This window comes from Pleurodeles waltl, chromosome 8 (genome assembly GCF_031143425.1).
Source record: "Pleurodeles waltl isolate 20211129_DDA chromosome 8, aPleWal1.hap1.20221129, whole genome shotgun sequence".
Taxonomy (NCBI): domain Eukaryota; kingdom Metazoa; phylum Chordata; class Amphibia; order Caudata; family Salamandridae; genus Pleurodeles; species Pleurodeles waltl.
In genome coordinates, this window is record NC_090447.1 from 1,394,888,523 (window position 1) to 1,395,032,701 (window position 144,179).

Here is a 144,179-nt window from a genome sequence, read left to right on the forward strand (position 1 = left end):
GATGCCCACTTGGGTGGGACTAATGCATAAGCACATAATCAGCTTACCGATCCACGCTGGTAAATATTATTTTAATATTAAATGACTGTAGATAATGGATTATACCTCTTTATGTGCACAATTAGTATATTTTCTGTTTATGAAGGAATAATATCTGTAGAACTGCAGTAAACAGAAGAACAAGAAAGAGTAAATATTGTGAACGAGGAGTTCTTATTACATTTTTAATACTAAAATATTTTCAAGACATGTCGTATGTGATAGATTTAAGAGAGTATGATTATAATACTAATAAGCCTGCTCCAAAATGGTGGGCCAATTGAATAGAGAAACATATCCGATAGTCCTTTTTTGGTGTTGTGTATCTTGCTTGTATATGTTGGCTGCTATGCACCGCCACCCCAAGCGTGATCATGCCTGTTTAGCCGAATCGTGTTGCTGGGGCTGGATTATCACTCAATAAAAAACGTTTTTGGACAAATTTTCCCCATGCCGTGCCTTCTCGGTGGAGGAAATTTGGGAAAAATGTCATTGCCGGGAGCAGCGCTGATCCTATACGCACCACACCTGTGTTGGTAACTCGCAAAAAAGCGTCAAGGAACGAAGTGATATAGATATTTTTATATAGATATATTTATTTTTATGTACACAAAAAATGCAACAAATAAACTACAAAAATTCTCTAAATATTTCAATTTACATAAACAGTTAGGAAGGAGTAAAATTTACTATTCCCACTTCAATCAGAGCAAAAGTAAGGAAAGCGTTGGACTTAGGAGGGCAACATTTACTATTCCCATTCCACTCTGTGCAACAGTTAGGAAAGTAGATGGGTAAAATTTACTATTTTCACTACAGTGTATGCAACAGTAGGGAATGCCCAGGGCACTGGACACAAAAGGAGTAACATTTACTATTCCAACTCCAGTGTGTGCAACAGTAGGAAAAGCGTTGGACTCAGGAAAGGTGAAATCTACTACTCCCAATCCAGTCTGTGCAACAGTAGGGAAAGCTCTGGACACCGGAAGGGTACAATGTACTATTCCCACTCCTGTGGGTGCAACAGTAGTGACAGTGTTAGACTCAGGATGGATAGAATTTACTTTTTCCAACTCCAGTTGGTGCAACAGTAGGGAAAGCGATCAACACTGGATGGGTAAAATGTACTATTCCCACACCAGTCTGTGCAACAGTAGGGAAAGTGTTAGACACAGAAGGGGTGACGTTTACAATTTCCACTACAATCAGTGCAACAGTATTGAAAGCATTGGACTGAGGAGGGGTAAAATTTACTATTCCCACTCTCGTCTGTGCAACAGCAGGGAAAGCATTGGACACCGGAGGGATACAATTTACTATTTCCACTCCAGTCAGTGCAACAGTAGGGAAGGTGTTGGACTAAAGAGAGGTAAAATTTGCTATTCGCATTCCAGTCAGTGAAACAGTAGGAAAAAGCGTTGGACTCAGGGGGGTTAAAATGTACTATTCCCACTCCACTGTGAGCAACAGTAGAAAAAGGGTTGGACTCTGGAGGGCTAAAAATTACTATTCCCACTCCAGTGTGTGCAACAGTAGGGAAAGCGTTGGACTCAAAAGTGGTGACATTTACTATTCCCACTCCAGTCTGTGCAACAGTAGGGAAAGTGTTGGACACTGGAGGGGCAAAATGTAACATTACATTATTAACAGTGTTAGACTCAGGATGGGTAAAATGTACTATTCCCGCTCTATTTAGTGCAACAGTAGAAATAGAGTAATTAACTTCAAACAAAAAAACATATTTTAAAAACTCTCCTAAATACCCCAAAATCAAAAATTCTAAATATAAAAATGATTGAGCTAAATTAAAAAAAAAAATATATATATATATAATTATTACAATTTAAAATAATTATTAGGAATTGAAACAAATACTATTAATATAATACAAATGAAAAAAAGTGCAACACAACTAACATATTAAGGAGGTCAGGTTGAGTTTGGTGGTCAGATACATCCGACCACCAAACTCCCAACGTGAAGTCCTCTACAGTGCTGGCGGGCTCCCTACCTGCCCCTGCCCATTACAACTTTCCCACTGGGTTGACGGATGGGAATCAAGGTTCCCACCCATCAGCCCAGTGGGAAGGGTGTGGCAGCACTGTTCCCGGCTCATAACTGAGCCAGCGACAATGCTGCCACATGCAGGGTGCACCGGCATCCTTGAAATGCACAGTCTGGAGAATTTCAATGGTCCTGGGCAGAGGGACCCCTGTGGCCCCCTGCACATGTTCTCTGCCAGTCAGACCGCCATGAAAAGGCTGGCAGAGAACAAGGTTGTAATCAGCAGGCTTCAGCGCCACCCCAGCTGATTGCAACCAAGACCGGCATCATCCTGTCTGGATCAGAGATCCTGGCGGAGATGGCAGTCTCCTGGCAGTCGGACCGCCAGGGCCGTAATGGGGTGGTTGCACCATGACAGTCACGGCAGTCTGACCGCCACCGAGAGTCTGGCGGTCTGAAGACCGCAAGACTCGTAATCAGGTCTGAGGTAATAAAAAAACAATTTTTAATAAATGAATAACTTTTAATTTATGATTACTTAAATAACTTCCCACCCTATTCCCACCCTATTCCTCTACAACCTAAACAGCACACACCTAAAATATAACTTGAAAAATATGATAATTTCACAATTAACAAAATTATAAATTGAATAAGTAATAGTAAATTAATAATTATCAATACGTTATTTCTTAACTTCCCACCCTTTACCCCTACAAACCCAGTACCTAAAATATAACTTAAAAAATATCTTAATTACAAAATTTACAGAATTAAATGTCAATTAACTAATTAATATTAATTCCAAATTAATGATTCATTAATTTTAATTAATTAATCATCCTTTACCCCTAGAAACCCCACAACCTAAACCTAAGATACAACTAAAGGATAAATTAATTCCACAATTTACATAATTAATTATCAATTGTTTAATTAATATTAATTAAGAAATAATTATTAATTGATTATACTTAATTCACTTTTCAACCTGCACCCAACGCATAACTTAAAAAATAAATGAATTACATTTCACATAATTAATCATCAATTGAATATTTAATAATAAATAAAATTAATTATTAAATAAGTATGATTAATTTACTACCCACCCTGTGCCCCTATAAGCCCCACAAGCTGCTACAAAACTAAAAATCACAATTAATAATTAAATTAAATTTTGAAAGCAACTAAAAAATTGTAAACTATATTAAAAACATTAACAATAATTATACAAACAATTTATAACATATAAAATTACAATATATACTGAAATACATAAAGATAATTATAAAAAAAAAATTCTTTACAATTATATGTTTGTGAACGACATACATTTTTTTTACATAAATAGTACTTACCTTAGAAAATCAATATTTTTGTCAAAGATAATTCTGCGTCACAATATTTAGTATCACAATATAAAAATACTTGACATTTCTGTGCCTCGATAGTTTGCCTAAATACCAAAAATCCCTGCTACTTGATAGGAAGGCCAAGATCCACCCGGAAACTTGTGAAAAGTATTTTTCCTTTACAACTCTATGTAGACCACACAGTGTTCGCGTACCTAGAAGTAAAAAGATTACAGCATTACACAGAGGTGCCAAATGAAACTTCCAAAAATATGGTAAAGCACTTAAAATTTCAAAGGAATTAACCAAGTCTAGGTGCATCTTTATGGGTACACAACCCAGTTTGGAAGGTGACCAAAGCCCCATATCACTCACAATCTCTCTTGTTCTTGTTCTGATACAATGACAGACATTACACAATACTTTAGGGCAGGTACATGTTTTCCGGACATTTTCATGATCTATCTATCTATCTATCTATCTATCTATCTATCTATCTATCTATCTATCTATCTATCTATCTATCTATCTATATCTTTGGCACTATTTGGCAATTCTATGTACACACACCAAACAGTTCCACAATTATCTCAACAAGATAAACATTATTTTACATAGAGAGATCTCTCTGGGAAAAGCAGGGCCCTCACCCACATCGAGATGCGGCATGCTTCAATATCCGGCTTTCCACACCCTGGACCCAAGTCAGTCCAAGGTGGGCTTCTACCACTCAAAGAGTGAGAGTGAGGGTTTTGTTTTAAGGTTGAGTATATAATCCACCTGAGATATAGAGAAAGATATTAAAAACTGCCTACAGCTATCCTAACATATTTACTTTATTCTTGGATGCCCTGACAGATTTAAAATAGCAAAAGATGGGGATGAAGTTGGGGAATTTAGTATCCCTATCAGCCCCTATATGGTCAACATGTTTAGGTCATTCTAACAATGCCTGGTAAGGTCAGCAACCTTTGTTGGGACCTACAGTCTCTGGTTAGTCAATGCCACCAGCCCCACTACTAGAAGGTAAGTAGCCATACACTTTCTGACCTCTGTAATCCTAACTAATTTATATAAGGATAGCTCTAGGCTGTTTTAATGTCTTTCTTTATATCTCTGGTTTACGCAGGCTATACACTTCACATTAAAAAAAAATCTCTCTCCCACATAAAGGGCCCAATTATGAGGCCTGTCCTAGGACCACCAGCCTCGTGGTGGCAGTCAGACTGCTGTGGCTGCCGTGGTCTGACTGCAACATTACAAGGTTGGTAAGTGGACCCGCCAACCAACTGCAGTCCCCTCCAGGATCCAAGATACCGACAGAGTGATGGCGGTTTTGGTTGTGATCAGCCAGGGCCATGCCAAACTCAGTTCAGCCCTGCTGATTGCAACCTTGTTCTCCACCAGCATTTTAATGGCGGTCTGCCTGCCATGTCACTTCCTAAAAATCCACATTTTTCTGAGTATGAGTTGAGAGTCATGCTGGATGAAATCATAAGAATAGAATAAGAATAGAGCCACATTTGTTTGGAGCGCAAGTCCAGAACACTCCTCTCAATAGGAAAATGGAAAGGTGGGACATGGTAGTCAATGGAGTGTATGCTATAGGCACCACCATGTGCGCAAAGGAGGACATCAGGAAGAGTTGGAACGACCTCAAGAGTAAGGTCCGTTCCCTGGCCTCCATGCACCAGGTGCAGGTCAAGTAGACTGGCGGTGGCCCTCCCAGTGGTCCATTAATACTCTTTCCCTGGTAGGAGAAGGTCTTGGCCATCCTGCCTCCTAAAGGATTGACAGGAATACCTTGGGGAGTGGAGACTGGTAAGTCACAACAATAAAAATGTCACAAAAATGCAGACATGCATGCTGACTTCTCACCTTTTGCCACCTTCACTGTCACTCCACCACCAGTCCAGTGTTCACCTGTCAACAGACCCTGTTTGGCACCTCACAATTGAGGTGTACTCACCTGGGGGCGAGGCAACATTTGTATAGTGTGTGTAGTACAGGGACTGACATAAATCCAACTCCCAGGAGGCACTGTTACTGTTACTCAAACCACCAGCCCAGTGTTTTTTCTTACCCCTGTTTGATAACTCCCAAGTGAAGTGTACTCCCTGGGAGGATAATATTTGGCAAGTGTGCAGTACAGGGACTGACATGACTATAAGTCCCAGGAGGCACTGATATAATGATTCCAACCACCAGCACAGTGTCCTGTTCCCCAAATACTCCTGTTTGTGAACTTACAATTGAAATTTACTCACCTGTGAGGATACCATGAGCGAATTGTGGGGGGAGTAACGGGAGTGACATGACTGTAAAGTCCAATAGCCCCTGTTTCTCCAAAACACCAGCCCAGTGTTCACTTGTTCAAATACAACTGTTAGTGAACTCTCAAATTAGGTTTACTCACCTGGAAGTATTCAATTTGTCAAGTTTGTGTAGTAGAGAGAGTGACATGACTGCAAAGCCCAATAGCACTGTTTCTGTAACTCCAAACACCAGCACAGTGTTAATTTTCCCATATACCTGTATGTGTAAACTCACAAAGGAAGCTTACTCTCCTGGGAGGATACTATGGGCCTGATTCAGACCCTGGCGGCCGGTGACCGCCAGGGTCACCGGCCACGGGAGCACCGCCGACAGACCGGCGGTGCTCCAAAGGGCATTCTGACCGCGGCGTTTCTGCCGCGGCCAGAAAGGGTAAACCGGCGGTCTCCCGCCGGTTTACCGCTGCCCTTGGAATCCCCCATGGCGGCGCAGCTTGCTGCGCCGCCATGGGGGATTCTGACACCCCCTACCGCCATCCTGTTCCTGGCGGTTCGCCCGCCAGGAACAGGATGGCGGTAGGGGGTGCCGCGGGGCCCCTGGGGGCCCCTGCCGTGCCCATGCCAATGGCATGGGCACGGCAGGGGCCCCCGTAAGAGGGCCCCACTGTGTATTTCAGTGTCTGCCTAGCAGACACTGAAATACGCGACGGGTGCAAACTGCACCCGTCGCACATGCCCACTCCGCCGGCTCCATTCGGAGCCGGCTTCCTCGTGGGGAGGGGTTTCCCGCTGGGCTGGCGGGCGGCCTTCTGGCGGTCGCCCGCCAGCCCAGCGGGAAAGCCAGAATGGCCTCCGCGGTCTCTCGACCGCGGAGCGGCCATATGGCGGTTCCCTCCAGGCGGGCGGCGACCGCCGCCCGCCGGGGTCAAAATGACCCCCTATATGTTATGTGTTTGCAGCAAAGTGACTAGCACTGTTTCTCTGACTCCAAACACCAGAACACTGTACATTTGGTCAAAGAGCCCAGTATAGCAAATCACAATGTATGTTTACTCAGATGTGAGGATACCATTTGTAAAGTGTGTGTAGTAGAGGGACTGATATGTTCCTGAGGCCAGGAGACTCTATATCTCTCATTCCAGACACAAGCATAGGGTCCATATGCCCAAATAGCCATGTCTTTGAAATCCCAATTGAAGTACGCTCACCTGGGAGGATACTATATAAAAATGGTGGGAAGTAGAGGGAGTGACCAGAATGCATATCCCAATCGACCCTGTTTCCCTAACTCCAACAACAAAACCAGTTTACTTGCCCTAATCCATCTAATAGAGAACTCCCAAATGAACTCTACACACCTGGGAGGGTGGAAATTGTCAGGTGTGTCCAGTAGAGACAGTGACATGACTGTAACTCCCAGGAGGCACTGTTTCCCCAACTCAATACACCACACCAGTGGTCACTTGTTTAAATACCCGTGCCTGCTAAGTCACATGTGAGGTTTGCTCATCAGGGAGTGATGGGGATACAGAGCAAGCCCAACTCTGAGATGTGACTGGCTACCTAGCTCCATCTTGATCTGCTAGCCCAAAGAGAAAATATCGAAGACAAAAAGGACAGCTTACCCAATGTGTACAACAAGTATTCCTAAGGCCTCAAGCTGCATCACCAGATTGGTATTGGCAGCAGACACATTAGCACTGCAGTAACCACATGATGACTCATGTCACATTGTGACAAGATAACATTCTCAGGCCATCCCCCCCAAGGGACAATGTCTTGCACATCTCAGCAGCTGTTTCAGGCAAGGAGATCTGTCATGTCAATACAACTAATACCATGTGCACCTGTCACAGTAGATTACCTGCAAATCAACTATGTACAAGGTCTTTGCGAAATGTCACTGTAAACTTTTGAAAGTAGATGTCATAATACAACCAGTAACAGTGTACGTTTCACATCAATAGGTCGAGCTCCCACTGGCCAAACAGAGCCCACAGAAGAGACTGCCACTACCCCAATCGATGAAGCCCTCAGTGATGAAGATACTCCTGGACATCTGGATGTGAAAGATGGTTCTGGCCCATCTGGACAGCCTGGTCAGACACCAACAGTGAGTCTCAATGTGCCCACTACATCATCTCCCAGCCTGGGTGCCTCCACATCACAGGCAACCATGCACCCCCCAACCTAGGACAGTGACAACAATCTTGTGCCCCCCCAGTCCAGGATCCTGAGTCGCAGCACAACACCTCTGACAATGATGGACAAGGAAACAGTTGCAGGGGGCACCCTGTTGCAGGGCACAGGGCTGTGGGGGTAGAGTGCATGGGAGGGATGCTGTGGGCCAGCGGAGTGAGGCCACTGGGGCTGCTCCTGGCCAGAACACCATCAAACACATCTTGGGGGTCTATCAGGAATCCCAAGGTGTCATTGGGAAGGTACTTACCGAAGTCTGGGAAATGAAGCAGCTGCAGAGGGACTTCCATTGAGAAATGTGTGAACAGTGGGAGGCTCAGAATATAAACATGGCCTCCGTAACAGGGGTGCTGAGGGACATTAACACCACCCTGATCAGGGATTGACAAAAACACTCTACCCCTTCCTTTGGTACATCTACACGAGGCCCTTTATTGGTGTCAGCCACTTGAAGGGAGGCCCTGTTAGGGAAAGAACCCAGCCCAGATGCCCCTGCCTCTCCAGCAGCAGATCCTTCCCCCACCACACAAGTGGGGACATCGAGCAAGGAATCCAGGAGGTGCAGATAGGAAGACACCCACCACTTGCAACAAGTTATCTCTCACAAAAGTACCTCCTTTGTGTGCCACATATTCACCCTTTTGACTGTTCTTCAACCACCTTCCATTTCCAATGGGAGGAATCCACTGGACTTTGGACTTCTAGTGGTATGGCATCTACTCCAAGTATTTCACCCACCATGACTGCACCCTTCACTTTTCTGTTTCATCATGCCCCAATTTTATTTTCTGCACAGATTTTCAATAACTCCACCAATCACGAAGGCATTGCCTGCTTGCTTCTGTTCCACATTTTGCTATGTAGAGACGTAAGACCATGTGAAGCAAATGAGGAAGACACAAGATACTAATGCATGGAGGGATATGTTACAGGTCCAGTGTCCTGCTAAGGATTACTACCAAGACACACTAACACATTGCTACAAGTGTCTGGTCATACAAAACATTTTATTGTGCTGTACAGCACATAGGCTGGTAAAATGTCTGGAGAATATGACACTAAACCACTATTACCTAAACAACTACTACTTAAACAACGACTTCCCAACACCGAAAAAACCTATAAAACGAATTATTTTACAACGAAGTCTAAACAACTAAAAAAAACATTAACTAAATTATTCCTGAACAACGAACACCTATTTAACGACTACGAAAACCACTAAATCACGAATATTCCACTAAGCCACTACTAGGTAAACCACGACTACGTAAACAACGACTCCCCCCAAAAAAATTACCTAAATAATGACTCCCCAACAAACTACTACCCAAACAATGAATACTTAAACAGCGAATCCTAAAATAACTACTACCCAAACAAACGCCTAGCGAAACAACAAATACCCAAACAAATACTACCCAACACCGAAAACGCCTAAACACCTGATATATTTAAAACGAACTCCAAACAACGAAAAATATTAATAATTATTATCACAACTAAACAATAACAATTAATAAATAAAATATTAAAACCACTACAATACTACGTAAAAAAATAAACAAAATCGAAAATAACAATATATTTCCTACATACAAAAAACAAAACATCACAAAAATCCAAAACATATAAACACTGTTTTAAATCAAAATAAATAATACTTAAATAATTATAAAACAAACACAACACTAAAAAAAAACCTACATAAAACGATAGTCCTACAACACTTCCTACATGACCCGTAAAGTACTTCCTCTACTAAACAAACGAGAACGAACATAAACAAAATACAAACTACAAAACAAATACACTCCACAATTATATATATCTAACATCACAAACGAGTTCACAATAAAAAAACACATCCAAAACACATTCAATTTACAAATAAAACAATACTTACAAAAACACATATAAATACCAACGACCTCCATTTTCTACTCATTACTACACCGAACAACTTACAAAGAAGACGAGCATATCACTACGGAAAATAATTAAAATAGAATGTATCCAACACCGCCATCTACTGAGATAACAGGTAAAATATCCATAAATAAATATAAAGAAATTTACTAACCTATACCACAGCTAAAATAATATATAATTAATGTACCTTTCATACTATTTTGTTACAGGCATAAATATCAAGAATCTAACCAAAAATATAAACACCACACCTTCACCATCAAAGGTAAACCATTACCATTATTCAAAAACAATTTCACTAAACCATAAACAATTGCTTTAAAAAAAATTGTTAAATAATATAATTAAAATATATATATATAAAATATTAAAACTACAAATTAGTTAAACAAAAAAATTAATTCACCTAATAAATTTAACCAAAAACCTAATATTATTCACCAAATTTCAAACCTACTAAAAAAATTACTTCTAAATAAAAAAAACTAAATAATTAATAAAACAAAAGAAAAAACTAAATGATACACTCTTTCTTATTTCTTACAGACTCCAAGAACCCAAAAAAACACCAGAAGACATAAAAAAGTTAAATAAATCAATTTAAAAAAAAATAACATCTGAAATAAGAAAAAAAACTCAAAGTAAGTATAATATTTTCATTATAACATACAACCAGATTTTCTAGTTAAATAAAACTAAACAAACATTCTTATTCAAATATCCCTTAACTTAACACCAAACACACATAAATTCAATAAAATTAAAAACACTTCGCAAACACAGTACATATATTATATAAAAAAATAACTATTACAACTCCACCAAACACTTACCTCTAAACAGCTGCTGGACAATAAACATAAATACATTTTACAACAAAACATCAACTTCCAAAACAACTAGTACCTTAACAACAAGGACAGAACACCAACCTTGTTCTTACTACTAATAATTTTACCACAAATGCCTTAACAACAATATTTCATTGTAAAAGCATTCTTAATAAAAGCATTACTAAAAGTCACCATTCACCCTACATCCCTCAAAATCACCCCAAAACCTAAAACCCCCTGACCCCTCACCCCCTCCCCAAAACCAAAAACGCCCCACCCCCCCAACCCCACTTCAAAACCTAAAACCCCCTAGCCCCCCACCTCCTCCACAAAACCAAAAACGCCCCACCCCCTCAAACCCACCCAAAACCTAAAACCCCCTGACCCCCACCCCCTCCCCAAAACCAAAAACAACCAACCCCCCAACCCCACCCCAAAACCTGAAACCCCCTGACCCCTCCACCCCCTCCCCAAAACCAAAACACCCCACCCCCAACCGCACCCCCAAACCGAAAACCCCCTACCCCCAACCCCTCCCCAAAACCAAAAACGCCCCACCCCTCAACCCCACCCCAAAACCTAAAACCCCCTAACCCCACACCAACTCCCCAAAACCAAAAACTGCCCACCCCACCAACCCCACCCCAAAACCTAAAACCCCCTCACCCTCCACCACTTCCCCAAAACCAAAAACGCCCCACCCCCCCAACTCCACCCCAAAACCTAAAACCCCCTCACCCTCCACCACTTCCCCAAAACCAAAAACACCTCACCCCCCAACCCCACCCCAAAACCTAAAACCCCCTGACCCTCCACCCCTCCCCAAAACCAAAAACACCCCACCCCCCCAAACCCACCCCAAAACCTAAAACCCCCTCACCCCAACCCACTCCCCAAAACCAAAAACACCCCACCCCTCCAACCCCACCCCAAAACCTAAAACCCCGTAACCCCCACCCCCCCCAAAATCTAAAACCCCCCACTAACCTAATTACCTCAATAAATAACACACAATCACCAAATATAAAAGATAACAAACCACCTACACCAAACACTTACAAATAGGACACATTATATATTAATTAACTTACTAAGTGGTAAACTAAATCCACCACAAATTTAATAATAAAAACTGCAAACTTCTTTTAACCTATTTCTTTTATATTATTTACAGATATTTCACAAATGGCATCGCAAGGAGAAGCAAGTTACATAACCTCAAGAACTGGAAACCAGCTACTAAAGTATGAAGGTTATCTTTATTGCAGAGACAAGGTTGTCAACCTCAGGAGCCATTGGAGGTGTGTACAATTCTACTCTTCACATTGTAGAGGCAGAGCTGTAACTCTAGAAAACACCGTTGTTAAGACAACAGATCACAACAACTCTGCCTCTGCAAGAGAAATTGAGATAAGAGAACACATACAAAAAATAAAAAACATTGCACACACCTCCAATGACTCCTGCGGACAGGTTATAAGGGAGGTAGTACAAAATCGTCCAATACAGATTTCCGGTAGCATGCCTTCTGTACCAAACCTTAGGAGAATATTTCAACGAGAAAGACTGGCAAGTAATCCCCAACATATAACACCACAAACCTATGAAGACATTAACATCCCCCCAGAACTAACAATTACCTTCTCTAAAGAAACTTTCCTCATTCACGACAACGAAAACCCTCAAAAAAGAATTTTAATATTCAGCACAACATCCAACTTACTAATCCTACAAAATAGTGAAATTTGGATGATGGATGGAACCTTTAAATCTACACCCCATCCATTCACTCAAATTTACACCATACATGCCACAAAAAATAACACTACAATCCCCCTAGTGCATGCATTACTGCCTGATAAAAATTCCTCTACATACAGTGAATTTCTATCAACAATCAAAAACAAAACATTAAATAAAATACCTAGAAAAGTAATACTAGATTTCAAATTATCAATGATAAATACAATACTAAAAATATATCCACAAACCCAAATTCAAGGATGCTTTTTCCACTTTTCACAAGCATATTGGCGTAGAATACAAAAATCATCCCTAAGTAGAGAATATTTCTCAGATTGCATACTACAATTTGAATTAAAAAAACTCACAGCATTATGCTTTGTACCACCTACAAAAGTAGATGACTGTTACACTGCAATAACAGAGTCTAACTATTGTACACAAAATGAAGACAAATTAGAACCCTTATTACTTACTTCGAAGAAACCTGGATTGGACACCTAAACAGATCTGGTCGCTGACGAAAGCCAAGATTTCCAATAGAATGGTGGAACTGCTACCAAACCTGTTTAGAAGGTGCTGCAAAGACAAATAATGCAATTGAAGGATGGCACAACACCTTCAATAAAGTAATAGGTAAACCCCACCCAAACCTGTATCATTTCATGGAAATTTTGAAAAAGGAACAAAGTTTCCAAGAAATGAGACTTGCTCAATCACTGTCAGGTAGCCTGAACCCACGCTCAAGTAAAAAAAGCAAAGAAATGACCGAAAGAATTTTGGCAAAAATACAACAATTTGATACAATAACACCATCAGACTACCTCAACAGTCTAGCATATATTCTACATTACTAACAACCACTAACCTACTGAAAAACCTTACCTTTCAAGTTTTCATGTCTTTATCCAAACATGTGATGCTGAATAAATCTTCTTCATTAATATAGAAAGAAGCATCTCATACTTAGAAAAGAAAAAAAAAAACATTAATCATCCAAAAACAAATAAAAAATATTCATATTACATGGATGATAAAAAAACAACTCTATATACTATAAAAACAATGAAAGAAATAAAATATAATACTTTACCAAACCAGAAATTTGAAAAATATCTAAAAAATGTAAAATATCAAATATACTTTTTTTTACCAAAAAAAGGAAAAAAAATAATCACATACTAACCAAAGCCACATCATTAATTAAAACATTAACTATCAACAAAAAGACATGAAAACGATATAAAGGATACTACTAACTCAAAAGAAAAAATTTATCACAAAACCTATTACAATGAACTAAATTTTTTTTTCATAAACCGAACAACTGACTCCCTCAAAAATCCCAAAACTAAATTGATCAAAAAAATATACAATTCTTTACAACTACTACAAAAGCAGTATAATCATTTATAAGATAAAACACTGCTAAACAAATTTGTTTACTTTTACGAAACCACTATCGCATACAAAAATATACGAAAACAAATAATTAAACATAAGAAACATAACAAACACCAAAAATCTACTACCTACCTTATAACTACCTCCGACAACTATTTCTGTAATAAAAATACCCTACTACATACTGTAAAAAAAATTATAATCCCACTTACCTGAACGAGGTCTCCGCTTCCGTCCTATCTTGACCGCGACACTTCTCCGACTGAATACAGAAGACGTCAAACAACGTAAACATGGAAGAGCACTAAAAATAGAAAACGGGCTATTTCACTCATAGACTATATTAGGGAAAATAACAAAATACCACAGAAAATAGATAAAGAAATATAAAAAATAAATAAAAAATTCTATAAATCTGTAAATATCAAATAATAAGTCAAAACATTTTTTGCATTTTTTAAACTTGATTATGTTCAAAATAAAAAATATAAAAAAAAAATGAATGGTATTTTTATTTAAAAAAAATTAAATGTACATGAAAAAAAACATTATTGCAAATGCAAAAAGTTCTAACACCAAAAAAAATAAAAAAATCTAGATATAATCTACAAATAATTATTTAATTAATTAATTTTTACAAATAATATTAAGACAAATTAATATATATTTAAAATTATACATCCAAAAAAATAATTAAAAAATATGAATAATATTATTTACATCAGATCAAAAAAAAAAATCAAAAAAAAAAAAAACATTTTGACACATTTTAAAAATCACAAAAAAAAATTAAAATCTAATACATTTTTTTTACATTTTTTTTTACATTATTATATTCCAAAATCTACTATACCAACTACTATATTATTAAAAAATCAACTATAAATTTTTAAACATAACTATTTTTAAACAAAATTATTTTTACACCTTCAATAACAACAACCAAAAAATACAAAACCTAAAAATGTAACACAAAAAAATTATTCACCCATAGTTAAAAAATTATAAACTATCAATACATGTCCAAATCATGATCCACCAATAAACCAAATTGCATCCCAAAAAAAAAATACAGAACATAAAAAAAAAAACTCAAACATAGAAAAACAAATCTAATCATAAAAACAATACCCCAACCATAAACCCTACATCCCCTATATCCCACCCCTAATTCTAAATATACTTTCAATAAAAAAAAAAAAAAACAATTAACCAAATACAATAAATAATACCAGACTACTAATATACTTCCCACCCATAACTCCTAGATCCCATATATCCCACCATTAAACCCACAACATAAATGCCAAATTTTAATAAAATACAATAACTTAAATTAATACCCAAGTATTAATACACTTCCCCACCCATAACCCCTACATCCCATATATCCCACACCAAAACCCACAACAGAAATTGCAAAATTTAATAAAATACAATTACTTAAATTAATACCCAAGTATTAACACACTTCCCCACCCATAACAACCACAACCCATACATTCCAAAAATTTATCCACAATATATCCTTAATAAAAAATAAAAAAATACTCAAAGTCCTAATAAAATACTCAAATATGAATATACTACCCCACACCAATTTCACAAAACAAAATAAAAATACCCAACTATGCAAATTAACACCCAATTACTAATACACTTCACCACCCATAAGCCCTACATCCCATATGTCCCGCACCTAAAACCACAACATAAACTACAATATTAAAAAAATACAAGTACTTAAATTAATACCTGAGTATTAATACACTTCCCCACCCATAACCCCTACATCCCATATATCCCGCCCCTAAATCCACAACATAAATTACAACATATAAAAAAACACAAGTACTTAAATTAATACCTGAGTATTAATACACTTCCCCACCCATAACCCCGACATCCCATATATGCCGCCCCTAAACCCACAACATAAATTACAACATATAAAAAAACACAAGTACTTAAATTAATACCTGAGTATTAATACACTTGCCCACCCATAACCCCTACATCCCATATAACCCGCCCCTAAACCCACAACATAAATTACAGCATATAAAAAAACACAAGTACTTAAATTAATACCTGAGTATTAATACACTTCCCCACCCATAACCCCTACATCCCACATATCCCGCCCCTAAACCCACAACATAAATTACAGCATATAAAAAAACACAAGTACATAAATTAATACCTGAGTATTAATACACTTCCCCACCCATAACCCCAACATCCCACATATCCCGCCCCTAAACCCACAACATAAATTACAACATATAAAAAAACACAAGTACTTAAATTAATACCTGAGTATTAATACACTTCCCCACCTATAACCCCTACATCCCATATATCCCACCCCTACACCAACAACATAAATAACAACATATAAAAAAACACAAGTACTTAAATTAATACCTGAGTATTAATACATTTCCCCACCCATAACCCCTACATCCCATATATCCCGCCCCTAAACCCACAACATAAATTACAACATATAAAAAAACAAAAGTACTTAAAATAATACCTGAGTATTAATACAATACCCCACCCATAACACCCACAACCCATAGAATCCATTACTTAATCCACACAATATACTTTAAAAAACTAAACATATAATAATTAAACCCTAAACAAATAAAAAACAAAACACAAAACTCACCTTAAAATTCATCAAAAAATAATTCACTTACCTTAAAATTCGTTGTTCTGGCATTAGTTGTTAAGGTAAAATCGTTGTTAAACCAGTAGTTGTTCAAAACTTCGTTGTTAAGACCCAGTAGTTCTTCAAGATTCGTTGTTAAAGCAAGTAGTAATTCAAACGTAGTTGTTAAGGTTGTTTCCCATGTCTGGACAGTCCTAGCCAAGAATGGCTGACTCTTATTGTGTCAAGGTACACATACCAAGGTACAGCCCCCCAGATCATGGAAGAAAGGGCCTTGTCAGACATTGTCCTGTAGAATAGGCAAACAGAAAAGTGGATGGTGTCAGCAGCTTGAGCCTTATCACATGCCACACCAGAGTAATCCACCATCACATAAACCAAGGTACAGAGGGCAGTACAATAGTCCCTTTTCACAGGCCCATCATAAAATCCAATGACCAAGAATCTAGCAGTATGAAACAAACATATGTCAATGTTGTGCACTGCACACTAAAGAAGTCCAATGTGCACTTTTGATCTTCCACCCAAACACTGTTCAAGCTACTGTGACACAGCTCTCATTCACCCCAAATCTGTTACCTACATTGCCTGGAACAATCCATGTCCGACAGACTTTGTGTTTCAGAATAGCATCAGATAACTGCCAATGTCACAACTCTGAAATGCCCACATGAGGATGCCATGGTGAAGGTACCTGTACAAAGACAAAACAAGCAAAATAGGCTTGAAAACATACCTATTACACAAATCACATAGCAAGCATCTGGAAAGGAAATTATATTGCAACAAGACTGACACAAATAAAGCAGCTTCATCAAGGTGGGGATCTGTCAAAGAGTAACACCTCAAGCACCCTTCGGCTGAATATTGCATAGTATCAGCTCCTTAGTTGTTGCCAAAACACAACTCCACACATTCTCAAAACTACAATTCTTTGCATAGTCACAGTCATTACATCACATGACATACTTACACTCATGAAAAGTAGCTGTTGATGAGATCTTCACACAAGTCAGCTCCTTCCTCTACACCACTATCATCCTCACTTGGCATTTCAGGAATCTCACCTGGTAGCACTGCAGGCTACCGCTTCTCTGGGATGTACGGGATAGTCCTCCGCAGGGCGATGTTGTGAAGCATGCAGCATGCCACAGTGATCTGACACACTTTTCCGGGTGAGTAGAGGAGGGCTCCACCAGCCCAGTCCAGACACCTAAATCTGGCCTTCAGGAGCCCAAAATCCCACTCCACTACATGCCTTGTTCTTCCATTGGTCTCATTGAAGCAGACTTCCCATGGTGAAGTTGGATTCCTTATTGGCGTCAACAACCAAGGTCAGTTTGGATATGTGGAATTTCCTGTTAAGTAATGGGACATATGTGCATCAATGAGTCACTCTGTTCATGATTGTAGCACCAGAAATTGCACACACAGAAACAGGACAGATGTGACTTACCAATCAGCTAGGCCCTCTCTGGGTACAGTTGTGACTTTAGCTGGGGTATGGTGCTGAACCCAGATAACAGGCACAGACCTGTGAAATGTAGAGATCTACCACACAGACAACTTGCACATTGAAAGAATGGAAGTTCTTTATGTTGTGGTATACTTGGCCTGCCCTAGGATCATGTGTGCTATCAATGGCCCCCACCACATGTGAGATTCATGCAAAATCATACAAGTCAGCCTTCACATGAGTAAAATCCTGATGTCGGGGAAACTGGATGTAGCTGTCCAGGGGTTTCAACATTGCTGAGAGGACATTCTTAAACACCAGTCTGAACATATGTTTGGACATGCCAGCTAATAGGGCTATTGTATGTTGGAAGGACACTGTGGCTAGGAAGTGCAATACTGACATGACTTGCACAAGTGGTGGTATGCTGGTTGGATAACTAATAGCTGGCATCAGATCTTGGTCCAACTGATGACATAAGTCCACTTTTGTTTGCCTATTAAGATGGTACAGAAGGATAATAAGGCATTCTTCCATGGCCTTATGGTCTGGCAGTAGACGTTAGAGAGGAAGTTGTTGCATCCTTCCTCTCCCTGGATACTTATGTATGACAACACATGGTTTATAACATTATTCATTGTATCCAGAGCAACATACATGATGCATGTCAATGATAACAGGTGACCAGGCATTTCTGTATGGATAGACATGGCATCAGTACACATCACAGTTGCAAATAACACAAGGTCCCATGTGACCCCCATGGTTTTCCACACGTGTCCACAACCTGTATATGGACCAAAATAAAAGATGTGCAACACAATTGCCCCCTTAAAATATGACTGGCTATCCCTACCCCCAAAATGACCATCTGTGGGAGTGGACTGTGCCCCACTTTTAAACACCATCTATGCCCTGCAGCATAATACAATGGTGTTTGAGTAGTGGGACCTACATCACAAGACAGAATAAGCGTGTGTGTGAGGTCACAAATACATTTTTAGTGGTGTGACACAGTTTATAAAGCCCAATACAGCATTTCAGGCCTCCAAAATGGCGGCTGCCTGACCAACTTCACTGGACATTAGGAGCTGTCCGTAACTATCAGTGGAAGTTGTCATGGCGGTAGGCGGTTGCAACCGCGGTGGACACAGCCACAGGCTAACATTGTTGCCAGTGGTGGTTGTGGGCAAATGGCTGTGTCCACCGGCGGTGATGGCCGCATACATGGCAGACGTGACCGTGTTGTTCTGCAGATTCATTCACTTGACTCCTGACACTGCTGCCAGCAAGACCTCCATGACCTGAGTTGATGTGTATTGTCTCTGGAAGTAACTATGCCACGTCCAGCAGGTGATAGGGCCCCTGCGTTCTCTCCAGAGGAGCTGAACAAGCTAGTTGATGAGGTCCTACCCCTGTATGAACAGCTCTATGGTTCACGAAAGGAGCAGATAAGTACCTCATGTGCACAATTTTCTCTGTACTTCACCATCCTTTCCCTCCTCACAAGCTAGAATATGCCCATATGTGCCACTTTGACTACTCATGTGCCAGTTGTTGCGGTCTGTGTGGCATCACTGGGAGGGACAATGTGCAAGTATTGTTGTCTGGTGCCATATGTAAGTACGTCACATTGTGTTGTGGGAGGTTTTTGGGGTCCTAGATCCTCCTTGTGCAAGATGCACATAACTCAGTGAGGAGACATTATTGCCATCCACCGACACCTCTTTCCTCATGATTGTTGTAATTGTCAGCCAACATGTATGTGCATGACAACATGAACTGAGTATGCATGTTGTATGAGTCAGCTGGGAGTAATGTGAGCAATGTATATGGTACCACAGGAATTTCTAAACACACCTGTCCTTGCTAAACTGTTGTTTGGAAGGCATAACATGACTCACTGTGCCCTTCAGGAGCCACACACACCACATGCCAAATTGCTGTTGGCTGTGTGATGTACTGTCATGCATGGAAGTGATGGGAATGGAGTGTCTTATAGGTTCTGTCAGCTCAGCCTGCAGAGACCAGGACCTGTCACATGTATCTCCCAGTACAGCTCCTAGTCTAGGCTGTGATAGAGTCACTGTGGCTATGCAACTGTGGCACTTTGCCCACTCCCTACACCCCAGCAGATCCTGTCATGTGCAAATGTGAGGCTCTGGTAGCAAATCTTGCCCAGAATATCTCATTCTTTTTTAATAGATTAGGAATGGGTACAGAGGTAAGTCATTAATCTACACCATATGTGCACTTAGTATCATTGTCAATGTGTGTGTTAGACTCATGGCAGGTCCCTTAATCCCGCAGTTCTGTGGTCACCTTCCAACAGGTCGTACTTGTCCTGTACAGGCTTATTGCACAAATGACAGTCCCACAGTGCAGACAGTGTGTTGATTCCTGGTAGGCCATGATATGTGACTCAGTAGCTTGGTCACATAGCAGAAACAGTACAACGCATGCCTATGTTTGTTGGATGCCATCTCTGTAGGATAGTAGTATAGACATGTATGTCCAAAGGAGGGTTGTGTAGTACAGGTACATAGCACAGAGCCCCACCCCTTGAAATGGCATAATTCTGCATTCATGTTACACATGTCCACACATGGACAGGGAAGACACTTTTTGTACCCAAAATGCCACTCCTCTCATTGTTACTTATGTGTAGTGTTTGAGTTGGCACTCTGGCAGTTGCCTTTAAGGACTGTATGCAGTGAGCCATTCTCACAGAGTGTGGATATGTTGGTCCATTCATGCCTAAGGAGTTTACCCTTCACATATGTGTGTAGTGTGTTGCTAAAGCATTGGTTACATGATGTCAATGAGCTTGCTTAGTCATGGTAGGGCCTGAGCAGGGTAGTGGGTTAGTCTGCAGATGGAAAAATATATGTATGTAGTCAAGTCCCTGTACTCATTGGTTGTATGTGTCACACTTGGGGAGTATTGACAAATAAAAAAAACCCAGCCTAATGTTACTGACATGTAAGTGACTCAACCATTTGTGATGAAACTTGTGATCATAATCCCTTTGATTTGTCTTTTACATCCATGCAGGTCAACGCCCATCAAAAGAAGGGATTATGGAGAACCATCACCTGGAAGGTGCGGACCCTGGGGGTCCGCAGCCGGTGGAGCACCCACTGCAGGAAAAGATGGGAGGACCTGAGACGCTGGGCCCGGAAGATTGCAGAGGTCCAGCGGAGGATGTCCTCCCATCGTAGGCGGGGTGCCAGTCAGACCATGTCCCCCTCTAATGGCCCACATTCTAGCAGTGGCCTATCCAGAGCTTGATGGGCGTTTGAGGGCAACTTAGCAACTTGCAGGGGGTTTGAGTACAGGGCAGAGTCCTGCCTGTAACATTGCCACATGTATGAGTTAGGTTCTGACAGCTCTCCATGACAATTGGGGATGAGCCATGTGTCACACAGTAGATGAGTGATTGTTTATCTAGACATGTCATGTTGTGCATACTGATTGCCTTGCCTATGGGCCCAGGGACCTGGGATACGACTGGGTAGAATTCACAAATCACTTGCTCTCCAGGGACGACACATGGCTGGGTACATTTATCAATCAATTACTGCTTGCTGTTGTAGTGTGTGTAATTTCTATGCAACTGGCCACCACTCCTCAATGTTACAGGCCAAAGGGGTATAAGTGATGGACCACTGTCCTCAGCCATGTGTCTGGGTAAATTAGTATATAGGCATCTGCCACACAGAGGCAACTTCTCTTCAATGTATGACAGGTGCTGGTTCCTCTCCGCAGTCTGTAATGTGAAGATGACCAGCATACATGTGACAGAGCAAACATTGTTCTTCGGGTCAGCTATAGATCATTACTTTTCCTTGGTAAGTGGGGAATGCCCATTGACATGATTTATGTGCCGTCACTGCTGCCAACATTCCTTGTTCCTACATGTCAGCAAGTGTTCCTTTCTCATCAGCAAAACATTTGTAAGCTACTGTTTCTTGCGTGGTCTACCTTTGCTGATGGGGTGATGTCTGTATTCCCTTGCATATATATGCATGGCAACCTGAGTGTGGGATAAGCCATTTACAATGGAGGTACATTTCATGTTGTGCCACATACAGGAGTGTGTCGCCATTATTTATTGGCAGACACATACCCTCATGCATCATAGCATGTTATTTGGCATGTAAAACTGCAGTAACAATGAGGGACATGACAGTTAGGCCTAGAGATTTGAGCCACAATGTGCATTTATATGCCCTTGATGTGGCAGCATGTAGAAAGGTGCACTAGACATGTGTAATAGGTAAGATTTGTGACCTGACTGTTGACATGCATCATGTTGCGACTTGCAGTTATGTTGAAACCACATGTGTTTGGGTAGAGGCATTCATCCAGAGACAGACATTTGGGTTTGCATGACCACAATGGAGACAATGATATAGCTTCCAATTGGGCAACATGCTGAGGGCTTTCAACAAGTCCTTGCAAATCTTAGGGCCTCTCCAACATCCAAGAGACTAATGGAGTCTATAGATGCGCTAAGAGTAAAGGGTGCCAGACAATAGTGGTAATTACCCTGGGGCTTGCTGATTTATTGTGTTGTGGATTTTGGGGACTTCTCTCCCTGACATATTGCACATGATGTTTACAGTGTCCTTTTCTATGTCACATGTGTGGCCTATCTGAACAACATTAGTACTACCTCCATCATAACTCTATTGGGACAAATTTCACTTGGTGAAGTGTGCATTGTATCTCTATGTCACCTTCTCCAGGCTATTGTACTTTTGTCATCAACATGGCCAAATTTGGGAGCATCATTTTTTATTGTTCGGTCATTTTGTATGTGACAAACAGATGTGTGCATGATCTTGTGTGAGATCTGTGGGAATGCATTTGCACTGGCCTATTATTGTATGAAAACAGATAACTGAGGTCTTCTCCATGGGCAAAGCTTTGAGGGTGATGAGGTTTCCTACTTGTTGAATGGTTACACTAATTTCACAACTTCAGCCATGCAATTGTAGTTGTGTAAGATATTCATTTTCCTGTGGGCAACTGTTGAGAGGTCAGATGGCATGCTTGCATATGGTATGGTGCATGTATAGGCCACTTAGATGGAGTTTGTTGCTGGAGCCTACTTGATATCATGGTAATGTTTGCTAATCATAGCTGTTGTTCAAGTGTGATCATGGACATGTGATTATCCTATTTTTCTTTGTATTTGCAGCATCAGTACCGGCAAGCAAAGGAGACGAGGCATGGCCAAGTGGAGAAGTATCTGGCCATGGGCCCTCACGTCAAGTCACCACAGCCACAGAGGAACCCAGTGGACTGGAGGGCAAGAGGAGTGCCACTGGGAGACCTGAACATCCTATTCATCATCAGATGCTTCCTCCAGTTGACACTCCTTAGTGGTGAAGGACCCATCCGGGAATCCACATGTACTATCCTTGTCCACCACCCGCCTTTCTGTCACTGCCCTCTCTGTTGCTCCCCACCCAGTAGGCTGTGCCCACTCACCCAAAAGGGTGGGCATTTCCTTTGCCGCAGGCACCACTGCCCCAGCCCCTGTTACCTCTGCTGTCTTCAGTGAGGAGGCTACTAATCTCTTGAGTAGTTTCTCTGTGGGTCAGTCAGCCATTGTGAATGCCATCCAATGACTGGCAACCCAGCTCCATCAAACTAATGCATTCCTAGCAAGCATTCATGGTGCAATGGCTGGCCTACAGAGATCTTTTGAGGCTCTGGCCTCCACACTGATGGCAGCCAGTCACCCCCCACCTTCCGCCCCCCCCTCCGCCTCCCTATTTCCAATCCAAATCCCCCCTGTTACAAATGGGGTCTTTGGTTGGCAGTCAAGTTAGCCCTTGTCCAAGCAAGGACCCTCACTCTAGTCAGGGTAAGTCACACACAATCCAAATTATCCTGTGCCCACCCTCTGGTATCTTGGCACTGAGCAGTCAGGCTTAACGTAGAAGGCAATGTGCAAAGTATTTGTGCAATAAATCATACAATAACATAATATAGCGCAACAAAAATACACCACAGTGTTTAGAAACATATATAATATGTATCTGGATCTTTGCAGGACAAAACGATCAAAGATGCAATAAGTAAATGTAGAGATATCACTGAAAAGTGATATAAAGGCCCTCATTACAACCCTGGCGGTCGGTGGTAAAGCGGCGGTAAGACCGCAAACAGGCCGGCGGAAAAAAAAATTGAATTATGACTGCCGCGGTCATCCGCCACTTCACCATTCCGACCGCCACTAGACCAACGACGGTATTAGGACCCTGCATACTGCCATGGATCTCGGATGGTTGGGAACCTCCATGAGATCCATGGCGGTAGGCACTATCAGTGCCATGGAATTCCTTCCCTGGCACTGATAGGGGTCTCCCCCACCCCCTGCTACCCTCCCACGAATCCTCCACCCACACCCCACACCCCCCTGCTACCTCCAAAGGTGGCACAACCCCCCTCCCCACCCCGACCCTGAACATGCACATGTACACACCCCTACACGCACACACCCCAAACATGCACATATACACACCCCTACACGCACACACCCAGAACATGCACATATACACACCCCTACATGCACACACCCTGAACATGCACATATACACCCCGACAACACATATCCGCACACATAAACACAGACATGCACACCGTCCGACCCGCACACATTTCCCATACACACAACACCCCCCTGCACGCATACACTCACTCACCAACCCCCTCTACACTCCCACACTCACACCCCCATGCACGCACACAACACACAACACCCACCCACCCCCTTCCCTAACAGACGATCAACTTACCTTGTCCGTTGATCCTCCGGGAGGGGATAGGATTCATGAGGGCAGCGAAGCTCCGCCACCAGAACACCGTCACCAGATCACTGCCACACCGAATCATGGGACGTGATTCAGTGGGCGGTGTTCTGTTGACGTGGAGGTTGAGCAACTTCCACTTTCCTGCCATCTGCCAGTATGGCTGCTGGCGGCTTTCTGTCTGAAAAAGGACGGCGGGCTGCCAGCGGTCATAATACGTGGCGCGGAAGACCGCCACCACTGGCGGTCTTCAGCATGGCGGTACCTCGGCGGTCTTGCAAAAAGACCGCTGAGGTCGTAATGACCCCCAAAGTGTCTTAAGTCTTTTTAAAGCAAACAAAGTCTCTTTTTAGCACAAACTACCTAGTACGCGTGAAAAATCTCCGCAATGGGCCACAGAGGAGTAGAAGCGTTGAAACAAAAGGAGTGTGCGTCGATTTCTGGGGCGTACGCGGTTATGCGTTGTTTAGTTTCCACGCAGGGACCGCTGTGTGTCGATTTCCGGTGCTCAGTCGTGGATCCTTCTTGTGTTGCAGGGTTTTCAGACGCCCCGGGGTCTGTGCGTAGAATCCTGGGCTTGTGGAGCGAAGTCACAAGAGCTGTGTCGTTCCGGTGGGAGTTGCGGGGAAGTTTCTCCTGCACGGCAGGCACTTCGTCAATTTCCCCTCTGGAAGTCGGGCGTCGTCGTCCCAGGTCGGCTGTGGTTCGATCCGGTGGTCCGTCTGTCGAAGTTCCGGTCGCAACGCAGGCGCTGCGTTGATCTTCTCCTTGCAAAGTCACGTTGCGTCGTTCCGGTTCGGCGTGCAGTGAACTTTTCACTGTGGGGCAGGCTGTGTGTCGGGTTTAGCAAGCTGCATGTCGAATGTTTCGCCGCACAAGGAGTCTAGTTGCAAGAGGGAAGTCTTTTTGGTCCTGAGACTTCAGGGAACAGGAGGCAAGCTCTATCCAAGCCCATGGAGAGCACTTCTTCACCACAGCCAGGGAGCGGCAAGACAGCAGGGCAACAGCAAGGCAGCAGTCCTTCATAGAAAGCAGTCAGGTGAGTCCTTTGGGCAGCCAGGCAGTTCTTCTTGGCAGGATGCAGGCTCTGGTTACAAGTTTCTTCTCCAGGAAGTGTCTGAGTTGGAAGGGGCAGAGGCCCTGTTTATATAACCAAATGTGCCTTTGAAGTGGGGGAACTTCAAAGAGTGGCTTAGAAGTGCACAAGGTCCCTTTCAGTTCAATCATGTCTGCCAGGGTCCCAGTAGGGGGTGTGTCAGTCCCTAGTGTGAGAGCAGACCCTCCACCCTCCCGGCCCAGGAAGACCCATTGAAAATGCAGATGTATGCAAGTGAAGCTGAGTATCCTGTGTTTGGGGTGTGTCCGAGTGAATGCACAAGGAGCTGTCAACTAAACCCAGCCAGACGTGGATTGTAAGGCACAGAAAGATTTAAGTGCAGAGAAATGCTCACTTTCTAAAAGTGGCATTTCTAAAAAAAGTAATATTAAATCCAACTTCACCAGTCAGCAGGATTTTATATCACCATTCTGGCCATACTAAATATGACCTTCCTACTCCTTTCAGATCAGCAGCTACCACTCAAACAATGTATGAGGGCAGCACCAATGTGAGCCTATGAAGGGAGCAGGCCTCACAGCAGTGTAAAAGTGAATTTGGGAGTTTTACACTACCAGAACATGTAAACTACATAGGTACATGTCCTGCCTTTTGCTTACACAGCACCCTGCCCTAGGTGTTACCTAGGGCATACCTTAGGGGAGTCTTATATGTAGAAAAGGGGGAGTTTTAGGCTTGGCAAGTACTTTTAAATGCCAAGTCGAATTGGCAGTAAAACTGCACACACAGGCTTTGCAATGGCAGGCCTGAGACAAGGTTAAGGGGCTACTTAAGTGGGTGGCACAACCAGTGCTGCAGGCCCACTAGTAGCATTTAATCTAAAGGCCCTGGGCACATAAAGTGCACACTACTAGGGACTTATAAGTAAATTACATAGTCCAATTGGGTATGATCCAATGTTACCATGTTTAATGGGAGAGAGCATATGCACTTTAGCACTGGTTAGCAGTGGTAAAGTGTGCAGTGTCTAAAAACCAGCAAAAACAGTGTCCAAAAAGTGGAGGGAGGCAGTCAAAACGTTAGGGGTGACCACCTCCCTTCCCCTACCTACCTAACGCACACAGGACAATCTGCACTCATCAACCTCAATACACAAGAACAGCACATACAGACACAAACACCACAAAACACACCAACACTCAAGCAAATAACAGACACTCACACACACAACATCAGTCAGCACTTCCCCAACATCAAGCATACCCACTGGCACCACACCAACAGTCAGCGACACACCCATCACACCCAACATACCAGCAGGCACCACACCAACAGACACCCAGACATCCACCACAAACACCATACCCACAGACACCACCCCAAAAGCCTGCTTGCTGATCCATTTGCTGTTGTTTGCAGTATCTGACTTTGTGGGCAGTGCTGGTGTCCCCAGGACAAGGGTATACTTTAACTGTATGGATATGTGGGTGTAAATGAAATGGTGGTGTCATGGCACTGTATACAGTTTGTTATGTTAAGTATTTTATCTTGTGTTTTCCATTGTGAGCATGTATGGTGTTAGGCTTGTCCCCCTGATATGGATTATCTCTTCATCTGATGTGTGTTGGCTTGAGTTTTGTTTGTGCAGACACGGAGTGTGTTCAATTGTGCTTCCTTTGTTTGCATTTGACTGTGCATTTGTCCATTTAGCAGATGTGTACCTTGCAGCTAGTTCCTGTAGAGGTATGTCCCCCCATTTGGAGTTGTATGTGCTTTGTTGACTTGCACTTCCACATTGTGCAGATAGGCAAGTCATTTGGGTGTCGTATTGTTTGTCCCAGAGATACCTAAAGGGCCAGTTCCTATGCAAATGTTGTTTTAAGGGCAATTTCAAGGTGATATGTGTCCTAGTGCAGCCTCCTTCCCTGGGTGCTCCTGCTGGCCCCATCCCAATTATGCAGGTATTGTTTCCTTTGTGAGGTTCATATATTTGTCCCTCTGTCTAATGTGCATCCCATTGTCCTTCCATTGTGTTGCAATGTGCATGATGTGTAGGTCCATTGCCGGGCTGTTTACTGGGAGTGTTGTGTGTGTTCCATGCCACATCCATACATATGTGTGTTGAATGTGAAAACAGGCCATGGCATGTGTGGAATGTGAGTGTGTGAGTTGTATTTGTATAGGTGTGATGTTGTTGTTGTTATGTGAGACAATGTTGTGTACACTTCATTGTCCCTGTACCTAAAATGTCCTGATGTGTGTTTTTGTGTAGTTTTGCGGTACAGTGTGAGAAACCCAAAAGGGGACGTATTGTGACTGTGCATGTGTTCTTCTTTGTCTATCATAACGACTATGTACACAATGAGAAGTGTATTTGGTGTCCGTAGCATGACCCCCATATCGTGTGGACGATGGCGAAACAATCTGCTGTTATTGGTAATAACACAGGTGTGGGTACTTATGGTCCGTTGCGATGAGGGCGGTGTGGATTTTGTGCACCTTCGATGATCATCAGCAGCGGCAAGACCTGTATGATGGGCAACATGGCGGCACCGGACATGTAAAGCTGCCTGCAGGTGAGTGTCTCCCTTTATAGCCCCCGTTTCCTACTGTTGAGACGTGGTGGTTGGACCGCCATGGTCACATTAGTGATGTGCAACCTCATAATCTGCCTGGCTGAAACAGTGTCTCTGCCAGACTGTTTGTGCAGCCCGTGACCTTAGCAGTCTGTGCTGCCTGGCGGTGCAGGCAGGACCGGGGCGACCTTTGCTACATAGGCCAACATAGGTAATGTGGCTGTCCAACCACCAACCCAAAGGCAGTCGGAATTTATTCATCATATACATCCAATAAATACAGTGTGTGCTGTTATCCACAATTTAAGGGGTCTAAATACAGTCAGCGCAATTATTCCATATTTCAAGGAGTCTAATGTAGTAGCAGGAATTCTGTGCAGAGCTTTCAGCTGGTAACGTACATTTTGGACACCCGAAAATCTCTGCACAGATTTCCTCATTATTAGTAAGTGTGTAGAACTAGTTCTAATGAGACACTTGTAGGCTGGCTGAAATTTGTTGTTAATACATATTTTCTGCATTTTGATTTAAGGCAAAATCAAAACTGGGATTGTGGTTCATATTGTGCGTGTGAACATGCCTGGGGGTTTCAGCTCTCGAACAGAGACAGTTGTTGTGACTAAAAGTATTTTTTTATTAACGGTGTTTGCTTACTCAATAGACAATATCGATACCAAACATGAAAAGTTGGCCATCTTTCAATATAGATAACCAATACAAAGAATACCCCATCGGTGTATCACTACTTGTGATGCACTGTTCATCTAATCCTGCGCCCCGCCCCCATTGCCAGCCTTCAGGTTTCTTATTGTAATGTATTATGATGTTATTTCATTTGATTGTGCAATAGTGGATAGTAGATGGTGAAAGGTTGTGCAACACTTTTAGGCTGAATGGAGATAAATATAACTTAGAAGGGAATTTGATGTTATCTTCGTCCCGTGGTGCTGCAAACCAGTTTAAACACACGGAAAATGTTTTGTCACAAAAGTACAATATTAGTCCTGGCAGAGTGCATAGAGGGGCCAGCAAATCCCTTGGTGGTTCTATTGTTCAATTCCTCCTTTTCTGCAAAGCAGATAAGATGTTTATGAGTCACCCATGACTTTCAATGTTTTGAATCACAGGAGTGCTGTATATCCATTCCATGCTGTTCATTTAATCTCCTTCGGTGGCTCACTAAATCAGTTTCAAACTGTCCGTTTTAAAGATGCCCCATTCCGGAAGAGCATTTTTCTTCAAGACTCCTTAACTAAAATTGATTTTAGGAGCAAAAGCTCCTGGCATGGTATTCCTTCAAAATGTCACAAACATGTTGCAGAAAATAACATCTTGGTTGTGCCAACAAATATTCCTGTCAATACAGGCTCGCGCTATTATGGTGAATTTATTTTCGACATTTTTGCTATTTTGAGAAACTGCTGGACCTAGAGTCCATGAAAGCCAAGCATCGGGAGCTAGTTTAAGTGGTGAACACGCTTTCCAAACCATATTGCAGATATGTTGAGTACGTTTAAAATATTAGTGTTGTATTCTGCCTTATAGCTGGTTGTTCTTTGTAAGGAAGTGTTACCTCCATGTGATCTACGTACTAGATAAGTACTAGTAATGGAATGTTAATATTTTAAGTAAGTACATCCTGTAGTGTCCTGGTGGACACATTCCAGTGCTTCCACCAGCCACTCTCTTGAGGGCTGGCTTCCACACTCACCTCACACCCATCCACCACAGGCGTCACCAGTCAGGTGACCCTGCTCATAAAAGGGGCAGGAGCATGTGCCCTGGGCCAGTTGTACCAACAACAACCATGTGTTCATGTCATTCCTTTAGTAGCATGAGGGGCTAGTGACCCCAACACTACAATGGCAATGAGTGGGTCTGCCCCGTGAGTGAGACGACAGCAGCTCCATCGTGCTTCGAGGAGGAAATGCACAAGGTGTTCCCGCAGATGCCATCCATAAGACTTGCTCCCGGAGCCCCCCTGCCTGCCAGGAACCAGTACACTGCCGGGTCTTGGAGAACACAGAGGTAGAAGCGTGTCACGGCACCAAGAGTGACCACCCCCCTGCACCAATACCCGTGTACTGGCCGGACGTGAGGTGAGTCGACGAGTCTAGGGCTGTGCGGGAATGGGTAGCAACGTGCTCCGTAAAAGGGAGTGAAGAGCTCCCGTGCGCACAGGGTGCATTCAACGTCTGAGGAACGCCACGTAGGAACAGAGTCAGTGACTCCCGCCACATGAGATGCGGCCCCTACCTGCTGTAGTGCTCACCCGCTGCTCTGCCTCCTGCCAGGGGCGTAGGAGACAATAAATTTCTGGGGGGGACAGGGACAGCCTTGGGGACTTTCGATCAACCCTATACAAATCACTCGTTGTTTACGAACTGCAGGCTCCGATAAATATACACAATCATATATATTGGAAGTGAAATAGGGAGAAAGGAAGGCATGTTTTCACAGTCTGAAAGTATCTTTAATTGTTATTTACATTCACAAAGTAATTAGCTCAAATGTGAAAATAACATGTTGATTAACCTTGCATCTTTATGCACCAAGCAAATAAAGGCAGGAGGGTAAAAAGGAAGAACATGCCCTTTGCGCCCCACACCCACCATGCCCTTCGCCTCATGCCAATTGGAACTGCACTGGAGATATCAAAAGCGATTATGTACAAGAGTTGTAAACTGTGCTCGGAAACCATAGTTCTAATAACACTTCTACTCCTGTGTGTGATCTTGGGCAGCTCAGCTCCACATCGGTCATAACTAGAAGCATTTCAACTGAAGAAGCTCTTGCAGTTACAGGCTATATAAACATGGATTCTCTAATCTCTGTATAAACTGCAGTCACTAATTTCTTTAGAAACAGCTGTTTGGGATGCACCAAGGCACCGAAGAAAAGACATCGGAAAATGACTATGATAGGGTTATTACAGTCGAGTTCTGACATTACAGTGCCTTCTGCCAGAGCTAGCAGCCAAGGTAAAAGGCAGATCAGGTCACAGAGCATAATTAATGCAGCTGTTTAAAGCAAAAAATTGAATGTTGCTTTTCTTTCTTCTGCTCTACTTTAATAGCTTGGAATGACAGAAGCTATGCACTAAGGTTTTAAGTGGTTTGTGGGAAAGTTGGTAGTGTACCATGTATTATATGGGGTAAAATACCCTTGGCATACATAAGGATATTGCAAGTCACCTTGAAGATCATACATTATAAACAAGCATTGGCAAAGCCAATAGGTCTCGCCTATGCAAGTTCTATTGCCTTTGCCAATGTGTTTTAGCCATGCTGTACACTAGTGAGAATGCTATTCAGCATGGCTCAAAGTTAATGGCATAAAGGAGAATGATGTGTCATCGACTGGTGTGGCGTAGTGTCATGGAGTAAGTAGGGTGTCCTAAAATGGAGCAGTAAACTAACTTTAAAGGAACAGGGGTCCCTTGAATGAAATGCAACACCACTCCCATAAACAATGATATTAAAGTAGTATGCGAATGGAATGTTTCATACATTTATTCAATCAAAATATAAAAGATCAAATGTACTGGGAAACCATCAACAGGGGAAATCGAGAAAGACTGGTATTCGGGCATTACACAAGTTATCTGGATGACCCAATGTCACCAATTACAAGAAAAATGTAAAAAGTAACTTATATAGTACAGTGGTTTAGAGGAGGCTGGCCTGGTTTGTATTGGGTACCTATGGTACTTACACCTTATACCAGGCCCAGTTATCCCTTATTAGTGAAATGTAGGCAGTGTCTAGAAGCCAGGCTCTCTAGGGGTAGCTGTAGCCAAGGCTTATCTAGCAGACATGCAAAGCTAATGCAATACCGCTGTAGTCACACAGCACTCACACACATGAAAGAAAATACTCAGTGTTACAAAAATAAAGGTACTGTATTTTAGTGACACAAATGCCAAAAATACCATATAGACTATACTCCCTTAGGAGGTAAGTAATACACCAATTATATACACAAGTATGCAGCAATAGCAATAAAACCAGTTAGAAAAGTGCAATTAGTGAAAATCACAATGGTTAGAAATGGGCATAGGGGAAACACAAACTATATACTAAGAAAGTAGAATGCGAATGTCGGTTTTCCACCTAGGCAAGTGTGGTGTGTAGAGGGGCGCTGGGAGTATTCGAAAACACCAAAGGTAAATAATAGAACCCACCTCAGAGCCAAGGCAAGCAGGAGTAAATCACAGTAACTTTCCTAGAACACACAAGAACACGAGAAAGAAGATAATGCAAGAACCAGAAGATACTTCAAGACACAAAGGGTGGATTCCTGGACCTAAAGACCTGTGGAAGAATGGGATTAGGTCCAAGAAGCACAGAAGAGTACAGGGAGGACAGGAGCCCCTGCTAACCCGAATCAAGGTGCAAAAGAAGAACCACTGGTGAAGAACAACAGTCAGTACTGCACCCAAGAAGATGGATGCGGGTTCCTGGTTGGTGCAGATGATATCCCACACTGGATGGATGATTGCAGTCTGGTTTGCGTCGCTGGATTCCACCAACAAACCTTGGCACACGCAAAGCTCACGATTAGAAAAATGGCACTGCCTGGGACCAGGAGGGACCTGGTTGACTCTACCTAGGAGGAGGAGTCAGAGGGGGCTCTCAGCAACTCATAGAGCCCAGAGAAGACCAGCCAATGCACACAGGAGTCCTCCAGCCCAGGGACAAAGGAGTTGCAAAAGGAGGCCCATGCAGCACAAAAACAAAGGATCCCACACCGCCAGAGAACCACTCAGGAAGCTGTGCATTGCAGGAAGGAGTGCTGGGGGCCAGAGTTACATTGTGCACAAAGAATTTCATAGAAGGATGCCAACAAGCCTTGGCAACTGAAAAACACGTGGTGAACAGGGTTACTGTCTTGCGTGGGACGGCAAGCTCTTACCTCCACCAAAGTTGGACAGTAGGACGGCCAGACCATCGGGACCACTTCAGCCCACCACCCGTGATGTAGGATCCATGCAACTCAACAGGAGAGGGGACCCAAGCAGATGGTCGTCATTGCAGAGAGGTGCCTGCTGAAGCAGGGGAGTGACTCCTTCACTCCAAGGGAGATTTGTTCATTCTTCTGGTGCAGGCTGAAGACCGGCTGTCCTGTGAGGATGCACGACCGGGAAACAGTTGCATTTCCTGGTAAGAGCTGAAGATACAATGTTGCAGAAGTTGTCTTTGCTTCGTTGTTGCAGTTTGTGGAGTTCCTGGAGGGTCCAGATGCAGTTTCTTCAGTGAGAAGGTGAAGTAAAGGATGCAGAGGATTTCTGCTGGAGTCTTGCAATCCGAATCTGAAGAACCTCCCAAAGAAGACACCCTAAATAGCCATGAAAGGGGGATTGGTCAGCTAAACAGGTAAGCACCTATCAGGGGACAGCTCTGACACCACCTGCTGGCACTGGCCACTCAGATGCTCTCAGAGTTCGCTGCCAACTTGGAATCCAAGATGGCAAAACACAGGGACCCTCTGGAGGAGCTCTGAGCACCACACCTGGGGTGGTGATGGACAGGGGAGTGGTCACTCCCCTTTCCTTTGTCCAGTTTCGTGCCAGAGCAGGGACCTGAACCGGTGTAGACTGGATTATGCAAGGAGGGCACCAAATGTGCCCTTCAAAGCATTTCCAGTGGCCTGGGGAAGGAAGCTACGCCTCCCAAGCCTGTAACTCCTATTTCCAAAGGGAGAGGGTGTAACACCCCTCTCCCAAAGGAAATCCTTTGTTCTGCCTTCCTGGGCTTGAGCTTCTCAAGCAACAGGAGGGCAGAAACCTGTCTGAGAGGTGGCAGCAGCTGGGCCTGCCTGGAAAACCTCAGAAGGCTGGAATGGCAATACTGGGGGTCCTCTAAGGAGCCCCCAGAGTGCATGAAATCATACAATAAGTGCTTGCAAAAGCCTTGGGTTATGATTCCATGTTTGATGCCAAACATACCTATGTTTGGAGTTACCATTATGTAGCTGGGAATAGATAGTGACCTATTTCAAGTACACGTGTAAAATGGCATCCCCACACTCAGGAAGTCTGGGAAAATGGTCCTGGAGGTCGTGGGGGCACCTCTGCTAGTGCAGGGGTGCCCTCACACACAGTTACTCTGCACCCCGCCCTCAGGGCTGGATGGCCTGCTATAGGGGTGACTTATAAGTGACCTGGTGCAGTGTAACTGGCAGTGAAAGGGTGCATACACCTTTTCACGCAGGCTGCAATGGCAGTCCTGCAGAAGCCTTTGCATGGGCTCCCTATGGGTGGCAAAAGAAATGCTGCAGCCCATAGGGAGCTCCTGGAACCCCAATGCCCTGGGTACCTAAGTACCATATACTAGGGACTTATAAGGGGGCACCAGTATGCCAATTGTGGGTGAAATACTGGGTTACCAGTATGCAACAACCATAATTTAAAGGAGAGAGCATAACTACTGGGGTCCTGATTAGCAGGATCCCAATAGACACACTCAAACAAACTGGCAAACAGGCCAAATGTGGGGGTAACCAAGCTAGAAAGAGGCTACTTTCCTACAAGAATAGCATCCACAATAATGATTTACAAGCTTTTATACACCGACTTTTACATGAATGACTCAAATAGTGAATCAAGAAGTCATTAGCTCATAGTACCTATGCTTATGCCAACTTATGTACAATATCACAAATTCAAGTCAAGATACTTTGGCCGAAGATATTTCGATCCCCTAGACAAGTATTAGGATCATCCTAAGCCTTCATTAAGCTTGAGTTAAAAGGGTTACAGAGTGCTTGTAACCAAAACGGCGAAGATAAATCGGACTCACTTCTCATATGAGTGAGAAGGCAATCAATGGAGATCTGAATCTCTAATCAAGCGCCAATGCCATAAAGTAGTAGTAGAGTGGATTAGTGTCACAGTGTAATAGACTGTCATAGAGTGGAAAGGCATAAGGAAGAGTGAACTGGAGTAGAGTGAAGGTAAGTAATGTGAAGTGGCTTAGTGAAAGTTGGGTAGAGTGTTACAGTGAACATAGTACATTGTTGTATAGTGGAGTGGCATAGAGGGTTGTGCAGTGGTGTTGAGTAGAGTATCGTAGATTGAAGTGGCATAGAGTGGTGTGGAGTGGCACACAGTGGAGTAAAGTGGAATGGAGTGGCGTAGAGGGAGTTGTGTAGGGAGTTACAGAGTGGAGAAAGTGTTAGTTTAATGGAATAGAGTGTCAGAGTCTAGTATCATGGAGTGTAATGTCATAGTGAAGTGTCATAGAGTGGAGTTGGGTGGTCTAGAGTGAAGTGGCATAGAGTACAGTGGTGCAAAGTAGATTGGTGTAGAGTGTAGTGGTATAGAGTGCATTGGTTTTGAGTAAAGTGGTGTAGAGTGCATTGGCGAGTACTGCACTGGTTAAGCGCACAGTGCAATAGCGTAGAGTGGTGAAGAGTAGAGGGGAGCAGAGTGGAGTGGCACAGCATAGATTGCAGTGGTTCAGAGTGCTGTGTCATAGAGTGATGTGTTGCATGGTAGAGTGGAGTGGTGCAAGGTAGAGTAGACTGGTGTAGAGTGCCGTGGTGGAGTGCAGTGATGCAGAGTAGAGTGGCATAGAGTGTAGTGGCATATAGTACACTGGTGTAGAGTGCAGTAGAGTGGCATATAGTTGAGCGTTGCAGAGTAGAGAGGAGTATAGTTCAGTGGCAGAGTGCATTGTTGCAGAGTAGAGTGTCATAAAGGGCAGTGCTGTTGAGTGCAGTGTTGCAGAGTAGAGTGGCATAAAGGGCAGTGCTGTTGAGTAGAGTGGCATAGAGTGTAGTGGCATATAGTACATTGGTGTAGAGTGCAGTAGAGTGGCATATAGTTGAGCGGTGCCGAGTAGAGAGGAGTATAGTTCAGAGGCAGAGTGCATTGTTGCAGAGTAGAGTGTCATAAAGGGCAGTGCTGTTGAGTAGAGTGGCATAGAAAGCATTGGTGTAGAGGGCAGTGATGTAGAGTGATGCAGAGTAGAGAATAGTGGCATAGAGTACAGTGGTGCAGAGTAGAATAGAGTGGCATAGAGTGCAGTGGCATTGAGTGGATTGCTGCAGAGTACAGTATAGTGGTGAAGGGTAGATTGTTGCAGAGTGGGGCATAGTGATGTAGAGTGCAGTAGCATAGAGCGGTGCAGAGCAGATTGGAGTGGCGCAGGGTACATTGGAGTGGTGCAGGGTATATTAGACTGGCATAGCGTAGAGTTGCGTAGATTGCAGTGGCATAGAGGAGCTCATTTCAAAGAAGAGTGAAGTGTCCTACAGTGGAGTGGTGTAGAGTAGATTAGAGTGCAGTGGTGCAGAAAAGAGTTCAGTGGGACAGAGCACAGTGGCACTGAGTGCAGTGGTGCAGAGTAGAGTGGCCTGGAGTTCAGTGGCATAAATGTTGCGGATTAGAGGGTCGCAGAATACAGTGGTGTATTGTAGAGTGACATAGAGTGCAGTGGCATAGAGTGCTGTGGCGCAGAGTACAGTGGCATTGAAAGCAGTGGAATAGAGTGCTGTGGTGCAGAGTAGATTGGCATAGAGTGCAGTGGGATGGAGTGCATTGGTTTTGAGTAAAGTGGTGAACAGTGCACTGGCAGAGTGCAGGGGCGTAGTGTACAATGGTTAGAGTAGAATACCATAGATTGCAGTGGCGTGGTGTAGAGTGGAGTGGTACAGCATAGATTGCAGTGGTGTAGAGTTGCACAGAGTGGAGAAAAGTGGTGTAGGGTGCAGTGGCATAGGGTAGATTGTTTCAGAGTAGAGTGAAGAAAAGATAGAGAAAAGATAATATACTTCAATATGTTGAAGTATGTAACGATAACAACAACATGAATAATAACGCTAGGCATAACAGCCCAAAATGAAATATGGCTTCTCCCTGTTAGCCATGCTTTAATCAAGCGCTTCATTACCTAGAAAACAAAACATTAAATATAAATGTTAGAAATATATACCCTTCTAATAGCTAAATTGTTGTGTGAAAAGGTAAAATCTGGGCTCAATCTCGACTTCACTGTTTCACCAACTGGTGTGATCTTGGGCAAATACAAAAATTGTGTTTCACAGAGTCTCCTTTCTAGCCTGCAGGTGTCAGGCTGAGTGGGACTCTGTTCTCTCTTTAGATCTTCCTCATTGTCTTGCAGCTCCTCTTGAAGGCCTCCTGCAGTGCTCCTCTTCAAGGCGGCAGGTGATGCAGACAGTAATCATCCAAAACTCTTTTCTCCTCCTCGTGCCCTTTGTTCTTATGAGCACCCTTAACCCCTTCGCTGCCAGGCCTTTTCCCCCTCCTGTGCCAGGCCTTTTTTTGCCTATTCGGGGCAGTTCGCGCTTAGGCCCTCATAACTTTTTGTCCACATAAGCTAACCAAGCCAAATTTGCGTCCTTTTTTTCCAACATCCTAGGGATTCTAAAGGTACCCAGACTTTGTGGGTTCCCCTGAAGGAGGCCAAGAAATTGGCCAAAATACAGTGAAATTTTCGTTTTTTTCAAAAAAATTGGAAAAAGTGGCTGCAGAAGGAGGCTTGTGGTTTTTCCCCTGAAAATGGCATCAACAAAGGGTTTGTGGTGCTAAACTCAGCAGCTTCCCAGCTTTCAGGAACAGGCAGACTTGAATCAGAAAACCCAATTTTTCAACACAATTGTGGCATTTTACTGGGGCATACCCCATTTGTGCAATTTTTTGTGCTTTCAGCCTCCTTCCAGTCAGTGACAGGAATGGTCATGAAACCAATGCTGGATCCCAGAAACCTAAACATTTCTGAAAAGTAGACAAAATTCTGAATTCAGCAAGGGGTCATTTGTGTAGATCCTACAAGGGTTTCCTACAGAAAATAACAGCTGAAAAAGAAAAATATTGAAATTGAGGTGAAAAAAACATAAATTTTTCTCTACGTTTTACTCTGTAACTTTTCCCTGCAATGTCAGATTATCGAAAGCAATATACCGTTACGTCTGCTGGACTCCTCTGGTTGCGGGGATATATAGGGTTTGTAGGTTCATCAAGAACCCGAGGAACCCAGAGCCAATAAATGAGCTGCACCCTGCAGTGCGTTTTCATTCTATACCGGGTATACAGCAATTCATTTGCTGAAATATAAGGAGTAAAAAATTGCTATCAAGAAAACCTTTGCATTTCCAAAAAGGGCACAAGATAAGGTGTTGAGGAGCAGTGGTTATTTGCACATCTCTGAATTCCGGGGTGACCATAGTAGCACGTGAATTACAGGGAATTTCTCAAATAGATGTCTTTTTTACACACACTCCTATATTTGGAAGGAAAAAATGTAGAGAAAGACAAGGGGCAATAGTACTTGTTTTGCTAATCTATGTTCCCCCAAGTCTCCCGATAAAAATGGTACCTCACTTGTGTGGGTAGGCCTAGCGCCCGCGACAGGATATGCCCCAAAACACAACGTGGACACATCACAGAAAACAGAGCTGTTTTTAGCAAAGTGACTACCTGTAGATTTTGGCCTCTAGCTCAGCCGCCACCTAGGGAAACCTACCAAACCTGTGCATTTCTGAAAACTAGAGACCTAGGGGAATCCAAGGAGGGGTGACTTGTGTAGCTCGGACCAGGTTCTGTTACCCAGAATCCTTTGCAAACCTCAAAATTTAGCTAAAAAAACACATGTTCCACACATTTCTGTGGCAGAAAGTTCTGGAATCTGAGAGGAGCCACAAATTTCCTTCCACCCAGCGTTCCCCCACGTCTCCCGATAAAAACGATACCTCACTTGTGTGGGTAGGCCTAGCGCCCGCGACAGGATATGCCCCAAAACACAACGTGGACATATCACAGAAAACAGAGCTGTTTTTAGCAAAGTGACTACCTGTAGATTTTGGCCTCTAGCTCAGCCGCCACCTAGGGAAACCTACCAAACCTGTACATTTCTGAAAACTAGAGACCTAGGGGAATCCAAGGTGGGGTGACTGGCGGGGCTCGGACCTGGTTCTGTTACCCAGAATCCTTTGCAAACCTAAAAAATTGGCTAAAAAAACACATGTTCCTCACATTTCTGTTGCAGAAAGTTCTGGAATCTGAGAGGAGCCACAAATTTCCTTCCACCCAGCTTTCCCCCACGTCTCCCGATAAAAATGATACCTCACTTGCGTGGGTAGGCCTAGCGCCCGCGACAAGATATGCCCCAAAACACAACGTGGACATATCACAGAAAACAGAGCTGTTTTTAGCAAAGTGACTACCTGTAGATTTTGGCCTCTAGCTCAGCCGCCACCTAGGGAAACCTACCAAACCTGTACATTTCTGAAAACTAGAGACCTAGGGGAATCCAAGGTGGGGTGACTGGCGGGGCTCGGACCTGGTTCTGTTACCCAGAATCCTTTGCAAACCTAAAAAATTGGCTAAAAAAACACATGTTCCTCACATTTCTGTTGCAGAAAGTTCTGGAATCTGAGAGGAGCCACAAATTTCCTTCCACCCAGCGTTCCCCCACGTCTCCCGATAAAAATGATACCTCACTTGCGTGGGTAGGCCTAGCGCCCGCGACAAGATATGCCCCAAAACACAACGTGGACATATCACAGAAAACAGAGCTGTTTTTAGCAAAGTGACTACCTGTAGATTTTGGCCTCTAGCTCAGCCGCCACCTAGGGAAACCTACCAAACCTGTACATTTCTGAAAACTAGAGACCTAGGGGAATCCAAGGAGGGGTGACTGGCGGGGCTCGGACCTGGTTCTGTTACCCAGAATCCTTTGCAAACCTAAAAAATTGGCTAAAAAAACACATGTTCCTCACATTTCTGTGGCAGAAAGTTCTGGAATCTGAGAGGAGCCACAAATTTCCTTCCACCCAGCGTTCCCCCACGTCTCCCGATAAAAATGATACCTCACTTGCGTGGGTAGGCCTAGCGCCCGCGACAGGATATGCCCCAAAACACAACGTGGACATATCACAGAAAACAGAGCTGTTTTTAGCAAAGTGACTACCTGTAGATTTTGGCCTCTAGCTCAGCCGCCACCTAGGGAAACCTACCAAACCTGTACATTTCTGAAAACTAGAGACCTAGGGGAATCCAAGGAGGGGTGACTGGCGGGGCTCGGACCTGGTTCTGTTACCCAGAATCCTTTGCAAACCTCAAAAATTGGCTAAAAAAACACATGTTCCTCACATTTCTGTGGCAGAAAGTTCTGGAATCTGAGAGGAGCCACAAATTTCCTTCCACCCAGCGTTCCCCCACGTCTCCCGATAAAAATGATACCTCACTTGCGTGGGTAGGCCTAGCGCCCGCGACAGGATATGCCCCAAAACACAACGTGGACATATCACAGAAAACAGAGCTGTTTTTAGCAAAGTGACTACCTGTAGATTTTGGCCTCTAGCTCAGCCGCCACCTAGGGAAACCTACCAAACCTGTACATTTCTGAAAACTAGAGACCTAGGGGAATCCAAGGAGGGGTGACTGGCGGGGCTCGGACCTGGTTCTGTTACCCAGAATCCTTTGCAAACCTCAAAAATTGGCTAAAAAAACACATGTTCCTCACATTTCTGTGGCAGAAAGTTCTGGAATCTGAGAGGAGCCACAAATTTCCTTCCACCCAGCGTTCCCCCACGTCTCCCGATAAAAATGATACCTCACTTGCGTGGGTAGGCCTAGCGCCCGCGACAGGATATGCCCCAAAACACAACGTGGACATATCACAGAAAACAGAGCTGTTTTTAGCAAAGTGACTACCTGTAGATTTTGGCCTCTAGCTCAGCCGCCACCTAGGGAAACCTACCAAACCTGTACATTTCTGAAAACTAGAGACCTAGGGGAATCCAAGGTGGGGTGACTGGCGGGGCTCGGACCTGGTTCTGTTACCCAGAATCCTTTGCAAACCTAAAAAATTGGCTAAAAAAACACATGTTCCTCACATTTCTGTTGCAGAAAGTTCTGGAATCTGAGAGGAGCCACAAATTTCCTTCCACCCAGCGTTCCCCCACGTCTCCCGATAAAAATGATACCTCACTTGCGTGGGTAGGCCTAGCGCCCGCGACAGGATATGCCCCAAAACACAACGTGGACATATCACAGAAAACAGAGCTGTTTTTAGCAAAGTGACTACCTGTAGATTTTGGCCTCTAGCTCAGCCGCCACCTAGGGAAACCTACCAAACCTGTACATTTCTGAAAACTAGAGACCTAGGGGAATCCAAGGAGGGGTGACTGGCGGGGCTCGGACCTGGTTCTGTTACCCAGAATCCTTTGCAAACCTAAAAAATTGGCTAAAAAAACACATGTTCCTCACATTTCTGTTGCAGAAAGTTCTGGAATCTGAGAGGAGCCACAAATTTCCTTCCACCCAGCGTTCCCCCACGTCTCCCGATAAAAATGATACCTCACTTGCGTGGGTAGGCCTAGCGCCCGCGACAAGATATGCCCCAAAACACAACGTGGACATATCACAGAAAACAGAGCTGTTTTTAGCAAAGTGACTACCTGTAGATTTTGGCCTCTAGCTCAGCCGCCACCTAGGGAAACCTACCAAACCTGTACATTTCTGAAAACTAGAGACCTAGGGGAATCCAAGGAGGGGTGACTGGCGGGGCTCGGACCTGGTTCTGTTACCCAGAATCCTTTGCAAACCTAAAAAATTGGCTAAAAAAACACATGTTCCTCACATTTCTGTGGCAGAAAGTTCTGGAATCTGAGAGGAGCCACAAATTTCCTTCCACCCAGCGTTCCCCCACGTCTCCCGATAAAAATGATACCTCACTTGCGTGGGTAGGCCTAGCGCCCGCGACAGGATATGCCCCAAAACACAACGTGGACATATCACAGAAAACAGAGCTGTTTTTAGCAAAGTGACTACCTGTAGATTTTGGCCTCTAGCTCAGCCGCCACCTAGGGAAACCTACCAAACCTGTACATTTCTGAAAACTAGAGACCTAGGGGAATCCATGGAGGGGTGACTGGCGGGGCTCGGACCTGGTTCTGTTACCCAGAATCCTTTGCAAACCTCAAAAATTGGCTAAAAAAACACATGTTCCTCACATTTCTGTGGCAGAAAGTTCTGGAATCTGAGAGGAGCCACAAATTTCCTTCCACCCAGCGTTCCCCCACGTCTCCCGATAAAAATGATACCTCACTTGCGTGGGTAGGCCTAGCGCCCGCGACAGGAAACGCCCCAAAGCGCAACGTGGACACAACCAAAATTTTTGAAGAAAACAGTGCCTACCTGTGGATTTTGGCCTGTAGCTCAGCCGGCACCTAGGGAAACCTACCAAACCTGTGCATTTCTGAAAACTAGAGACCTAGGGGAATCCAAGGAGGGGTGACTTGCGGGGCTCGGACCAGGTTTTGTTACCCAGAATCCTTTGCAAACCTCAAAATTTGGCCAAAAAAACACTTTTTCCTCTCATTTCTGTGGCAGAAAGTTCTGGAATCTGAGAGGAGCCACAAATTTCCTTCCACCCACCATTCCCCCAAGTCTCCCGATAAAAATGATACCTCACTTGTGTGGGTGGGCCAGGTGCCTGCAACAGAATAAGGCCCAAAACCTGAAGAGATAGAAGGGAGAGGTATTTTTGCAATATATCATTTTGATGTGTGCACATACGTCCGTGATGTGCCAAACACTAAAATAGTGAAAAGAAACACACTTAGGTTATGTGAAGAAGACCCCTCACCCACCAACCAAGTTGGTGGCATGCTTCATCATCGGGGTCCCACCCGAGGCACCTAGCGTGTCACAGGTGTGCTGCGACGCCTGATTACAGCGGAGCAGGTTTTGTCATTTTTTACAACACATACTGGTTGGATTTGGCACGAGGGTGAGTGATGGTTCAGTGGATCAAATTTTATTAACAAGAGATTTCACAAAAATGAAATGCACTGCTAATAACTGAAAGGCAAAAAAGTGAACCAATGACTCACAGCTCGTGAGCTGTAAAGCCGCGACAAGGCACCAACCGCTTTACAGTCCATTCACACACCTTTCATACATGACACGCACAAGACCATTCACACCGCCAGCCACGGGCCCAGCACATTACAACACTCACATCGACAGACCGCGCCACTCAAGGGCCCATCACTTACATACGCCCACATGCCTGATACAAGAATCACACCAGCTGATGGGAGAGTGGACTGCCGTTTGGCTGGCACCGCCAGCCAAGCGCCACCCCACGCACACCGCCAGCCAAGCGCCACCCCACGCACACCGCCAGCCAAGCGCCACCCCACGCACACCGCAATCACTTTTTTTAATTTATAAACAACAAATAAACTACTAATTATAAAATAGGCACTAAACTACAAACACAAAACCTCAAACTAAATACACGACAGATGCCAACCGTGAAACATATGAAAATATAAAACAGACAGCTTACGCTCACGGTATTTCCCAAAAGTTTTTCCTTGTGTGGTAACTTCTAAAACAGCTGGGCACACACAGCCCAGGCTTTGAAGGGCATTCGGGGCAGTACATCCGGCTCTCCCTCCGGATTGATCTCCGGGCACATACTCTACATTTCTTTGTGGGCATGTCTTTTTTGGGAGTGGGAGGAATGTGATCTGGAAAGTGCCGATCTTTCAATCTAGCCACATCCTCCACCACTTCTACTCTAGGAACTCTTGCCGGTTCCACCACAATAAGGCTTTCTATCACCGACTCCTGAAATTTAACAAAAGTCATCCTTGACTCAGGTGAACAATCCTTGTATACAATAAAGGCATTAAAAGTTGCCAAATGAAATAAATGTAGGGCCAACTTTTTATACCACACATACGACTTACGAAGAGCAGTGTAAGGTTCCAACCTCTGATCTACTCTATCAACACCACCCATGTGCCTATTGTAGTCCAAAATGCACGCAGGTTTGCGCACTTCCGCAACCTGACCCCAAACAGCCACAGGGGAAGTACTCTCATCGTGGATGGTCGATAGCATGTACACATCCCTCCTGTCTGAAAATTTCATAGCTAACAGCTCATTATTCCGCAAGGCACTGCACTGTCCCCTCTCAAGTTTTTTACAGACAAGCTCCCTTGGATAGCCTTTGCGGTTAGAACGGATTGTGCCACAAGCAACAGTGTCCACCCTAAACAACTCCTTGAACAACTGCACTCCAGTGTAGAAATTATCTACGTACAAATGGTGACCTTTGTTAAACAGCCATCTAGCAAGTTCCCACACAATTTTTCCGCTAACTCCAAAAGTGGCCGGACAACCAGGAGGGTCAATACTGGAATCCCTACCAGTGTAGACCCGGAAATTATAAACATATCCTGTACTGCTTTCTGACAGCAGATACAATTTAATCCCATACCGTGCCCTCTTACTAGGGATGTACTGCTTAAAAACTAAACGCCCCTTGAAAAGGACCAAAGACTCGTCCACACTTATCTCTTTGCCTGGAACATAGACCTCTGAAAACCGATCCACAAAATGATCAAGGACAGGCCTAATCTTAAAAAGGCGGTCACAATCAGGGTGATCTCGTGGCAAGGCTAAAGCATTGTCTACAAAATGCAGCATACGAAGAAGAAGCAAATACCGATTACGTGTCATAGTTGCAGGAAATATAGCAGTTGCCATCAAGGGACTAGTAGACCAATAAGAAGCCAGTGACGGCTTCCTGATCAACCCCATCAAAAAAGTCAAACCTAAAAACCTTTTCATCTCTTCCAGATATGTGGGAACCCAATGAGTAGCTCTAGACTGAGGCTTAAGTCTGGCAGCGTTGTCCCGCAAATATTGCTCTGCATACACATTTGTCTGCTCCACAATCTCTTCCAAAAATACATCGTCCATAAACAAGTGAAAGAATTGGACAGGCAGAAAGTTTTCCGTATTAACTCTACACCCTGGGAGACCAGTAAATGCAGGTAACTGTGGCTGCTCCATGTTTGGGGCAATCCAGGTGTCAGGTCTTCCAATGGGAAACCCTGCAGCCCCAGGCTGCTGCACTCTTGGCACATCAATGTCCTCCTCTAACACAGGCCCTTCATCTGCACTGAGAGTAGCTTCCTCATCAGAAGAATGCTCTTGGACAGAAAACTCACTTCCAGAATCTCCTGCTTCCTCCTCTGCCTCAGATGCAGAGTCAGTGTCGTAATCATGGTCTGAAGACGACTCAAAGAGCATGCGACCAACCTGCTGAGCGGTCACTTTGCGGCTAGCCATGATCCTAACAACAAATGGATTGCCAACAACAACTAGCACTAAAATAAGTAATGAACAAAGTGTAGCTTTATCACAAAGAGTTATGTACTACAAAAAACTATACCACACAGTTGCCTGAAATAGCTACTCACCAAGCAACTACTCTGCAATCACCAATGATATCCCACTAAAAAGAAAAAAGAAAAAAGCAATTTAGACATATGACAACACAAACACCACTGTGCTCAAATCTAAGGACAATGTCAAACACACAATACTGCATTTAGTACACCACCTACAAACATGTCAACAATACTCCTTTGGAGTAAATTGCGTTCACTTACCTAAAACATGCAACTATGCAAACCACTGGACAACTACTGCCAAAACCTCAAAGATCCACAGCAAAGGAAGCAAAAGCGTTGAACTAGAAGAAAAAGAAGAAATAAATTGTTATAATCACAAATACAAATACTTTGCCAGTTGACAAACACCCCACCACCAAGAACTTAGAAGTTGTCCCTGGTACCTAAGTGGATCCTGCCCCCCTCGGGGTAGATGGGCGTAAAAGAATTGGCCAATCGGACCCCAAGGGGGGCAGAAATGGGCAACACCTCTGTGCCCCCTTTCAGGGGGCGACCCTTCCCCAAGGGGTCGCCCCCAAAAACACACACAAAAAACGATATCCCTGGTGTCTAGTGGTTTTCGCCCCCCCCTGGGGGCAGATCCGCCGAAAAAACGGCCGATCTGCCCCCAGGGGGGGGCGAAATACAAATAAAAATTGCCCCGGGGGGGGGGGCGACCCTTGCCCAAGGGGTCGCCCCCAAAAACAAACATAAAAAAATATATCCCTGGTGTCTAGTGGTTTTCGCCCCCCCCCCTGGGGGCAGATCCGCCGAAAAATCGGCGAATCTGCCCCCAGGGGGGGGCGAAATACAAATAAAAATTGCCCCCGGGGGGGGGGCGACCCTTGCCCAAGGGGTCGCCCCCAAAAACACACACAAAAAACGATATCCCTGGTGTCTAGTGGTTTTCGCCCCCCCCTGGGGGCAGATCCGCCGAAAAAACGGCCGATCTGCCCCCAGGGGGGGGCGAAATACAAATAAAAATTGCCCCCGGGGGGGGCGACCCTTGCCCAAGGGGTCGCCCCCAAAAACAAACATAAAACAATACATCCCTGGTGTCTAGTGGTTTTCGCCCCCCCCCTGGGAGCAGATCCGCCGAAAAAACGGCCGATCTGCCCCCAGGGGGGGGGCAAAATCCAAATAAAAATTGCCCCCGGGGGGGGCGACCCTTGCCCAAGGGGTCGCCCCCAAATTTAGTAAAACAGAAAATCCCTGGTGGCTAGTGGAGATTCCTGCTCCACGATCGCGGGCCCTGCCCGCGATCGTGGAGCAGGAATCTTGAGAAAACAGACACAGGGGGAAAGGAAAAACCCTTTCCTTTCCCCCCATGTCTGTTTTCTCAAACCCCCCGCCCCCCAAAAACGGAGAGGACTCACCTTAGAGCTCCTGCTCCGAAGACGCGCTGGAAGCAAATGGCTTCCAGCGCGCCGGCAACACTCGATGACGTCAGCGCGCTGAGCGCGCGCTGACGTCATCGGATTGCCGTGGGGGGGGGCGGGGGTGGAAGGGGAAGGTCTTCCCCTTCCATCCCCGCCTGGGGGGGGAAGGGGGGTGCACGGGGGGCGCGCTAGCGCGCCCCCAAGTTCCCCTGTGCCATGGACGAGATGATCTCGTCCAAGGCACAGGGGAACTGTAGCCTTGGACGAGATCATCTCGTCCAAGGCACAGAACAGGTTAATGCCCACAGCTGTGAACAGGACAAATAAAAGGGCAGAGGACGCAGGGGGCCTCCTGACTCACCTTCATTCTGTTACCATCAGATTGGAGGATGGTCGGTACAGGGCGATTATAAGTAGCGCTTTTGTGCGCTAATGGCCCTCTGAATAATAGATGTGAGGGGAAATTATTGTGTCCCCTTGTCCCCCCCACCTTTGTCCCCCGTATCCCCCACCCTCCAAAATCTGGGGGGGGGGATACATCCCCCGCGTCCCCCACACTTCCTACACCCATGCCTCCTGCTGTGGGAGTGAGAGACCTGTGAGGGGGCCATGTGTTGTGGCCTGCGCAGGGCACCCTCAACAGCTCGAGGTGTGTCGCTCCGATACTGGACCGGCAGGGACTGTTTATCTCCCAGTCCCGCCTGCTGCCATCCATGTCCCAGCAAGAGGGAGAAGAGAAGAGAAGAGGTGTTCAGCGGCCACGTCTGGAGGGACACCCCTTCCCCAGGCTGACAGGGACAGCTCTAAGGCCTGGAGATGCCCGCTGCACATACACTGAAGTGGCCCCGCCTTCCTCACCATCACAGGGTGCAGGGCCGTCACTGCAGGGGATGAAAGCGACTGGTTGCCCCGCATGGCAATATTAGCGCCTGCATACCATCCAGAAACAGGCTCTAGCCTGCAGAATAGCATGCCGCTGAGGCTGGTCGAAGCCCCCCCCACCTCTAATGCCTAGAGAGGCCTGCAGCAGACAGATAACGGCCATGGCCTGAAGAGAGAGTGCCGAGCTACCAAGTGTAAAAACCTGCCGCCCTAGGAGGCTGCCATGCATACCTGAGGAAATTGTGTGCAGACGGCCCGTCCAGGACTGTCTCCATAGAGAGGTGAGCTGCTCCAGTGTAGCGTGGCTCCCCACCAGCATTTTCATCCTGAGCGACCAGCAGCCATAGAGAAGATGACATGGCCAGTAAGAAGTGCCATCTAGTGGCCATTAGTGGTTACTGCACCAACTTCAAAAATAAACTGAGCATCAGCCAAAGAGAAGGCCTGCAGTGCCAAGAAGACTGCCGTCCCCACCATTGAAGTGGCAACCGCACCAATGGGCATCGACTGCCAAGGAGAGAGACTGTGCACCATGCAGGAGCCCCACAAGAAGCCCAAAGCAGCCCCAATGCAAGCTGCCAAGTCTCTAGCGAATGTGAACACCAATGTGCCAAGGACAGCAGTAGCAAGCAAATAGGACCATTGAGCGCTGCACGTGCACCCCCTAGTGTCTGCCCACTGCAACCACAGCCAAGGAAATGGCACCTCAAGGCCTACGAGGGGAACATGCACTGCACACATGGACCCTACGGGTGAAGGACACCACTGCAGGCTCAGAGAAAGGGCATGACCAGCGCCAGAAAAAAGGGTGCCCATGGAGGAAAAGACATAGGCTCTCATTACAACCCTGGCGGTCGGTGATAAAGTGGCAGTAATACCACCAACAGGCCCGTGGTAATTACCACCAAATTATGACCATGGCGGTGAGATCTCAGATAGACAGCCACCTTACCACACCAACCGCCAGGGCGGATACAACAGCCACCACGGCGGTAGCCACCTACAGCCAGGCGGAAGTCAATATTCTGCCCACCATATTAAGACACATCAATCTGCCACCTTTTCCGGGGCGGTACCAATGACATCAAAAGCCTGGTGGAAACAGACCTCAGAAGGGAAAGGACTCACCTTTGGAGACACAGGAACAACCACGGTGCAATTGAGCCTGAACTTTAAATATTCCAGATGATATTCTATGTCCTGCTCCACCACGAACACCAACGATGGCGAAGACGACCACGGTGAGTACAGCCACCTAGCACACAGGGGAGGGAGGGAGGGAGGAAAAAGAGAGTGACACACACATGCACAACACATACCCCCATCCCAACACCATACACACATACATCTACAGTCATAAAACATAGTTACCACGTATCCCTGAGGAATAATGCAAGGACAACAGGATTGTGCAAAAGTGGGTGTAATATTAACAACACAGTAGAAATACGAAATGCAATGTAATGGTATAAACATATATACAGTTCAAGGGACACTGCCCAGTCCATATTGTGCGTGGGCCACAGGGCCACAGGCCAAAGTCCAAGGCCCCACTTGTCACCTGCACCAACATGGAGAGAACACTGCAGGGGCATCAGTTGTAAAATAGGCTGGCACCTCATTAGGACGGGGAACAGGGGCACCTCAGCTGGCAGATGGAACAACACCACTGATTCTGGAGGGGGCAACATGCCCTGTGCTCCGTTCTGGGAGGGCAAGGCCACATTCTCTCAGGTGGGTGGTTTACCCACTGGTTCTGGAGGGGGCATTGTGCCCTGTGCTCTTGATCCTGGGGAGGCTGGGGTTGGTGGGTGTCTTACCCAGTGGTTCTGAAGGGGGCATCGTGCCCTGTGCTCTTGATCCTGGGGAGGGTGGGGTTGGTGGGTGGCTTACCCACTGGTTCTGGATGGGGCATCGAGCCCTGTGTTCTTGATCCTGGGGAGGCTGGGGTTGGTGGGTGTCTTACCCACTGGATCTGGAGGGGGCATCATGCCCTGTGCTCTTGATCCTGGGGAGGCTGGGGTTGGTGGGTGACTTACCCACTGGTTCTGGAGGGTGCATTGTGCCCTGTGCTTCTGATCCTGGGGAGTGCAAGGTCATAGTCTCTCAGCTAAATGCCATACCCACAGGATTTGCAGGGGGCAGGCCGCACAGCAGTCCATGGAGGCAGGACTGCATACTGTCTGCTGGTAGTGATGGCTGTTCAGTGGTGGTTCTGCTGCTGCTGCCCCTGGTGTGGGGAGGCCCCAGCCCATCCCCTGCAGCCTCGGATGGCTGCCCACTGCTGGTGGTGGTGGTGGGGGTGCTTCTGCTGGTGGGGGGGAGCTCCAGCCCATCCCCTGCAGCCTCGGAAGGCTTCACAACCATGGTTGGTGGTGGAGGCTCCGCCTTAGTCCCTGCACCAGCCCCCATGTCCTTCCTGCCTGCTGGTGCAGGCCCCTTGCCCTTCCTGGCATCACTTGGGAAAGTCTCCTTGCACTTCTGGGCAGCAGCTGGGGCAGCCTCCTTGCTCTTCCTTGCAGCACTTGGGGCAGGCTCCTTCCCCTTCCGGGCAGAAGCTGGGGCAGGCTTCCTTTCCTTGAGGCTGCCTGGTGCCCTGGATCCTTTCCCACCATGAGTGGGTGTGGAGACTACTGGGTCCGTGGACTGGGTGGCTGAGGTGCTTGCCTGGGTTTTTGCCACCCTGGCAAGATGTGAAGGACGGGGAGGGGTAGGGAAGAGGTCAATGGTAGAGAGGAAAAGCTTCTTAGGGACATTGGGGCAGGAAGAGGGAGAAGGTTTGGGAGTGGATGAAGAGGGAGTGGTTGTGGGAGGTGTCTGTCTGCTGTGTTTGGGTGCAGTTGCATGGGTTGGATGCTGTTGTGAGGTGGATGGCTGTTGGGTGTCTGAGTGCTTGCGTTTGTGTACCTTGGGAGGGGGGGTGACAGACAGAGTGGGAGAGGACACAGGGGACGTGTGCATGGCTGTTTTGGAGGTGTCTGCCAGTGAGGTGTGTGTTCTGCTTGGTGTGGTGGTGGTGCTGGCAGTGGATGAGGAATTAGTGCATGCAGGTGTGAGTGTAGATGCAACTGGGAGGGAGGTTGAGAATGAGGAGGAGGAGGGGGACACAGTGGAGGCAGTGGATGTTGGTATGTCTGCATCTGGATGATGTTTGTGTGAGTGCTTGTGGGATGATGTGTGGTGCTTGTGTGTGCCTGTGCCACTCTTGTGTGTTGTCTTGTGTGCATACTCATCTGCCTGTGTGCTTGGGGAAAATTGGGGTTGAGGAGGAAGTTGGAAGGGGAAGGGTGGAAACAGTGACAATGGCTGCCATCAGAGAGGAAGCCAGAGCCTGTATCGATCTCTGTTGGGCCACCAAGCCAGTGTGAATGCCCTCCAGGAATGCATTAGATTGTTGCATTTTGGCTGCCAGCCTCTGGATGGCATTCACAATGGTTGACTGCTCTACAGAGATGGATCTCAGGAGGTCAATAGCCTCCTCACTCAGGGCAGCAGGGCTAACTGGGGCAGGGCCTGAGGTGCCTGGGGCGATGGAGATGACCACCCTCCTGGGTGAGCGGGCACGGGCAACTCACTGAGGGGTTGCTGGGAGGGCTGTTCTGGTACGGGGGTAGCCGCTGTACCTGTAGCTGGGGAGGTCACAGAGGTGTCCGCCACCACCAGGGAGCTTTCATAAGAGGAGCTATCTGTGTCTGAACTGTTCCCTCCAGTCTCCGCTGTGGTGCTCCCCTTACCCTCCGTCCCATTGGTGACCTCACCTTCGGTGGAGTCTGCCTCCTGGGTCCTGTGGGGTGCAGCTCCATCCGTCGCCAGTGCCTCTGCTCCTCCACCAGATGATGCCAATGCACATAAGGACAGGGTGACAAAACAAAAATGGGGAGGAAAGAGACAAAGGATACACATGGTCAATGGCTGCACCAACAACACCGTTGGCGTACACACCACCGTCACACACAGGGAACAGCCCTACGCTCTATGCAATGCACTACCAGTTATAATGCTAGCCACCAAGGCATGGGGAGGGGCACAAACCTCCAAATGCAGCACACCTGGGACCCACCAGTTGTCGATGCCTACATGCTAGGTAGCAGGATTATCACTTCAGAACCCTGCCCAACATGGGACCTACTCTGGAATGTCAGGCCTGGCCTAGGGGCACCACTGACACACATCCCCCAGCCGGTTACCCCCCAACCATGCATAAGTTGTTATGATGGGCACTGTTCTCACCCCCTTGTGGCCGCTGTGATGCCCTCAAATGCCCATCCAGCTTTGGATAGGCCACACCAGTATGCAGGCCCTAGGGAGTTCAGGGTTAGATGGGCACCCCTTCCTCATTGGGAGGCCATTCCCAGCTGGGCCTCCGCCATCTTCCGTGCCCAGCGTCTCAGGTCCTCCCTCCGTTTCCGACAATGGGTGCTCCGCCTGCCGTAGACCCCCAGGGTCTGCACATCCTTGGTGATGGCACGCCATAATCCCTTCCTTTGATGGGCACTGACCTGCAGAGGTAATACATACAGGATGTGGTATCAGTCAGACAGTCCTGCCTGTTACACTTATGGCCCACCATACCCCTTAACATCGTCATTTGCACACACAGGGCCCAGTACACAAGCTGCCGAGGGCCCTTCCACCCACCCCCCACACAAGGCCTTCATACACACCACTCGATGCATTCATGCCACATGCACTGTTTTCACAGTGTACTCACCTGTTGGTCTGGAGGCCCATACAGCAGTCTGTACTGGGTTAGGACCCCTTCCACCAGTCACTCCAACTCCTCCGAAATGAAGGCAGGGACCCTTTCCCCAGTCACACGAGCCATGGTAGGTTCCAGACACAGGTCACAGCAGCACATACAATGTAGGTCCTCTCCTATGGAAGGTCAGGTAGTAAGTGAGGAATAAGATAGAAAATGGCGGTCACGTCTGCGGAGGTGCATACCATCACCGCCGGCGTCCCTCACCATTGTCCAATGTACCCCATAGGGCCCAATGTTAACCAATGAGAAGTTGCACAGCGGTTCCTGACCGCCTCCTGCAACTGCGCACAACGTCAGCGGAATGACCTCACTTCCACCTGTCCTTCCACACAGGACAGGCGGATGCCATTTCAAGGGGGGGGGGCACGCCCTGGACAATAACTGTGTCACAGTTCAAAATGGGACATACAGTACAAATACCACTCATACATTACAAATTAACATCATGCATTGTACTGTTGTGGCTCCAATGTTCGGTTTGTGACCAGCTCCTCACTCTTTTGTCCCTTAGACTGCAACCGCTGCGGATGCATAGGAGATGGAGACATACCCCCGTGTACAGACCCCTGGTGGACTTGGCAACAATGGAGGACAGGAACGTTATCCTCACCTATGGACTTCACAGGGCCACAATCACGGAGCTGTGTTCCCAACTGAAGCCTAACCTGATATCGACTATCCGTCACCCCTCTGGGATTCCCCCTCTTGAGCAAGTCCTATCAGTGCTCCATTTCTTGGCAACTGGATCTTTCCAAGTGACAGTGGGCTTTGCAGCAGGAATGTCACAGCCATTGTTCTCAATAGTTCTGACAAGAGTGTTGTCTGCCTTGATTAAACACATATGCAGCTACATAGTTTCCCCCCAGGTGGAGGATTTAGCCACAGTGAAGGCTGACTTCTATGCAATGGGATATATCCCCAACATTGGGACAATTGATGGAACACATATTACATTTGTTCCCCCATCAAAATGAACAGGTGTTCAGAAATCGTAAGAGTTTTCACTCCAGATGGTGTGCTTGGCGGACCAGTATATCTCCCATGTCAATGCTAAGTGTCCTGGGTCAGTGCATGATGCCTTTATCCTGAGGAATAGCAGCATCCCAAATGTGATGGCCCAACTACAGAGGCACTGGGTGTGGCTAATGGGTGAGCCCTGGTTCCCACTATGTTCCAGTCTATGTTGGTGTATGGGTACGGGGTGGGCCATATAGGATAGTGTGTGCCTAAATGTTGTACCTCGATATTTGCAGGTGACTCTGGTTACCCAAACCTATCATGGTTACTGACCCCTGTGAGGAATCCCAGGACAAGGGCAGAAGAACGTTACAATGAGGCACATGGGCGAACAAGAAGATTATCGAATGTACCTTTGGCCTTCTGAAGGCCAGGTTCAGGTGCCTCTGTCTATCTGGGGGATCCCTGTGCTACTCACCCAAGAAGATCTGCCAGATAATCGTGACATGCTGCATGTTGCACAACCTTGCCTTGAGATGCCATGTGCCTTTTCTGCAGGAGGAGGAGGCTGGAGATCGCTGTGTGGCAGTAGTGGACCCTGTGGACAGTGAGTATGAGGAGGCAGAGGATGAGGATGAGGACAACAGAACTGCTGTGATTCGACAATACTTCCAATGAAACGCAGGTAAGACAGTGGAACTTCACATTTAATTGTCATTTTTTTATTATCTTTGGCACTGGCATGCTGTTATTTCCCACTTGTATGCCCACTCACTGTACCCTTTGGCAACTAATTTTGCAGATGTTGGTGCCCCAGTATCACTGCTGGTGTGATCACTGCAGCCAACTACAGGTCTTTCCTATGTGAACATTACTGTACAGTTGAGTTGCAATGTTTGAACCTGGTTAAACGAATACATACTTAAAAAGTTTGACAAACTCCATAATTGTGTTTTTCAAAGGGTGTTTATTGAAGTGCTAAGAAGAAGAGGGGCAAGTGCATTGGTATGGGGTGATGATGGAGGAAAATCCAGGGTATTGTTGCAGTCTATTTGGTGCACAGGTGCATTTTCCATGGGGACATTGGAAGGGGAGCAATGGCAGTTCAAGGTGGACAGGGTGACAGAGTGGGACACAAGGGTGACAATCAGGAGAGTTTCATTTCCTGGCGGGAGTCTTGGCAATAGTCTCTGGCTTCTGCCTGGATCGCAGGGAACATTTGCGGGGTGGGTCACCTTCTGCAGGGGGAGGGGTGCTGGTGGCCTGTTGGTCCTGTGGCAGGGCCTCCTGTCCACTAGCGGCAGAGGAGGTGGAAGGCAGTTTAGATGTCTGGCTAGTAGCAGGGGCCTGCTGTTGTGAGGCTGGCTCCCTCATAATGTTGGCCATGTCTGCCAGCACCCCTGCTATGGAGACCAGGGTGGTGTTGATGGCCTGCAAGTCCTCCCTGATCCCCTGGTACTGTCCCTCCTGCAGCTGCCTGTTCCCCTTCATTTTGTCCAGGATCTGGCCCAGCGTATCCTGGGAATGTTGGTAGGCTCCCAGGATCTCGGTGAGTGCCTCCTGGAGAGTCGCTTTGCTGGGCCTGTCCTCCCCCTGGCACACAGCACTCCTCCCAGTTTCCCTGTTGTCCTGTGCCTCTGTCCCCTGAACCGTGTACCCATTGCCACTGACCCCGGGGCCTTGATTGTCCTGGGTATGAGGTGTGAACTGGGGTCCCTGTAGTGGTGGACACACTGCTGATTGACGTGTCCTGGGGACAGAGGTATGGGTGCGCTGGGTGGGTGCTGTGATGGTGTTTCCAGATGGGGAGGCTCTGTGGTGGTGTGTGACTGGCCCTGGGTAACCCCTGATGGGCCAGGTTCATCATCCATATCCAGGCGACCAAATTTGCTGTCATCACTGTGGGCCTCTTCAGCTGGGGAACTGGATAGTGCTGGCACCTCTTTGCCACTGACATTGGCTGGGGTACCTGTGGGTATGTAGATGCAGTGTTATTGTTTCTGTGTGTGACATATTGTGCATCAGTGGGTTGCCTTCTTTGGTTGTATTTGCCCTGGCATCTTTATGTACGTTGGTGTTTGGTGGGATGCATAGTTCTCTCTAATGTGCATGCTTTAGTGATAGGTGTCCATGCAGGTCTGTGAGTGGTGCCCATGCATTGGTATGGCATGCAGGGCTTGGCATTGGGATGAGTGAGATGTGATGGTGGGGTGAGTGTGAAGTGGCGGAGTGATGGGAGTGAAGGTGAGGGTGGGGGTATGTGTTGGCATGGAGGTAGGAGGGTAGTAGTAGTATAGAGTTGACTTACCAGAGTCCAGTCCTCCTTCTACTCCGGCCAGGCCCTAAGGGTGCATGATTGCCAAGACTTGCTCCTCCTATGTTGTTAGTTGTGGGGGAGGAGGTGGAGGTCCACCTTTAGTCCTCTGGACAGTGAGCGGATGCCTTGCTGCAATGGAACACACCTTCCCCCGTAGGTCATTCCACCTCTTCCTGATGTCATCCCTTGTTCTGGGGTGCTGTCCCACAGTGTTGACCCTGTCCACGATCCACCGCCATAGCTCCATCTTCCTAGCAATGGATATCTGCTGCACCTGTGCTCCAAGTAGCTGTGGCTCTACCCTGATGATTTCTTCCACCATGACCCTCTGAGAATCTGGGGTGTCTTTGTGGTGCCATGGGTGTTGTGTGAGTTGTGTAGGTGAGGGTGTGTAGGGTGATGTGTGGGGGTGTGTGATGTCAGGTGCTTGGGTGGTGTTGAGATGTAGGTGGTGTGTGGCTCTGGTTGTGTGTGTGCTCTTGCTGTCTCTCTCTGTTGGCAATTATTTGTAGTCACAAAGGGATGTGGGTAATGTGGGTGTGTGTTTTATAGTGGTGTGGGTGTGTGGGTGTGGTGTGTGTATGGGTGTCAGGTGTGTGTTATTTAAATTGCCCAATGTAGTGTTGTTTTGGATGTGTGTGTATATTTTGAGCGCAGCGGTATGTACCGCCAATGGTTTACCGCTGTTAAATGTCCGCCGTGGTGATTCGTGGATCATAATGTGATGGGCATAGTTCTGGTGGCGTAACGGTGTGGGTTTTGATACCGCCAGTTTATCACTGACCTTTGGTGTGGCGAAGTTGTGTCTGTGGCTGAATAGTGACGGATTGGTGTGTGTGTGTCATAATATGGTGAACGGATATCTGTCGCGGTGGCAGTATGTTGGCGGGAGTCAGCACGGCGGTAAGTGGGATTTATCGCCAATGTCATATTGAGGGACATAATGTCGGAGGTGCACAGAGGGCCACACCAGCAAACTTGTGAAGACAGGCAGGAGCCAGAGAGACAGAGAGAGCCCCACAAGATAAGATGCAATGTCAAAAGGAAGAAGCAGCGCCAACCGTCCACATCCCAGCACCGGATAGCCAATATTGGCCCATCGTTGAGTAGGTCACGAGGATTGACCGACCCTGCCAAGCAAACCAGACTGAGGAAGAAGTAAGTGCTGCAACTGAGCAGTCTCAAGGCGCAAGCTCTGCGCCCTCGAGTGAAGACAGGAAGGAAATGTGACCTTCCAGATTGGGAGTGGACCACGCACAAGATCCCAGAAGGGACCGGACCTGTGAGAGGTCCACGAGGAGAAGGAAACAAGTCCTATTGACAAGACTGTGCCTATGAGAGGCTGCACAGAAGATCTGGAAAACCACAGGGGTGCAAGAGAAAGGGAGAAGAGCAATAGGATTGAGGATTCGTACCATAGAGGGCATCCATGACCACAAGCAAGTCACCAGAGTGAACAGACATCACTGGAGAGGCCTCACCCTTCTCAGGGCGACCATCAGACCACCTGTCGCAGGCTGCTTGACACAGATGGCATTCCTGCTGGTAAGTGCACAGGCTGAACGAGAAGCACCAGTGGCTACGAAGACCCCTGAGTCATCCCTTCTCAAGAAAGACCCCGCTACCCGTTGATCTGAAAATAGATGGTAAGATTGTCAACATTACCAGGTGCATCACCTGAACCACCTTAGGAGCACTGCACCACCAAAGTGGAGCCAATGTCAGCGGAAAGACCATAGGTTGACAAGGCATCCCTGGCACCGTGGGAGGCTGACCACCCAGAAACTTGCAGTGAGCCCCCGTGCACCTGAGACCTGATGAAGAGAGCATACTCAACTACTGGACCATCCACCCTTGGGGTTGCATGAGGCTTGGATGTGGCCCTGTTGGGAGTTCTGCTGCAACCCCCTTGGTGCGGCATACAAATGGCCCACATAGCCCAAGCAGTCCTGTGGCAATCCAGGGGCAAGGGCCTCAAGGGAATTCCGACGAGAGGGGAATCCTGCCAAGAGAGATGTGTCTGAGGCAGCTCCATGACAGGCAAAAGGAAGCACTTAGATCACGGATGGAGACTGGTCATCCAAAGACCATCAGACAGAGGCCAGTGCACCTGATTCCTGATGCACAGAGCACACAAACCCTGTGACAATCATCCTTGTGGCTCCAAGCTCGACCTTCGTGTGGTCCTGTTGGCTGTTCCTCAGCGGTGCCTTCACTTGGCCTGCGATAGGCCCGGCACAGTCCACCCGGTCCTGTGGCAGACTGGAAAAAGGGCATCGAGGAGACTCCTGTGCAATGGAGTTCTGGCACAAGAGGGAAGTCTCAAACTGGTGTAACAGCGGACGTTAAGATGCACCAAGGCCTTCAAGGACGACCCCTGTCCATTTAGATCATCCTCAGCCTTTGGAGGTTTGCTATCCCCGGAGCCTGAATGCCTTCCAAGAGATCCTTGAAGTGGACTCCCCACTGCTCCTGATGCTCCCTCATTGAACTTTGTAAATAGACTCCAACACCGTGAGCCCAGGTGGGACAGGATCAACAGTGCCTGAGTGCATTACAACCTCATGAGCAGGTGATTGAGGTATCTGGGCTTCATCAACACTGCCATGATGTCCAGAGCAGTCTAATTAAACTACAGAGGCATGCTGTGATGCCAAGTGCTCCAGCTGTACCTGCCCATGCAGCATGTTTGGCGGATCGTCTCAAGAGACTCAGTGGTGTTTATTCTAGTGCTTAGGCTTCTCTCCCGCACTCCTTTTTCCATGTTAAATAAAGTTTGGGAGGGAAGTATTGTCCTGCTAGACACATTCTAGTGTTTCCACCAGCCACTCTGCTGAGGGCTGGGTTCCACACTCACCTCACAGCCATCCATCACAGATGTCACCAGTCAGGTGACCCTTCTAAAAAAAGGGGTGGGGTGCACATGCCCTGGGCCAGTTGTACCAACAACAACCATGTGTCCGTGTCATTTCTTTAGTAGCATGAGGTCCCAGGGCCTCTAACACTACACATCCCAACTGCTACATACGTGGGTTCATTAAAGTGATAACGTCACTGGAGTCTGGGTTGTGCTGAATATGGTGACAACTGACCTACGCACAAAAAGTGCAGGTCGGCACTGCTGCCTTATTCCCCAATGCCTGCTTGTCTTTCCCTCGCTCTAATGGGCTACATGAGATGTTCCTGGAATTATCAGTCATATGGACTTGCAATGCCTGTCCTCCGGTGAGCAGACTGCACATGTGGGTGGAACTACTAGACTAGATTCAGCCTGAGAAGACCTGTAACATTTTGTGCCATGTGTCTGTGTCACATTCCTATGTTGTCCCGTAAAGATGGTACATTCCCCAACAGACCTGGCAAAATGGTATATTCCTCCGCAAGCCTTACATATGTGGTACTGTGACTTTCTCAAGTCCTGGCACTTCTTGACAATTGTGCCACATTGTGGGACTTATCTGGCCTTGTCAAACATAGAAGGATGGATATGTTTCCTTACCTACTGTGTGCATTATAAAGGTCAGCAAAGGTCAGCAGGTCAGGCAGAGTAAAACACAAAAGATTGACTGCTCGACCTTCCACGTGGGTCACATATGTTTACAGGTCAGGCTGACACACAATACAGGAGCTTCATCTGGTCAGCCCCCAAAGCGGTGTGTATCACAAAGTTGTGTGTGCATAGTCGTCCTGTGGCTTCCATCAGGTACTTTAGTGTACTTGTGTTTGAAAATTGGCCCGGTGGTTGCCGTGTGAAAAAAAACAATTCAGGGTGCAGGACTAGAACAGTTCTGCAACAGGAGTGCAAGCATACTCATCCAGACTTTGATCAGCTGGTGTTACACTGCCAGCTCTGGGAGTCAGTTTGCAGTTATTGCTGAGTAGTACATTTTGCTTTTTCCAGCGTACAATATACATTTTAAATGTAATCCATAATGGAAAAGATCTTCGTTGGAGCACAATCTGAGGAACTGAAATGCAAAACATTTTTGAACACCTGGCCGTATGTAACTACTCGACAGATGCAGAATCTGACAAATATCTGAAGGCGGCAGCTAAACTGGAATAATGTTTTACTGTACAGTCTAGCTCTGTAAAAAGAAGACATATGTTTTTCCACGTGAACAGCCTGTGCCAGAATGTTCATGTTTGTGAATACTACCAAGAAAAAGTGAATGAGCCATTAACTGAGAAATTAATCAGGACCAATTAGAGGTGAGATGTATCAAGGAACGACTACAAGCAAAAAATAATCTTGTAAAAAAGCAGCATTATGCGAGGCTCTTTATTTAGCAAGTAGCATGAAAAGTTTAGAGGAATCAAAGAAGGTGTTTAGTAAACAAGTGGCTGAGGCTGTATATGTGGCCGAGACTACCACAGCGGCTGCAAAGAGGGCATCAAAAAGAAATGCGCAAATATACCCTGATACTAGTGAGAGATGTGATATTGGCTGCAGATTTCATGTTACCACACACAAGCTCTGCCCTGCTTTAAAAACAGTAGTGCATTAAGTGGGTGGTTTTGCTATATTGCACGAGTATTTAAATCATGACCAATAACTGAACCCTGTCACGAGAGACGAGATTTAGAGGTTCTCACTGTTAAGAATGAAGATGAGTTTGGATTTGGAGATTCCATTGCTAACTTTGTCCATTCATGTTATAATGAAATCCACTATTAGTTTGGAGATTGACTGGATGAAGATAACTGACTCCACTGGGTACACGCACGAGGTTCAAAATGGGACAACAAACACACAGAATATATTTTGAACCCCAAATAAATTGCAGAGGAGTGTTCGGGGAAGTATATGCGATAGAATCAGACCCCAACCTTTTAGTATTGTGGCATCAACGGGCATATTTATACTTTGTTTGCACCGAATTAGTGTCATCTGTTTTTAGTCTAATTTGGTGCAAAACTAACTCCATATTTATGCTTTGGTGCTAGACCCCTCTAGCACCAACTTTATGGAGTTAAAGTCATTTTTTGAAAGTGGAGACCTACCTTGCCTTAATGAGATGCAAGGTAGGCGTTCCCGTGCCAAAAAATACTCTATGGCCTTAACGCCATATTTAGGGGCATATTTATACTCTGCAGCATATTTATACTCTGTTTGCACCGAATTAGCGTCATTTTTTTTACTCTAATTCGGTGCACATCTAACTCCATATTTATACTTTGGTGCTAGACCCATCTAGCACCAAGGCCCTGATTTATACTTTTTTTGCACCGCATTAACGTCATTTTTTGACGCAAAAGTGGCGCAAACTTACAAAATATTGGCCCTTATTTATACTTTTTCCTGCAAAACTGCACTAACTCAGTTTTGCACCGGCTTGCACCATTTCTGTGCACCATCCGGGCACCATATTTATGGAATGGTGCAAGCCGGTGCAAAGGGTAGGCTAGAGTTTAAAAAATGACTTTAGTCGGTTGGGGCTGGCAGTATAGAAGAAGAGGGTTTAGCACCAAAAAATGGCTTTAGGCAGGTTAGAGTAAAAAAAAAATGACTCAAACCAGATTAGCGCCATTTTATGGTGCTAAACCTACCATGCCACATGACTCCTGCCTTAGAAAAGGCAGGAGTCATGCCCACCACCCCAATGGCCAGCACAGAGGACAGGGGTCCCCTGGGCATGGCCATTGCACCCTGTGCCATGTATGGGGGCCCATTTCAGGGCCCCCCATGGCACTTTCAAAAATAAAATGCACTTACCTGTACTTACCTCGGATGGGGTCCCCCATCCTCGCAGTCCCTCTAGTGTGGATGGGGGTGCCCCTGAGGCCTAGGGAGGGCACCACTGGGCTTATTCCATGGTGTTCCACCATGGAAATAGGCCCACAGGTCCCCTAACGCCTGCCCTGACCCAGGTCTTAAAAATAGGGCAAAGCAAGCTTTGCCCCATTTTTTGACCCCTCCTCCCTCCCTTGCACCATTTATGCATGGGAGTATAAATATGGTGTTAAGGCCATAGAGTAAATTTTTGCACAGGAACGCCTACCTTGCATCTCATTAAGGCAAGGTAGGTTTCCACTTCCAAAAAATGACTTTAACTCCATAAATTTGGCGCTAGATGGGTCTAGCACCAAAGTATAAATATGGAGTTAGTTTTGCACTGAATTAGAGTAAAAAAAAAATGACGCTAATTCAGTGCAAACAGAGTATAACTATGCCCCTTAGCGTCAAAAAATGATGCTGATCTGGTCAGAATCATTTATTTTGACTCAAAACTGCCTAACGTCATTTTTTTTAAGCTAGCCTACCCTTTGCACCGGCTTGCACCATTCCATAAATATGGTGCCCAGCTGGTGCTAAAAAATGGTGCAAGCCGGTGCAAAACGTTTTGGTGCAAAACTGCGTTAGTGCAGTTTTGCACCAAAAAGTATACACAAGGCCCCAAGAGTGTCTGGAAATACTCTTAAGGCCTGTAATAAGAAAGGTAGTGATTGTGATTGATCAGGGTAATGTGAGAATGGCGGAACCGACACATTTTAGACATCATGCCAAAAGTGTAGGGTGCAGGGTTTCAGCATGAAAGATGGAGTGGTGCAAGGAAAACACAATACCACTGAGCGTCAGAAAGGAACCAAGGTAGGTACAAGCAAGATGTTGTTTTTAAAAATATATATTTGTATTGCCATTTTAAAGTTTTCAAACATAACAACAAGCCTGAATGGACCCAATAAACTCAAAAACAACGGAATGGGTTTCTGTTGTCCCTGTGGATCATGGCAGTACAGCAATTTTGGTTGAGATGTGGATGTGGACCATCGCCTCTTATGGGGCTCTTTCCTCAGGCCACTGCCATGGTGGTCTTTCATATCAGTGGATGCACTTCGCCAAGATGTTAGAATGCTCTCTCCATGGCCCATAAACCTTTAGGAACTTCCTCAGGCACCCTCTAGCTTTGTACGTCATCTTTTCCACCATCATACACATGTCCATCCCCAATCTCCATTCCCTCTGCATGGGTGGTGCTGGAGCTCCTCAGTGTCTTGGCACGTCTTGCTTGGCCACCACCAGTCGCAAGTTGCTAAAGAGGAGCTTGGGCCTTGAGAGATCCACCTCTGTAGGAATTCCAAGGAGAACATATTTGAGATCCGCTAGAATTTCCACCCCCAATATTTACCCCAGTTCTCTCAGGACCTTGGACCAAAAAGGTCTGGACAGAGGGTCAATCCCAGAGCATGTGGAAATATGTCCGTCTATATGTCCGGCTTCTCAGACAGTCAGGTGACTCTGCTGTCCCATTGCTGTGCAGCCGTGCCCTATGATAGTACATCCTATGTAGGATCTTAAATTGTATTAGTCGTATGCATATTCTAATTGCCACTTCCTTCGGGTACATCAGGGCTGCCTCCCAGTGTATGTCATCCATGGTCCCCAACTACCACTCCCATTTCTCTCGTAGGCCTCACAGAATGTCTGGCATACTATTGCTAAGTGTTCTTTATGTTCCTGAAATCGCTTTCTGGTCCAATTGTCCCAGTAGCCTCCCCTCTAATGGGACGTAGTCGGGGAGCTCCGTCAGGTCTACATTTTCTGTGTGCCATGCATGTACAAGTTGCAAATAATTGTAGTTTTGAGTCATGGGCATTTGGTTTTCTGTTTGTAGGCTGTCAAATGACTTAAGGCACCAATCTTCAACCAAATCTTCCAGCCGAGAAATCCCAATCATGTCCCAGGCTCCAAAGCCCTGCAGCTTCCCCATCTCCCTCAGGCGAGTACCCTCCCACAAGGGGGTTTCACTTGTGAGTTTTGTGTGCCAGCTCATTTTATGTCCACCCTAGTCCATGCCACTATAACCAATTGTGTGGGCCCCAGGACACCCTTAGTCCCCTTCCCCCCATAGAAGTAGTGAATGTGGGTTTGTTTCTCAAACTGTCTTCTTTCCAGCAAGTAAGTGGGGTGGTCCCCTGGCCCACATATCCAGTCATTAATTACTATAAGGTGTGCCGCCCAGTAGTAGGCTCTTATGTCTGCATTGTTGAATTCGTGTATTCATCCACATAGTTGTTCCAAATGGTTGCCACCTCGAAATGGAATAAAACACCTGCACATATGCATAGACTTACTGGAGGATGGGCATACCTTTCCTAGAACAGAGGAGATGATTTCCACACTAAGCAGTGTGTGCTGCTTATGAAAACTGGAGAGACCAGTGTACCACCAAGTGATCTCGGTAGAAAGCACCTCACAGCATTCATTATACCTAAGAGTGTTTTCTAGTTTTTTCGGGATGTCTTTTCTGTTTAGTGTCAACAACAGCAGCCTTCGGATGCATTATGCATGAAATGTACAAAAGGTATATGGGGTCCTGCCATTTCAGGACAATATCTTGGGTGTATGAGATACATCAGATGGAGCATGACAGGAGGTTTGATGTGGTTTTGATTCAAGAGTGTTAAAATTATGAAGGGCACATAAACATTTTTGCCAAGCTTATTAAAGGTTTTCCTTCAATCACAGAGCCACTAAACTGATTCATTAGAAAGGGTGCAACATTTAAATGGAGAATCAAACAGAACTCTGCTTTCTATAGAGTTAAGCATGTGCTGCTATGTTATTTCTGTGTTCCTGGCCATAAAATCTATTTTACTGATGATGCCAATGATCTTTGTATGAAACGTGAATTGGTGAACAAAATGGTACTTTTGCAGGTAAGTAGTGTCAATGGCATTGGTTGATCTATAGTGAGCCTTCAACTCTGTACAAAGTTTGAGGGATATTGGGCATTGATTGTCATGGCCCATCCCAGGTACTGGCAGTGCCTAATTTAATAAATAGTAAATGCCAGGGCCCAAGTTATTTCATGGACGCCCACTGCAACTTGTACACTCTGCCAGTGCTGCCAGATGCAGTGCCACTGTTACCTACTAAAGATCACACTCCAATAAATATGACATTTTAAATATTTACTTTAATTAAGGCTGCGTAAATGGCCTGGACGGGTTACTGTTATTTTAATGTAAGTTGAATTTTTAAACAATCTGCTAATGTGCTGTTCTGAAAAATAGAAAGACAGCACCACCATGTGGTGGTTTGTGCGAAATAAATGCTGCATTGACAAATAAGTGCCAGCACTGAGCACTGGCAAACACTGGCACAAATTAGGTACAACTGTGTGACTGCTGATTTGAAATAGTATTAGTTGACTATTACTTCAAACGGATCAATGTGCATTTTGTGAGAAATCGAGATTCTGGAGGTGTCCTGAGTTTTGGATTAGGCATATTTTACAATACATTTTCCCTTAAGCAGTTAATAAGAGTCAATCAATGGTGTTCTCTTTGTATTGAAGGACACAAATCATTTTCTAGGGACTCAAACACATGAAAAATACTCCATATTACTTAAACTCTGACTCTGTGTCAGGTTGTGGCTTATGAGGGTCACAGAGTAATGGTAGTAAAGGGATATACTGAACAGTTTCACATATTAAACACCTTTCATGTTTTGAGTGGGGGAGTGGCAAATCCTCCTCTATGCCAAGATGTTGAGTAGATGGGAAAATGTTAAAGGGAATGAGCCACGAATTCTGATAATAGATTTCAAGAGATGTGAAAGAGTACTCCATTTCTTCTATTTTTACACACACATTTTAATCAATAATCATTAGAAATTCCATATTGTTTAAATTACACTTGAGACCACTTTAGTCCTTTTTACATTTAATTTAATTCATGTACCATGTAAGTCTAACTCTCCATAGTAATGGAAAGCACATTCATATGAATGTCAATGCAATTTTCTACATTTCAAACTGTTAGAAACTGTTAGATACATCATAAGGCATAATAACTGTCACATTCTGATGTCTTTGTGACATGAGGGACACCACTACATTTCAGGCTCTACCAGTTGCTTTTCGAAAAAGGTCATTTGTATAAGTTTGTAATCAAAGTTTAATAGTATCATTGCTTTTGTGGAGTTTTAAGGTGAAGAAAAAGGAAATTTAACCTCACGGGAAACTCAGGACATATTATAGAGTCTCAAAGTAATAAGAACGTTCTGCAAATTGAGCTAAATCTGTAGAACTCTTGAGCTGAATTTTCTTTACCAACTACCACTAAAGTGAAATAAGTTACTTCTTGGATTCCCTTTGTAATTAGCATTTCCTCCAAAGTTTGTGGGAATTTTCCATTCCCACTCAGCTCTAAATTAGGGTGTGGGCTCTTTGCTATTAGTCAAATACTGTTCTTTAAATCAATTAAAAAACTGTTATGCCTTCATACCACACAATACAAACCGTTAGTAATCATTCTGGTCTGATGAAACAAAAAAGAATCAAGCAGTGTTTTGATGTGAATGCCTTCTCGTCCACAACAGATGACATACACTCATGTGCTGCAGATGCTTTGGTGATCACAGGGCCTTCTAATAGCCAGCTAGCCCTGGTGATGTCAGTCAGCTGGTCGACCGGCCTCTTCTCCAACAGTGATAGGTATGTTTTGTTAATTTCTGCCCCTCAGGCCCGACATTTTCAACGTTGTGTTCTTTTTTTAGATGTTACTCGTAGGAGCTCTCAGGAAGCCCTCTTGATCCAATGGCCTGCTGTAGTGTCTGTCACATTTTGCTTTCCCCACCATAGTGTGCAGCATGGGGCTCTGGGTCTGCCTACTCAGCCACTGGTTCCCTTCTGTGGGTGACAGCATTTAGCCCAAGCACAATGTCTTTTTGGTAAATAGTTGACCCTCTTTTTAACTTTTTATTTTTATTTTGCAAGGACCCGGTAGCTTCCCAGACACTATGGCCTTTGCAGCTGCTTGCAGTGCGCTTCATGTTGCGAGGCCCCTACAGGCAAAGGCATGGTTTGAAATGAGTTTAAAATCATGATGTATTATCTTTGCTGTCTTTTGGAGTTGTATACGTATTCTTTACTCATCGTGTGTCCCTTAGCAGCATGGCTTTTAGGTGTAGAAGGATTGGAAGTATCGTATCAAAGTCCATATCAGTGCTTAAATAAAAGTCTCCACATAAAGAAAGGTTCCTAACAGTCTTGTCCTATTTCCATGTCCGCGGTTTCTGTTTCAGCTCATGCTTGTGTTTTCAGTGCGACCCTCCTATGAGTTGTGAGCATAACTTGACAGCAAACCTCTGCAGACTTGGATGATGAAGTGCATAAGTGCGTTTAAAAAGTATTTCATTATGTGTACGGGGAAAAGAACTGACAGGAACCATTAGGAGAACAAGTGAAGCAGCACTTGCCATTTTCATGCTGCAGCATTATGTCCGAGGCACTATATTTTATGTAAAGGTGTCTTTGGGTGAGTTACTAGCTGTAAATCAGGACTTTCATGGTGTTTCATTGCATTCAGCTGTTTGTGTAATTGAACACCGTGCTAGATGCCAGCAGCTTCTTTTACTCTTTGTCGTTTTAGCCGGCACACTGGGTGTGTGCCTACTGGAGCGTGCGAACGTAAGAGGCAATTTACCAATTCACACCAGAAATCACTTGTGTAACACACAGTCTAGAGAACACTACACCTTTCCGGAGCATGGCAGTCCTACCTGTGCATTCTCTCTATTGAGACTTTGCAAATATTGTAAACCGTATCTTAATTCATGTCACAAATATTCTGAACTATGCTACCTTGTCACCTTACATGTGCAAGGTGCATTTTTGTTTTTAATGTGTTAAAATATCCATATAGAAGGCATGAGCATATACAAACTTGTGCATATCTATCATTAAGACTAATAACTTTGCTAGTGCATGTATTTAATTGCCTATATGCTGATCAAAAGCAACCCCTAACATGTGCTTTATGCGTGCAGGGAAATAGATGAAAACATTGCTCCTTCAAGCACGGAGCGGCTATTTAAAGCAGCAATGCTGGCTCCCGGAGGAGTCGGAAGCTGTTTGCGACCACGGGGGCCTTAAGGCTCCCCCCGCAGTCCTGTCACTTTTCTCTCTCTTCGTCTTCCATCCCATAATGGGATGGAAGCAAGAGAGAAAGAGATTGTTATTGTAATGGTCTCTCCATACAATAACTTCAAAGTGTCACACTAGCAAGATGTTTGGTTTGAATGTTTTAGTTATGTTTTGCTGCACAACAGAACAGAGGCTCTTCTGGCCTAATGGAAAAGCTTTTGCACTGTCTCTGAGTAGGTTTTGTGCATGTAAAATATAAACCTTTCTATAATGTCCTTGTAAACTTAGTTTTTTTAGTGAATTTTTAATTAGGGTCGAGCCTGCGTTGCATGCGCTCGCGCATGCGTATCGCAGTGAGACTCTTTTGTATTTAGAAAAGGGCTCGGAGCTCTGTCAACTTCAGGTTAGTGTTTTTTATTGGTTCGTGGGCTTCCCTAATAAAATCTGCTTGCTTTCATTAGTCGAAGGCACGCATACGTCATGCCTTTTCCGGTGGCTAGCCCTCCTCGAGCACAGCGACCAAGTACAGAAAACATGCGAGGCTCGCTGTTTTCCATCGGGCTCGTGGACTTCTTTTTCTCTAATTTACGAGCGCGATCTCGCTTGGCAGAAGTCGAGCGCTTTACATAGTTGATTTCATTTTTTCGGGTTATGTACATGAATGCACTTTTGCCCGATAGGTGAAAAGTCAGGTTAGGAGTTTACAATACGATCAGCTCTAACATGAGCAAACGCAAGAGCCGTTGCATTGTAAATGCTTGTTTTTTTATTGCATTTTCTAACTATAACGTTCCTGTAACCTTTGGCTTTTTCAGTGAAGATATATATATATCGAATTAAAAATACGTTCTGAGTCAGATTTCAGTGGCACATTCAACTGCTGGTGCTGGTGATGGAGGAGACCTCCCTCAAAATAGTATTTGTATCCAAAAAGATTCATCACACTCCTGAAAGCTCCCAAGACTTATAGGCCCTCATTATGACCTTATGCAGTAAACACCGAATACCGCTGCGCTGACTGCCGCCAGCATACCGCCACGGAGTTGAACATCCGTCTGCCAGATTATGACACATACATACAAAACCAACAGAAACAGCCACAACCAAAAATCCACCAGAGCCACTGAACGTGATAAACTGTTGGTACTACCACCTATACCATTACACCACCAATACTACGCCCTCCAAATAATGACCCACCAATCACCACAGCGGACATTAAGTGGCGGTAAACCATTGGCGGTATACACCGCCAAGGAGAATATGGCCACCCAAATACAAAACATGACAATAGTGGCCAGAACAAAAAAAAACACACCTGACACAAATATACCCATCCCACACACCCACCAACAGCACTATAAAACACAACCCACATCACCCATAATCCTTTGCAAACACAAGAAGACTGTTATACTTTTATAAACCCAAAGAGAACTGCACACACACATATCACAACTACCTATTCATCTGTCATGCCCCACACACCACACACCCCACCACTTCACACATAACACCCTGCACAACATACACACACCACACAACAGCCATGTCCCCACAAAGGCACCCCCCGTTCACTGATGAGGAGTTGCGGATCATAGTTGAGTAAATAGTCAGGGTACAGCCACAGCTGTTTGGAGCATAGGTCCAGCAGATATCCATTGCCAGGAAGATGAAGCTATGACGGAGGATCAGTAGCAGGGTGAACGTCGTGGGACTACATCCACGCAGAAGTGACGACATAAGGAAGTGGTGGAACGACCTACGGGGGAAGGTGTGTTCCATTGCAGCAAGGCACCAGCTCACCATCCAGAGGACTGGCGGTAGATCCTCACCTCCTCCCCCACAGCTGACAGCATGGAAGGACAAAGTCTTGGCAATCCTGCATCCTGAGTAGCCTGGAGTAGCCTGAGGACTGGACACTGGTGAGTCAACATTTACTACCTATCACTCCCATGCCTGCATGACATCGCGACCCTTCACCCTGACACCCATTACCCCACTCCATCCCACACAGTGCACTACCCCAATTAACAAACCTAAATGCAAAGCCCTGCATGCCATACCCACTGCATGCCCATCCTTCCCAGCACAGCAAGTACACCCACCACCAATGCATAAACAGCATGGAGAACTAACAATCCCACAATCCATCACCGTACACAACCAAAGTTGGGAGAACAACAGCAATCACATTGGGAAATCTAGTAATGCTAAATATGTCACTGAAATGTACCATAACACATCACTTCCATCCCCACAGTTGCCCCAACCAATGTCAGAGGTGAGGAGGTGCCATGGCTACCCAGCCCCCCACCAGAAGATGCCCCCAGTGATGACAGCAACTCAGGAGCTCTGGATCTGGATGAACTCCCTGGCCCATCTGGTACCACTGGTCGGTTGACTACCCCATCCCACATCCAGTCCACCACAGGGCCCCCCTCAGAATCTAACACCACTGCAGCCAGCCAATGCCCCCACACCTCTGTCCCAGGACACATCAATCAGTAGTGTGCCCGAGTCCATACCACACAGGAAAGACAATGAGGGTCCTGGTGTCAGTGGTAGTGGGCACACCGTTCATGGGACACAGGCACAGGGAGCCAGGAGCACTCGGAGGACAGCTGTGCACCAGGGCGAGACAGGCAGCGGAAACTGACTGCCCAGGAGGCACTTACAAATGTCTTGGGGGCATATCAACAATCCCAGGATAGCATGGGTCAGGTAATCACTATCATGTAGGAGAGCCAGTGGCTGCAGAGGGTACACCACCAGGAAGTCATGCAGCAGTTGCAGGGCATAAATGCCCAATATGGCCGCCATTGTAGGGGTGCTGGGTGACATGGCCAAAACCATGTGGGAGGACAGAGCACACCAGCGGGCCACTTCCACTAGCCACTCCACCCAGCAGCCCTCCACATCTGCTGCAGCTAGTGGACAGGAGGCCATGCCACAGGACCCACAGGCAACCAGCACCCACCCTGCAGAAGGTGAACCATCCCACAAACGCTCCCTGTCACCCAGACAGACACCAGAGACAGTTGCAAGACCACTGCCAGGAAATAAGCCCGTCCTGAATGTCCACCTTGTGTTCCACTGTGTCACCTTGTCCACTTTGAACTGCCATTGCTCCCCTTCCTATGGCCCCTTGGACACTGGACTTGCGCTACAAACAGACTAGCCCACTACACTGGACTATTTCCAACCATCACCCCAATCCTTTGAACTTTGCTTAATTTACCAATTTTTCTGAGATAAACACCCATGGATACAACTTGAGTAATAGTGCTTTATCTGAAGGAAATGTACAATGTATTTACTGTATTAAACTGCATGATCCTGAGCAAATGTCCAGTGATATGTTTATCCATACTATATATGTGTCTCAGCGGCCTGTACATATCACAGCATTACACTGTAGAAACAACACCAACATCTGCAATAATAGAAGGCATAGGTTATAGTCAGCTGGGGTGCAAAGTTAGTGACTGGCATTATGCTACAGTCACAAAGCACTAAACTTAAAGGTGTAATAATATATAGTTCAACAGTCTTACCTGAGTGTCAGTGGAAGTATTGCAGTATCATTTGGGTCCTGTTGTTTACATCCTCCTCCTCTTCCTCCGCCTCACTGTCCTGTGTCCACTACTGCCACAGCATTGTCAACCCCTTCTTCCTGCAGATAGGGCACATGGCATCTGAGGGTCAAATTGTGCAACATGCAGCACACAACAACAATCTTGCAGACCTTCTCAGAAGAGTAGCATAGGGATCCACCGGTCAGATGGAGGCATTTGAACCTGACCTTCAGGAGACCGAAGGTCTTTTCAACAATCCTCCTGGTATGCCCATGAGCATCATTGTACCTATTCTCAGCCCCTGTTCTAGGATTCCTTACAGGGATCAAGAACCAGGACAGGTTTGGGTAGTCGGAGTCACCTGGAAGAAGTGAGGGACACACACTAGCCTTTCACAATGGCCTGGGGTATGACTCCTATAGGCATACACTTACAGACATTGGGTGGGGACTCAGGCTCACCTATAAGCCACACTCTGTGCCTCTGTAGTTGTGCCATCAGCTGTGGGACACTGCTATTCTTCAGGACAAAGGCATCATGACCAACCCAGAATATTTGGCAGTGACATGGGAGATGTACTGGTCAGCAAGGAACACCATCTGGACATCGAGTGAGTGGAAACTCTTCCTATTCCTGTATACCTGTTCATTGGCCCAGGGGAATGGAGCACTGATATTACCTGCACAAGAGGGGGTATTTCTGTGGTGCAACGAATAGCAGGTAGCAGATCAGGCTCCAATTGTGCACACAGCTCTGTGATTGTGGCCCTGTCCAGACGATAGGTGAGTATGATGTGCCTGTCCTCCAGTGTAGCCAAGTCCACAAGGGGTCTGTACACAGGTGCTTGCCTCCTCCTCCTATTCTTCTGTAGTGGTTGCTACCTAAAGGACCCAAAAGTAAGAAGGGAGTGACAACAGGAACTATGGACATACTACATCAGTACACAAAGCATGTTTGCATGTTGGACACTGGAATTGTCTAGGTGTGTACAGTCGACAACAATGACGTACTTTTGAATAAGTACATGTGTACTAGCAGTAGAAAACGGCAACCGCATGTCCTGTATGCCGGGACAGGTGGAAGTGACCTCACTCCGCTGGCGTTAGGCGTCATGCAATTCCTCATTGGCTAACATGGGCCTCTTTGGAGTATAGGAACCAATGATGATCAACGCCGGAGGTGACGGTGTTCACCACCACAGCCGTGACCGCCATTTTCTTTCTAACACTTCGTTTGCTTCCCGATTTTCCACAGGACAAAATCTCCACTGCGTGTGCTGCCATGACCTGTGTCTGGAACCTGCCATGGCTCATGCAACATGGGAAAGGCCCCAGCCTTCACGTCGGATGAGTTTGAGAGGCTCATGGATGGGGCCCTCCCCTCTATGGGCAGTTGTATGGATCTCCAGACCAACAAGTGAATACACCATAGGCACATTGCATGCAACATGGCTGCATGGAGATGTGTGTGCACTGGCAGTGTGTCATTTGGGGGGGTATGGCTGGTGGCAGTGTCTGTGCAGTGGTACAGGTCATGTGTGTGCATGATGAGGGGCAAATGCAGTATGTGAGCCATTAGTTTGACAGGCTGGATTGTCTGGTTAATGGTGTCCTTTTGTCTGTCTTTCCTCTGCAGGTCAGCGCCAATCAGAAGAAGGGGTTGTGGCGTGCCATCACCAAGGTCGTGTGGACCCTGGAGGTCCATAACGGGTGGAGCACCACTGCAGGAAACGGTGGGAGGACCTGAGACACTGGGCCCGGAAGACTGCGGAGGCCCAGCTGGGGATGGCCTCCCAACGAGGGAGTGGTGCCCGTTGGAACCTGACCATCCTGATGGCCCGCTTACTGGTGGTGGCCTACCCAGAGCAGGATGGGCGCTTGAGGGCAGCACAGCAGCCACAAGGGGATGAGTACAGTGTGTGTGACAACCATCTATGTTGCCTGGCATGGGATTTTGTGCTGGGTTCTAGTCAGTGGATGCCGCAATATGCCAGCTGAGACATTGCTGTGTGGTCCAGCTTAGGCTTATTTGGTGAAATGCATGTTTTTGATCGCTAGGAGGCTGGCTTTCCATGTCAGACAGGGCTAAGATGGTCCCAGTTGGTGTGCAGATGGCAGTGTTTGGTTCCTACCTGCTGTGGTCATTAGCTAATGGTATGCCAGTGTGTCCATACTGCCCATTCTTAGTTTCTGTGTGACAGTGATATGTATGCTATTGGTGCTGTGATTGACCCTATGCTCCCTTTCCTTCTCCCCGCTCTCTCCTTTTGTCATCCTGTCCATGTGTGCATTGGCATCATCTGGCGAAGGAGCAGGGGCACAGATGAGTGAGGGAACTACAACCCACAGGACCCAGGAGGCAGAGTCCACTGATGACTGGAGGACCAGTGGGACGGAAGACGAGGGGAGCATCACAGGGGTGACAGAAGCTGATACAACTGACTCTGATTCCTCCTCCGATGGGAGCTCCCTGGTGGTGGTCGACCCCTCTGGGACCACCCCAGCTACAAGTTCTACCGCCACCCCCGTACCAGCACCACTCTCCCAATAGCCCCCCACTGAGTTGCCCATGCCCGCTCACCCAGGAGGGTGGGCATTTCCTTCGCCCCAGGCACCTCAGGCCCTGCCCCAGTCAGCCCTGCTGCCCTCAGTGAGTAGGCTATTGACCTCCTGAGATCTATCTCTGTAGGACAGTCACCAATAGCGAATGCCATCCAGGGGCTGACATCCCAGATGCAGCAATGCAATATCTTCCTGGAGGACATTCACAGTGGCTTGGCGGCCCTACAGAGACCGTTTCAGGCTCTGGCCTCTTCACTGATGGCAGCCAGTGTCTCTGTTTCTTCCTTCTGCCCTCCAACTACCACTTCCCATTCCCAGTCTCCTCACCCCAAACCCATCCCACGCACACATTCTGACAGGCATGCACATACAACAACAGACAAGGCTCGCACAGACAAACACAGGCAGCACACTTCACTCCACAAGCACTCACACAGCCAACACACAGATGCACAGTCAACATCATCCACTGCCTCCACTGTCTCCCCTCCTTCTCCTCCCTCACAGTCACATCTGCACTCACACCTGCATGCACTGCATCAACAGTCCCTGAAACTGCCACCTGCACAGCCTTGTGCACAGTCATCACAATAGCAGACCCACAGACATGCACCCCACACACCACATTCGCAGTCACCACCATCACCATCACCACCTCATGCAGCATACCCAACTCACTTGCATACACCACCACAACACCCATCCACACATCCTGTTTGACCTCCACCACCCTGTCTGCCCTCCTCTAAAGACACACAAATGCTCACACTCAGACCCCCAACAGCCATCCACCTCACACACGCACACTGTCCGTGCACCTGCACCCAAGTCCAGCACACCTCCTCCTTCTACCACCACTCCCTCTACCTTCACTCCCATCTCTCCCCTACATCCGGCTCCATTGTCCCTAAGAACCTTTTCCTTTCCTGTCTTGACCTCTTCCCTCCTCCTCCCCCCGTCCTGCCTATAAGAGCAAGGTCCTACCCCGAGGCTATTATCTCCAGCACCCAGTCTGACCCTGTTCCACCCCCAAAGTCTTTAGCTGCCAGTAAGGGGCACATAAGTGTGATGCCGGTCCCCCACCCCAAGGCCACTCCTCTGCTCCCAAAACGGTATAAGTATTGGACTCAAAACTCCAGACTTTAGATCACTTCTCGAACCAAGGGGAACCTCTACCAAGGAGAAGAGCTGAAGAGGAGGTCTGCCCGTGCCTGTGACTATGCTTTGTTGGGCAATCCTGCAGTTGCTCTGCCTGTGAAAGGGTACAAAGTCTGGACTTTTTTGTACATCCCTGCTTGTGAAGTATCTCAAAGGGCTTGAATTGAGCTTGCCTCCTGTTTTGAAGTCTCAGGGCCATCCAAGACTTCCTCTGCCAGCACCTAGACTCTCTGCTGAGACTGCTGCCATGTCAAGTGGTGCCCTATCCAGTCCCTGAGCCCTTGAAAGGTAAAGTTGGCAGAACAAGAGCTGAAAATCCACACACAGAATGCTATGCAGGGAAATTTTTGATGCACCATCTGCAACACGGCTGATAAACAATGCACCGCCAGCTTTGTGGCTGAAATTGATGCTCCACCTGCATCACAGCTGGGAGATCGATGCATCGCAAGTGAAGAAACACAACACTTGCATGCGGCTACTGATAATGACGCAAACCCCACGCAATGCAATTTTCTAATACTGTGTGACAGTATTTTTCATGCATTGTCCCTGGGTGTCAAAATCAACCCAACTCTGCGCAGATCTCAGGTGCCCCATCCGGAAATCGACACATCGCTCTCTTGCGAGGGAGAAAACCGATGCATCGCCTACCCGACTGGAGCAGAAACAACACACAGCCTCACTTACAAGTAAAGAATCAACGCACCGCTGACTTTTCTGATGCATACACACCCGTGCAGCTTTATTTTTGACGCAAATCAGGTACTTTGTGTAAAAGCTGCATTTACATTGTTTCCTATGGATTAAGATTCATTCCTTTGAAAATTCGTATCTTGACTTGTGTATGTTGAATTTTTGTTGTTTTGGTCTTGTTTGATTTAGATAACTATTGGCTATATTCTAAACTGGTGTGGTGTCCATTTTGAAGTGTTTTCACTCTATTTGTGTGTGTGTTGGTACAAATACATTACACATTGCTTCTGAAGGTAAGCCTGCCTGCTCGTGCCAAGCTACCAAGGGGGGGAAGCAGGGGTTAACTGAGTGTGATTCTCCTTTACCCTGACTAGAGTGAGGTTCCTTGCTTGGACAGGGGGTACCTGACTGCCAACCAAAGACCCCATTTCTAATCATATATACATATATATATATTTATGCAAAAAAGAAAGGAGAACTCTGGGAAGTTCCCAAATTTAGGTGGAGAGCAGCTCTAGTAAGGAGCACCCTGCAACACCAGCGACACTCTAGATTTGCTCCCCTCAAATGTCTGCCTATCTAGCAAAGTTTTTAAGCATAGGATCAGCACAGTACTATCCACACCGAGCTAGATAGTGACAAAGTCTTATGCCATTTGTACAGCAAAATCTTTAAGCATACGATTGACACAGTGTCATCCTCGCCGAGCTGTAAAATGACAAAAGCCATTTACCACTCCAGACACAGTATTACAGCTTTGGACTGGTCAAATACCATCCAAGCCAACCTGGAATGAGTAAAGCAACCCCTGACATGTGTTTCGCTCTCTTTAGAGCTCTTCAGAGGGGTTTAGCTTTGTCCAGACACCAGGGAGCACCCAGTATAAGTCAAAACAAGGCCCCTTCAGGGTTAGAGTGATGCATAAATTATGCAAAAAATAAAGGAGAACTCTGGGAAGTTCCCAAATTTAGGTGGAGAACAGCTCTAGTAAGGAGCACCCTGCAACATCAGCGACACTCTAGATTTGCTCGCCTCAAATGTCTGCTTAACTAGCAAAGTTTTTAAGCATAGGATCAGCACAGTGCAATCCATGCCGAGCTAGATAGTTACAAAGTCTTTTGCCATTTGTACAGCAAAATCTTTAAGCATAGGGTTGATACAGTGTCATCCTCGCCGAGCTGTAAAAATGACAAAAGCCATTTACCACTCCAGGCACAGTATTACAGCTTTAGACAGGCCAAATACTGTCCAAGCCAACCTGGAATGAGTAAAGCAACCCCTGACACTTGTTTTGCTCTCATTAGAGCTCTTCAGAGGGGGTTAGCTTTGTCCAGGCACATGGGAGCACCCAGTATAAGTCAAAACAAGGCCCTTTCAGGGTTAGAGTGATGCATAAATTATGCAAAAAACAAAGGAGAACTCTGGGAAGTTCCCAAACTTAGGTGGAGAGCAGCTATGGTAAGGAGCACCCTGCAACACCAGCAACACTCTAGATTTGCTCACCTCAAATGTCTGCTTATCTAGCAAAGTTTTTAAGCATAGGATCAGCACAGTGCTATCCACGGCGAGCTAGATAGTGACAAAGTCTTTTGCCATTTCTACAGCGAAATCTTTAAGCATAGGATTGACACAGTGTCATCCTTGGCTAGCTGTAAAATGACAAAAGCCATTTACCACTCCAGGTACAGTATTACAGCTTTGGACTGGTCAAATAGCATCCAAGCCAACCTGGAATGAGTAAAGCAAACCCTGACACATGTTTCAATGTCATTACATCTCTTCAGCAAGGTTTAGTTTTGCCCAAACACAAGGACGCACCCAGTATAAGTCAAAACAACACCCTTTCAGGGTTAGAGTAACGCATAAATTATGCAAAACAGAAGAGAGAACTCTGGGTAGTTCCCACGTTTAGGTGGAAAGCAGCTCCAGTAAACAGCACCCTGCAACACCAGTGAGACTCTAGATTTGCTCACCTCAAATGTCTGTTTTTCTAGCAAAGTTTTTAAACATAGGATTGGCACAGTGCCACCTACGCAGAGCTAGAAAGCAACAAGGGCCGTATTTATACTTTTTGGCGCACAACTGCGCCAACACAGTTGTGCGTCAAAAAATGTAACGCCGGCTAACGCCATTCCAAAGCGCCATGCGGGCACCTTATTTATGGAATGACGTTAGCCAGCGGAGCTGCCTGGTGTGCGTCAAAAAAAATGACTTACACCAGGCAGTGCCGGCGTAGGGAAAAATGGAGCTTGGGTGCCAAAAAATGGGGCAAGTCAGGCTGAGGCAAAATTTTCGCCTCAACCCGATTAGCGCCATTTGTTTTGACTCCCAACCCCCATTGAAATGACTCCTGTCTTAGCAAAGACAGGAGTCATGCCCCCTTGCCCAATGGCCATGTCCAGGGGACTTATGTCCCCTGGGCATGGCCATTGGGCATAGTGGCATGTAGGGGGGCACAAATCAGGCCCCCCTATGCCACAATTTTTTTTAAAAAAAAATACTTACCTGAACTTACCTTAAGTTCCCTGGGATGGGTCCCTCCATCCTTGGGCGTCCTCCTGGGGTGGGCAAGGGTGGCAGGGGGTGTCCCTGGGGGCATGGGAGGGCACCTCTGGGCTCCTTCCGAGCCCACAGGTCCCTTAACGCCTGCCCTGACCAGGCATTAAAAAATGACGCTAAAACGGCTGGACGTCATTTATTTTGACCCGCCCACTCCCGGGCATCATTTTTGCCCGGGAGTATAAGGGGCATATTTATACTCTGTTTGCGCCGGAATTGCGTTGTTTTTTTTAACGCAAATTACGCAAATCCGCCGCAAAACTAACTCCATATTTATACTTTGGCGTTAGACCCGTCTAGTGCCAAAGATCTTGGAGTTTGCATCATTTTGCATCATTTTGCATCATTTTTTAGCAGCGTTAATGATATGCAAGGTAGGCGTTCCCGTCTAAAAAATGACTCCGAGGCATGTGCGCTGTATTTACACTCCCGGGCAAAAATTACGCCCTAAATACGGCGCACATGCCTCGGAGTCATTGTTTAGACGGGAACGCCTACCTTGCATATCATTAACGCAAGGTAGGTGTCCACGCTAAAAAATGACTCAAACTCCAAGATCTTTGGCGCTAGACGGGTCTAACGCCAAAGTATAAATATGGAGTCAGTTTTGCGTCGGATTTGCGTAAAAAAAAACGACGCAATTCCGGCGCAAACAGAGTATAAATATGCCCCCAAGTCTTTTGCCATTTGTGCAGCAAAATCTTTCAGCATAGGATTGGCCCAGTGCCATCTCTGCCGAACCATAAAATGGCAAAAGCCTTTCACCACTCCAGGCACAGTATTACAGGTTTGGACTGGTAAAATACCATCCAAGCCAAACTGGAATGAACAAATCAATTCTTGGTATTAAAGATAACCCCCAACCATGGTGTTATGCTTTAAATTCTGAGTTTGTGCTTCTCCAGACCAAGCAATCTTAAACTATTCTGCCTACTAGAATGGATGACATGTGATTCCTACATCCTACACTTTGTAGGACTCTGGTGTATGCAACATTTCCTATGCACTGATTTGCACATGTATGATTAATTGTCTCTGTATAATGTGTGTGTGATGCAAAGTGCTCTGAAACCCTACACTGGTATGAGTGGTGCTATGAAACTAATCAAATGCATCTGAGAGAGAGTGGTTATGGAGACTTGAGGGGCACTGTTGAAGTATGGCAGTGAGGGAATCCATTGTGGAGGTGGTCACTGGGAGTTGCCAATGGACATTGTCGCACTGGGCGTCACCAGCGCTAAAGCTGGCCCTCCCTTCTGTACACCTTTTAAACCCAAATTACTGCTTTTGTGACTCTGTAATTTGTGACTTTTGTATAATTGCTGCAGTTACAAAGCTATGAGTACATAATTTTGGAATATTTTTGATAAAATACACCAAAACAGATAGTCGTTTAGGTCTGTACCTACTCTTCAAGTGTGGAATGCCTGTTTATGATTAGCCACTGAGCAGGGCAAAACACAGGTTTTATCTGTTTCTTATACTATTTTTCAAGTTCTATTTTTATTCAAATTTGCAGGATTCATGTGATGATTCTTTGAGAAGCTGCATTTCCAAATGTATGTTTTTGCCTTTGTAACCCTTAAATATATTACTGATTCTTCTGTTTGTTTCCCTGATTGTCACATTTTGTAGATCACTATGTTATCTCTAAAATGCTCTTTGTTTAGTATTTCTCTGTCACAAATCCTATGGTTTGTATAGTGCCCCCTGCTTGAACCAACAAGTCTTGCCAACCACAACAGTTCCACCATTCCTTTCACTGTTTTGGATGAGGTATCCTTTACCGCCAGCCAATCCATTCGACACAAGAAGCTCACAGTTTCATGGTAGAAGCTGTGGTGCCCACCACTCATGCGGTCGAAGTGTCACTCTACTACCCAGCTCACAGCCCCCCTCCCCTGCAGCCCTACCTGTCAAACCTATTTAGGGTGCCCTCTCATGATCACAACCTCTTGGTGAGAGCCAGAATCCACCAATTCTTAGCGGGCTAGCAGGCAAGCACATTGAACAGGTGGATCATGCCGATTATTTGTAAGGTGTAGGAAAATGCCACTGTTGGCATGGTTACCCCTAACTTTTTGCCTTTTTTTTATACCAGCTTTGATTGAAAGTGTGCTGGGACCCTGCTAACCAGGCCCCAGCACCAGTGTTCTTTCCCTAAAACTGTACCTTTCTCTCCACAATTGGCTCAGCCCTGGCACACAGTTAAGCCCCTTGTGAAAGGTACCCCAGGTACCAAGGGCCCTGTGGCCAGGGAAGGTCTCTAAGGGCTGCAGCATGTATTATGCCACCCTGGGGACCCCTCACTCAGCAAATGCACACTGCCTCCTGGCTTGTGTGGGCTGGTGGGGAGAAAAAGACCAAGTCAACATGGCACGCCCCTCAGAGTGCCATGCCCACAACCCACTGCCTGTGGCATAGGTAAGTCACCCCTCTAGCAGGCCTTACAGCCCTAAGGCAGGGTGCACTATACCACAGGTGAGCGCATATCTGCATGAGCACTATGCCCCTACAGTGTCTAAGTCAATTCTTAGACATTGTAAGTGCAGGGTAGCCATATTGAGTTTATGGCCTGGGGTATGTCAAAAACAAACTCCACAGTGCCATAATGGCTACACTGAATACTGAGAAGTTCGGTATCAACCTTCTTAGCACAATAAAACCACACTGATGCCAGTGTGGGATTTATTGAGAAATGCACACAGAGGGCATCTTAGAAATGCCCCCTGTATGCTAGCTCCACTGTTAATGTGTGACTGACCGGTCTGTGCCAGCTTGCCACTTCCAGGCGAGTTTCTAACCACATGGGGTCAGTGCTTTTGTGCACTCTGTGGTCAAATACAAAGCCTGTCCTGGGTGGAGGTGCTTCACACCTCCCCCTGCAGGAACTTTCGCACCTGGCGGTGAGCCTCAAAGGCTCAAGCCTGGTGTTACAGTACCCCAGGGCACTCCAGCTAGTGGAGATGCCCACCCCCCGGACACAGCCACCACTTTTGGTGGCAAGTCTAGGGAGAAAATGAGAAAAACAAGGAGGAGTCACCCCTCAGCCGGGTCCACCCCTAAGGTGACCAGACCTGAAGTGATCCCCTCCTTGGAAACTCCTCCGTCTTGGTTTGGAGGATTTAGCTTAATAGGGATAGGGATGTGCTCCCCTCCCTGAAGGGAGGGACTACAAGGAGGTTATAGCCACCCTCAAGGACAATAGCCATTGGCTACTGCTCTGTGACCCTAACACTCCCCTAGGTTCAGTGTTTTGGGGCGACTCTGAAACCAGGATTTCAGATTCTTGATGGCCTACAAAGAAGAAGGACTGCCTAGCAGAAAACCCCCACAGAGAAGAAGGAAGACGACAACTACTTTGGCCCCAGCCCTACCGGCCTGTCTCCAACTTCAGAGAACCTGCACAAGTGATGCATACTGCGGGCCCAGCGACCTCTGCCGACTCAGAGGACTGCCCTGCATCTCAGAAGGATCAAGAACTCCCGTGGACAGCGGACCTGTCCAACCTAGAAAGAAGAAACCATCATCAAAGGGACTCTCACCTCACTCCAGAAGCGTGAGTCCCAACCACTCTGCACCTGACGCCCCTGGCCCATGTCCAGAGAAACCAACGACCCAGAGAGGACCCCCAGGCGACTTCGACAATGTGTCCACCCTGGGCTGACCTCTCTGCACCCCCCACGACGAAGCCTTCAGAGGGAACACCAAGGACCCCCTGACCGCGACTGCCCACGACAAAGATGTCTGATGCCTGGAGAAGCACTGCACCCATAGCCGCCAGGCCCATGAGAAACAGACCACCAGTGCAGCAGTGACCAGCAGGCAGCCCTCACCCTTGCCTAGTTGGTGGCTGGCCCGAGAAGCCCCCCGTGCCCTGCCTGCAACATCTGAGTGACTCCCGGGTCCCTCCATTGAAACCAATTGCAAACCCGACGCCCTGTGTACCCACTGCACCTGAATGCCCCTGTGCTGCTGAGGGTGTGTTTTGTGTGCCTACTTAGGACCCCCCCCCAGTGCTCTACTAAACCCCCTGGTCTGCTCCCTGAGGACGCGGGTACTTACCTGCCAGCAGAACGGAACCGGAGCACCCACTGTCTCCATAGGCGCCCATGCTATTTTGGCTCCTCTTTGACCTCTGCACCTGACTGGCCCTGTGTTGCTGGTGCTGGGTGTTTGGGGTTGACTTGAACCCCCAACAGTGGGCTACCTATGCCCCGGAGACTGAACTTGTAACTGCTTTACTTACCAAATTAGCCTAACTGTACTTACCTCCCCCAGGAACTGTTGAATTTTGCACTGTGTCCACTTTTAAAATAGCTTATTGCCATTTTATGAAAATCTGTGTACATTACTTTTTGGTTCAAAGTCCTAACTATACCTGTGCAAAGTACCTTACATTTAATGTACTTACCTGCAATTTGAACCTTGTGGTTCTAAAAATAAATTAAGAAAATAATATTTTTCTATGTAAAAACCTATTGGCCTGGAGTTAAGTAATTGAGCGTGTGTTCTTATTTTTTGTTTGAATGTGTACAACAAATGCTTAACACTACACTCTGATAAGCCTAACTGCTCGACCACATTACAACAAATAGAGCATTAGTATTATCTATTATTGTCTCTGTCAAGCATCTTGGGGAACCCCTGTACTCTGTGCACACTATATACAGAGCCAGCTTCCTACACAAGGGATATGCCCTGCCCTTTCTCTCTTCTCCAATGCACCTTCAACTGTCCCCTCAGTGACTGATAGAGGACCATCTCTCCATTTTGCAGCAGAAATTGGAGGCCCTTCTTGCCAAAGGGGTTGTCAAGAGGGTGTTGGTGCCAGAAGTAGGGTATGGCTGTTATTCCTGTTACTTTCTGGTAGCGCTGGACCTGCAGGACTCCTATTCCCAAATTCTTGTCCTTCTAGGACATCAGAGCATTATGTGATTAGTGGTAGGACAGGAGCATATTCAGTTTACTGTGCTCTCCTTTAATCTCACCAGGGCCACTTGGGTGTTCACAAACTGATGGCAATTGTGGCAGCACACCTTCAGAAGACAGGGGTGCCAGTCTTCCCATACCTTGATTACTTGCTAAACCAAGGCAGTCGTCATCCATATCCAGACTACTGGGAGCATGCTGTCATCTTTGTAGTTCACTATAAATGTACAAAAGACACAACTGAATCCTTCTTCGATGCTACCATTCACCTGAAGCAAAAGGAACAGATGATGGGTGGAATGCTGAGCAATACAAACATTCACCCCCAGTCATAAAGATCTGGGTTCAATCCATAGTTTTTTTGACAACCACACCACCCATGTTTCGACCCCACCATATGCAAATCAGTCTTGACCCTGTTCCGTATGGGAATAGTCCAGCCCAAACTGCCAAGCCAGGTCCTCTGTGGACTGGAAACAAGCATTCTAGGATAGGTTTTAGAGTATTAAACTTCATCAGGCATGATAGCTTGAATCCAGTGGCACAGTGAGCATGGGATCCATGTCTGGGCATACCCTTCTGACTTAGAGCAACAGAATTGGAATGAATAGATGATGGACAGAATGCTGAACAATGCCAACATTAACATTCTGTTACAAAGATCTGGGTTTAATCCATTGTTTTTTGGTTACCATGCCACGCAGTTTGGACCCAGCGATACACAAATCATTCTTGACCCTGAGCTCCATGAGAACAGACCAGCACCAACTGCCAAACCAGATCCTCCCTGTACTGGAAACAAGCATCCTGGGACCAGTTTTGAGGTATCACCCTTCATCAGCCAGGCCAGCTTGAATCCAGTGGTGCAGTGAACATAGGACCCACATCTGGACATTCCTTTCTCACAGATGATGGATGGAATGCTGAACAATGCAAACATTCACCACCAGTCACAAGGGTCTGGGCTTAATCCATAGCTTTTTTCCCCACCACACCACCCCGGTTTGAACCCAGACATATGCAAATTAGTCTTCACCCTGTTTCCCATGAGAAAATCCAGCCTGAACTGCCAAGCCAGGTCCTCCCTGAATCAGAAATACCAGAAATAAGCATTCTAGGACCAGTTTCAGGGTATCATCCTTCATCAGCGTTGCTAGTCTTAACCCAGTGGTGCAGTGAGCACAGGACCCACATCTGGGCATACCCTTACCACTTAGGGTGACAAAAGCAAACAGTACAGATGATGGACGGAATGCTGAACAATGCAAACATTCACCCCCAGTCACAAACATCTGGGTTTAATCCATCATTTCTGTGCCAACCTTGCCACCAGAGGTTTGCACCAAGCTGTTGCAAGTCAGTCTTGACCCTGTTTCCCAATGGAATCCCATGGGATTCTCGTTCAGGGAAGAACTCACTCTGAAACGTATTCCACCTGGAGTGGAACTCAGAACTCATGTGTGCTTTTCCACCAATATCACTCCTGCACAAGCTCTCAAGAAGATCAGGATGGACTGGTGGAGGATCAGCTCTATCTGGGTTTTGGGTGTGGAAAAAGACAAGGCAGTGCAGAAGGGGACCAACTATTGTTGGATCATGCTCTGCATTGATATCTGCAAGATGATGGCCAAAAAGCAGCCTCTGGAAGGATCGCATGATCATTCTACAATGGGCAAAGCTGCTACCACATGTTAAGCCCACTGTGGATTAGATATTGCTTTGGTATTAATTCAAAAGATGAGGGTTCTGCAGCTAAAAGACTCTACCAGAAGAACAAGTTACTCAGCTTGGGTAATTCTCTTGCTGATAGAGATTAGCTGCAGATTCCTCACTAACCTTCCCATCCTCCCTGTTCTGGTATTGGACTCTATCCATTAATAACATCCCAAGTCTAGGAATCTGCACACTGTCTTCCAACTTGCTTTTGGGGCATATCTGGGAGCGTTGACAGCTTTGAAAGCAACTGACATCAGCATGTGGGAGTGGTACCTGCAAGGCCCCACACATCTTTTCCAAAGTGGAAAGGTGTCAGTGCAGAGCAGCAAGGTGCCAACTTCTGGCAAGCAGAGGTACTGCTATAAAGTTTCCAAATCCAGAATATGCAGCAAGATAGAGTCTCTAACAGAATGAGCATTACAAAAAGCAACCTGTTCGTTTAGATCTACCAAGAAGTTGTTTTACTTACACATTTTCGTAGGTTGCATTCTACACTACACACACACACCTTTTTGCTCACATAGGTAGCTCCTGGAACATCCTCTAACTGCTCATTTACCTCAGCTAAAGAGTTGTAGACCACACCATCATCTTCTGCTAGTGGTGTGAGGAGAAGCCCTTTGATGAAGGATGTCACCCTGGAGTGGGTGATGGTACTTAACAAGCAAATGTATTTATAACAACAGTGACAGAGAAACTACACTGATTTTAGTGACACAATCAGTCATTTATCTTACAAACCCCGACCTCCCAATTTAGCAACGATTGTGTGAAGTTCTATCTTTCAGATAAGTAATTTCAGTTTGCCATAAAACAACATATGTTTCCACAGTTGTTTCCAATGTCTGGGTAACCAAAACCTCACTTTTAGACAATTGAACATTTAAAGGAATTTCAAAGTAGTGACATTGGTCATGTTGTATGCTTTACTATTTTGGGGTATGTATACTGTATGAATGTAATATGTCTCTGCTTGGATACCACTGTTTCAATATGAAATGAGTTTTTCATGGCTGACAATATACAGTTAGATAATTCTTTATTTAGGTTTGAGTTTTATATAGTGCTAACATGCCATCAAAGAACCACTTTGGGTGCAGTCCATGAAAATGTTTAGATTGGTACATGTTAATTGTGAGCTTAGTAGGGTGGGATGATTTTTGTGTGGCCTAGGAGACATGGCCATCAGGGAGTAGCTTCCAAAGCTCCCACCCTGGCCAGGCTAAACCTGCCTGATCCGCGACACATAGATACTTTCCTTGCATCTTGAGTGGGGTTATACGTCGGAACAACGCATGCTGGAACCACGCATGCCTGAACAACGAGTTCCAAACAACGACCTCATTGTTACCACTAATGCCTTTACCACGAATGCCTTAACAACGATTTTTCGTTGTAAAGGCATTCCTGGTAAATTAATTAGTGTACGGCATGCATGGTCCCAGCATGCGTCCTCCCTGGCCCCCACCCTTAAAAATTACTGTGACCCCCCACCTCCACAACCACCCCAACCCCCACCTCAAAATTACTGCAACCCTTCACCCCGCCCCTCAAACCTAAAACCACCCCAACCCTCTCCCCTAAAATCTAAAGCACCCCAACCCCCACCCCTAAAACCTAAACCCTGAACCCCACCCCTAAACCTTAATCACCCTGAGCCCCACCCCAAAAACGAAAAATACTCTGATTCCCCACACCCCCCCAAAACTAAAAATACCCTGATGCCCCACACACTGCCCCGCCCCTAAACCACCCGGACCCCCACCCCTAAAACTAAAAATACCCAACCCTCCTGCCCTTAAAACAGCCCCAGCCCAACTTACCTCCTCCTTGATCGCGTCGTCCTCCTAAGCTGACTCTCTTCTTCTTCTATGCCTTAACCATGCATGTATGTGGTTCAGCAAATGCATGGTTAAGGCCCTGAACAAGGAAGTTGTGGAAAACGACAGCGTTGTTGCGCTTTCGTTTTCCACGACTTCGTTGTTCAGGAGTTGTTGTTCGGGATGCTTCCCCTTGAGTGGTCGCCGCCTCTGCAGGGAGTGTGACAATACTGACACAAGGTGGCAGCATGCTGATGCAGCCCCTGCGCTGTTAAAAAACTGATTGGGCCCACCTGAGTTTGGGGCCTGCTTCATGGACCGCAGTCTCCAGGGAGTGCTGAACACCCCAAGATTGTGCTGGGTGCCTGCCCATAGAGAATAGCACATGGATCTTTTTGTGTATAGTCTTTTTACTCAGGTTTTTAGACACATTATTTTAGCACCTGGGCCTGCCGCATGTGTCCTTTAGCCCAGTTACATTTTGTTGAGCTTCATTTTATTATTCTAACATTGGCCACGTTTGTGGTGCTGTTTTATTTTCTTTATCTAGTTGTTCTTTTGCCTAGGAAAGCATTGCATTTCTAGCAAGACATTCTTTTCACTTTGTGCTTTCCTCAAGGCTCAAGTGAGATAGAGTTGCCAGCAAAGTGGTACGCTGTGTCTCCAACATTCACAGAAATATACACATCCTTGCATGGGGACATTTTCTCAGAACATCAGCTGTTTCATTATAAAACCATTATGGGGCCCCCAGGGGCCCCACGACACCCGTTCCCGCCATCCTGTTCCTGGCGGTAAAAACCAGGGCCAGGGGTAAACCGCCGGTTGCCCTTTTCTGACCGCGGCTTTACCGCCACGGTCCGAATGGCCCAGGAAGCACCGCCAGCCTGTTGGCGGTGCTTCCGCGGTCCCCGGCCCTGGCGGTCATGGACCGCCAGGGTCGGAATGACCCCCTTTGTCTTTATAGAAAACAGGTATGGGGATGATGTCTTCCCAGGGAGGAAACCTGAAGGGCAGATTAGGGATTATCGCGCTATGCTTTAATGTATCTTAGGTAGAAACCATGGGCCAGATGTATCATCACGGCCCTTTGCGATTCGGAAATAGCGATTTTTAAGAAATCGCTATTTCCGACTCGCAAAGTGCCATGTATCACATTTGCGATTCGGTAATAGCGATTTCTTAAAAATCGCAAATGCTATTACCGAATCGCAAATTGCGATACCGGCCCCATTCGCAGCTATGGGCCTGTTGGCCCATACCTGCAAATTTTTTGCATTTCCAAAATTGCGATTTCTGGTTCAGAAATCGCAATTTTGGAAATGCAAAACCCCAGGGTGCTGGGGGCCTAAGGCCCCCTCTGCTGCACCCCCAAAAAAAATTGGGGACATGTAAGGTGCACACATGCCAAAAGGGCATGTGTGCTTTACATGTACAATTTAAAAATGCATTTTAAATGCATTTTTAAATTTTGCACATGGTTGTAATTAGCGATTCCTTCATGCCCAATTCGCATTAAGGAATTGCTTCATACATGTGCTTAAGAAATAGCAAATAAGGATTCCTTATTTGCGATTTCTTATTTAGAGAATCGCAATTTGCAATTCTCTAAATGGGGTCATAATTTTAAGGAATCGCAATTTTAGCGATTCCTTAAAATTGCACTACGAATGCCTTTCTTACATTCAGAAAGGTGATTTTGCATTCGCAAATGGCCGAATTTTGCAATTTGCACCGTTTGCGAATGCAAAAGTCTTTGATACATCTGGCCCCATATATATTATGCATAGTGACAGTATGGTGCCACTTTTTCTGTTCTCTTCTGGTCACCCTTTTGCTTCTAACGTGTTCTCTTCTAGTTATTGCAATTCATGCCATTTTATGTTAGATGCAGCTAATTTAATAAACCTTATTGAACCATTCTCTGTCTTTGCATGTGTAAGACTAAACTAACTGAGAGAAAAGGATGAGATCTGATCGACCATGATTTCCCTGAGGAGTCATTTCTATCATGCGCCCTGTTACCAAAATCATACATGCTCTTGGGCAGAGGTGAGGCGCTGCTAGTTAGCCGGATTAGGTCGACAGTTGTCACATGGTGTGGGATTGGATTCAATTCCCCACAAGGTGATTCTGCCACCCAAATCCATCAGTCTCATTAGGATAATGAGAGCCTATGTAACACCCTGCGGCAACAGTGGGGCATTGGTGTGACTGGCCCAGGTGATCAGAGAGGAGGATGGGGGGGGCTGCACAGTACCGATACCAAGGAATGCCGCAGACACGTTGCTGTAAAGGTGGCACCCTGGGCGTGCACAGTGCCCAAGAAATAGTGCGGAGGGCCAGTGGACTGGAAGGCCTCTGCAGCGCACTGGAGGGGTGAGCGGCCCTGAGCACAGCTGTCTGGATGCGAGTGGGATAGAGAGAAGCCTTCTTGCAAGGAAGCCACACAGTGTTCAGACCGGGAACCAAGGCCGGCCACAACAACTACAACACCCTGGGCATCACTGGGCAGCGCTGCTCCGGGGCAGAGACCTGGGGGAGCATAAACCAGGGATCAAAACAGTGGGAGCAACAGGCCTGAGGACTGCAATGTGGGAGTAATGGGCTATGTGTGTGGGCAGGCCGGTGCCTGGGGACTGATGCTGAGAAGACCCCCATACACCTTCCCTGGCAGCCACTCTAGGGTCTTCCCATAGACAGGATTGTCCCCCCCGCTCGCTCCCCCACAGGGCAGACCCTCAGTTGACATCAGAGACAAGCACCTTAGTCCCTGGTCTCGATGCGGAAACACAGAAGGCAGTTGAGGTGCCAGAACTTGGCAGAGAGGCAGCAGGGGGATGGACGTGCTCTGGTTGAGAAAGCTGGTAGGTTTACGGCAGTGGGGAGTGCTTCTGCCTGCTGGGACAGCTGGGTGGTCTCTGTGTCAGGAGATGCAGCGGACTAGTGCTGCGAAGGGGGCAGGGTAGAGCAGTGTGTGACAGAGATCGGAGGAGGACACAGGACAAGGCCATGTATGTCAGGCTTCTGCATCAAAAATTAGGCCTTCATTATGACATTGGTGGGTGGTGGAGACCGCCCGCCAATGCCATACAGCCACCAGGCTGCTTGGGCGGCCTGAACCTCACCAGCCCTATGCTGGTTTCCCCACTGGGCCGGCGGACGGAAACAGTGTTTCCGCCCCCCAGCCCACAGGGGAAAACGGCCTTAACATTGCAGCTGGCACTCTTTCTCAAACATTGGATAACAATGGCGGTCACATCAGCCAAGCTCTTCTTGTGTTTTGTAGTGGAAAGGGCTTACTGCACCCTCACACCAAGACCGCACCCTGATGCAGAGACTCCCTGGCTGGGCCCCACCAACAGTGATCACTAAGATACTTAACTGCAGAGTCAGAGATGCCATCCTTCATGCAGTCAGACAGGCAGGAGACCCCACATTTGAAAACAACATGATTCGTATTTTCCTTGACTATATGAGGCAAGTACAGTTGCTACAGATGAAATTTGGGGTATGAAAAATTGAGGGCCATGGGCCTGAAAAACATGCTCCTATACCCAGAAAAGTTGAACGTAAAACATAATTACCAGACGCACTTCTTTGCCACACCGGAGGCAGTGTGGGACTGTCTGGAGATCGAGAACAAGACCGGATCCCAGCACCAGTAGTGCAGGGCCTGTGGTGCCTGGGGCTGCTGTGGGAATGCAGGCAGGGGAGAGCAGAACTCCCTGAGCTCCCTCACATGCGGTGGTTCAAAAAGGTACCACACTGGATTTGGAACTGCAAAGATCGGAGAGGAATGAGGTAAGAGCTCTGGTGGAATAAGTGGCAGCTACCAACTCAGATGAGAGCACGGGAGATGTGATCGGGGAAACCCCATGGCATATCCCTTACTTGATGCCACACATCAGCTGATGGACCAATGTCTTCGCCCCTGCACACTTCTGGCAGGGTGCCAAATCGATAACTCCGGCTTGCAGACTTTTGAATATGCAGTGTGGGGAAGTATGGCTTGGGGTCTGCAGGCTCCCACACGAGCGGCTGGACGATCTGATCAGTGACATCCATCAGTGAAACATGACTGTGGATGGCTGAGCAGCATGTGCCATGGAATAGGCCCACCCCGGTAATATTAGTTGTTATGTTTGATTTCATTCTCTAGCGATTGTGGTCACTATGATGAGAAAGGGACACTTGTGTAAAGAGGTTCATTGTGACAGTGACATAGAGTGTTGATGGTGTGACAGTGTGATTGATTCAAGTGTGAGTGTGGACTTGGAGTTGTGTAGTGCTTTGGGATGACGCTTACAGTGACTGACACTAGGTGCAGCATACTTCCAGATTATTACTGAGACACTGAGTTGGTTGTTGGCTGTGGAAAACTGTTTGGGCTTGTGTGGTTGCGGTTGTGTGTGAGAATCTAATAATGGGGTAGGTGAATTGGGATTGAGATGCTTGGGGAGACGTGTTGTTTTGGTGTGTTTACCCAGGGGGTGTGATGGGGGAGTTTAGTTATAGTTCGTATAGCAGCGGCTGAGGTGGTGGTGGGGGTGGGTCTAATCCGGCTAACTAGCAGCACCTCACCTCTGCCCAAGAGCAGGGATGATTTTGGTAACAGGGCGCATGACAGAAATGACTCCTCAGGGAAATCATGGTCGATCAGATCTCATCCTTTTCTCTCAGTTAGTTTAGTCTCACACATGCAAAGACAGAGAATGGTTCAATAAGGTTTATTTAATTAGCTGCATCTAACATAAAATGGCATGAATTGCAATAACTAAAAGAGAACACTTTAGAAGCAAAAGGGTGACCATGTCTGCCAGTTTTGAGTTGGTAACTTGGAATGTTCGGGGACTAAATTCCTTCAATAAATCGTATGGGGTGCAGACCTACCTCTGCAGACAGGGGACACACATGGCATTTCTACAAGAGATGCGTCTGATGCAAGGTAAAGTACAGAAGGTACAACAGAAGTAGAAGAGGCACCTATGCTCTGCCACATATTCCACATATGTTAGAGGGGTTATGATATATATCACTCCTTATATCCCCTTCCAGGCTCGGGGATTCAAAGCTGATATTGAGGGGTGATACCTCTTGCTGCATGGACTACTGGATGGGAGGAAAGTATGTCTATTGAACATACAAGCGCCCAACAGGGATGACAGGGCATTCTATCTGGAGGTGAAACAAGAGCTGCTGCCCTTTGCTGGGATCTCCCTCCTGTGGGTGGGGGATTATAATTGCATGCTGAATGGGCAGTGGGACAGGCACCCTGAGACCACACACAAAACCAAGTATTTCAGCCACATCAAGACTGGTAATGGAATGTCTACATTGCAGAGATGAATCACAGGAGACTCTTCCAATGGTCAGGGAACGTACATGTTATTCCCTGGCACACAAAGCATCTAGTCGCCTTGATCGATTTCTGGTGTTGAAGGTCCTTGTCAAAGAGGCTTTGGGAGTAAAGATACAGGGTAGATTCCTCTCAGACCATGCATCTCTACTCTTGGACTGGGGAAGTAGTGGATTCAGGCCTATGAGGCTACTATGGCCATGAACCCAGAGACGCTGGAAGACTCAATGTTCCGTTAAGAGCTTGGGGCGGTAACAACAGGGTACTTTGAAACTAATTGGTCCACGTCAGGGTGGAGTGGAACAGAGTGGTAGACATTGAAGGTGGTGAAATGTAGAGAATGCACGTACAGAGACAGGAGGCACTTGTAGCAGCCCAGAGAAGGGTGTGGCAGACCTGGGACAGACTAGACTGTCAAGTGTTGCATAAGGAGCTAGACAAATTGGGGCAACTTCTGGTGTGGCTCCTTAAAAAGGAACTCCCAACCCCCACGATCCCATTGCTGTGACTCCAGGATAGTGCTGATGTGGGACACATCAACACTCTCCTCTGGGAACACTTGATTACTTTCTACAGTAAAAAGACCCGAGACTGACTGGCAGTGGCTAGACATGTTCTAGATGGTTTGGAACTTCCTAGACTCATGGAAGAGCAAAGGGAGGAACTGGTGAGGGAGCTTCAGGTAAAGGAACTGAAGGTTCAGGAGATGGGGTGCTGCAGGGCTTGGGAACAGATGGGCTCCCAGTGGAATATTATCAAACATTTTCAGTGGTGCTGCTACCGTGCTTGCTGGAGACCCACCAGGAGTCAAGAACATGGCATATCGCCACATTCAATAAAAAAGGCCCAGCTTATTATGTTCCCCAAACCAGATAGGGACCCTACTGACCCTGGCTCCTACAGGCCCTTATCCATGCCTGGGCAGACACTAAAATCCTGGCAAAGGCTCTGGTGACCCATTTGAAGGGAGTGGTGACTAGCTTAGTACACAGAAACCGGTGCATTTTCATCCTTGGTAGAGGGACTCACATGAACTTACGGGGACTCTTGCATGTGCTACACTCAGAAGTTGATGGGGATCTAGAGACTGCATTGGTCGCACTGGATATTGAGAAAGCATTTGACTCACTCTACTAGTAGTATCTCTGGGAAGAGCTAAGGAGAATGGGGCTTGGTCCAATTTTCTTATCCTGGGTGCACTTACTATATGCTCATCTGGTGGTGTGTCTTCACACAGGACAGGTGGTGTTGGAGTGCTTAAACATCGGAAGAGGCACAAGACAGGGTACCCTGTGTAATCACTTCTTTTCACCTTGGCGATAGAGCCCCAAGTGATTCGGCTGCATGGAGTATATATGGGGTGGCAACTCTCATGTAGTCTCACTATCTGCAGGCGATGCACTGGTCTACATTATGCACCAAGAGAGGTCGGTGGGAGTATTTCTGCAGGTTATGATTAACTTTAGGTGGTGTCGGGCCTGCAGGTTAACAAAAACAAAATGCTGCTTCTCCCCCTAACGACACTTGTACGTGCAGACCAGTATACCTTCCCTATGGAAGGACTTTGTGGGAGACAGAACAGTTATGTTACCTGGGATGCAGGTAGCTTATACTTCAGAAGCTTACTACAGACTCAATAGGGATAGGGTCCTGGAGGCCTCCATCCACTTTTGGATTCACTTACCCCTGTCTGTGATGGGCAGAGTAGCGTTATGCAAGATTATGTTATTGCAGCACTGCCTGTACGTGCTGCAGAACACCTTGTGTACTATCCTGAGACTGGCATTTAGAAAACTGAATATCAAACTGGTATACCTGGTGTGGGTGGGTAAGAACAACAGGGTAAAGATAAACATACTGAATTGGACACGGAGCTGGGGGGTAGGATGCTTCGGGACTTGCAGATGTACTATTTTGCAGGTCTGCTGTAATATGATGCACAGTTGTGCATGGATGGTCCAAACTAGGAAAAGACACTGCTCATAGACTGATGGGCTGTAGAAGTCCTCCCACTATACCTTATGCAGGGAAGGAATCTCCCACAGGATTGTTCCATTATCATTCAGCAAGTGGGTGAGGCTTGGGAACATTTAGTCATACGGATGCTGTGGAGGACACAGTATGCAATATTATTATCCCTGGCTGATTAGGATCTCCACCACCTCCAGAGCACAGGGATCCAAGATCCTGGCACAGCTGGTGGTTCCCTGGTAGTCGCACCGTCTCTTAGGCAGCGGTCCAGACCACCACCTTCAGTGTGGTGGTGATAAGACCGTCACAATTGTATTGAGGCCCTCAGGGTGCAGACGGCGGAGAAAAGCCTGCTCCAGATGTGTAGAGGGGTCTTCCCACTCCTCCCTTGGGGAATCCCCGGATATAGGTAGCTACCTGCGTGGATGGCGGCCTGTCAGGACTCATAGATGGGTGGATAGTGCCTGTGATTCATTTGCTCCTTCCGTCCCTCTCTTCCCTCACCCCCCTATTAGTCCTTTCTCCCCCCACCTTTTTCTCTCTCTCCCCACCTTTTTTGATCCCCCTTTCACGTGCTATATTGTAGTTCTGCTGCTGCTTTGTGTTTTTTATTTACATTTCTGATTTGTTTGCTGTACAAATAGGCACATCCTGTGTGGTTGGACACATTTGATTGTTGTTGGTTTGCTCCCCCGCTAATGGCTGGTTGTGAATTGGACACAGGCCATAGTGGAAAAGAGATGGTCTCCAGCTTATTCTTTATGGAGTGCCTATTGTTTTGCATTGTTAAAAGTACCACAACCAAAATGTGATATGATGCAGAAATTGTACCATGTTTCGCTTTAATAAAAACACATTAATGTTTTTAAAAAAAGGTTAAGATGACTTCATTTGAATACTAATGGGTCTCAAATATGTGTCTTCGGTCCCAATGTCCATTAAATAGCACTTAGTGCTAGGGAGTAGACAGTTGTGACATTTGTTTGAGCTTATACAGCTGTTCACAGTTATTGTTTGCTCTATTTGTAGGTATTGGGTCTTAATTTAATTATTGTTTGAACAATTGGATTTTCAGTGTTTTCCTGAAATTATGATAGCTGACCTGTGCCCTTATGACTAGACAGAGATTGTTCTAAAACTTTGAGCCCTCATTCCCATGCCTCTCCCCCTATGAATAAACTTTTGAGCCTGTGATGGTGAGTAGTCCCCATTGTGGTTCCGGAATGGAACATTAGACATGGTTCACTTCGCTAAGTATTCTTAGAACCTCTTCCAGAATGATTAGTACATAGTAAATTACATTTTTAGCTTGGCCCTGGTTTCTTCTGAAAATCAAGTTTGCCATTAGGTGATGTTTGATATGCTCCTGTTTTTAGTTCAGCCTACAGGACAGTGCCGCTGTCTGGTTGATAAAGACATTTTTGGAGATTAACAAGATCTTACAAGAGCTTAACCCCCCCCCCCATTACTTACCATTGGTGGCTTTCTTGTTAATCTCATGTGCTTGCTTTTTGTTTCATGGCTTGTCGTGTCCATCATATGTTTGTATCAGTCCTGGAGCAATGCCCCTTTACTTGGGCCCTTCTACTGCACGGTCTTAAGGAATTACTCTTTTCTATTTCCTTAAGCACTGCATGAGAGCGCATGCGTTTTTCATGTGTCTCTTTTATGTACTTATCGTACCACCTGTCTCCTGTGTTGAAAACTTTGACCAACTGTAATAGTATTAAACATCATAGACTCTCACCAATCCTTGTGCAATAAACTAGCCTATTTCTTTCAATCAAATGTAAACCTAGGGGCATATTTATACTCCGTTTGCGCCGGAATTGCGTCGTTTTTTTTAAAGCAATTTCGACGCAAAACTAACTCCATATTTATACTTTGGCGTTAGACGCGTCTAGCGCCAAAGTCCATGGAGTTAGCGTAATTTTTTAGAGTGGACACCTACTTTGCGTTAATGAGATGCAAGGTAGGCGTTCACGTCTAAAAAATAGACTCCGAGGCATGTGCGTCGGATTTATACTCCCGGGCAAAAATCACGCCCGGGAGTGGGCGGGTCAAAAAAAATGACGTACGGCCGCTTTTGCGCCGTTTTTTAGCGCCTGCAAAAGGCAGGCGTTAAGGGACCTGTGGGCTCTGAAGGAGCCCAGAGGTGCTCTTCCATGCCCCCAGGGACCCCCCCCCTGTCTCCCTTGCCCACCCCAGGAGGACACCCAAGGCTGGAGGGACCCATCCCAGGGACATTAAGGTAAGTTCAGGTAAGTATTTTTTTTTTTTTTTTTGTGGCATAGGGGGGCCTGATTTGTGCCCCCCTACATGCCACTATGCCCAATGACCATGCCCAGGGGACAGAAGTCCCCTGGGCATGGCCATTGGGCAAGGGGGCATGACTCCTGTCTTTGCTAAGACAGGAGTAATTTCTATGGGGGTTGGGAGTGAAAAAAAAATGGCGCAAATCGGGTTGAGGCGCAAAAATTGCCTCAACCTGACTTGCCCCATTTCTTGATGCCCAAGCTCCATTTTCCCCTACGCCGGCGCTGCCTGGTGTACGTCGTTTTTTTTAACGCACACCAGACGGCGCCGGCGGCTAACGCCGGCTAACGTCATTCAATAAATACGGTGCCCGCATGGCGCTTCAGAATGGCGTTAGCCGGCGCTAATTTTTTTGACGCAAAACTGCTTTAGTGCAGTTTTGCGTCAAAAAGTATAAATATGGGCCCTAATCTTTAATTAATTCACCTGTAATCAGAACGGCAAGTTTATTGAGCCCATGAATGTTAGATCAAGGGTAACACTCAAAGTTTTTACTGCTTTCACCCCTCCTACTGATGAAAAGGTTGATAAACATATCAAGGACACCAAATTAGGAGTCCCTATTTACCAATGTCCTCCTAATGTTCTTCATGGCACCTCAGGTACTGTGTCAGTGCATCTTTCAGAACTTCCGAACAAGATCATGATTTCAGGTCACTTGACCTCAGCCTGGAAAAAAACATTAGTATTTCCCCTGTTCAAAAAACCCTCTCTTGATCCCAGGACGCTGGGTGGGAGGGTTTTTTATAATAATAAAAAAAAAGGAGTAGCATTCTAGATGCCAGTTGGGAGGCAGAACCGCCTCACTATATTAATGATTGGAACGAGGAGTACCTTAATCAGGGTAATGAAGATTACCTGTAAGTAACAAAACATTTTTTGTTTTTTTGACCAGCAGTGTAATCTTTTGCTGATTAAATCTTATTACTATGCATAGCTGCACCCTAATATTCAATTATTTAAAGCAACCGTGGCTTTACTATGCTGACTTTACTCCTTAAATATAAGTAGGGCTCCTAGTTTTATGGTATATTTATTTTAACATTTCCCTCTATATTTATCTATATTTAGGCCCATATTTATACTTTTTTAGTGCCGCATTTGTGACGCTTTTTGACACAAAAGTGGCACGAACTTACAAAATTCGATTGTGTTTTGTAAGTTTGCGCCGCTTTTTCGTCACAAAATGACACAAGTGTGGAGCTAGAAAGGGATAAATATGGCCTTATTTGTTAAGCACTTTATTGGTACTTATCCATATTTATTTTCATGTTTTGAGGATAAATGAAGTTGTAAAATGGTATATTTCCACATTTATTTAACTGATAAACATGCACTCATACTGTGCTGCCTGTCGCATTTCAGCAAATGATTCAGACAAATAAAACAAAACACTACACCAACAAATAAGTATTAGCATTATGTACAAATATATGCTTGTATTTAAGGGAATCTCTTCTTGTTCTTAAATCCCCATGGTGTCTATCTGCTTAGCAGTTGTTCTTGAATTCAGGAAGGACAGCAAGTCACTCACAAGAAGCACCATTTTCTGTATTTTTCTGCTCAAAAAAATAAATAGACAGTAAATAGATTGGTTTTTTTCTGTATTTATTTGTAGAAATCAGTAAAAACGTAAAACTGGAATCCTTAAATATAAGCATCCTGTCTCAATATTCGCTTAATTAAAATATAATGTCACATTTCTATCTTTTATTAGGGCAAGCACAACGTGGAGCTCCTTTTTACCCCAAAGCTTCAGCTTGGAAACTTTCATCCATCACCATATGAGCTGCACTCCCAAATAACAGCTGATTTTTGAAACTATTGCAAAGCATTGCACCACCTTGTAAATACGGAGCAGGAGAAATGCCTCCTTAGCTCTACCTCAGCGCCCAAAAGAATGACGCTAGGGCGTCGCAAGGTGGCGCTAGGGGCTTGTAAATATGCTCCTTAATTTCCTCATCTCTTGTTTGCTTAATTCTTTTAACCACTGTTGGGGAATGTGGGAGTATTATATGTTATGGCTGTAAAAGAAAACTGTCTTGGTTCAGTCAGGGTCATTTGAACAACCTTAAGCTCAACCATGGGCATTGTGAACCCCCACTTTAGCAGTTAAAGCGGGGTTGGAGTTCTTTATGTGCCTCATCTGTCTTCAACTTGTAGAAAAATGCTCATAATAAACTTGAATGGGTGAGAGGATGAGTGAGTGAAAGGATAGGTGGGTGTGTGAACGAAAGGCTGGATGGGGGGATTGAAAGGGTGGATTGATGGATGAATGAGTGAGTGAAAAGATGATGTAAGGATGGATGGGTGAAACAATAGATGGATGAGTGAAAGGGAAGATGGATGAATATATGAATGAAAGGAAGGATGGATGGATGTGTGAAAAGATGGGTGGAAGGATGATGAGAGAAAGTATGTATGGATGAGTGAAAAGATAAATGGAGGTGTGAGTGTATGGGTGGATGGCTGGAAGGATGGAAAATTGAAAGGATGGATGGCTGAGTGAAGGGGTGGATGGATGAGTTAAAGGAAGGATGGATGGATGAAGGAAAGGGTGGTGGATGGACAGAGTTACAGTTTGAATGGATAAGTAATAGGATGGATGTATAAGGGTAAGATTATGTTGGACAGAAGAGTGAAAGGGTGGATGGACAGATGAGTGAGTGAAAGGATGGATCATGATTGAAAGGGTAAATTAATGGATAGATGGATAGATGGATGGAATGGTACATGGATACTTTAAAGGATGGATGGCTGAGTGAATGGGTTGAAGGATGGATGGACAGATGAGTGAAAGGATAGATGTAGGAATGGATGAGTGAAAGAATGCATAGATGTGCAAAAGAGAGGGTGGGTATTCTGGAGCATGCTCACATATTTAAAGCCTCTGCTTAGGCTTCAGCACTCCACAAACATAGGTTTTGTTGTAAGTTTGTTTGCAGTTCTTACTGAAAAGTCACAAAACCTTTGCTTACAGGAAAAGGGCCTTTGCTGCTGTATTACATCTTGACTTCGTGCCTGCGCTTTATCGTGTTAGTTTAATTCATTCATCCACTGCAGCATATCAAATGTTTAGTGTGCGCGCACAGAGTAGGTGGTTAAACTGAGCGAAGGCAGAGCTAAAACAAAGGGCTTTTTCAGATTTCATTTATGCCCTTGAGGTGAGGCTTGGAAGAGGGTCATCTGCTGCTTGGAACTCACAGAACGTGACTGCGCGTTTATCAAGAGACTTATATTCTGCTTGGCAACAATTAGGTCTTTGAGCCTGTGACTATGGATCATCTGTTGGGTACACAGTTACCTCCTGACCTCGCCTTCTAGAAGTACAGTCTTTAAACGTTGCTTTTATCAGTATCTCGCTCAATTAGTGTGGCTCTTTATAGAGCTCTCCAAACGATTTCCACAGGCAGTTCTGAGAAGAGTACTTAAGGTTTTGTGTACTTGTTTATCCCAGGCGCCACTACAGGAGTCCTTCAAGAACGTGTCACTGTGTTTTCCAATCTCCTGGGCTTTTGCTTTTGCTGTCAGTTTTGGTGCAAGCCTAAAGATTCAGATTTCTGCTCTAAGGCTAGCACGACCTGGCATCTTCCTAAAAAAACAAGCTTTGTCAAAACCAATAGACCGGGCTTTTTGTTAGAGGAAGTCTTTGGTAAATTTTGAATGGCTGAGTTTATGTTGTTCCCAAAGCCGCAGCTTAGGCTGCAACAATATGGAAACTGCAAGCAGGGCCTTTTTGGGGAACAGATTGTGAGCAGAGTTAAGCTGCAATGAAAGAGGGCGAAACTTGTGCTGTAAGTGGTGAACATAAACGGCATATACAGCAACATATTGAAAAGCAGATGCTTTTGACAAAGGGCCAGTATTTTAGCTCCATCTTTAAGAAACCCTGTATGCGGGCATGCGTTTACTTTGTGAACAACATGTTATATGACTGAAAACTGAAACAAATGAATGCGTAAGCGTGAGTAACCCATAGCACTATGTCCCTAGTACACGCTTCTAGCAGCTGCAAGAGTGGCCCTGCCAGATAGTAGTACACACCATTTTTCAAGGTGGTCTGCTATTTAATTCTAGTTTGAGGCCTAGAGGCTGACACAGTTTGAAAAGCATCCCCAGTTGGGACTTTTTGACTGGATTATAATCACATGTGGCTGTAGTAAACCATAATGGGTAAAGTAAAGAAAGTCGGTATATGTATCACCACATGAACTCAGGGCCTTCACTTTGCTAGGTCCTTGGTACAATTCGTCCTAAGGAGGCCCAAAAATGATAGAGAAACCGTCCTTCGGAGGCTGAATATGATTCACAAAAGGAAAGCGGTGGATTGAAAAGTCATTTAACTAAACAAGACACTATTGATTCTCCGAATACCAAAAACACTTCAATAATGTTTATTCTTTTTTCGTATATATTTAAAAGGACACTGCGAGTTTCCACATGTGTAATACAGTGGATACATGTTTTATAGAGTCTTTGTAAACGCTTGTATGAAGTACTGCAAAAAATGCATTTCATCCAAATTTTCCATCTTAATCTGTTCATATAATTATGACTGTGAAATTACCACGCACTTGTTTCAAGTTTCAAGTTTAAGTTTTTGAACTCGGTTAATTAAAACCACCGCAATTCCAAAATGCATAATAATAATATAAATACTTTGCCTACTCATTATGTTAATAGAAACCCATAATAAAAACATAAAGGCTTATTTGAAACTAAAACATATCATGGTAAAGAGTTGTGCATAGCTAAAATTTTCTCCACTTAATTCCAACCTTGGTCTAGAACTTAACTTTAGGACTTTCTTACTCCCTTACGAACACTATAATAGTAAATGAGTGAAGCTGAGTGAGAATCCTAAGTAGTACCTAGGGCTGTTTCCTGGCTAGAATTAAACTTTCGGAGCTTTACTAATCATAAAATGATGGCCCTTGCACACTCGGCTTCAACTTTATTCACTAATTCTTTCTGAGCCTGTACCATGAATTTGGTCCCTCGACAGGAAAACAGGATTGAAAATCCGCTAAGCCAGTTTATAATTGCCAGTCTGCATGAGCGTATGTTCAGTGTCTTAAAAATGTTTTTTAGATATTATGTCCTGAGGCCTAGCAAAGCCGGGCACGCACAAAAAATGTGTTCTAATGACTCTTGTCTGTACCCACACAGTTGACAGGAATGTGTCAGATCCTGCTGTCTCCATGAAGGGACCATATCCTTTGTTTCCATCAACCCAAAGCAGAAAAGCATGAACCGATGTTTCAGCGACTGGTTGAAGGTTGCTGCTAGGTATTCCTGTGCCCGTAAAGTTTTGTATGATGTTATTATGGTCCAGGCGTGCTGTATGCTTGCCAGTTTTTGTTTATCAAAATTTAAAGATTTCTTCTTAGAGACAGCGTTTGCCTTCCGAAAAAACTCTTTTTTTTTAACACACACTTGGTATCAGTCAAATGCTACCTGTCGAATCTGCATTCTAACCAAAAGACCAGTAATGCCTCATCATCAAAACCTGATGGAACATCTATGGGGTAATGCAACCATTCCCCCAGTGCCCTGCCATTGAAGGGCAATCCATACAATCAACTGCAGGGGTCCTGCTAAAAGCCCACTCTCTCTTTCTATCTTCATGTTGTAGGTTTTTGAGGAGTCGTGACATGTGGTTTTCTGTAGCTAGACTTAGAAAATTGACAAGAGTTTGTTGTATGCTCACCACAGTGTGCATGTTTTAGGCATTGGTTGTTCAAGTGCTGACGTGTTTTCAGGTATCAATCTATGTGCCCCATTAGATGTGTGTATTTTTTTTTTTTACTTACATGTTTAAAAAGTAAAGGTCAATTTAGCGTTTCGAATAGTACGTGAGCACAGGCCAAGATCCTGCTTGGTTGATGTTCCATTTGACGCTATATATCATGATAACTATGTGTAGTCAAGAAATGCTAAGTGGCTAATTCAGATTCTTCAGGTACTAAGAATTTGCAATGTTTATTCACATTTTATTTTTTATCCTGAAATACAGAGTTGTTACATAATGTACATTTTCCTGCGTGGTTGTATGTACTAAAGTACAGATTGTAGAGGTTAATTTGTTTGTGTTGCTTTCCATTGGTGACTGTTGGTAATGCTCTATTTGGCACTGATGTGGGCATTTTTCCGCAGCATGATAAAAAACACTGATCTGCATGTTTTTTTCAGTTTCTGAGCGTGTCATGCTCATGAACAAAGAGAAGACTTTGTGCATCAGTGGATTTCTGGATGGAGGTTGAGGGTGTCCATGGATCTGGTAAGCAGTTACAAGAGTTTGTTAGTCACTAATCCAGTGGATGGTGGAACTGGAGCGTTGAGGGTGCTTTTTTACATTCTTACTTTTTTTTTTGAATGTGCGGAAATGAATAGCTAGACCCGACAATCCATGGTCCAGGATGTAGTTTGGCATGAACGTGCTGTGTCAGTAAATTAATGTATGGTGGGTACGTCAGTATTGGGTTCTAGATACATGGTTACACAATTTCCTGTGCACTGGTTGATGAATGGAGAGTGGTAGATGGTTCATTACCTCCACAACCCTTTGTTATCTCAGTTCTTACTAAACTGAGGTGAGTTGACTTCCTCTACTCATCACGTATGAACACCATCTCTGTTCAGGAGAAGGAGCCTGAAAGAGTTGAAACAACATCACCACCAGGGGCCCACTGCCTCTAACACCATACTGGTGCACAATGATAGAAGGTTTGATGAGGGAAGAAAAGATAGGTGAACTTAGTGAGCACAGCAATGCCTGACTGCAAGCATGGGAAGTCTGTCACCATGACCAAGTGTGACGTACTGCGCTGGACTTCTCACCTCTGGATTTCGGATTGGCGAATACACCAAGTCTTCTACAGGTCCTGGATACTCCCAGATAAGGGCAACCCCTTCTAGTAGCCACGGTGCCGCTTGACAGGCTACGCCGAAGCAGACCGTACCCTCCAGAAAGAGTCCCAGAGGGAAAAAAAACCAACACTGACCTCTAACAGGAACTCCTGAAGGAAAACAAGAAAAAACAGGACTTGACAACAGGAAACAAAAATAGGCAGTATCCAGGGTAAAAGGCAGGAAAAAAGGAACAGGTAAAAATCTCCCAAGCCAAAAGCAGGAACAAAGAACAGGCAAAAATCTCCAAAGGCAAAAGCAGGAACAAGGAACAGGCAAAAATCTCCAAAGGCAAAAAAGCAGGAACAAAGAACAGGAGCGAACAGCACAACCAGAAGGAAGTGTTTGCAACGCAAGGAGGAACAATGTGATGACTTATATACTGAGAAAAGGGAAGTGACATCACAGGAAAGGGAAGTAACACCCTCTTGGATTGGGAAAAGCCCATAGACCAGTATAGGAAAAAGGAAGTAGTATAAAAGAAAAACAGAGCATGCTGGGACAAAAACACGAAGAAGACAAGATGGACAAAACATGGATAGAGACAGGCAAAAGGACCAACAAAAAACCCACCACCAACAACAAAAGAAGAAAAAAGGCTACAAGTAAGTGTAGCGCGTCCGGAAGCGAAATATATGCTTCCCAGAAAGCATAGTCAAAAACGCGGGGAACGGCGCTCCGAATATCGGTAGCGCGTTCCACCCATGAGGACAGAAAGAGACGCCGCGTCAGAGCGCGCTGTTACACCAAGAGGGCTGTGACATTGCAGGAGGAGCCAGCCCATTTGGGGAGATCTGCAAGCATCACAGACATAAGAAATGGTTTAACACCACAGTGTAAACTCAAAGACAGGCAGAATAACCCTACATATCGGACAGGCAGCAACATATGAAAGGACTGAGGTCCAACAATGTGCTTGAAGAATATAGTGATTGTATAATGTGCAGTAAGCACACAGGGACTCTCTGTGATCATGGTACACGAAAATGGTCAACTTCATCATGACTGTGTACACCTAATACATGAGGGAAAGGGTGAGATCTCAGAGCATGATTAAGGCATATCCTACTTGCATAATTTGTACCATGCTCGAAGTTACTCTGTGTGCACAAGATATTGGGATATGGTAGGTGGCTTGACCGCCGGCAAGATGGCTGCCAATTCCTAAGTGTCCTCACCTCCTTGGAGGCAGCATATGATGAATTGCCTTACTATGCTACTATTGTTAAATGCGGTGAGTGGCGGTAGCATGTGAACATGAGGGGGAACTGATTTTTATTTTTATTTGGACCGTTTTTCTGCCCATACATACTATTAATTTCCCCACATTGTTTTCGCTCACATTTGGTGGTCGCAATGGGAGTCACCATTTTGTGACAGCACTGGACTGGTATTGTGGTTCCATCTCTACTCTGCATAATTACATTTCTCTTCATTTCAGCAAGACGAATTTGTTGGGGGCATTATATCAAATGCATTTATTCTCACCTAAAAAAGGACTAGTGCCCTATTTAATCTGTCATCTGAATGACTCTGTGTCTGGGTAATAACTGCAGTATTTGAATGGGTATGAGGCACTTAATCAAGCCTTTCTTCATTTGATCCTCTTCACGGCAATAATCATATGAAAGTTTCCTTTCCAAGTAAGGTTTTTGGCACATGCTTGAGAATTTTCTTTCCAACACTATTTCTGACACTTTGGGCAGCTAACTTGTAATATTTTCTTGAGCCCTGCATACATTGCTTCACCTATATTATGATGGCCTATACTTCATCCTCATGTCAAAAGGATTCATCTTCACCAGCAACAATGCCTTTCATTAACAAAGACTCCGCAAACACTGCAAATAAAAGGCAAAAGAAAGACCCAACCTTACTAACAAAGTCTCCATTACCTGCGACGCTACAGGATTTAATGGATGTAATAAAACTTTTAAAACCTTTTGTTATGAGACCAATGATACACTCCAGAGGATAGAGGAGAAATGGCCAAGTCTCAAATCCTGGGTGACTAAGGTGGAACAATGTATAAGCAATGTACACCATGTAGCAGCTAAGATTGAAGTTATGTCTAAAGAAACTTCCCTTTTAAAACAACAAAAAGAAGACCTAGAAAACCATAATAGATACAACAGTCTCAGAATTAATGCTATTCCTGAAAGTACAAAAGTCCAGATATGCTCACCTTTCTCAAAATACATATCCAAAATTGTCTGACTCAAGGAAGAAATAAATCTTAATCTGCAACAAGCTCATTGTGTAGGTCTTAAACCTTTAGGGGCTATTCGAAGCTATTTCATTAGCCCACCCAAGAGCAATTATTGTCTTATTTTTGGAATAGACTGACCTACTTTTGGTTCTGTCTGTGACTAACAAGGAAAACAAATGCTTTGGTTGCGTCACAAAGGCTTCCTCTCATAAGATGTGGCTTGTGCAACAGCAGCTCGACACAAGGAATTTCGGTCATTCCGCACTGCTCTACAATCCATGAATGCCCGAAATTGTCTTTGTTGAAAGTAACCTACAAGGGGAAGACTTTCTCCATTGATTCTCCAAACGACTTAAAGAACTTTATATTCCAGTGCAAGAGAGAAGCAAAAGAATTTGTCAAAATGTGAACATTTTTGCTTTTTTCATTATTTAAAATACTAGTCACTTCGGCCAAATCTTTTTTTCTGTTCAATAATAAAATTATAGTTATAGCGAACGTTTCTTTCTTGATTGTACTGTCTGTCATTATTTTTAGGTGTTATTTGCTGTGCCCAGACTCCCATCATCGATGTTTTATTCATATGTGCACCCTCCCCAACCTAATTTTTACATTTTGTCTCGATTTGTTGACAAGTGCTCCTAATTTTCCTTATTTGGTAGCCTTCACACTTATGTTTTTAATTGTTGTCTTATTCATTTTTATAATTACCTAAGTGTCTCTGAGGGTCTTATCATTGGCTCTAGGTTGACTCAGTGTCGGTAGTTGATCTTTTTCTTGCGCTTCAGCACCCCACTGTTACATTGATGTGGTATCTCATGTTTTGTAGTCCACTACGGTTAAAGTGTCTTTGGCTTTTTACTGTCTTCTCTTCTTTTGTCAGATTGTGTCCTTCTCCTTCCTTCTCCTTCTATCTCCCCTCTTTTTTTTCTTCTTCTACTATTTTCATATCACCTTATGCTAATATGCAGTACTCGACTAATGCCTTATCGGATGTCTTACCTGATACGTTTAGATCACCTTATTAAGTTGAAGGTGTATATATATTATGTTCTGTTTACCTCCTATTTAAATGACAAATAATCTTCATGTTGTGCCCTGAAATGTTAAAGGTCTACGTAACCCTATTAAGAAGCACAGAGTGTTTACACATCTATCGCGATTCCAATGTAAGATTGCTTTGTTACAGGAAACTCGCCTTATAAACAGGGACATTAATTCATTGAGGATGCAGTGGATGGGGCACGTATTCTGTTCTCCGAAAAGAAAAAAAAATGGGGTTGTCACACTGTTTCATGAGTCACTTTCTTTGATGATTGAGAAGGAGAAAAAGGATGAGGAGAGTAGATGGCTTCTTCTAATCTCAATATAAATCATACTGCAATTGCCATTTGTAACGTTTACAGCCCTACAGGCCTGGACATACCATTTTGGGAACACATGTCAACTACTCTAAGGTCCTCTTCTAACACAAATTTGCTAAAAGGGGGGATTGTAATCAAATCAAAAATCCCTTCACTAATAGAAAATCTCTATCCAGGAACGTCCACAACAAAATGCAAAAAACGTTTTAAAACAATATTCACTCCTGGGGACTGGTGGACACTTGGAGAGTTAACAACACTGATAATCTAGAGTATGCCTTCTACTTTCCTGCACATCAATTTAAGTCTAGGATAGATTTCATATTCCTTATACCTCACTTAGAGCCTGATATAGAGTTTGTCTGATTTGGTTTCTCTGTCACAAACGTGACGGATATCCATCCACCATATTCCGAGTCGAAATACGGTGGTCATGATAACCATCACAATTGTGACAAAGTAACCCATCTGCCGAACTCTAAATCGGACCCTTAATCTCCCCATTAGTACATGCTGAAATTGGTACTATACTAATACTAATATCAGATCATGGACCAGTTCTTGTTGATATAGAAATCTTGCCTGAAACCTCTAGATCAAGTAAATGGCACTTCAACAACACCCTCTTAAGGATAAAACCTTAGTGGAACAGTTTAAATTATTTTTGACGGATTTTTTTGACTTTAACTTTGCTCCTGATCTCCATAATATTTGGGATGCCTGTAAGGCAACGGCTAAGGGACTTTGTTGCAACCAAAAAAGAAAAAAAGCTCTCAAAGAATCCTCACTCTTACTTTCATCCATCAAATAATTTGAGCATGAATATTATACATCCAATAATGATGCCATCTTAAAGCATCTTATTCAGGCTAAGCTGACTTACAACAAAGAATCGATTGAAGAGGCATCTGGCTTGTTATTAAAAATGAATGCTTATTTTTATGGAGGGCGTAATAGAGCAGGAAAGTTGCTCACAAATTATCTCAAGGTCAAGTCTAAAATATTCAATAACAGAGATGACAACCATGGAGCATTTTAGGAATGCTAAAATCTTAAAATACTTTACAGATTTCTATCAAAGCCTAAACACACCAGAACAATCTCCTTCAGCTGAAGCCCAAGATTCTCTTCCATGATCTCATCAACCACAGGATGTTTCCCTTCTTAATGAAGGTTTATTCATCTCTGAGTTAAAGGCAGCACTTCCTAAATTATCTAAAGATAAAGCCCCCCCAGCCAGATCGTTTTAAAGCCAAATTGTATTCACGTTTCTCACACATCTTACTTCCTCATTTGCTCTCTCTGTATCAATTCTTTCTTTTCAATAACGAGGCTTGTGGTACTTTTTTGGAAGCAATGCTTTGTTTGATCCCCAAAAAAGACAAAGATATTTCCTCTTGTGCTTATTATAGACCCATTTGTCATATAAATTTGGATTGCAAAATGTTTGCAAAAATCTTAGCCCTCAGACTTATTCAGTTTATCCCAGATTTGATTGGTTTAGAGCAAACAGGGTTTTGTAAAAGGAAGATATATGGTTGATAATTCTAGAGCTTTTTTGGACAGTCTACATCTTGTGTCAAAAAGATCTATGCCTATGGTCACTATTACTTTAGATGCAGAAAAAGCATTTGACCAGGAACACTGGCATTTCATGATGTGTGCTCTCAAGTGGTATGGTTTTGGACCTGTTTTTTAAATATATACTAGTCTGCTCTACTCTTCTCCAACAACCTTAATATTCATTAATGGCATTCAATCCTCACATGTTTCCCTTTTACAGGTACCCGACAAGGTTGCTCACTATCACTGTTACTTTTCGTATTGTCTTCTGAACCTTTTCTGTACACCTTACATCATTTGCCTTCCTTTCATGGTTTTAAGTATAAAGACACTGAAATCAAGTTTACTCCTTATGCTGATAACATTCTCTCATATGTGTTAGATCTACAAAAGTCCATACCTGCTTTTGGGAATCATTTAAAAGGCCTGTCCCTATTTGTCCAGATAAAAACTAAGGCCCATATTTATACTTTTTGACGCCAAACTGTGCCGGTGCAGTTTTGCGTCAAAAATACTACTGACGGCCAACGCCATTTTGGTGCGCCGTGTGGGCATCAAATTTATACTTTGACGTGCGGCGGCTCAAACCACAGGTGTAAGTCATTTTTTTTATGCACCCTGCAGTGTCACGTCGTAAATGAAACCGACATTAACGCAGCAGAAATGACTGTGGGTCAATGTACGACACTGCAAACCGGATATGCATCGTTTTTTGACGCAATAGCGTCAACATTTCACTCAAACACAGCCATTTCAGCAGAGGAGAGCCAAAATGGAGTCAAGATGCCTGTACAGACCCCAGGAAAATGACAACAGACCAGGAACCAGCCAGGAGGACCCACACAAGAACCAGGACAGGGAGAAGAAGAAAAGAAAGTGTTGCTTCAGTGCAGAGGAGCAGGAAGTCCTGGTGAAAGAAGTGACGGAACACCAGCACCATCTGTTTGTCACCTCAAAGTTGCCAATCAGTAGGAGAGAGGCAATATGGCAACAAGTTGTTGACAAGATTAACAGTGTGGCAGAAGTACGCAGAACAGTCATCGAGTGCAAGAAACGCTGGCATGACTGCAAGCGCAGGACCAAGGAAAAGATGGCCATGAACAGGAAGGCAGCACTGCAGACTGGAGGTGGGTGTCCAGCACACCAGGAGCCCCTGGACCACATGGAGGAGATGGTCGCAGCCGTCATCCCTGAGGAGATCATCACAGGGAATAAAAGACAGGACAGCGCAGACTACCAGGAGACAACACACATGCAGGGAAAGTCGCATGGGGAATTAAAATGCACTAATGTCAACTACACCGGGGGGGGGGGGGAATACCGACTACAAAATGCATGGAAGTCATCATATACACGGAGTGGCATGGGTAAAGGGGTACGGCATGGGGGCATGGCCTGTACAGAGAGAAGCTGGGGCACACCATAACACAACACCAACAGTTCCATGGGGGTATGCTGCCATGCCAAAGATGTAGCAAAGGTAAAGCCACGCCTGGAGGGAAGGGCACAACGTCAAACTGACATCCTGTCACACGTCAGCCACTATACCCCCTACATTAACTAGTGCCCAATTAACAACCTCTAGCCATACCGACAACTGGAATGTAACAGTGACAACAGTTGCCACTACCACCTCCGCTGTGTGTGCAGCTCAAGTAGCCAATAGCAGTAACGTCCCCATGGATCATACACACCTAAATTAGTGGGTTGAGGATGACAACTTTTACAATCCCCTGAAACAAGATAAATGTTCCAGTCCTGTCAATTGTGAATGCCCATAGTTGCCGCAAACATCAGCCAATGTCATCAACATTAGGAGCAACACAGCACTAAGGTCATACCCATGCAGCATATGCCAGGGTCCATCCTGTGCCTGGGTCACAATGCAACATCCCAAATGGGGAAACATCCTTTATGCCGACTTTTTTATAACGAAGTCCTGGTTAACGAAAGCGGAACAACGCTTTCTTTAACCACGACTTCGTTATTTTGTGCCTTAACCACGCATGTCCTGAACAACGAACATGCATGGTTAAGGTACAAACAAGGGAATTGGCTGAGGAGGACGATGCAGATGACGAGGCGACGACTCAGGTAAGTGGGGTTTTTAGGTTTTGGGGAGGGGGTGGGTGGTCAGGGGTTTTAGGTTTTGGGGTGGGGTTGGGGGGGTGGGGCATTTTTGGTTTTGGGGAGGGGGTGGGGGGCCGGGGTTTTAGGTTTTGGGGTGGGGCGTTTTTGGTTTTGGGGAGGGGGTGTGGGGTCAGGGGTTTTAGGTTTTGGGGTGGGGTTGGGGGGTGGGGCGTTTTAGGTTTTGGGGAGGGGGTGGGGGTCAGGGTTTTAGGTTTTGGGGTGGGGTTGGGGGGGTGGGGCGTTTTTGGTTTTGGGGAGGGGGTGGGGGGTCCGGGGTTTTAGGTTTTGGGGTGGGGTTGGGGGGGTGGGGCGTTTTTGGTTTTGGGGAGGGGGTAGGGGGTTGGGGGTTTTAGGTTTTGGGGTGGGGTTGGGGGGGTGGGGTGAGGCATGCAGGATCAATGGGTGCCTGTTACTAATGACTTTACCAGGAATGCCTTTAGAACGAAATATCGTTGTTAAGGCATTCGTGGTAAAGGCATTAGTAGTAACAACGAGGTCAGTGTTCCGACCTCGTTGTTTAGGCACCCGTTGTTTTGTCAGTCGGCATTCCGTCGTATAACCTCCCAAATGTCATACTGCTCAGACAACAGCATTGAGGGGGAGGACACATGTAACTGGTCACTGAACTACACCTGCACAGTCAGAGGAGGAATTAGGACACTGCTACGACTATCAGGGCAATCCAATGTCCGCACATTCCCCAACATCAGCTGTACACATTACCAATGCTAACATCCATATCGTGCTACATTTCAACTACATATAAGTGGATGTGACAGATCAGAGACTGGGGCAGGTCCAGATTGTTAAGTGTGCTGCTAGTGCCATCAGAGCACTCACAGCCAGTGAAAGGTCTCACCATGAGAATGGATGTAGACGGAGGGTTGAGTAGGACAAGAAGGTGGCCAATCACTATTTGGCCTAAACCAACACCTAGAGGAGATGATGCCGACAAGTCAAAAAACTTATCACAATACATGTGACGTGCAGGTGGGGCATAGCCCTGGGAGAATGCTCATCTGAAAGACTGGAGCAATGAACAGGAAACAAGATCACAATGTGAAATCATCACAAGGCAGGCTTGTCACATCACCAATGCCACAACACAGATACACTAATTGTACCCTATTTCATTGCAGAGGACGATGGATCATCTTCTGCGGATATGCCTGTCCAGGACTACCCTGATGACATAGATGACGAGCTGACAAACAACAGCCACCAGACCCTCCAAGACGTCCTTGGAACCCTCCAGACCCCACCTTCAGTCACAAGGAGGAGCACAGAACAAGCAGCCATCACAGAGGACCCACCCACAACCCCAATTGTAAGACCTGCCAGCTCCAATACAGCTGAGGACTCAGATGACACAGGCACCATCTTTGAGAGAACTGTAGTCGGAGTCGCCAAGAAGGTGCAGGTGGGGATGCAAACTATGGCAGCCAGCCTAGAGGGGGTGCATTCATGCATGATGTCATCTGCAGATCAGGCAGCAGCCATGCAAGCGCTAACATCCATCCTGCAAGGACTACAACAAACTGTAAAGGAATTCACCACTGCAGTAAGGGAGTTACCACAACACCTCGCACCCCAAACCTTCCACTGCATGCACAAATGCAATCATGACCCCCTCAGGCCTGATCTGGCTGCCTAACATCGTGATGTGGCTGTTATTCTTAAGAACCAGCAGCGACCAGGATGTCTGACTCCACGTCTTCAAACACTGAGGTGTGTGTTGCCCCTTCACAACCACCACCACCAAGGACAGAGGAGGCAACACACACATCAGAAGAAGAAGACATGGAACAGATCACCTTCACACGTAAAAGTACCCAGAAGCACTAGTCCCTACCACATGGCCACCTATTACCAAGGTCCAGAGCTTTGTACCATGCCAATCTTGCAACAACTGTACTCAATGACTGTTCTGCAAACCACTGTATATCTTGTCAGCCTGCCTTGTGATTGTCTCTCAGTTACTCCTTGGCAAATCCTGTCCCTCTGCACTGTCTGACACATCACCCCAGCATGTCAAATGCATTTTCCTTTAGCACTTGTGTAGGATCACAATGGAAGATGTCACTAAAATGGACTCACAATCATGGACATTGTACATATAGCACTACAGCACTTTTCAATAAATAGCACTTCCACAACCACTTTGTCTCTGTGTAATGTGACACATCAACCGTGCAGTAGATCACTGAATTTTGTCTCCTGTCAAAAATCATAGCTCGTCAATACAACTGTCCTGAAATAATGTAGGCTGATAACTATGCACAGTGGCCTGGATTCTAACATACTCTGCCCTTCCTGAGGGTAATATCTGATGAAAAGAGAAACCATACACCATAATGCTGTATTGGACATAATAATGCTTCCTCAAGGGATATCTAAGCCATTAAATAGTGGCAGCAAAATGTTGCCTCCATGCATAACTAACACATATAACATTTCCCACAAATCTAATCAAACAGTCAACAAACTGCTTGAATGAAGGTGTCTGTGTTTACATCCAAATAAGTAATCATGCTGAACAGTGTCACAAATTATCTATGTGAGTCATGAACATGATACTACAAGAGTGCTTACTACCACTCAGCTTATAAGTGTTTCCTTGAACATCACACTGCAGTCAGACATAACACAGTGTCCCCAATACCAAATCTGGAAGCCATGTATGTGAACTTGAAAACATACTTATTAAAAAAAACACATTGGGATCCATAGTAACTGTGATTGGTGGTTGCAACGAATGATCTAATCTTTGCAAGGTAGCTTTGGGGTAGCTGCCAATGTTACAGCTAATTTGGGATTTGTTTGTAGCATAGGACACAAATTGTAATACAAAATAAATCATGTACACTCATGCCAAGGCCCTGATCTACAAGCATTTCACACATACTGTAAATGGTTTACTACATATTTATTAAACTGTAAAAACAGAAGAGAAAACTCGGGGTAAAGCCTTACCTACCCTAATCTACCCTAACTGCTCATTACCCACAACTGTCCCTAACTAACCTAAACTAAACTTACTTATCACATGTAACAAAATGTTCAAAACATCAACCCCCCACGACCCTCATGAGACGGGACACATGGAGGACAACAGATACTGACCTAAACACATACTATCCTATACTAAACAAATAGATATTTTTTTGTATTTTTTTATTTAACTATTTTTTAAAATTCTTTTAGTTAATTTATTTATTTTTTCAAAACGCACAAGAACCCTAACATTGCCAAACATCCACCCACCCACACACTCAAAAAGAAACAGTAGAAATAATCAGGACCCCCAACCCACTAACACTAACTAAACTAACAGCCTCTACTAACCCCACACTAAGCCCCCTAAACCCACAAAGTATAAGGATAAGGAAAGAGGAGGGAGGGAAGGGAATCATGTCCAACAAAATGTCTATAGGTTGCTCCTCCGGAGGGTACGCTTAATGGACCGCACCCGCCGGTTAATATGGCGAACATCCTGCCGCAGGCGACTCATTTTTCTCAGTACACGGTCCATTTTACGCTGCATGTCCACAAAAGCAGCAGGGTCAATAGCTGCAGCTGGGGTGGTCTGTTTGCCAGCTGAGGATGTGTGGGGCTGTGTAGGGTCAACGTCTGTGGGCTTCCCTGCAGGTGGTCCTGTGCTAGGGCCTGGAGCGCTTGCTGATGTTGTTGCCACAACCGTCACAGCTGTTGGTGGTGCCACGTGGGTGGTAGTGGTGGTGCTGCTGGTGGTGGCTGTGGTGGGCAAAGAAGGGCCACCCTGTGGAAATGCCCTCCAGGCTCCAGAGGCCCGTTCGTGCTGGTATCTGCGGGCCATTCTTCGGTACCCCGACTCTACCTGCAGTATATGCTGGTACCGCATTGCCCACTTTTGGAATTCCCGCACCTGGATAGGTGTCATATTTGCAGCTGTGAAGACAAATGAAAAGAATTACATTAGGAACTGCATTGTGAGAAATGGCACAAGAAGTAAATCAGAAAATACATCTACTGTACTTGCAACAGCTCAAATCATCATACAGATCATTGAATGTCCCTGAGGAACTACATGGCAGGCTAGCCTACAAAGGTCGTATCACACATAGCACATCCAAACCCTACAAGATGGGTAACAACTGGCATGTTTTGGCATCAGAGTTCTGCCAGTTGTCAGCTAACAATCATGCAGCACATCCTCCGCCAATACCAGGGCTACAAATGTCATTGTACGGGATGGAAATCTAGGGCCACATGATCTGCAAGTTGTAAATGGACTTGCTAGTATAGTACTCATGTGCTAAACATGAGTGTGTATACTAGGTTCAGACAAAAGATTCACTGATTTACATGTCTGTGTACCAAACTTGTATCATCAGTCCTAGTGTTGTAGTTTAGCAGCGATTAGATTAAGCATTAGCAGAAGACATCTTGTATTTAGTAACTATTGTGAACATTTCGCGGAATCCATTTTGTATTCATGGCAGCCATTTTCTCTGCCACATGCTGCCATGTGCTCACCATGTGCTCTGTCCTACCTTTCTGTTAACTACTCTTGAAAATCTGCCTAGTGACAAGTTATATTTAGCATCTCCCACTTTCGCACATGCTCAGTAAGGTCTGCAGCTGTTAGTCCTTGAAAACTGTTAGCTCCTCCTACCTGTCGACTGTGCATTTCCACATGACCTTACATGTATGCAAGTCTTGCTTCTATAATTGTACCACCTCCTTTTAGCCCCTGCATGAGTATAAAAGGACCATGCTCTCTCAGTTCAGTGTGCTACTTCAAACATTACCAAAGGGTGCTGTTTGAACTGTGGTACCACTTCATGAGGTTTAATAAACTTTGTCTTTTATTTCAGTTTCTGTGCCAACTTCTTCCTACATGGTCTGAGGAGTTTGTGCAGAGAAAGGTGAACCCCTTGCACTAGTAGGCCTTGCTGAGGCTTACTTCAACAAATTGGCGCCCGAACAGGGACTCATCGGCGACTCGGACACCCAACGGATTGGTCGCGATGAAGGATTGGGATCTCGCTGCGGACGATCAATGCCTGAGGAGACCCGAGTCTTGGCAACCACGGCGTTTTTCCCTTCTTTCTGATTTGACCATCCAGGTGGCGCCGGTCTTCGACTGAGATCCTTTTTGTTCATTCGTCATGCAGTGACCATTTGGTAGATTTTAGAACTTGGCAGTTGGAACCTGGACACCCTGTGATTGGTAAGAGCCGTTTTACGGCACTTGCTGTGGGTTTTGATGCCTTTGTTTGGTAATGTAGTTTAGCACTACTTACTGTGGCTCTCGTGTTTTGGGTGACTAGTCAATTTGTGTCCTTTGAATTGATATATAAATTGCAATTTATATAGGCAGGTAATGAGGAGAATTTTCTCCAATTTTATTTTGATTTGAACGGCACCTTAAGTGCTACTTTGATTATAATATTGCATATTCTGCACTATTTTTTGGCATGCCTGTTTTTAGCGCACTTCATAGGATGTGTTGCTTTTGTAATGGTACCAATTTGAGACTGGAAGAATCGCAACCGGCACCCCCAGAGGGGACGTCCAATAGAGATATGTATGTTAAACATGGTCTTTCTTCTATAATGTACAGCACATTATGGAATAAATACACTTGTGCGGACCCTGAGTTACGTTGGCCTATGCATGGGTCATTTGATTTGCGAAATATTGAGTATGTGGAACAATGTATGTGTAAGCGAAAGTCTATGCAAGATATGTTTAACTGTGTACGAATGTGGGAGAAAGAAGTGCATGGACGAGTGAAGCGTGAGCAAGCCTTGCTTGAGAAAGAGCAGCGGAAGAATGTATATGTGAAAGCATTGGAAATGAGAAAGAAAGAAATAAATGTCTTATAGCTGCTAGAAGATAAAGAACGTAAATTACAGGTAACTGGCCAACACACTGTTAGGCAAACTCTCTATCCTATCCTTAATAAACCACATGATTATTTTTTGTTACTAGATCGCCCTCCACCTCAGTATGTCGTTCCTTCTGCCCCTCATGAGTTAGTTAAGGCCTCCAGTTCAGAGCAACAGAAGATGCGAGACAGTCGCTCTATGTTGCCTGCTGACCGTGCGTCTGAGCTTAGATCTATTGCTCGTAAAGCAATTCGTAGCGTGGTCTCTGCTCCTGAACTTTTAGACAATATGAAAGGGTGGACGGAAAAGGAGCAGCTATATTTTACTGAGGCATCTGGCTCAGAAGTTATTGAACTATATCGGAAATATTCTGATGAGTTAGAGCCCGATGATGTAGCAGATGATCATAAGCAAATGCGTGATGGTCTTTTTTTTTCTCCCAGGTGGCCGATGCAATCAGGCGTTTGGTGAAATTATGTGTTGTGGCAGTCCGTTTGCAAGAGGAGAAAAGAGGTGTGGACGTAGTTGAACGGACATCTCAGACTGGTGGGGTGCAAGCTTTCATCTTCGGAACAGATAAGACTATGATAGTTCACGCGAAACCAATGCGGGAGGCCGCGCCTTTGTATGTTCCTCCTAAAGGATTGGGTACAAGTGATGATAAAACTTCTGTTGATGCTAAGGGTTATTTTATTTATAATTGGGTGTATACTCCTTGGAATAGGGCAGATGTAATGGCACTTAAAACAGCATTGCCTGACCCACCGAAAAATCCAGCCGCCTTTTATGAGGAAGTTGAGGGAGCAATTAGTTCTTGTACTATGACTTTGGCTGAAATTGATTCATTTTTCGGATTGATATTACTGCCAGATATGTGGAGAACTGTTCAAAAAATTGATGATAGCGTAGTTTTTCAGGCGTCAGGGAAAGAATTAGAACAGATGAACGGGGATAGGGAACCTGCGAAAAAGCCATATCAGTTGTTTATAGATCTTCCTGCAGCCATATTGGTTAAGTTAAAAATGATTATTCCCCCTAAAAAGATAGATTGGACGTTTTAGCGTCTTGTAAGCAAAAGGCAGATGAATCGGTCTCTGATTTCTTTACATGCTTTGAAGAAGCATTTCATGATTTTAGCGGCCAGTTATTGTCAGATGATACGGGCAGACATTTGTTTGTCGATAAATATGTCGCAAATCTGTTACCAGGAATAGCTAGTCATCTAAAAGCTAGTGAAAGTTAATGGACTGCCTCTACTCCGGTTTCTCTTTTGACTATGGCTCAGTATTATGAACGTCAGGAATTAGAAGCAAAAGGTTAGCGAGGATAAAAAGATTAAAGAATTAAAGACGAAGGTTATGTTGGCTCAAGCATATAGTCCGCGTTTTAGAGGTAGTGATAGAGGTGGACGTGGATCTTATGGTTCTTCTTACACTCGTTCAAATTTGTCTGTTGATCAGGGTGCGTATTGTAGGAAAGTTGGGCATTGGTCTGCCGATTGTCCAGCACTACGTGTTCAGCAGTGCTCACGTGGTCGGGGACAAATGAGAAATCGCTCAGGATATTCAGGACCTAGAAGAAGCACAAATGATCATGCTAGGGTTGATGTTAATGTACGAGGGCAGGATGGGTTTAACACTTTTGATAGACGGAACCAATACCGGATGTCTAACCATGTGCAGCCTGATTTCCAAGATTCTGCTTATGCATTGGATTGCCTAGGATGGGGTAAGGAATCAGTTGAAGTTCCAGAAGATCAGAGGGGTCCCTATGTTACAGCACATGTTTTGGGTTCTACTGATCAGTTTCTGGTTGATACAGGAGCTACATGTAGCGCCTTGTCTAAACAATTGATTCCAAGGGCTCCCCTGTCTGGCTTAACCATTACATCGATAGGTTTCGATGGAACACCTTCCCCTAGCCCATTGCCACAACCACTTGCATTCCATGTTGATAAATTTACTGCCCATTTTTGCTTTCTCCAAATACACCAGACAATATTGTGGGTCTTGATATGCTCAAGTATTTCAGGGCTACAATACGATGCTCTCCTGAAGGGGTGCGTGTTATTTTAAATGATAATCATCCTGTGATGGAAAGAGTCTGTCTTGTTAAAGAGGATATTGCATTAGCTTCACTCCCTAGTACTTTGTGGGCTACTTCAGATACTGATGTGGGACAAATGATTATTCCACTGGTACATATTAGTGTCAAGGAGGGAGCTGTATTGCTACGTTTGCCTCAATACAAAATTTCACAAGAGGGCGAAGAAGCACTCACACGAATTGTGCATGATCTTATTGCAGTTGGAGTTGTTGAGGAAGTTCTGTATAATGTTTGTAACAGTCCGATTCTTCCTATTCTGAAAAAAGATACTGATACCAGGATTTACCGATTCATTATTGATTTACGAGAAGTCAATAAGATTGTGATACCACAATATCCTGTGGTATTTGACCTCACAACACTTCTTACTTTGGTTCCCCCGACAGCAACTACGTTCTCTGTGATAGATTTGAAGAATGCTTTCTTTTCGATCCCTATTCATCCTGACAGCCGATATTTGTTTGGTTTTACTTTGAATAAACGATCATATAGATTTTGCAGAGTTCCTCAGGGCTATACTGAGAGTCCAAGTATTTATAGTCAAGCGTTAAAACGACAACTTGATTCTTTTTTTTTGCCTGAAGGTGTGGCTCTCATACAATATGTCGATGATATTTTGTTGGCGGCTGATACCCCTGAGCAATGTGAAAAGTGCACTTTGTCCTTACTTTCTTTTCTCGCTTCACACCATCATAAAGTGTCACGAAAGAAATTGCAATATTGTAGACCAAAGGTAACCTATTTAGGTCACCTTTTTTCTAAGGAGGGCCGTGCACTTACATCAGATCGTATTCAAGCAATTTTAGACACACCAGTACCCTCTACTCAGAAAGATGTTTGTGCATTCCTTGGTCTTACTTCTTTTTGTAGGCAATGGATATTAGGGTTTTCACACATTGTCAAACCTTTGCTAGCACATTTGACTAAAGATACTCCAATGCCCCTCCCATGGACAGATGAATGTGAGACTGCTTTCAGGCAGCTACGACAAGCCCTTTGTTCAGCACCAGTGTTAGGTACTCCAGATTACATGAAGCCTTTTGCACTTTACGTACATGAGAAAGATGGATGAGCATTGTCAGTTTTAGTACAGACACATGGCGATAAGCAGCGTCCCTGTGCATATTTTTCAGCAGTACTTGATCCTGTTGCTCGAGCGTTGCCTGGGTGTTTTTGTTCAGTTGCCGCGACAGCTGTGTCAATACGTCAGAGTGAAGGAATAGTTTTGTCACATAAACTGTTGGTGTTAGTACCCCATGCGGTTGATGCTCTTTTAAATCAAACAAAGACACAACATTTAACTAGCGCTCGTATAACAGGATATGAGTTGACATTGCTGGCTCCTCACATTACACTGAAGAGATGTGCAACACTAAATCCAGCCACTTTGTTGCCATATCTGGTGACTCAGCCTCAGTCATAAGAAACACATGATTGTATATTCCTTACCGAAGAACAGACAAAGGGTCGTATTGATTTACAAGATACGCCCCTTCCAGATGTAGATGGGGAATTCTGGGTTGATGGGTCTTGTTTTAAGTTGCCAGATGGTACGACCTCAGCTGCATATGCAATCACCACAATACACACGGTAGTGGAGACAGCTCGTATACCACAGATGTCAGCTCAAGCAGCTGAACTAATAGCTTTGACACGAGCATGTGAGCTTAGTACTGACTTATGTGTGAACATTTATACAGACAGTCGCTATGCTTTTGGAGTGGCTCATGAGTTTGGTTTGCTTTGGAAAGAGAGAGGCTTTCTCACATCCCACGGGATACAGATAATGCACAGAGAATTAGTGCATAACCTCTTGACTGCATTGACATATCCAAAGAAACTAGCTATTGTGAAATGTAGTGCACACAAGAAAGTGACCGATAAGATAGGGCAAGGTAATGCTCTTGCGGACCGCGTAGCACGTGAGACTGCGATGCAGCGAAGTACTACTTCTATGTATGTAGTGAAGTCACAAGCTGAACGTTGGCATAATGCTAGACAAGATGTATTAGATATACAGAAATCTGCTTCTGTGAAAGAATATGAGCAATGGTCTGAAGATGGAGAATTGGACGATGAGGGCTGTTGGCGGAATAAGCAGATGGATAAATGGAAATTGCCTATAGCTTTTGTACAACCTATGGTTCAGATGGCACATGGGCTGGCACATGTCGGAGCTTCAACAATAATGAAGTAGCTTACGCAAGTTTGGGAGCATCCAGAAATTTCCAGTACAGCTGGAGAGTAGTACAGTCTTGTTTGATCTGTTTACAATACAATCCTGGAAAAGGGACACGTACTCCTGCGGGAGGGTCTGCTACACCAACTGCACCTTTTGAAGTTCTACAAATGGATTATATTCAGCTTGAACGCTGCAACAATTTAAAGTATGTCTTGGTGGTGGTGTGTCCCTTCAGTAAATGGATAGAGGCGTACCCCACAAAGGATAATACTGCCATTACCACAGCAAAGGTGCTTTTGAAAGAATTTTTCCCTAGGTTTGGTTTTTGCAGACTTTTATGGAATGATAACGGACCTCATTTTGTTGGGGAAGTTATTAACTATGTCCTGAAGGGATTAGGGATCAAACAGAAGTTCCATGCGGTTTTCCACCCACAATCAGCAGGGTTGGTGGAAAGGTATAATGCTACTTTGAAGCTGAAGTTAGCGAAGATACAGGCTTCCACATCCTTAACTTGGCCGGATGCATTACCGTTGGCATTGTTGTCTATTAGGTCAGTGCCACACTCTCGACTCGGCCTTAGCCCATATGAAGTGGTTTTCGGGAGGCCAATGAATATTTGGGGAGTTCCTAAGCCAAATTCTGTATATGATGTACCTTGTGTCATGATGAATGATTATTTGGCACAGTTAACCGACAATTTGGTTTCTATTCATCAACAGGTTTGAGAAGCACTTCCTGACAGATCTACAGGTGAAGGCCATGAACTCCGACCTGGTGACCAGGTGATGATTAAGTCCTTTGAAAGATCAAGCAGCTTGGAACCAAGATGGCGAGGCCCAGAACAGGTGCTCCTTGCGACAAGGACAGCAGTTCGAGTGACGAACTGAAAGAATTGGGTCCATAGTACTCACTGCAAGAGAGTGCTACCTACCTTGGTGGAACCTGGTGTGCTGACCGATCATCGAGAGATTTTGACTACGGAGAAAGGCCGTGCTATATCACCTGACGAATCGGCAGAGGTCTTCCCAGACCATACGACTTCTGGAGTGTCGCAATATAATTTGAGACCTAGGAAAGAATCTGAAAATGTTTTGAAAAAAACTGGTTGAGCTACCACCCTGGGTTGGTGAAATGGAGAGCCAGTGTGGCAAGGGGGGGGGGATCAGCCATGCATTAGAGTAGTGACACCCGTCTTTGCCCGTGGTGAAGAAATCAGTGGCTGCCCAGGGATAAGAGCTCCAACAATTGTTTTAATTTATTTCTAAAAGGGTCGATTATCACTGTTGCTAAAATGAATAACAAACTGATCATTAGTACTTTGGGATTTGTTTTTGTTTTGGTGGTTATAGCAATAATCACCTGGTTTGTTGAAAAGAAGGCTCCTGCTTGTGAGTTTTTTGTTGCCACTACTCCAGTACCAGAGGATCACTATTACTTTATGCTTCCCTATCAGGAGCAGAAGCACCGTCAATCGTACTTCAATAATACTTTCATTCAGATGTTGCATCATACTCATAATGCTACAAATACTACTAACTGTTGGGTATGTGGAATGATACCTGCGCATCAAAAGAAAGATGGAACACCTTTCGTTCCTCTTCCTTTTTCACACAATGGTTCTTGTCAAGCTTGTTACCCGCTTTTGTTTGCATCTGGAAAACGTAGGAGGGCGGACTTCTTTTTCGCCTTAATAAAGTATGCTACCAAGACAAAGATGGGTATCCCCAAGCCAAAGGAACTAAATGGGAATGGGAAGAGTATCAACCGGACAATGTTTCAATACCATATGTCTTCACAAAAATAAGAGACTCTGACAAGAAAGAACAATTTGTGATTTCTGTTACAAAAACTAAAGCAGATTTATGTATACGTAGCATTGGGCGAATTCCAGTAGGGATAAGTGATTGTACCTTGATTTTAACTATTGAGGGTATAAATAACAGTAGTTTTACAGCTTCACATAATACATATTTTGTTTGTGGCAACTATGGATATTACCAACTACCTGTTGGGTGGTCAGGTGTGTGCTATGTATCTTTTCTATTACCCCCTGTGTTTTTGGCCCCTGCATCATATCACCGAGATTTTAAACTGTTCAATGACATCATTAACAATAGATATAAAAGGGCAATAAGTACAAATGAGGTAGACCAAACGGATACTAGCCTGCAACAATATGTTGATTTTAATTTAGGGTTATTCCCCTTTGTGGGTGCTGCGTTAAACAGTAGGAAAGTGAGACGATTGACTAGGGTTGTGGAAGCTGTTACCAATCAGGCAGCTCTGGAACTTGGGAATATTACTGAGGAGCTCCAAATTGCGAGGATTGTAGCGCTCCAAAATCGTATGGTTCTAGATGTGATATTAGCTGACCGAGGTGGTGCATGTCGCATCATCGGTAGTAGTTGCTGTGTTTTTATTCCTGATCACTCACCTTCAGTATATGATGCAATATCTAAATTGCATAAAATTGCTGCAGAAATCCACACAGAGACTGGTACTTGGACTTTTTCTCTATGGTTTTGGGCTCTTGTTTCCGCCTGGGGCTGGAAACTACTGACTATCCTGTGTGTAATGATTGCAATATTTTTCACATGCTGTATCTGTATTCAGCGTGGTCCAATGTTCTGCTCCATGTGTATTACTGCTTGTATGCCTACCAAAAGAAATATTACAGAAATGAAAGCACAACATATGTTAGATAAGGAAATAGCTGAAATGATGAGTATAAATATACAAGATGAATATTTAGATTATGCTAGAAAGACGAATGTCTTCAGCTACTGCTGAAAGGGTCGTCTGTTGTAGTTTAGCAGCGATTAGATTAAGCATTAGCAGAAGACATCTTGTATTTAGTAACTATTGTGAACATTTTGCGGAATCCATTTTGTATTCATGGCAGCCATTTTCTCTGCCACGTGCTACCATGTGCTCACCATGTGCTCTGTCCGACCTTTCTGTTAACTACTCTTGAAAATCTGCCTAGTGACAAGTTGTATTTAGCATCTCCCACTTTCGCACATGCTCAGTAAGGTCTGCAGCTGTTAGTCATTGAAAACTGTTAGCTCCTCCTACCTGTCGACTGTGCATTTCCACATGACCTTACATGTATGCAAGTCTTGCTTCTATAATTGTACCACCTCCTTTTAACCCCTGCATGGGTATAAAAGGACCATGCTCTCTCAGTTCAGTGTGCTACTTCAAACATTACCGAAGGGTGCTGTTTGAACTGTAGTACAACCTCATGAGGTTTAATAAACTTTGTCTTTTATTTCAGTTTCTGTGCCAACTTCTTCCTACATGGTCTGAGGACTTTGTGCAGAGAAAGGTGAACCCCTTGCACTAGTAGGCCTTGCTGAGGCTTACTTCAACACTAGGTACACTATTCACAAACCCATGCCTGTGTTTGAGGGTCGGGTGGAGAAACAACTAACAATTTCAAACAACATGGACACCAAGGAAGCTTATGAAAGCTGGACATGTGTTTGGCTCTACACACATACTACAGGTAAGGTGTATCTACAAATAGGAGACATCAAATCCTTGACCAATCCCAGCACCACACGTGTCTGGTAATTCAGACCTTTGTCCACATCATATACTTCCAGTAAGCCATGACTTAAAACAAACACAGAGATGCAAGAACACCCCTGGCCATGATTTGCATGCACACCTAGGCCATTGCACTCAAGTGCCACATACTCGTAGCACTACATGTGGAGCTACATGCTGCTAGGAAGTTCAACCTACAGTTTAATAAGTACATTAGTGAATAGGGAAGCAGAAGTCTGTGGGTAAGCATTTTACAGCCCCATTCTGGGAGAATGTGGGTCTGACAGGCTGACTAAATCATAGATTAGGTCCAGTGTGACTCTTGCTGATACAAGTGTTATCCACATGACTCATCCCCATTCACATTGCGGGGCCTACAGGACTGACTTAGAATCCCTAAATAAGACAATAGTATAAGCACTCTAAAATGGTGAGAAAATGAAATCCCACTCATGGAACAAGACAAATGATGGGCCAGCGCATCACACCTTACTATGTGTTCAACACACAGGAGTCTATCACACATCACCAGCAAACACAACACATAACAGACATATCAACACTTACTGGAGTTGTCGGGGTCCTCGAATGAAGCCACCTCACCCACAGTGTAGGGTGCGGGTCCACTTGTAAGGCATGGAAGGGAGAAATGTTCACAAATTCTGTGCACTGTCTAACAATTCCAAAGACAAATACTACGTGTAAGATTACATAAGTAAGTAAAGCCACTCAGACATGATGATACTGCATCCAATATAGCACAGCTAACTTGTACATGCCATAGGTCTCCTGTGAAATATACACACATATCTGCACACATGCAGTGGCCATAAATATCATGTGGTGGCAAACATGCTCCTTCATTAGTGAGCAAACATAATAATGGAGTGTATTCGTCTCATCATGTGTATCCAAGAGAGACATCCAAAGCCATTTTCCTTGAGAAGGGCATCACCATTCAACCAGCCATTGTGGCCATGACAAATTTATAACACACAGGTACAATGTACAGAGGGGCAGGGACAGTTGTAAGCCCTCATGTTGTTACAGTTTCTTCATTTGATGTGGCCCAGCTATGATGAGTTGCACCAACCATAGAGATATAAAACCCATGTGCATACCTTTGGCCAGCCATCCCTAAACGAAAGGTGGAACAACAAACACCAAATACCAGGCTAAGATGTTAGCTGAGGGCACCTTGCACTTTTTCCCTATGTCTCCAAATCCAGATCTGACATGTATCCGAAATGACGAAGGACCACAATAATCCCTAGGATTCATAGAACTTCCGTGATCGCTTGCCTTACACACTCACCAGACACACATGAGACATATGTTTGTGCCACATTGCTATCATCAATTGACGTGAAGCCTGCACTCATTTTCAGCATCATGTAGTGTTTTGAAAGTCAGTCTAGCTGTTGCGTCAACAAATGTTGGTAATGATTTTGAAAATCTATACCTCACAGGCAAATGTGACCTATATATACATAATTGGCTCCTGATTTGTGTTGCTGTTTGACACAAAGGCGGCACCAACTTACATTACGCATAAGTATTCAGTAAGTTTGCAGAGCACTTGCTTCCTGACAGCTAGCAATTGTGGTCCTTAACATAGTCCATCAATGATCCTGTATGTTTCGAAAGCATTCCACACACTCAACAACATTGCCGGCAGATATTGTACAAATCATCTGATGTCACTACAGAGCATTTAATCGTGCACATTTACATGATTTTTACTCACCAACAGGGCCACCAATCACAATTCCCAGGTGGTCCAGCAGATCTTGCTCCCTGGAGATGAGGTCAGCCCAGCGGTGCTTCAGCTGGTGTTCATTCCTCGGGGTCCGATAGACGCGTTGCAAGTGATGCAAAACCTTTCCCCACCGGAGCCTCCGTGCCTCGGTGTGATACCCCTGTATCACCCGCCCAGCTGCCTCAATCATAAGGGGAGGAAATGGCACACCAGTCATATGAAACCCCCGAGCTCCTCCTCACCCATCTTGCCAAGACGTGGCCTACCCAACATCTTAGCACAAAAAAGGGTAATAGAGGATAAAGGAGAACAAAGGAGAATAGGGGGAAAGTAGAATAAGAAAAACGTAAACTAAACAACTAAAAGAGCCCAACTATCCCCAAACTATCACTACCCACAACAGACTCCCCAAAACAACAAATACAATACAATACTAGACAATAGTACACAATAAACACTCAGACAGGATACAACAACAATATTTTATTCACAAAACGACAAGTAATGGACCACACAGGAGACAAAAGCACAATTTGACTAGACAAAACTCTGAACACAGACACACAGGCCCTCATTCTGACCCTGGCGGTCTTTGACCGCCAGGGCGGAGGACCGCGGGAGCACCGCCGACAAGCCGGCGGTGCTCCAATGGGGATTCCGACCGCGGCGGTAAAGCCGCGGTCGGACCGGCACCACTGGCGGGGTCCCGCCAGTGTACCGCGGCCCCATTGAATCCTCCGCGGCGGCGCAGCTTGCTGCACCGCCGCGGGGATTCCGACCCCCCCTACCGCCATCCAGATCCCGGCGGTCGGACCGCCGAGATCCGGATGGCGGTAGGGGGGGTCGCGGGGCCCCTGGGGGCCCCTGCAGTGCCCATGCCACTGGCATGGGCATTGCAGGGGCCCCCGTAAGAGGGCCCCTACATGTATTTCACTGTCTGCTGCGCAGACAGTGAAATACGCGACGGGTGCAACTGCACCTGTCGCACAGCTTCCACTCCGCCGGCTCGATTCCGAGCCGGCTTCATCGTGGAAGCCTCTTTCCCGCTGGGCTGGCTGGCGGTCTGAAGGAGACCGCCCGCCAGCCCAGCGGGAAAGTCAGAATTACCGCCGCGGTCTTTCGACCGCGGAACGGTAACCTGACGGCGGGACTTTGGCGGGCGGCCTCCGCCGCCCGCCAAGGTCAGAATGAGGGCCACAGTCTAGAAGAATCACAGACTGCAAAGTGAAAGTGAAAGTACACCCACCTTACATAATCTGTAAATAGGATATCCTATTACATCACTTCCTGCATAAAATGGCAGGCGTTTTTATCGTTATGCGTCAAAAATGTTTGACGCATACAGTCTGGGCATCACTTTTTTTCGACGCACATGAGTAAAGATGAGGCCGCAGCCAAATATTTGGAAATAGTCTAACACTTAACCAATTTTCAAGGCATAATGCGTTGTTTTTCGGGCATAAGTTTCATTTTTTGACGCTTGTTCGTCATTTTTTGACGCTCATGCATCAAAATTTCAGGGCATTACCTGGCTTTGGGTCATTTTACCATTTTAATGTAATGTTACGTTTGTAACACAACTGAGATAGGCTGATTGCACCCACTTTGGTCTTGACGGTGAATGGGCACATGTGAGACATAATACTGCTGCGGACCATGATCCGCTACTTCCTTAACATGATTTTCACTCTTGGCTGACGCACTAGATGGCCATATGTGTGGCCTACATATATGTATTGCACAAATTGGGCATGTTTGGCGTCAGGAGAGGATAGCAAGGTGACGCACATAAGTACAATACCTCAATGCCTATAGCTCAATGTGTGTGCATTGGCTACTAATGTAGTTGTTGACCCACTGTGTGTGCATCACAAGATGCATTATTGAAAATATGCTTGTATGGATGTGAAGTCAATGAGTCCAAACCTTAGATGCAAGTCAGTGTGGAAATGAGAGAGGACATGTGTTAGTCATACATGTAGCAACATCTGTTGTGTGCACTTCCAAAATTTTGGGTAACGTAGACACCACAAATGACAAAGCATGCACCGGATAGATGGCAGACGCTTGTTCATGTCAATGGTCAAAAAGTTGCCCATCACATGTCCTGGAAATTTGGAAACTGCTTCCTAGGCACTTGTTGGTGAACCCACTGTGAGTCAGGCACATATACAGACTACGTGGGTACCATGTTATTGACACAGAAAGCCAAAGGTGACCCACAACTGTAATTTCACCCCACAGTTGTGGTCATATGACTGAGCCACAACTCTCCTGTGGCAGTGGTGGACCAGCAGACGAGGCAGCACGTGGCCACATATTTTCAGTGATCAATTGCACAGATGTGTCTGGTTCATGTGTGTGGTCCAATGTTGATCCTGTATATTTTTAGGGGTCTATGTTGTCACAGTTACGTCCAGGTCTCATCATGAGTCAGTGGCGGCTATTCCTGCATCTACTGAGTATCCTTTGGAGATCAATGGAAGTAAAGCCAATGAGGACATGAGAACCTACATGGAGATGGTCCCACCCTGTCACTGCAGACGTGTTATGAGACTGTCAACAGGGCAACCTTGGTGTGCTGAGTCAGATCATATCTTAGGAGTCATGTTCCGGCAGGTGTCATTACAACATTTGTACACAGGTTGGCCTTTAAAGTTCCCACTGCATCTGGGAACATCATAGCCTCTGTGTTGATTAATCTTGCAGCTATTCAGCACACACACCTTAAAAGAACATCTGGGTGAAGCCCCAGAAGTTTGGAGAAGATTTGAGAATTTTTGTAAAAAAGCTCCATAGGGGGACCGACCCGCCGCGGAAATTCTAGCCGGCTTGCCTCAACCGCGACCCGGCCTGATTTGGTGGTTCGTCCCGGTAAAGAAAAATCTCAGAAAAAGAGACAAAGTCCGAAGGTAAAAAGTTGACCGGGACCTCCCAGCCATCGTATCCGAGAAGGGCTCCATGGACGTCGGATCAAGATCCAGGTTTTCCCCCGGTCGAAGGATTTTCACCTCGAAAAAACGACTAAGTCCGAAGGTAAAAATCTCCACCGAGGAATCCAGCATCGCGTATCCGGAGAAGGGCTCCAGGAGGTCGGATTGGACTGGCAGGTTCGTCCCGCTGAAGAAAATCTTCAAAATAAAGACTAAGTCAGAAGGTAACTTTTTAACCGAGGCCTCCCGCGACCTGTAGTCGAGCAGGGCTCCATCGCGGTCGGCCTGAAACTTTGACTTTGCCCCGGTCGAGGTGCAAGCAGATGACCCGATTGGCGCTTTTTGTTTCTAAGCGCTAGAAAAATAATAATTCTTTAAAAATTCATATCTCCGGTTCCCTTTATCCAATTGTATTCGTTTTTGTGTCATTTTAAAGATAAAAATATAAACTATTTTTATAAATTGGTTTTGGATTTTTAAACTGTTTCCTGTGTTTTATTTAATTACTGTTTTGTGATATTTGAATGCTTTACACACTGTCTCCTAAGTTAAGCCTTGATGCTCGTTGCCAAGCTACCAAGGGTTGAGCTGGGGTTAATTTACTGAGACCTAACTGGACCTAAGTGGAGGTTAGTGGCTTGTTGCTAGGTGTCCTACCTGCCCTTACCAATAACCCATTTTCCAACACATATGCAATGGATTGATTTAAACATAAGTGAGACACTTACATTTTGCAAGGTGACAATTAGCCAAACCTCTCCATACGTTGTGATCATTGACGTCTTAACATTAGACTGTACACTAATTTCAGATGTGTGACAGGTTCACTGCAGACCTATCAAACATGGCTAGCGGTGTGACAACCTCAGTGTGTTCCAGTCCACATGTTGCTGTTGTGGTGTATGTGTTGTGTGTCCTAGAGGGTTGCTGTGCAGTGTGAATATAAGTAGGTTTCTGTACTTACCAACAAGTAGTCCATTGCCATATTGTCCATCCTGGAAGTGTTGATTGATGGTAGAGTGACGGAAGATGAATGAGTCATGGACACTCCCAGGATACTATGCCACGATGTTGGTGATCAATCCTTGGTGATCAGCAATGGCCTGCACATTGATGGAGTGTGTGTGCTTCCGGTTGCGGTAGAGGTGTTCAGTTGCAGCAGGTGGCACAAGGCGTACATGTGTGCAGTCAATGGCATCAAGGACGTGTGGGAATCCATTAATGAGGTAAAACCCCTGTTTTGTTTCCTGCTGCTTCTGCTGTGTGTTTGGGAAGCAGATGTGTCGGGGTGTGAGTGCAATGATGGCATCCAGTACTTTGGGCAAGAAGGCAGAGAATGATGGCTGTGATATCCCGGCAACCAGGGTGCCAGTACTTTGAAAGGAGCCACTTGCCAACATGTGAAGTACAGTTAGCAGCTTGGTTTCTGTTGGGATGGTGCTGGGTGTCAGCAAGGTGGGTGCCAACTGTATCTCTATGTTGCGCACCAGCTGCTGAATGGCCTGCCAATTCAACCTGTACCTCTGGATGATGTCATGTTCCCTGAGGCCATGAAGGGTTGTCCTGGTGCAGAATATCCTCTCCTGCCTTCTGCGCTGCCTTTGGGGTCCCTGCTGATGTCGTGGTAGCTGCTGTTCTTGTTGCTGGGCTCTGCGTCTGCGTGCACGCTGGATGAGAAGCACCTCCATGTCTCCCTTTTGCTGCTTTGCTGTTGCTTCTGTGTGTTCTGATTAAATACAGGTGTGTTTGCCCCATTTTAACACCTGCCCTGACCCAGATGTTATCATTTTCGGACTCCGCCTCCCGGCCGTGCAGGATTTTTGCCCGGAAGCATAAATACGACGCACGGCCAGTTACGTCTTTTTTTGGACGGGAACGCCTACCTTGCATATGATTAATGCAAGGCGGTTTCCCGCATCCAGAAAATGACAGACACGGCTCAGGCGTCAAAGTTTAAATATGGGGCAAGGTTTGCGCCAATTGTGCATAAAAAATATTGACGCACATTCGGCGCAGACGGAATATAAATATGCCCCTAAACTTTACTACATCTGAGGTCCTTCCATTAAATACATTTTGTTTGAATTAAATCTTCACTGACAATGCTTTTAAATAGGACTTTAACTATATTTAGGCCCTCATTACAAGTCTGGCGGTCACACCGCCAACAGGCTGGCGGTGCGACCGCCATATTATGACTGTGGTGGAGCTGCCACGGTCATACCTCTGACACCGGCAGGCGCCCGCCAGCCTGCAGCCTGGCAGTCCCGGCGGTTGTAATCTACCAGGGCAGCACTGCAAGCAGCGCTGCCCTGGGGATTACGAGTCCCCATCTGCCAACGGTTCCATGGCGGTAAATACCGCCATGGAACAGCTGGCGGAGTGGGTGACTCGGGGAACCCTGGTGCCCCCATGAACTGCCCCATTGCGCAATCCACTGCCCGAATTCTGGGCAGTGGATTGCGCGACGGGTGCTGCTGCATCGCCACCGCCGGCTCCATTAGGAGCCGGCTGCAATGTTATGGCTGAACTCCCTGCTGGGCAGGCAGGCGGAAACTCTGTTTCCACCTGCCGTCCCAGCGGGGATGTCAGATTACGGCCGGTGGATTTCAGGCAGCATTGGCTGGTCTCATGGCGGTACAATATTGGCAGGTGGCCTCCGCCGCCCGCCGATGTTTTAATGAGTGCCTTAGTGTTTAGGGATCAAACATTTCTCTTCCAGCTCAAAAACCGTCCAGATAAATGTGGGCCCTGCTCATCAAAGAATTCTACAAATGTCACAGAAGTGGTCCCTCTTTCCTTATCTTGTTGGGATAGGTTAGAAACATTCAAAATAATGATGCTGCTGGTTATTAATTTATATTTATCTACGTTGCCAGTGAAGCGTCCTCTGAAATTCTTCAAATCCCTCCATAGTTTGCTGGAAAAACGTTTGTGAAATGGACAGCAAGCACTCATATCATTATTTTTCTTATTCAAACCTAAAGAGATGGGAGGGGTTAAGGGCCAGATGCAGGAAGAATCTGAATTGCGACCTGCAAATTGTGAGTCAGACCGACTCCCAATTTGTGAGTCGCAATTCAGAGTGTTGGATTGTGTCCCTGACACCACATGCGACTCGCTAGGAGGTCGAAAAGGCCCATCTCATGAATAATCATGAGGTGGGTCGCAATTCGCGACCCCCTTGCGAGTGGCGGCATTCACAGTAATGGTGGCCTGCTGCGGACAGAAGACCACCATGTCTGTGACTGCTTTTTAATAAAGCAGGTTTTTTTGTTGTAATGCAGCCCGTTTTCCTTAAAGGAAAACGAGATGCATTACAAAAACGAAACATTAAACGTTTTTGTTTCATTTTTTCAGAGCAGGCAATGGTCCATAGGACCACTGCCTGCTCTGATAAAATGTTTGCAGTGCCATTCACAAAAGGGAAGGGGTCCCATGGGGACCCCTTCCCTTTTACGAATGGGTTACCACCCATTGCAAAAGGGTGCAAACTGCGAGGGGTTTGCGACTGCGTTTGCGGTCACAAAGCAATCCTGCATTGAAGAGAACACCCCTTCCTAATTGCAACTCGCAAACCCGTTTTGCGATTCGGTAACCAGGTTACCGAATCGCAAAATGGGTTTTGTGCATTGCGAAGTGCATTTGGCACATTGCAAACAGCTAAATTTGCTGTTTGCGATGTGCAAACTGCTTCCTACATCTGGCCCTAATTTCCCTAATTTTCAACTATATCATTTCTCATTGACGATAAAACAAGTTTGACCTCACGTCCATACTGTCATGGAGCCACCTTCATCTGTATGGCACAAATTGAAAGATTCTTTGATTTCACCTTTCTCTTTTCATTCTCTGGCTCACTTTTCACACCCTCCAAGATCTTTCGTGTCACCCACCATTAAGCATTCTATATGACTAATATTTCCGGTCCTTACAAGGTCTCTGTCGCCATTGCAGGCGTTCCTGTATTCTTCAACATGGCATAATAAACATATTAAATTGTGAATCATACAATTCTTTAGAGAGATTGGGTAGCTAAAGGAATAATTCAGGTTAAACGGCTGCTGCAGGGTGTGCATATCCTCTGCTCGTCCGAAGTTCAATGTAAATTTGGCCTCTCCTCTGCATCCACTCTTAAATTCGATTCTATAAGAAATGTTCTTCTACAATCATATCCATCTTCTCACAGGATTTTTCTCCCACTTCTACCTTGCTTCCAGATACAAAACATTTCTCCTCACCTATCAAAGCCTCCCACATATAAAATCCCAAATCATCCATAATCCAAGATAGAAGTATAATGGGAATCATAATTACAATACTTGTTTTCCTTACAAACCTGGAACTCAATTTGGTCAAAAATACACCACACCTTTTGTGATGCCATCACTACGCAAACTTTATATAACCTTTATTATATGTTGTTTTAAACACCAAACTCTCTTTGTAACTACAATCAAAGCATACAGAATAGATGATGGACCTGTAAAGAAAACACCAGGCACATATCTGCACATATCCGCCTTTTCATTGCCTACCTGTTGAATATATTTGGATGAAGATATGCAAAGATAATTCCATCAATATGTTCTAATAATGTTCCTTTTGAGATTAAATCTATTTTTGGGTGAAGTCTTTCTCATATTCGGATTGTCATACACAAACTGGTTACATTTGTGGATTTTCTTCTTGCCATTGCCTTTCAAATAATCACATCCAACTGGAAGTATGCCACTAAGGTTATGTTTACAGGATGGTGGAATATACTCAGTCATCATCATAACCTCGATAGAGCATCTGTCACTTCTACACAACAACGTTTTCAGAAAGCTACTTTTTGGACAACTTTTACAACATACGTATCTAATAACTCCACTTGAATCAAGGATAGAAATACTGTATTTCAACTGCAATGACTTGTTTTTCTTTTTTGTCTATAGCACTGTAATTTAAAATGCTTGTATTAACCTTTTGACAACCATAATAATAATAATAACTGTTATCTGTAAGGTTGTATAACTTCAATATTAGTTTTCTGTTCTTTTTGTCTCTCTTCTCTCTTTTCCTTTTTCTCTCTCCCTCCCCGCAAAAAACACAAAATATAAATTGCGATAATATTAAGGTACTGTTGCATATAGATTATTTTATTGATTTATAGTTTTAAAGTGCATTATATTTCTGTTTATTGATGTCTAGTCTATAATCTATACTCTTGCTCTAAGTTTTGTTTATCATTTTGATTTAAACACTAGACATGTTTATTATGATGTACTTTTGCTGTAGTCATTCAAATAAAGCTTCTTTAAACTTAAAAAAAATATTGGAATATGGTCAATATGATTGCACTGTGTTCATATGCTTTGTGTAGCAAGTCGAGGGAGAGTTCAAATGATTTTCTCACTCAAAATGGAGGTGAAGGTAGTGCATATGGTCTGGTCAGGTAAATCGGTGGCACCTGTTAATCTGTGAATTCATGAGTAATATTACATGTTAGCAGTAAACTAACTATATATTTCACAGAAAAACAAATTTAGAGTAAAGATCCACTGGTACCTATCAATGTTTACATGAAACAAGACATCACATTAAACAAAAAAACTCATATTTGGTATAGATCGGCTGGGATCTAGGAACCTCTGAACATAGTGGCCTGAAAGCTGCATTGAAGGAAAGAACACCAAATATGACATAGGCTTATGGCAACTGGGAAATCCGAGCCTTTAAAACAGTGCAAGAAATATGCACAGGCTACTGTCTAAGCTATGCATGTTGTTGGAAGGTGTGGTTATGGAGCAAAGTTGAAACAATGTATTCCATCACTACAAACCATATTGCGTGTTTGCTAACAATATAGTTTTGACATACTGTAGCACTAGAAGATAGTGTGGGAGAATGATTTAAAAAAAAAAACTCATTGACATTTATTGATAGAATTGTGGATCCGTTTCAAGATATCACAAGTGTCCACAAGAGTGACATCTTGAAGATGTCATTGATATATTTAATGATATATGATCTGATGAATGATGCCTCCAAAGATGTCATTTGGAATGTCATACGTGATGCTGTGTATAATGGTATACATGCAAAAGATGAAGGGAAGTTGCTTGCAATAAGTGTAACCACTGGAAATTACTTCGGTAGTATTCTATCCCATCGTTCTTTTGCCCACCATGCCACCACATATTAGACACAGCCATGTGCAAATCAGTATTACCCCTGGTCGAATATGAACAGTCTACTTTGATGGACTAGGATGCAGCCCACCCAAGTGATTGCCAGTGACTGAGATTAATTTAAGCATTCCATCCATCTCTTTTTTGTATACTTTAGTGTGTCTCCCTAAGAGGGACAAGTATGCCATGATGTGGGTCACATGCACACTGTGACACTAGAACCAAGCTATACCTGGCTGATAGGCCCTTACTAGGCAAAACGTGTCCTGGGTTCCAGTTCTGGGAGGACCTGGCCTAGCAGTTCAGGCTGGGCTACTGCCATTAGAATGAGGGTGAGACTGATTTGCATATGACAGGGTCCAAACGGAGATGGACCCAACCATATGCAAATCAAGTGGCATAGTCTGCAAAATGACAATGGACTTGGATACAACCCTGAGAGATTACCATTGGATGAGATTAATTCAAACATTCCATCTATTGCTTTTTGTATAGTTTGTTCTATATAATGTCATCAGTGGTGTAATGTGTTATGTTATGAGCAGTGAATGTCAGAGGTACAAGTTCTCTGTCTGTGTGGATGTCTATCTATCTATCTATCTATCTATCTATCTATCTATCTATCTATCTATCTATCTATCTATCTATCTATCTATCTATCTATCTATCTATCTATTTATCTATCTATCTATCTATCTATCTATCTATCTATCTATCTATCTATCTATCTCAGCATCCATCCATCTATCTTACCATCCATCCATCCATCTGTCCAAAGAGCCCATGTGGCACAGACTTGGGGCACCCCAACCAAGCTCTTTGCACTGGGTGTGCGTTTCAGCCATGCCCTGCATCTTGTCCTTTTGCACAAAGAGCCCACAGGTTGGCAGCCCTGTCCTGTGGGCTTTGGGCCAAGGCATGGCCTGGGGCTATACCAAATGCCAGGTCCACCACTGTCACAGTTGGGCAAGCAACCAATACTCACCCACAATACTGGCAGCAGGGTCTGTTATTTAGCCATCATGTCCAGCAGACGTCTCCCTGACCACAGCCTCAAAACATAGCTATTAACCATGCTATTCTATTGTCAGTCATACCCCCCTCATTACTGTACATAGTGAAGAGTAGAGTTAGGGTTATGTGATTTTAGCCTAGAAAGCTAATCTAATGCCAGTTTCACCAAAATGTTGTTAAGAAATAAAACGTGTTATTTCCAAACTTCTTTTGGTGATGGGGTGGGTTTTGCTGCCTTTCTTGGGCAACATCAGCTCTTTGGTGTACTTATGTAGCCGCCTCATGGTTACAGAAACAATTTTTCCCGATGAATGTCTGACAGTATGCAAATATCAAGTGATATGACAAAGAGGTGGACCAAGCAAATTGAACAGCTCTGATCAGCCAATTTGATTCTGTGTTCATACGGGTGTTCCCTTATCAATGAAGGTTTGAAACCTAATGATCAAATATACATAACACAAACTGATTTGCACTAGCTCAAAACAACTGTATAAATAAATTTATTGAAAGGCTACTTAATGGATTTACGCATAAATTAGAAAGCCAAGAAAGACAACTGATGTTTTGCCTAATATGGGGCTGTTTTACAAAATGTGGCCTTGGAGATTAACAGGTATTTCGCCCACTTTTTGCATTTGGATATTTTAGACGAGGTCACAGATGTTTGTGCAGTCCCTTCTATAATATGGGTCACACCAGTGCACATTTTGCACCAGTGCAATCACAATGGGACATTACCCCAACTGCATGGGGTGAGACCCCATGCAAATAAGTAAAAACTAAAAACTTTGGATTGATGTATATTTTGGCATCAGCTATGGAGTATGCTTACCTCCAAGATAATGGTCCACCTTCCTGAGTTGGATGTGGGTGGACCATAGGTTTCCCTATGATGATGACTATTCTGTCACTGCCATAGCCAAACCTCTCTGAAGGAGTAAGGGCGGTCAGAGAAATACATATGTTTCCACACCACAATTAGGCCATTTTTTTTTTTTTTTACTGTCCATCACTTTCAAGCAAATCTTGGCCTATAATGGACATTAAAAAAGGAATAAGGACCACTTCACCCTGGAAAATAACTCCCATGGGGATTTGGGCATTTTATTTTTTATTTTGAAAAAAAAACAATCCAATTTTTGAATTTTCCTTCTAAAAATAAAAAAAAAACATTGTTTGGTACAGGGCTCAGTCAGGTAGCCATAGAACTGCACCAAACAGTGAAGAACATTGACAGGAACCCCCGTGATGGTGGTTTCTGCCAATGCTTTATAAATGTCTGCCAGCTTGTCGGTCATTTATAAGTTCAGCGGGCAGTCCCCACACCTGGGCAAATGGAATAATCTCCTCTGTCCAGATGGTGGCAAAAAGGCGTCCATCAAAATTTAAATTGGGTCCTTTGTCTTTGAGCCCCTGCACCCTTTACAGCTTTGGACAGAACCACCACCACCTTACAGCATAGTCAACTGGAGCCTTCATTTCATTGTCTCTAATGACACTTGGTTGGAGTGGCGGCCAGTGGCAAACAAAACAGGTGGGGGGACGGGCAAATATGTAACCCACTGAAAGGCACAAATTAAAACTAACAGTGCTCTTAGGCTCAAAGCCAAAGCTCTCAATCCTGGTCTGTTTTAAACAGTGTTTATAATGGGCCATGATTGAGAGCTCTGGATTTGAGACTGAAGGCACTGCGAGTTTCTCACAGTGTCTGTCAGTGAGTTAAATTAAATAAAAATGAAGAAATAAAGAATTACGTACTGCTCCTCTTCGTCTCGGTGGCTCCCTCAACACAGGCAGCAAACTCCCAGAGTCTCGTCCAGCTACCCTCTACCACTGCTCTCATGCTGCTCAGACAGCTTTAGAAAAGCACCAGATTGTCTGAACTACCCTGGTTCGACGATCAATGAATCACTGGGTGCCTGAACATTCTCTCCACCCAGCTGTTGGAGTGTTTAAAGTGTGCATGTGAGGTTCGTCGTCGCAAGACAGTCAGCCAAAGTGACACAGGCACTTTAAACTGACATGCACACTATTCTTCCCTGCTGCTGCCCTGCCTCAGACTTTGGTGCTGCCATCACAAAAAAAATGGTAATGCATTTGTTTTATTACCATTTTGTTTTTTTGTGTTTCCTGCTCTCCAGCGGAGGGGGTGACGATCCTACTCTCTCATGGAGGCACCGCCGCTGCTCAGTTGAAACTATTTCTGATAATTAAATCTTTCCATCCATAATTCTACATATTGCCACTGTATTAGCTATTTTAATAAAGGTACAGTGCAAGGGGAAAGGATAAACAATTACTAGAGAGCTGATACTTCACCGAAAAATAGAGAATTACTAAGTGAAGAGTCATACTTTTTAAAGGTAGGTGGTTTAAATTCAGATCAGCTACAAATTAATATGTGTATGAATAAATTATGGTTTAGGATTGTACATGGAGAGTGTGTATTTTAATATTAAGCGTTTTATACAGCATTATGGAATTAATTAACTGCTATAATGAAAATAAATACAGGGAGTGCAGAATTATTAGGCAAATGAGTATTTTGACCACATCATCCTCTTTATGCATGTTGTCTTACTCCAAGCTGTATAGGCTCGAAAGCCTACTACCAATTAAGCATATTAGGTGATGTGCATCTCTGTAATGAGAAGGGGTGTGGTCTAATGACATCAACACCCTATATCAGGTGTGCATAATTATTAGGCAACTTCCTTTCCTTTGGCAAAATGGGTCAAAAGAAGGACTTGACAGGCTCAGAAAAGTCAAAAATAGTGAGATATCTTGCAGAGGGATGCAGCACTCTTAAAATTGCAAAGCTTCTGAAGCGTGATCATCGAACAATCAAGCGTTTCATTCAAAATAGTCAACAGGGTCGCAAGAAGCGTGTGGAAAAACCAAGGCGCAAAATAACTGCTCATGAACTGAGAAAAGTCAAGCGTGCAGCTGCCACGATGCCACTTGCCACCAGTTTGGCCATATTTCAGAGCTGCAACATCACTGGAGTGCCCAAAAGCACAAGGTGTGCAATACTCAGAGACATGGCCAAGGTAAGAAAGGCTGAAAGACGACCACCACTGAACAAGACACACAAGCTGAAACGTCAAGACTGGGCCAAGAAATATCTCAAGAATGATTTTTCTAAGGTTTTATGGACTGAGGAAATGAGAGTGAGTCTTGATGGGCCAGATGGATGGGCCCGTGGCTGGATTGGTAAAGGGCAGAGAGCTCCAGTCCGACTCAGACGCCAGCAAGGTGGAGGTGGAGTACTGGTTTGGGCTGGTATCATCAAAGATGAGCTTGTGGGGCCTTTTCGGGTTGAGGATGGAGTCAAGCTCAACTCCCAGTCCTACTGCCAGTTCCTGGAAGACACCTTCTTCAAGCAGTGGTACAGGAAGAAGTCTGCATCCTTCAAGAAAAACATGGTTTTCATGCAGGACAATGCTCCATCACACGCGTCCAAGTACTCCACAGCGTGGCTGGCAAGAAAGGGTATAAAAGAAGGAAATCTAATGACATGGCCTCCTTGTTCACCTGATCTGAACCCCATTGAGAACCTGTGGTCCATCATCAAATGTGAGATTTACAAGGAGGGAAAACAGTACACCTCTCTGAACAGTGTCTGGGAGGCTGTGGTTGCTGCTGCACGCAATGTTGATGGTGAACAGATCAAAACACTGACAGAATCCATGGATGGCAGGCTTTTGAGTGTCCTTGCAAAGAAAGGTGGCTATATTGGTCACTGATTTGTTTTTGTTTTGTTTTTGAATGTCAGAAATGTATATTTGTGAATGTTGAGATGTTATATTGGTTTCACTGGTAATAATAAATCATTGAAATGGGTATATATTTGTTTTTTGTTAAGTTGCCTAATAATTATGCACAGTAATAGTCACCTGCACACACAGATATCCCCCTAACATAGCTAAAACTAAAAACAAACTAAAAACTACTTCCAAAAATATTCAGCTTTGATATTAATGAGTTTTTTGGGTTCATTGAGAACATGGTTGTTGTTCAATAATAAAATTAATCCTCAAAAATACAACTTGCCTAATAATTCTGCACTCCCTGTATATTGAATGCTACACCATATCACATCATTAATGTCTGATTTTGTGATTCTCATCTAGAGAACAAGAGCCCTTGTGATCATGAAATCATTGATGAATCATTAATAAGACGAATGATATATTAATAATAACACTAATAATAATACGACTACTACTACTTCTAATAATAATACTACTAATAATAATAGTTATACTTTATTATGTTTTCAATAATTTTATTATTACTAGTAGTAGTATTATATTAACAAGATTATTGATATTATTAGTTTCATTGGCAGTAGTTTTAGTAATAGTGGTAGTAATCCGGCTCCTTTTGCTGGGCGCTATTCGTGGGTTTATTTGGCTGATTTAAACCGCTTTTTCTGTAGCGCGCTTATTGACAGACAGGGTAAAAAATATACAAAGGATACAACACGCAAGTTTTCATGTTAAGAACAGAAACAACCCCTTTAACATGAAAGACTAAATATATATATATTCATTTTCTATTAATGGTAAGAAAACAATGCACTCTCCTATGATCAAAGTCTGCTCAAGGCCATACATTGTTTAAAAATAAACAGCATCACATGGAGTGGCGGGGGGATGAAGGCAGCTCTTTGCCTGCAGTGCGTGGGCGTACCTCGGACGCTGACATCACATGGCTACAAAATGAGCCCATTGACATGGACATGAACACAAGAATAGATGGCTGCAGCATTCTGTTCAAGATACACAGGGTTATTTTAACAAGCACTTTCATGAAGCACAGGTACACTTTACAGTGAAACACACATTTCATTCACTTTATCCTCACAGGCGTAGAGTGCATATGTTCAATACAATTAGGAACAACTATAAGAACTTGAAAGGCAGATTTACAAAGGTAGGAGCAGATACAAAATAGGGATTGCGGGAATTGGTATAAGAAGGGTCTTGGTGAACATGAGAGCTTTCCTCGAAGTGACTGCAAGGAAGAGCTATTTTTACGGGTTAGGTTAATCACAAAATATTCCACTGGAGACCTGGTAGGAGTGTAAAATGAATCCAAGCACGAGGTGAGTACAAAGACCTACGGAGATTTTTGGAACTGGATGGGAAGAACTTGGAAAAGCAACATGAGTACCACATTGTGTATATTCCTGCTTTCTTATGAATGCTGCTTGGAGAGTAAGAACTATTACCGAAGCCAAATCTACAAAAACATTATTTTTTTATACTTGTTTTTCTAAAATGAAGTGCTCTAGGGAGAGGCTCAACACACCATCAAGCAAACCCCCCAGCCACCCGCCACTGATACATATTATCTTCAAATGAATTATTTAACTTTGCATTTAGGGGCATATTTACAAGCGCCACCAGTGTGACGCTTCGATGGCACAGTGCACTGCGCCAAATTTACAAGGTGGTGTTAAGCCACTCTTTGTGGTTTAACACCGACTTGTAAATATGGTCCCTCAACATGCAGCACTTTGCGTAGAAAGTGCATGCATTGGGTGTTGCTGTGTGCATTCCACAGAACACCCATTGCATTTGAAGCTGCCCCAGATTTACAAAATTTCGTAAACCTGAGATAGCGCCAAAATCTAACGCCTCCCCTGGGGTGGTGTTAGAATTGCGCAACGAGGAGAAATGCTTTTATTTCTCCCTGTTTTTTGCTACTTCTTTGTGTGCTGCATTGTGCAGCACACATTGAAGGAGCAAATCACCAGTAAGGACTGTTTTTGTGCAGCAAGGTGTCCCTTCATGCACAAAAACAGTCTCCCCCTGTGACGCAGCCATCCTTGCACCATGGCGCCAGGGTGGCTGGGTTGGCCCTCAGCAGCCAATTTAGCCCCGTTGCAGAGAGAAACAGAGGGATGCACCGTATTCTTTTAAATACTTTTAAATACAGCATACCTCTGTGTTTTAGAAGTGACGCAGCGCGTTGCTGCCAATTTTGGCTAGTAAATATGCCCCTTAGTTTTAAACTATTTTTGGTGCCTAAAAACTATTTGCATACCTCAACCATTGCCTTTTCCCAAACTGGATCATGAATGTACTACTGGAGTATTTCAAAAGTTCCCTTCAGAATCTATCCCTTTCTACCAGGAGGTAAGATGTGCCAGTAAAGGCAAATTAAGCACAAGTCTTCCTTGTGAGCCTTTTGGGTTTGCATACTGGACAAGGATGTCCTAAGACATTAGAAGCTCAAGGGGTCCACCCCTCGGAGGGGAGAGGTGTAAGTTTCTGGGATTGTCATTAGGTGAGTTTGATGATGTGATATCTTCCTTTCGTGTCCCACTTTCCTTCCTTTTCCACTTAACTGCAGTACAAGGACAGTGAGTCGCTGTGAAAGGTTGCTTTTTGGATAATAGTTCAAAACAGTATATTGCTGGTTATATGTATGAGAAGTGTTGATGAGGGGTTATTATGTCCTGGGCAGTTACTATCAATAGGCGGATGAAAACAATTAATTCAGTATTCCCAGTGAGGAATACTTCCTAGCCCAGTCAAATCCAAAAGACTCATGCAAACAGACTTTCTCTGCAAACTGATGGAGGAGGATCAGAATAGGCCTACCTGTTGCTAGTATAGTTTTTGGAGATTCATAGTAAGGACGTCAATCCTAAATCTGTGCAGTAGTATAATCTGGAAGCATTTTATTGCTGTTATTTCCCTGATATAGTCCTGAAATGAGTGGTAAGAGATGTAGAAAGGAAGGAGAGATGGTGGGGCTGAGGTGACAGGGAGAATGGGCAGCTGCAATAAGAGAAGATAAAACTAATGGGGTGTGATAGAGCGGTCCGTAGTAATAATTTACCTGTGTTCGGACGCTCTTTAGGCCGATAAATCTTTTGACTTAGTGGGAACTCTTTGTACTCTTAATCGATCAGTCTCATCAAAAATCAATAATCAATAACGAACATAAGCAACACCTTGATCAACATAACAGTTAACAATTAGTCCAGAATACATTTCGGCGAACCTCACCTCTCAGCCAGGAATTACCACACCAGTTTATTGCAAAAGTTAGTGAATTTTATTTCCCTATATTAACAAAGCTAGCACAATATAAATGTGTCTCAACACCAAATGATAAACATATATGAACATTAATAGCTGTCCATAACGTCGAAACAAGTGCAATCTATGAAGCATTTGAATCACGAGGCATTCGATAATGGCAATGCAAATCACTAATACGATAATCTGTAATGAACTAATGGCATACATTTAGTCAGCATAACAAGATCTCAAATTGCATCGTGCGACATATGGAATCCTCGTCTAACCTCAAATTAGCATCGGCATGTGGGACTTCATGCAAAAACAATTTAGCAACATTAATTTAGAAAAACTCTTAACTAGGGATCTTACCAAAAATCAGCAGTTGGTTACCTAAAAGAAACACAATGCAATTTTACATTTTCCTTTCATATTTACCAATTACGATCAGCATACAAGGAAGTCTTCGTCTCACAGGTATCGTTCTTCGGTCAGCATGGGTACCGTTTCTTGATCAGCATGGGACGGGACAAAGGGGCAGGGGTGGACGGGGCAAATGCCTCACGGCGGCAAGGTAAAACTACTACTTCATGCAAAGGGATCAAAGTTAAAGTCTCTAGGGCAAGGATCATTAAAGTCTCTTTCTCTCGATTAGAGAAAGCATCAAAGTCTCTCAAAATGGCGTCGCAGCAAAATGGGCCATAATAGCTACGAAGTCTGCAAAATGGCGGGTATCGAGCTGGTAATGGCTACTTTCTCCTCGTGCACCTGGGTTTTATAGACAACAGTTCGAATCCAGTAGGGTCTCCATTGGAGGGTTCATAGGTTAGCTTCAAATTGTCCAATCAAAAACAACAGTTCTCAAGCTTTTACTTAAGCATACATTATCCTTGGAGATGGGTACGCAAATCGCAACATTGTCTCCC